The 124,446-nt window shown below is 41.4% G+C and overlaps 4 protein-coding genes across 6 annotated transcripts; 2 read left to right on the plus strand and 2 right to left on the minus strand.

The window, feature by feature from the left end:
• Positions 1–1,774: 1,774 nt before the first annotated feature.
• casp8ap2 (caspase 8 associated protein 2) lies at positions 1,775–19,953 on the minus strand. Its single transcript, XM_085381595.1, has 10 exons — positions 19,646–19,953; positions 18,586–18,657; positions 14,609–14,683; positions 14,412–14,512; positions 10,137–10,211; positions 9,456–9,571; positions 7,006–9,302; positions 3,923–6,572; positions 2,761–2,860; positions 1,775–2,673 (listed from the first exon to the last, which is right to left on the minus strand). Exons 2-10 carry the CDS (start codon positions 18,617–18,619, stop codon positions 2,620–2,622), a joined length of 5,502 nt encoding a protein of 1,833 aa, XP_085237721.1. The 5' UTR covers positions 18,620–18,657; positions 19,646–19,953; the 3' UTR covers positions 1,775–2,619.
• A 96-nt stretch (positions 19,954–20,049) lies between these two features.
• mdn1 (midasin AAA ATPase 1) lies at positions 20,050–79,915 on the plus strand. Of its 3 annotated transcripts, none has more exons than XM_085381594.1 (102): positions 20,050–20,300; positions 20,497–20,723; positions 20,890–21,114; positions 21,949–22,056; positions 22,354–22,546; positions 22,621–22,830; positions 23,220–23,351; positions 23,742–23,845; positions 24,062–24,176; positions 24,839–25,017; positions 25,996–26,077; positions 26,831–26,926; positions 27,070–27,182; positions 28,615–28,763; positions 28,922–28,982; positions 32,171–32,382; positions 32,474–32,577; positions 32,660–32,804; positions 32,901–32,997; positions 33,240–33,353; positions 33,773–33,920; positions 34,081–34,188; positions 34,715–34,866; positions 35,538–35,716; positions 36,621–36,829; positions 37,021–37,167; positions 37,252–37,393; positions 37,468–37,602; positions 38,460–38,598; positions 39,577–39,709; positions 40,082–40,212; positions 41,972–42,110; positions 42,546–42,660; positions 43,121–43,381; positions 43,467–43,664; positions 44,879–45,087; positions 45,165–45,287; positions 45,417–45,614; positions 46,083–46,190; positions 48,527–48,715; positions 49,297–49,386; positions 49,481–49,744; positions 49,833–50,097; positions 50,235–50,394; positions 50,547–50,663; positions 50,915–51,123; positions 51,209–51,357; positions 52,232–52,431; positions 52,509–52,732; positions 52,917–53,030; positions 53,236–53,365; positions 53,470–53,576; positions 53,654–53,787; positions 53,905–54,071; positions 54,185–54,305; positions 54,435–54,648; positions 55,120–55,360; positions 55,458–55,581; positions 55,799–55,963; positions 56,054–56,268; positions 56,350–56,737; positions 57,061–57,173; positions 57,610–58,282; positions 58,421–58,582; positions 58,797–59,082; positions 59,164–59,402; positions 59,572–59,667; positions 63,772–63,866; positions 63,988–64,112; positions 64,412–64,564; positions 64,752–64,861; positions 64,978–65,051; positions 65,509–65,692; positions 65,778–65,925; positions 67,333–67,479; positions 67,575–67,701; positions 68,103–68,208; positions 68,334–68,449; positions 68,657–69,061; positions 69,149–69,375; positions 69,460–69,597; positions 70,104–70,294; positions 70,480–70,641; positions 70,723–70,857; positions 70,943–71,078; positions 71,182–71,360; positions 71,515–71,646; positions 71,825–71,963; positions 72,184–72,482; positions 72,584–72,739; positions 73,951–74,052; positions 74,133–74,331; positions 74,438–74,608; positions 74,721–74,878; positions 75,179–75,274; positions 75,703–75,818; positions 75,946–76,120; positions 76,319–76,392; positions 76,549–76,663; positions 77,772–77,838; positions 78,683–78,825; positions 78,908–79,915. In XM_085381594.1, exons 1-102 carry the CDS (start codon positions 20,205–20,207, stop codon positions 79,091–79,093), a joined length of 16,578 nt encoding a protein of 5,525 aa, XP_085237720.1. In that variant the 5' UTR covers positions 20,050–20,204; the 3' UTR covers positions 79,094–79,915. The 3 variants fall into 3 exon arrangements, with proteins under 3 accessions (XP_085237720.1, XP_085237719.1, XP_085237718.1); XM_085381593.1 differs by having other exon boundaries at positions 53,905–54,065; positions 71,825–71,969; XM_085381592.1 differs by having other exon boundaries at positions 20,051–20,300; positions 71,825–71,969.
• Positions 76,547–97,346, minus strand: LOC146653019 (uncharacterized). Its single transcript, XM_085381596.1, has 5 exons — positions 97,059–97,346; positions 96,896–96,969; positions 96,054–96,178; positions 95,153–95,293; positions 76,547–76,685 (listed from the first exon to the last, which is right to left on the minus strand). Exons 1-5 carry the CDS (start codon positions 97,217–97,219, stop codon positions 76,620–76,622), a joined length of 567 nt encoding a protein of 188 aa, XP_085237722.1. The 5' UTR covers positions 97,220–97,346; the 3' UTR covers positions 76,547–76,619.
• Positions 81,364–83,913, plus strand: lyrm2 (LYR motif containing 2). The gene is made up of 3 exons (XM_085381597.1): positions 81,364–81,487; positions 83,321–83,461; positions 83,642–83,913. The coding sequence occupies exons 1-3, from the start codon at positions 81,443–81,445 to the stop codon at positions 83,720–83,722; spliced, it is 267 nt and encodes an 88-aa protein (XP_085237723.1). The 5' UTR covers positions 81,364–81,442; the 3' UTR covers positions 83,723–83,913.
• Positions 97,347–124,446: the final 27,100 nt, after the last annotated feature.

Raw genomic sequence — 124,446 nt, forward strand, 5'->3', positions numbered from 1 at the left:
TCTTGCGAGTAATTTAAGTAATATATTGCATTACTTTACTGAAGTGGAGCTCGTCAATACTGAGAGGTTGCTGTTGTTGAGAGTTCATATTATTCCATAGGCCTGTGCAACCAGTGACATGAAAACGTTGAATGTGTAAATGAGTCTTACCTGATACAGAAATGGTAATTAAATATTTTGGAGTTCAGCGTGTCAAAATCAATGAATTATTAAATATTTTATGATTACATTTTAAACTTTGCTTTCTGTTTTTCTCATAAATTCTCCCCAATAGAACAAAACTGATGTCTTGAGTTGAGCTGGTCAAATTCCTTTAGAAACATCATATTTTACTGGGGAAATGCAAAAAAAGTTTGTCTGGCAGCACAAATGAACCAGCTGCTAACAGATGAGACAGTCTCAGGATCAGTTAGCTATTACAGGTTACTCTCATGACTGAAACGTTTCTTCCACTGAAAACGCTACCCCCAGATGAACAGAATCAACCTGGTTGATTAAGCATGCACCATGACATCTGCATTCAGTTTTCCCCAAAGTCACCTAACACAAGGGTACAATGGTGATGAACATTTGTTTGTCTGCAGCGATGGAGAGCCATCACACATTTGGGGAAAAACACACATTTCTCACCAAACGGGGTATCCAACGTCCAAAAGCAGAGAGGACACCCAGTGCTCAAAATGCAGCATCCTCAACAGTCTCTAGGATGATAGTGATTACTGAGGCCAACAGCCCACTCAAGTGCAAACAAGCTCTAAATGTGACTGTTTACCTTGGGGAACAGAGCTAGTACTAGTGAAATTTTTCCAATTTTGTGACAGAAAAACCAAAAGTTTATTATAACCCAAATATTCTATTCCGTGAGTGAGAGACAGCGCACTCTTGTTACAGTTGATGATGAAATCTAAACTAAATAGGCTGCATATCAGAACATGGATATTTTTCTCCACTTTCTTTCTGCTAGAAGCACATGCAATCAAATCAGCTGAACATGTGAACACTCTATTATAAAGGGGGTCAGGGGACCCTGTGCCCTTGAAATGATTGATCGGTCTTAGACCAATGTGGTGGAAGTGGAGCTTCAATGATTGAGTGCACCAGAAGGCACCCCCATAGTGAGGTCTGAAAGAGAACCAGGGCTTAAAGTGAGATTTGGCAGGTTGGTGAACAATAAATGCTGGTGTAGCAGAGAAGCAAAGTAAATGACTCAATAAGAAAGATGCTGTACTGTGATTTCTACACAAAATATCCAGCTAGTTCTTTATGGTTTGTCCACACATGATGTTTTGAAATACATGTATCACCATTTTCTCTTTTATAAAACAATTGAAAATGTGCAAAATGGCAAAACATGGGGTGACATTGTTTTCTCTGCAGTATCACCTGGAAGCAGAACAGAGGATCATTTGGATAAACCTTTGGAGACATCACTGCAAAACATATTAATCATTCAAGAAAACAAATGAGATGATTACTGCATAGCTTTGACCCATCGTAACCCCTGCACGTAATGACAAAATCCATATTGTTGATTTTATATGCCTTCAAAAATTAGCAAGTTTAATGTGGCTTGTTGTGGTTCAGGAGTTTTAATGAAATGAGGAATGAACCCTCCTTCATTTTCAGTCTGTAACTGAAGATGCTGAACCCACAGTTGGATCATTGCACCCATCAGATTTAAAAAGCACATAGTAATTGGAAAAAACAAACAAACACTTGAACGACTGTATTTGATGAATCCAGCTTGTATGTAGAAAAGTGTGGCACCAGTCCATTAAATAAATAAAACTTTTATTTTCAGTAAAGAATTTTTTACAATATGTCATTACATAGTTCTCATTAGTAACAAGCAAACTTGTCACTGCAGCTCACAGATACGAGGGTTCATTCAGTCATTCTCTCACACACACGCACTCACAAATTAAGAAATGAATGTAATGATGTAATGTCTTTTACTTGGAGTGAGCATGTAAACAAATGTATGAAGCACTCCCTTCCCACACACAAACACATCTATTAAAACAAGATCCAACATTTAACACAAAATTTAACACTGACTCCAAGTCAAAAGACTAAAACTATGAGCCCTGTAGATCAAGGTTTAATGGCAGGTCATGTGTTAACCTCTAAACTAAGAATCTGACTCAATATGTAAAATATAGTGAGCATACTTGTTTTGGAACCTGAAATCTTCTCATTATGAGGGTAGTTTCCCCCAAATGCTTGGAGAAAAACTAATTTACGGACGTGGGAACTGATATTATGACTCATTAACTGTTTTGAGATCTGCAATGTCTGCAAAAGTCGAGATAGGAAGGTAAAAAAGGTGGAATCCTGTGGCCCACATCACGTCCTTCTGTGATGATCCTGTGTGGCTTGCTAAAAATCTCAAACGTTTTGAATTCCTTTCTCAACAGCAAGAGCAGGTACAGTTCTGCATCTGTAACACAATATCCTTAGAGACAGTTATGAATTCCCAGCCTTTGACTCAAACCAAGCTCCAGATTTTGACAGATACAGCACTCTGTGTGGTGATCAAGTCATCATATCACCTTAATTATTGGCACATGTATGAATATGCTCCAAAATAAGAACCATATACACAAATATTCAGAGGCATCAGGTGTCCATCTTCTTAAAAAGCTTCATGAGCTGATAAAATCTGTGAGCAATCTGGGGAAAACAAACAGTTAACAGTTACTGGATGCTTACACTAAACAAAAGTAAAGAAAAAGAAAGAAAGAAACAAGATTTATCTACCTGGCCTGAAGGCTTGTTAAGTTTCTCTGACAAAGCAGAGAAAGTCTCGCGTGAAGCGCCTTTTGTCTTCATGTCCATGAGAATAGCTCGATCTTCATCTCTGATGAAGGAGATGAAAGATACTGAGTAGTCTATTTAATTAGCTAAACTTCTTACACAGTAACAATACAAATAATCATTAGTGGCAGCCCTATAATGTAGAATGAAACATTAAAAATACATTCAGTGAGACTATTCTGATTAGATGAGCATAAACTACCAGATCAAAATCTCTTCTTTGATAACAAGGCTGAATTTTGGCAACACTTATACAAGGTACACAGACACAATACATTCAGATAACTGCAAATTTGCCACCACAATGAGTTAAACAACCCAAAAATGTAATATTTATTAATGTCCACAGGTTCTAGCCCTCAGATAGTTATTGATCCCAAGGAGCCTTATCTGTGTATTAAAATTACTTTGATTATTATATTGTTAGTTTCATCAATTAATTTTTAACTTCTAAACATGGGGGACAGTGTGCAAAACTAGTTTCAACTCCCCCCAAAATACAGACATATTTAACAAAGCTCTTGTAGTGAATGGACCAGCACTCATACAGAGCCCTTTGAATCTTAGCACTCAAAGGACTTCCTATGTTTATACAGTGTACAGCAGTAAAAGCCAAACTGACAGCCACTTGAACAGCACATGTACTAGAGCTGTAACCTCAGCTGGTTCGTTGACGTGCTCATTCAAGGAGAGAGAAAATGTTTCATCAATAGGCTGCAAGTGTCAGAGCTAACTTATTTAATGTTTAGACGGAGTTGACTTCAAACCAGCTGACACCATTTCAGTGTGGCTTTATTTTGTCTAACATTTCCACAGCTTAACAACCAGCAAGCCATATTAATCTATATCAGCTTTGTTAGAAAGATGACGTTAGACCAGTATGGCCAGGGATTACAGATATGCAGTGTATAGGGATTACAGATATGCAGCATAAGTTGCAATGTTGAGTCTGCGAGGAGGCCAACAGGTCCATCACAGGTCAACTTCTATTTGACATTTTCTGCTGAAATATTGTGAAACCAATACTGACTATATGCAACTAGTATTCATTCTTCTATTCAGACACTCCTTGGAAAGAGAGAACACGATGCACTTTACTACTGACCTAGTCCAGGCCATCACCACCTCGCCTTTCTTCCTGATGACATTCTTGGCAGACAGACTGCTGGGAGACAGACAGCCCATAGATGATTTGGAATCTTCATCTGCTTCCTTGGAAGGAAGCACGACTTCTGGACTCTTTTTTTCCTTCCTCAACCTCTTCGCTTTTGATTTGTCCTGGTGCTTCTTTCGTTTTCTGCCTTTGTCGGGTGAACTGCTCGTGTCCTCTGCTATCACGAGGCTTCTCTCTGACTCAGATATGTCCACATCATTGTTCTTCGAGTCTGACACGTGTGAAGACAATTTTCGGCTCCTCTGATTTGTATAAGAGCTTTCAGTAGTTTGACAGTTATTTGACACAGCACATTTAGAGGGAATGAGTTTATTCTGAGACTTGTTTGAGACAGTTTTTGAAGGGCTTATGTTAACATTAACAACTGTGTTTTCAGAAACATTGTTCAAACACTTATCTGAAGGAGAACCGTCAGACCGATTTTTCAGGGTCTCTTTGGAAAAAGTGTGTCGAGTTAGCATGTCATCTGGCTGATTGTTTAATAGTGTTAAGTCTTTACCTTCAGTGAGACAGACACTGGATTCAGTACCAGCTGGACACAAAACAGAGCTTTCAGCAACGTTAGAGAAACTGCCCGCCAAAGAGACAGCTTTCTCAAACTTTTCTGCAACACCAGCTTCACTATCCTGAGCTGCAGTGTTATCTTCTATGTGCTGCTCCTCTGTTAGTGTTTCACGTAAGCTCTCATTAGCAGTTAGAGTTCTATCTGCTTCTGGATTCGCCTGCCGAATCTTCACAATGAAATGATCGTTGGACTTTTCCATCACTAGCGCCTGCATCGCCATGTCGGGCTTAAACACAAAAGACGTGGCAGGTGTTTCTGAGGCCAAACTGCTGCCAGAGCCACAGCTGGAATTATCAGTGTCAAGAGCCAGGTGTATGTCATGCTCTGTGGCATCCTCCCCGTCCAGCAGAGCATCCTCGCATATGTGGGCGCTGATGACGTTCTCTGGCGTGGATGTGACATACATACTTGAGGCGGATGGCTGTAGGAAGCTGAGGTGACTGTCAGATTTCAGAGGTGATGGAATGGTGAGAGACACGGCCAAATCTTCAGCTAGAAGTGAATATGACTTCTGTGAGGCCAAGTTGGCCTGCAACAGTGCTCGATTTTGCGATGGAACTTCTAACAGACAATTTTCATCAAGTAAAGCCGGGTTCAGTGTGGTCTGATCTTTTGAGCAAGAGGAGGATATTTTGCGAGGTGAAATACTAGACCAGGTGGCAAAAAGTTTAGAAGGGGTATCAAATTTAGCTGGGGAAAGCAGCTTAGATCGATACTCAAATTTTGATGGTGTGATGATGCTTATGTTTCTTTCTCCATCTTTCCTTGGAGTACTGAGGGACCAGGCAGTGTTTTCTCCAGCGATACCACTGCTTTCTAACAAGTCAGAACCTTGCAGAAGACACTTGAAAATTTCACCCATTTGAGAGTCTCTGACCAGATTGAATGTTAAACTGGAAGCTTGTTGCTCAGTGAGTAGCTCAAAGTCAGTTCTGTCAAGCAAAGAGCCATTCTGAGTGACCACCAAAGAAGGTATATTATTTTTTTCAGGAGTTGCAGGTGGATTTTTAGGAAGAAGGAACTCTGCTTGTGTATTTGGGGAGTTCAGTGGATGCGACTCAGACCCGTGTGTGATTCTGATGTCCTTGCCTCTGCTTCCAAGGCCCTTTTTGTAAGACACCACAGCACAGGATTTGGCCTGATTCAGGCTGGTGGAAGCCGGCTGTGCTTGGTTCGACTCATATGATGCCTTTCTCATGGGAGGCTGTTGAGATAAATTTTCACCGTCACTGTCCTCTGGCAGAGGTCTTGAGGCTTTGCAAAAGCTCTTCAACGTTGTGTGAATATCCACAAACAAGTAGTCAACTTGGACATTTACAAAGTCCCACAGCTTTTGCTTCAAATCCACTGCTTGTTGTTCAAATATTCGTTTCACAATGCCATTATTTGACACTTTGCCAAACACAGATTCAATGAGTTTCTTCAGTCTGGACTTGAGCTCCCCTGGTTGATCACATATCTTACCAAAATGAGCACCATCCACAAACTCTAAAAAGGACCTTTGGAAATTATCCATCATTCCATAGAAACTCTTCCTGGGAAAAGTTTTATGAAGCTTCATGTACTTTTTCCGGATCTCGGCACGGACTAACTTAAACGTCTCCATTATTTCTTCGATGGTACAAAAAGAAGCTTTACTTGCTGCGGGACAAACTGTTTTAAAACGACTTTTTGGACTTTGTGTCGTTACGCCTGAAATTTCACGACTTTCTTCAGAAGCAGCCCGTCTCTCTGCAAGCTTCTTCTTTAAAACAGAGTTAGGACTTGACTTATTTCTGACTGGCTGTGCTAGTTTTGCCCTCTTTGTTGTAGTAGTGGGTGAACTTGCCGCCGTCTCATCACTTTCACTTAAAATTTCTCCTTCCTCCAGATCTGTGTCTGAACGACTTGAATTCAAGTCAGACACTTTATCCACCGAATTTACCACGTCTCGCTTTGCAGGAGAACCTGGATATTTGTTCTCCTTATTTACATCCAACTTCTCCGAGTTGGCATCAACAGCTGTACTGGAAAAATCTGCACAGGAAAGAAATAGATAACAGTCAGATAGAAGAGTCAAACAAATGTATAAGATGGTACATTTTTGTATTTTTTGCCAGAGCTAATATTAAACCCAACTCAGAACAGTAACAAAGATCCACTGGGGATGTCAAAAGCACTACTGTAACGTAACAGGTAATGCTAATTAAGGTAAAGTCCAAACATGTATTTTATAAAGGAGAAATGAGGTGTTCAATTTCTTAAAATACATTGTGCTGATGCAGCTGTGACAGAGGACAGGCACATAAAAGACACAGTGAGATGAGAAATGAGATGAAATTAGCAGTTAGTAAAGAGAAGGCTTATAGTAAAGCTTGTAAGCAGTATCCTTGGCAAGATGGAAAGCATTCAATGGAAAACTTGCCAGTTTTGAAATATAGATTACTAGACTTGAAAGGAGGATAACTACCTTTTTGAAGGCTCTTTACATGACCAGGCTTGCTATGCACATGGAGAAGACATCTCTTGATTACCCGTACTGGACTCCTCAAAGGACTGATGGCATCTGGGATTCTCTTCAGATTATTCAGTGTGCGCATCATAGAGTCCTCATCATGTAGTAATAGCACAGAGCTTGAAGGCTTCAAATGGTTTTCCTGTCCATTTCTAGGGCTGCAGCTCTTGCTGGGTGTGGTGGTCATGTCACTGTAAATTTTTAGTAGGGTCTTCTCCTCTGTTGTGCTGCTAACTTTGGACACTCCGATACAGTTAGTTGAAGAGCTCGGCTCAATTGCGCTAGCGCTACTGTCTCCAGTGTCTTCATTTGTCTGTGTTAAAACGTAAATAGCCTCTTTCAAACTCAATCCTTCTTGTGGAAGGGACTCCAGGCTGATTGTGCTGGACACTGTATCTGCATCTTTACGACAGTCTTGCTTTTCACAATTCCCTTTCAGATGAATTGGAGTAGAAGAAGCAGGAGAACCTTGCTGACAGACCTGAGACTTGATAGCCGGGGAAGTCTGACACACAGGATTAGTTTCGTCAGTCATATCTGTTTTCTTTGGCTGTGATGAATCGGCATCTTCTGCACGTGATTCCAAAGAGGCATTCTGCTGTACTGCAGCTTCAAGATGCTCCACAGTGGACTCCACAGTAATCTCAGCACATGAATCGGCAGTATTTTCGCAGTAAGCTTTTTGTAGGTCATAGCTTGGAATTTGTTTAGAAATCCTTCCTGGCTTGTCAACTGGATTTATGGGGTCTCTGGCCTCCGCCATTCTACATTCAGCTGCCTTACTGTCTGAGACTAGCTTCATATTTTCTTCATTATTTTTTGACACGTCTGGTGTTTTTGCATAACTATTCCCTGGTGATTTTGCTGCAAGGTGTGCACTCACTTGCTTTGCTGTAATATCCAAGGGTTGGCTGTTAGTTGAGGTAGTTTGGACTGAATTGTCAGCTACGGCAGTTTTATTACAGACTGTGTCTTTTTCCTGAATACCTTCCACATCTGATGCCTCAAGTGTCCTCTCACAACTCAAAATTTTGTGGTTCTTCAGAGACTGCTCTGTAATATCTCTCAACTCTCCTTCTAATTCAATGTTTTCTATGTCATCAATGACACACATGTCTTCCATGTTAGGCTGCAAATTATCTTCCTTTGAGCCCTTTTCAACATCCTTTCCCACTGGTACAGGATCTTTCAGGCTCCCACCAAAAGGTAATACTGGCTTCTTAATTGGTGAAAGGGTTAAATTCAATGTTTCCATAAAGCACAGTTTCCTGTTTGGACTAGTTTCCTCAGAGTTTTTCTTGCTTATATTGGTTTCTTCAGGTGATGTTTTAAAGACCGTGTTAGTCTTTGCGCATCTGTCCTTGTCACTTTTACTTGATTCTTTGGTTCTCAGCTTCTCACATTTTCTGCTTGTGTGGGACTGACTGTCATTGATATGATTTTTTCTTACTTCATCTTTATATTGCTTTTCCCCTTTCCATTGATGATCTCTCTGTCTAGCCCCTTCCCTCTCTTTGGAGGAATCTCTGTATCGTATAACATGTTGATCTACAGAAGACTTTTTCCAGTCCTTTGAGTTGTAACTTCTGGAAGAGCTGCAAGTAGTCTTGATTTTTTCAAGCTCTCGGCTGTAGCTCTCTTTTGAGCTGTGAGATGCACTGTGTTTAGGGTCCGATGCAGCCGTTTTAGCTTTATCGTGTCTCCTGCCATCTTTTTTGTCATCCGAAGCTGTAGTTTGCAAAATCGTGGGTGAGGATTTAACCTCATCTGATCTGCGGTGCCCATCGTGCGAGTAGCTTTTTCTTTGACATGACTTTGAATCACACCTTTGTACCAAGTCTTTGTCTGCTCTGTGAAATCTGTCATTGTTAGCATCTGAAACACTTCTATGTCTCCTATGTATTGATTCAGAATGTTGACTGGGATGGCTGTGCTCTCTGTGACTGGATTTGTGTTTATCTGACTCCGTCTGTTTGTCAGTTATTTCACCGTCTCGTTTTGAATGGCTATGACAAGATGCTTTTGATGCTCTGGGCAAACTATGACTTTCTTTCCTCATGGACTGACGTGCATCTCTTGGAGGCTGGTCTACGCTGGGAGGTGGAAAATTACTGGATGGCGGTAGTGGTGGAGAAGGAGGCGGACGGGATGGTGGAGAAACCAGCCTACTGGTGGAGCTGTGACTGGAGAGATTTGGATCCCGCACATTTTGTATGGAAGATGGATAATGATGATACTGCCCTCTCTCAGACCTGCAAAACCCAACAATTAAAACATTGCTGTTTCAGTATAGCCAATAATTGATGTCACACCTTGCTACGTGTCTTATGATATTGCCCTTATGCATAACGTTAACCAGTATTCAGTGTAACCTAACGGAGAAGGACGAAAAAGAACCAACGTACCTCTGACTCAGCCTCTGAATCTCTGCGTCTTTTCGTATCACCTCCTTTCTAGCCGTTTGTAAAAGTGTAGAGATGTTTTTTTTGAGAGAGTAGTTCTCCTTTCTCAAACCTGTATTCTATATTCAAACAGAAGGCACACAAAATGTTAGTGGTAAAATGAATTCGTATAACCAAACCATGCAGTTCAATAATGTAGACCCATTCCACCTACAGAAAACACAGTCTTTCTTAAAACAAAACTGTCTTAGTGAAGATAGTAGTGTTTATGGTAACTTTGTTCTAAGTTTCTTGAAGACAGACATTTCATCTCTCATCTGCAGAAAGTTCTCAGATGAAAGGTAAAGAAATTCAGTCCCTTTCTTTCCAAGCTCCTTAGATTACCATGACCTGGAGGACCTGTAGGACTGAGAACCTACACAGACCCTACTGGCTCCTCCAATAAAAAAAAAAAAAAAAAATCATGGAACAGATGTTTTTTTTGGTTTGGGTGAAAACATACATACAACACACACATTTGCTTTGTTTTCTACAAAGGTGATTGAGGCTAATCCGATTCTTCAGAAGATTTTTTCCAAAACGATAAATGAAAGCTGGCCGAGTAAAATATATTCTCATGAAACAACCTACTCTCTATTTAAACCCCCCCCCTAAAAAAATAAAAACAAAAATAAAAACCCACACCTGTAATTCCAACTGCTCCAGTCTCCTGCGCAACTCTTTAATATGGTTTTGGGCTGTCCTGAACCCAGACTTCAGCTGCAGAGACACAAAAACAAAAGGCCTATGAAACAGCTGGCATGATGACTTCTGGCAAACGTTCAACGTCCTGTGATATCCAAGTGCTATTCTCTGCTTACACAAAAATGGCAATCATGATCCCAAATATTGAGCAAGGGTCACCTTTGCTGAAATATGAAGCGTCTCAGCTTATCTGCTTGTAATCGACTCAATCATTAAGCAGTCCATCAGTTCACTTCATTGATTCTTTTTGGAATTTGCTTGATTTATACAGAAATAATCAGATCTAGAGTACTAATTTAATATTTATTGTAACTGACAAAGGACTTATTTTTAGCAGTGTGGTTCTAATTTCATAGACTAACCCATATTCACCTACCAATAACAAGGTTTCTACACTTTGTAGAACATCATGATAATATAAAGACTAGAGATGGACCGATCCGATATACAGTACCAGTATTGGTCCGATCCTGACCTAAATTACTGGTTCAGATATCGGGGAGAAATAAAAAAAATGTAATTCGATCTATTAAATATCACAAAAGCACCTCAAAAAACTTGCGACATGGCATAATCCAGCTCATGACCTTAGCATGAGAGGGAAACACGAAGATGAAACCAGGAGATGTCATTACTGAATCATCTGAGCTGAACAGGTGATGGAGAAACAGATTTACCTTTTAGGTGACATGAATGAGTTGAAGGGAAGTTATGAACTGTTTCTGAGAGACAAATAACACCAGGATCCTTTTCTATTGAGCTAACAGCTGGTAACTGTGAAGGGGCGGGTCTAGCAAAGTTTTGCCAGGGGGCCAGGTAGGGCATTAACAGGGAAAGGGGGACACAAAGTAATACTTTTCTTTCTTATTCTCGTTTAAAATGTCTAGCTTTCAATAAATAATTATCTGAATCTTACAACCAAAGTGGTTATCTTATGTGCAATGTATAGAAATAATACATATATACCAACAAGACAGTGTACATCACTCTCACAACAGCGTTTGTTTTCATTCAAAGGCTTTATGGCTTTTTCTAGAATACCTGGTGGGCCGGTCTCTAGTCCCAGTCCAGCCCTGATCTTGATAAAAGATGAGTATCATGAAACCGTGTTTGCATTTATTTGCACTGCTTTCCACTCTGGATGTCCATTTAAGTTAAGCTTTAAGTATAAAATTGTCCATTATACAACTTGGAGGGTTTTCTTTTAAGTTGTTGAATATAAACATTATTTTGTGCTGATATTGCACTTCTTTTCTGCATGAACCTGCATTTTAAAATACTTTTTGAATATTACTTAAATATTTAGATTTAAAATTTGGCTAAAAGTTTAAATAAAAAGATCAGTATTGCTGAACTGCAAAATATTTTGGGTGAAGTGTATTTTTTGCATACAAGTATAATAGAATAGCTTTAGTGTTTTGTTTTGTTTTTTTAAACTTGAGCATAAACTTATACAAAATGTGGCAAGACATTTAAAAAACAGTTTTATTGATTATAAAAAAACTGTATCAGATTCATATCGGTATTGGCAAATATCCAAATTTATATCCGTATTGGACATTAAAAGGTGGTATTGTGCCATCTCTAATAAAGACTGAAACACAGCAGTAGGGCTGGGCCATATTATACCGCTCACGGTAATACCGGTATAATGTTAGGCAACGATAGGAAAATGAAATATCGCGATAGAATATGAGTAAAACGCGCATGCGCAGTGCCTTTGTTTTCATACGCACATGGCCGATTGTTGAGTGAAACAGATGAACCAGAATTGGTTTGTAAAAATAGTGCAACTTCAGTGATGTGGAACTGGTTTGGTGTTTGTCCGTCAAATACACGACAAAGCATATTTTTTTGCAGAACATGCAAGCGGCCGTCGTTATTGTCGTATTTGTCGGACTAAGATGCTCTTAAATCTGGGAGTAATCTGGGTCCTAAACCCCCCTCTTCAGGTCAAACGAACACTGCAGCATCACTGAGAGTTAAAAACTGTCTAAATTCTTTCATCTTTAATAAAACGATCAGCATTGCTGCTTTACCAGGTGTAACTATGAAGTTTAACTTCCAGGCATCCATGAAAACAAAATGTATTACATTTAACGGAGTTAGAAGTTAGCAGGGAGCTAGCGGAAGTTAGCTCGCTAGTTTCGCTAGTTACCTAAGCATGATATAGCATGTTCTGACTGAGAGATTTCTGGAAAAAAAAAAAATCACTTCCTGCTATCACTTCCAACATAAATGAAGACAGGAAACTAAACAGCAGTGACGTTTGTAGGGTTACTGAAGTTGGGCTAGGTGGTATATAATGATGTGCTACGTGATCGCTAGCGACACAGCTATGTTAGCATAACATAAACAGTGAAGCTGGAGGACGAACACTAACACTTTTCCACTTATAAAAGTTAACGTGAAGGTTCCTCATGGTTAGAGACAAATGCAATCGCATGGCAGGATGCTGTAAACGGACCAAACTTCAGTCAGGAGAACAACTGAGATAATCCATCCACAATACGAGGTTAGTCATTAATATACTGCAACAACATGGGAATAGAGCAGCTGCCAGAGAATTTAACATTAATGAATCAATGGTACAGAAGTGGAGGAAGCAAGAAGAATGAGTTTAATAAAGCTTGATTTATCTGACTGCTTTGTTTCGCTTAATGTGCCTTATAATCCTGTGCACCTTATGGTCCGAAAAATACGTACTGCACACTGCAGTTTAATGTTGCAAAGCACCTCTTTTTAACTTCAGTGGATATTATACATGGTTATGCTCAGGATATGTCAGCCCATTTCTACTGGAAATGCCTTTTGGTTAAACTCTCAGCAAGGAATTTGCATTTGCACTGTTAAATTTTTATAAAGCTTTAATGTACATAAAAACCAGCTTCTTGTTTAAGTGAAAATAAATGGAAGGTTGTCTTTTTGCGCTAGTAATATTGTGGAGTTGTATTTTGTCTCGCATCAATTATATCGTCAGTTATATCGTTATCGCAAATTTTCAAATATATATCGTGATAAATATTTTTGGCCATATCGCCCTGCTCTACACAGCAGCAGTCAAGCTCACTCCCCAAAAAAAACAAAAACAGCTTATCAGTGCCTCACAGCTAATTATCAGTACAAAAAATTCCCATGTTAAAAAATAAATACCGTAATTGTCGGGCTATAAGCCGCTACTTTTTGCACAAGCTTTGAACCCTGCGGCTTTTAGTCAGGTGCGGCTTTTCTATGGATTGTCCATGATTTTTGTCATATCGTAAGGCTATTTGTTTTGTTTGTTCCGCTGTTGTACGGCACTACGTTGCCTGGCGGCAGGGCATGTGATCAGACACCAGTTTTGGGGTTCAAGAGTGGTATGTTGGTCACGTGTCCATCCGCCAGGCAACATAGTGCTGTACAAGTAGCGCGAAAAACAAACTTCAAAGTAGCGCTACGCGTTCAGCGGGAGGCGTGGATGACGAGCGGCGATAAACTTGCGAAAAGCAAGTTATGCTCAACTCCACCGGTGGAATCTGACAGCGTGGAAAAGTGTGAAAACATCCACGCTCACCAACGGATTTCGAAGGGCTGGACTGCTGCATGATGGAGAGGAGGACACCGCCACGGCCCTTCAGAGGGTGTTCGATTTCTTTGGTTTTGAAAGTGACAACGAATGAAAGAAGCTGAGAGTGGATGACGAAGCCACCCTGAGCCTGTTTGTATCAGACACTGGAGGAGAGGACTTTGGTGGTTTTAGTGTGCAGGAAGAAGAGAAAGATGGTGGTGAATGACTGACCTTTCTTCTTGTTAAAGCCGTGTCACTGCACCTGAGCCTAAAAGGTAGTCTGAATCTATTTTTCTGGTGTGCTGTAGGTTATTGTTATGTACTACATTTGTTACTCATTTATGAAGCACAGTACATGTTTCGTACTTGTAATTACCGCTACTTGTACATATACCTAAAAAGTTATGCAAATATGTACCCATAACTTGTTTTTAAAAATATTAATAAAAGTGATGTCTCCAAACAGCCATCTCTTTCCTGACAATTCCCTTTGTGCATATTCTCTTACATATGATAAGTCAACATTGAAACACCTGCGGCTTTTGGTCAGGTGCGGCTAATGTATGTACAAAACAGGATTTTCCCCTGATTTTAGCTTGTGCAGCTAATATTCAGGTGCGCTTTGTAGTCCGGGAAATACGGTAATTCCCAAATGAGCAATTGCTTACCTCAGCGTATGATGACTCTCTGTTCTGCTGTTCCTCTGTCACAATTTCTTCATACAAATCCATTGACTCTTTCAACTGAGAACCAACAAAAGGTGGCTCCTCTGTAAAAAAAGAAAAAAAGTGCTCAGACTACGACAGCAAGAGTAGTGGTAATATGCATCCGATCAAAGTGAAACCATTTCAGAAAGGGCTTTTACCTGCACTTCTGTTAAAACCGATGTCCAGACCATCGTATATATCCACAGACTCCTCGCTTACTTCAGATACCAAGACTGTAGATATTATACATATATATCAGTATACATCAGTAGTTAGAGAGCTTCTACACATAAGTCTTAAGTCATGATTATGGTAGCGTCCGAAAATCTTACATTCATGTAAATTATGTTTTCTAAGGAATGTTTTTATGTACATACTAGGGGTGGGTTTTTATAATCGATTCATCGATTAAAATCGATTCTGGCTTGGATAACGTAAAATCGATTCATTAAAATCCTGAATCGATTTTTTAATATAAATTTATTTTGCCCAAAATGCCAGAATCTCTGGTGACATCTCACAAAATTTCAAGAACCACCAAACAGTTAAGACAGTAAATGAGAGCAGGTACAGGGATTCTGCACATAGACTTAAACACACAGCGCGACCCGCGGATCAGAATCAGTTAGATGTCGCCTTTCTCACAGTCAGGGCTGAAAGCCGACAGCTCGCTGATTCTGATGTGTCGGCGGTCTGCGCTTTGTGTTCACGCCCTTTATGCGCCGATTCTAAAGCTGTTAGTTTTATCGCTCTCCAAACAATATTGACCGAACCAGCAGCAAAAGAAGATCCAAACGCTTCACATAAAATCGTCATGAATTCACTCTGACTTTTACTGTTTTGCTTCCACCGCGATGCACAGCTCTCTCTCTCTCTCTCTCTCTGTACTTCAAGAACAGTTTCCCTTTCTTCATTATTCGCTTGCTTGTTATGCACAAGTCTACTGTTGTTTACAGGCTGTCGGCCGCTGTTTTTTTCCCTTTTACATTCTTCTGAAAAGAAAACCTCATTTCTGCTGTTCAATACTGAACAAATTTAAACTTTTTAAAATTATTCAAAATGCAAAAACGCTTAACCGTGTCTCTAATAAAACCGCTGTAACTTCAGAGGTAATGTTCATATGCTGATTAATGGTTTTCTTTCGTTTTTGATGTACTGCAGAATATTTTTATAAATCCCAGGCCAGGAAAATCACCTTCATGTTTTTCTGTGTTTTATCTTCAGCTACTTTGACACAAAGGCATCTGCTGTGACGCTTACACCTGTGATAAAGTCTTGCATGTGTCAGCTTCCTTTTTATTGATACAAAAATATGTAAATGTACTGATCTGAATTATAATATTTCTGACTGTCAAAATTTCCCAGCTTTAATTCGATTTGATTCGATTTAAATCGAATCGTGGATCGAATCGATTCGGGACCTTGTGAATCGGAATTGAATCGATTCTAGAAATCAGTGACGATACCCAGCCCTAGTACATACATAAATAAAACAGTGGATAATAAGCAGACTGGTTTTATTCAAATTATAAACTTTCAAACTGAAACAGATTAAGAGCCGTGAGAAAGTAGTAGAATTACGTGTCCAACTAATGAGACAAATGAAGTACAAGAACTTAACTCAAATAATCATTTTGTTTTACTTTACATTTTAAAACCACCAAGAGCATCTGGTTTTTGTGTGACTGGCTGGTATGTAAAATTGTAGCAGTCTGGCAAGTAATGATGACGCTTGTCCATTTAAGACTTCCACAAACTTTGAAACACTCTAAAGTCTGAGTATTGTTGTCACATTTGGTGCTTCCACTTAAAAGGCAAGCTGCAGTATTGCAAGCATGCAATGGAAGTCATATTAAAGTGAACATGAAACACTTCATGTATAAAGGCTAATTTACATCACGGAGACCTCCTCTTAAAAACTGGCATAGATGTAGCTCTGTCTGTGAAGCTGGATTTAAGAAATAAGTGCTAAGAGTTCTACGTTTTTAGAAGATGTTTAGCGCCAGCTTGTGCCAGTACAGAATTTGACATCACCGGGTTGGTTGGTTGTGGTCAATAGACTCACATGGTTGGGTGGCTCTTTACAGCCAACCTTTTGAGAAAAAAACTGACATGTCACACTCCTTGTTGGTCTGGTGACTCAAGTAGGCTCTCCTCCACATAGCTCCTCATGTATAAAGTGCTTAACAAACCCTAAAATTACAGCTAACAGGTGGATTTTCCCGTTTCAGAGCAGCTAAAAAAACAACAACAAATAACCACTGAATGCTTAAGAGATAGACAGTGAAACATGACAGTAGAGCTGGGCGATATGAGATTTTTTCATATCACGATATGTTTTTTTCATTTCAGGCGATAACGATATCTATCACGATATAAGCCAAATAACTATATTTGTAAGATTTAAATGTGCCGTTGCTCACAAGTAAAATGTGAAATAATCAGCAGCTTGTTTTTATTTAAATATTTATTTCCCATAATAAGTTCAACAGGGTAGATGTACTTAAGGAACATGAGACTTTTTCAGATAAATAAAGGCAAATATTGCAAACTACACAAAAGGCAGCCGCTAAAGCGTTTAGGTTTCAAAATAGAACAAACGAAACAGACTACTAAATTGTCAATTCCACTTAGAAACAAAATATTAATTCTAAAAATAAATCTTAGTTTGTGTTACAGAAGAACAGACAAAACTGACTAACTTTTGTCAATATCAAATAAACTGAGAACTAAAAGGAAATTCTCAATCTCTCCTTGTTGTATAGCTTAGCTTTTCAAACAGTTTTAACAGTTACTTTAGTCTGACAAAAGCCGAATGACGAATTAGCGCTTCCAGTCAGAGACTGAGGCTACGTCCACACGTACACGGGTATTTTTGAAAACTGAGATTTTCCGTTTTCGTTTTAAAAAATAATCCCGTCCACACATAAAGGGAGAAATGAAGGAAAACGCTGCTATGAACATGCCAAAGCAGCAGGTGGCGCTCGATTCCTAACCGTGCAGAAATATTGGCCAATCAGAAGTCTAGAAGCCTTGGTGGGAAAAAGTAAACAAAGCTGGGGCTTAGAAGCAGAACCGAGTCGTATGTGTGGACGGACAGTAACTGTGTGTATATGTAAGCATTTAAACACTGCAGGGAGTAGAATTAACAGTATTGTAGAAATTCATTTCACCGAAACAATAACGTGGCGCACAGTGTGACGCATGCACCAGTTTATTGTATTTCCAGACTTGCTTTCGGCACAATTTACAGTGCACGCTACTCTGTTTTTTGTCAGACTTGAAATAGCCAAAATACCTTCACACTACGGAACTTCTATGGCTCTTCCGTTCGACAATCTCTCCGGCGTTGGAACCATCATCTGTTTTCTCTTCGGTCACGCTCGGTTGATTTTTCTAGTCGGCACACTCATTTCCTCCATTACCCGCTGGCTGCTTCCCAAACAAACACACGTGCGGCTTGGCACTTGTGCTGTACGTTACAAGTCACGCGACGTGACGCTGCGGCTGTGATTGGTTCGGCTCTGCGCTACTTAATTTGGATTGGCTGATCTTTTTTTTTTTTTTAAGAGGACAAGAGCGGCGAGGTCTATCGCGATAGCTTAATTTCTCTATCGAGTAAAAGTTATATCGCGATACATATCGTTATCGTTCTATCGCCCAGCTCTACATGACAGTATATCCTTTGTTTTGACATAAACACACTGTTGCAGCCAGAAGCAGCACAAAAGTGACCGCCTTAAACTGAGTTTTAGTCTTAGTGTTGTTTTCTTCTGAGTTATTGGGTCTGGTATTAGTTAGCTAACATAAACTAATGTAAGTCTATTGACTGCAGCCAACCAAACACCAGTCCAAAGAAGAATAAAAGCATGAAATTAATAACTAAAAGCATGCATGTTTACAACCTGAACTTTCAACTAATGTTTTTAATGCCGAGCACTGACAGTGTATGGAGGCCCAAACAATAATTTAAGGTTATGGAAGATAGGACATTCAGCTTCCAAGGTCTGTTAATGACCAACAAAAATCAGTCTTAATCAATTTTAATAGAGTATCTACAAATGTGGGATTGAATTCGTTTTCATTCAATTTTTGATGAGTAATTCCAAGTTCTTAAGTAGCAATGTATACTTACGACCAGATGCATGGCTGGTGTCAACGTTCTCCATCCTGTCAAAGATCCCTGTGGCAGTTTCTTAAGGACTACCTGATGTCAAAGCCAAAGGGAAATTGATGGTTGTTATTGTCCAAGCCAAAACAAAAGATTGATGCAAAAGTTGCTTTAAAAAAAAAAACTTAAAAGTCTGCTCTACAAGTTTCCATAAATTACTGTTACTTTGGGCAAAAAGGTCCAATAATAGTAATAGGCCCTTTTACTCAATCAATGTTTGCAGGAGAGCAATACTGTTTATTTTGGTAAGATGATTATTTTTAACAACACTTTTTCATTGTTCAAATATTTCTTATAAAACTACTTTTATGAATAATAACATATATGCAGATCCACATCAGAAATGGGTGAAGTGCTGGGCAAAAAACAAGTCGCCAATTAAAGATCGATAGACAACCAGATAAATAAATAGATACACAGCTGAATTTTCCCAGAGATCGACTGTGACATACACCTAATGGTATACACAATTCCAGAGATAATGTCGGTTGACAGACGGTTGATATATTGGACAAATGTGGACTAATGGCGGTAACATGTTGCGCTAGCTAGAGCCCGTCCTACTGCTCAAAGACACCAAAGAACAAAGCCAAGCAGAATGATAATCTCATAACCTTTCAGGTTAAAACAAACGATCAAACTGTGGGCCCGAGTTAATTTCGTTGAATAAATATAACACTGTCTTTTTGACTCTTTTGTTCCTAGCCTTGTTACCTTTGACCCGAATTAAACTAACACAAACACAAAAGACAAGGATGGCAAACAAACATCTCCTTTCACAACGTTTTTATCTTGTCAGACATTTCACGACACATTTTACCTCTTAAAGCCAAGTGATGGACTGCTTATTTATTTTGTTTTTTACATTTCTGGACATTACTTCAAACAAATAAAGCGACTCGGGACTGTCTGCTTAACTAACCCGGAGGAAACAAGAAAGTTGGTCAGCAAAAGAAGTGACTTAAAATTAGCCTGCAGAACATTAGAGTAACGTGGCTGTGATTTAGTCGTCTTACTAACTTACTTGCGTATTGTTGTGCCCTCCTGTTGTTTACAGCTGTAAAGCCGCGCCAAGACTTCTTTGCACAGGAAGTACCATTTTCCCGCGGTCTGTCACTGCAGCCTGCGCACTCCTCTCCGCTAGCAAAAATATTCTTCAACACTTAGGTAGATTTGCGACACTGTCGCTCACTGCCTTCGCGAGCAACTAACATGCTCCTGCCGCCGAGTCAGAAAGAAAATGAAATGCGTTAAAGACAGAATTAACGCTCCACTCAAGCCCAAATTGTTGCTTCACTCCCGGAAAAATGGACAGCCAGGCCAGGGTCGTGTCATCACCACGCGACATAAGGACAGAAAACGGAAGCAGTGTGGGAGGGGGAGGTAACGAAGTTGACCCGGAAGGAGTCTGGCTTCACTCACATGTGGATGGCGTTTTAACGCCAGAGAACGTGTTTGTGTATTGAGATATACACGCGAGTGATGAACCTCTCAGTTTTCTTCAGTAGCAGGGAAACATTATCGCCAACACATCCCAGAGTCTGGTGTTTGCTGTAGCCCTCCACGAAAAGACATTTGAGAAGATGGAGAATTTAGTACTGAGTCTGTCATCACTAGGCACCATAGCGAGACATATTGACAAAAGTCACAGCCAGCTGAGCCAGTACCTAGCAAAGCAGGTAAGATTTGTTATTTCCTGAGCATATTATGATGGAAATAATGTGTTTATGTTCACATTGAGACTCTGCATCGTTAACCTTTCCTTTACGTGTTAGCGATCACGACCCTGTAGATTACGTTCAGGCTCGGTAACCCACAGGATTTAATTATTTTGGGTTGATAGTAAAACGCGTGGCCCACGTGATGTCTCCTCAGATATGGAGCCAGCAGGACAGGCAGTGTATTCTGGATTGTTTGGCTCAGCTGCTGCTAGAAAAGGATTATACTCTACTGATTGCACGGCACTTGCGTCCTCTGACACTGGACCTGTTGGAGCGCAATGCTGAGAGGGTGAAAGCTGGAGGCAGCATCAACCATGACCTCCATGAGCGCCTGTGTGTGGCCCTCAGCAAGCTTCTCAGCATCAGTCCTGACGCACAAACGTAAGTGTTCTGAGAAAACTACTGGTGCTGACGTTTGTCTTATTAAATCCTGTGCTCATTAACCCAGTGCAGACCTAGAGACTCTTGATCTTCATTTGTGCTGTGACACTCTTACACAGTAAAGTAAACAGTGTATCCTGACTAACTCTCAGCACCTCTCCTCAAGGTTTGGTGCAAGGTACTTCGACAATGCCCCTCCGGTGTTTCAGAGGCTCTTCTTCACCAGTGAAGAGTCATCAGCTGTGCAGTATGGCCCCAGAAGGATGAAGCTGCGTGACCTAATGGGTGCCACTTTGCGTTTCCTCCAGAGTGATTGTGCCAAGTTCCGAATGCTCTGGGACTGGAGCCCCTGCATGTCCCTTCTCCTCACCAGTGATGTCATGGTGCGATGGTATGTGCCTGCGTCATGTTTAGACCTAGATATCATTAGATATAGATATTGGATTTTCAATATGGGGAAAAGCGTCCTGGAAAAAAACAAAAACGGGAAGCTTTTTTTAAGGAAATAAAGGTGGAGCCTTCTCCTGTCAGGACTGACTCGGCTGCACGCTCAGGTTGGTGGAGAAGAGCACTCTTTAGCTGGCTACTCCATCTGGCTTAGTTGTTTCAAAAGCTTTTGCTACAACGTAAAGTCATTAATAAATCATAATAAACAAAATCAACTAGTTGCAATACTTGCACATATTTAGTCACAGCTAGTGTTAAGTTCAAAAAGTTGACTTCAGATGTATTAAATTGATTTGAGTGCATAATGCTAAAGCATGGAGCCTGTCTTGATATAAGATATAAGTCATTCCACTCTCAATCCAAAATCCTGAGCCAGTATTCCAAATGAAAGCATTACTGGACGGACAAAAGATGCAAAACGAGAGAAAGAATGTTACCTTCTACATGTTAGCGTTTACCAAAGATATTATATTTGGATAGAAGCCCTTTGTAATCATCACAAATTGGTTAGTATCTATAATTTAATTGCATATTTTGTCATAGCAATTAACGTAGGATTATATTTACTTGAAGATTTAATCACAAAATGCTGTTAGACAAAGCCAAAAGTATGCTATCAGCACATTAGTGTTGCTATTCGAATCACTTTCTGGTTTAACTGCTCAAAATATTAACCAGTAATTTATAGCCAATGCTATTATATTTAACAGTCAACATTTATTTTTTGTTTTGTACTTGACCTGCAAATTACAGTTAATGTCACTTGTCACTCTAACAGGTACACCGCCCACTGTTTAGCATTGGTCTCTCATATGACTGATAACCAGAAAACCATCTTCCTGAGGAAGGTGCTGACGAGTGATGAGATCCTACACATGAAAATGAAGTATGTACCGTGTGTTTGGTGTTGACACTTGACCCAGCCATTCGCATTTGCAGTCTAAATGTGTTATTGTAATGGGATGCTACTGTTACATACACACAAACACATATACTTGTATTATATAAATACATTTCACAATAAACAAAAATATAGGACACAGCCTTATAGTGTCATTGCTGCTATTTCTTTATTTTTTCCACATATTTATGCACATGTCTGAACTTATTTTATCAACAACAGTCATGAATTGTAAATCTGATATTGTGGCGCTACATGCCTTTACCATTGATGCTTCTTTAGGGGTTTGGAAGAAACTCAGCAGCTGGAGTTTGAGAAGGCCCTGGTTTTAGCCAATCAGGGCTATGTGACGTGGTGCCAAGAGAAGGCCAACAAGTTTACTAGAGGCCAGGTGGTATCAGAGGACTTGTCGCAGAATGTAGTGGCAGTCTGTGGTGTTGTGCTACCCAGGATAGTTCCTAGGCAGCCTGAACAGGTAGGTAATCTTTGCGATATATCTGTCTCTGCTTTTTTTTTTTTTTTTTTCCTAATATTGGTTTCTACTTGTAGATTAATCAAAAGGATCTGGTGTTGGTTGACTCAACCTGCCGCAATCTGAGACGACTGGCATTGGCCGTGGCCTCCCAGAAACCTGTACTGCTCGAGGGTCCTATTGGATGCGGTAAAACTGCTTTGGTAGAGTTTATGGCTGCTGTCACCGGACATGCCAAAACTACGGAGATCCTCAAGGTGCAGCTTGGGGATCAAACTGACAGCAAGGTGAGAGACATAAAAGGAAAAAACATGTTGTTTCTTATGGTTCTATAGGAAGTGATGAAGCATTATATTTGACATTTAATATATAAAACAAACATTTTACAAACTGTCAGAATTGTAGGATTTGCAGGTTTGCACCCATATGTACTCAAATCAGAACGTCCTGGCCACTGTTGATGTAATATTCACAATATTTTGTTGATGTTGTGTTTTGTTTTGGGTTTTTTTGATGATATTTTGTTGAAGCACCTTGTTGTTGTGATTTGGCACTGTATAAATAAAATTGAATTGAAGGTGTTTCTTCTAGTTTCACAAACTTTTTTTTGAGTTTTCTAATAACTCATTTAGTCTGAAGGCTGAACATTTCAAAATGTCCTTGTTTTATATCACAGGTGCTCCTGGGAATGTACCGTTGCACTGATATACCAGGGAAGTTTATATGGCAGCCTGGAACACTAACACAAGCCGTGTCTTCAGGCCAGTGGATCCTCTTGGAGGACATTGACCATGCTCCTCTGGATGTGGTGAGTAAATACCCTACCTTTTTAAATATGAATGAATTGAAAACTATGGACTGGTATTTATAAAGCATCCAAACAAAGTTCTCAAGATTACAAGTCCCATTTTACATTGGTAGTGTGTTTCATTCTGGCCCAGCATCCATGGGCAGTTGAGGATCACCTATTAACCTAACATGCATGTCTTTGGATTATGGGAGGAAGCTAGAGTACTCAGAGAAAAGCCACGCAGGAAAACATGCAAACTCTACATAGAAATTCTCTAGTCGGGGGTTTGAGCCATCAAGTTGTTGCTGTCAAGATGACACTGCTAACCGTTACACCACTGAGTTGTCACTGGCAAGGAAAAAACTAGCCCTAAAAAAGTTCTTTCTTTTTTTTTTCCCTCTCTCTCAGATATCTGCGCTCCTCCCTTTGATGGAGAATAAAAAGCTGATGATTCCGGGGCGAGAGGACTGCATTGATGTTGCGCCTGGATTCCAATTTTTTGCAACCAGAAGGTCAGACTACAGCGATTTGTTAAGGGATATGAAATTCTGATATGACTACTGAACCTGTCACATGTGCTTTGTGACGCTGGGATGTGTAATCCTATGTACGGTTAATCATTTCAAACTGTATGTACAATTGAGATGTACTAAAGAGTAATGCATGTTTCAATGAACACTGGCCTGTCAGATTTTAGTAGCAAGTAACTTGTGTTTTGTGGACTGTAGGATGTATTGTAGTGGTGGAAGCTGGCACAGACCCCAGAACTCCCATGCAGTGCTGTTGGACAAGTACTGGACGAAGCTGCAAATGGGCAACATGACACGAGAAGAGCTGAAGAAGGTGATTGGGAGGGTTTTCATGTTTAACTTCACTGTGGTTTCAACAGTAGATTCCCTTTTTTTTGCAAAAATATGTGCCTGTATTCTAAAACAAGACATTAGCTTTAGTGTTACAATTAGTGTTTTATTTAACCAGTAAGGGAACTCCTCCTCTCCTTGTATAATGGTCCATCCCTTGGTATCTCCTTCACGCTCATGAAACCGTACTTGTTCTTAAAAGGACTTGCTGTGTCTAGAAGACGCACACAACTTTTTTTGATTGGATAGAGGGATGTCTTTAAAAATGCTTAATTAAAAACACCTAGCACCTTACCAAGGAGGAATTCAAGCAAGTTAAATCAGGCAGCAGCAAGCATCGTTTTTTTCCTTTTACTTATGAAGTTGCATGATATTCGGACACATGGAAGTCATAGGAGTCAAAGCCTGTATATTTTCATCGATTTGGATATTTAGAAACTTTGAGATGATCTTTTCTGCTGCAGTTAGGGACAAACTTAAGATTTCTGGTCAGCAAGTCAAAAATGATGCTTTTGCTACAGGGTTTTAATCCGTTTTTTTGCAGTATAAAAATCCTAAATCTTTTTTTTTTTTTCTCCATCGTGTATTCCTGCTGTAAGTTCTGTTGTATCTGTTTCAAGCTGATCCTATCCCTCGTGTATGTAGGTGCTCATTAGTAGATATCCGAGGCTGTCTGTGGTGTCAGACCATCTCCTGGAAATCTTCTGCCAGCTGACTGGGGAGAGACACTCTGAGCTGGACACAAACAGCCCTCCAATGCCTGACAACAGCCAGCAGCACAACTCTGACGACAAAAGCACACAGCTGAGGGCGCTTTCACTGAGGTGAGCCCCAGCTTGCTGCTCTCTCTTCTCCTTTTTCCTTTGTCTAACATTTAAATTCTAATCAACACATCAAATTGACCTGTGGCACTAAAAACATCAAATTCCACTGAATTTTATCCGCTGGTGACTAAGGCTGCCAGTTTTAATAACAGCTATTATTAATTAAAGTACGCCGGTTGTTTAACATACTTAAAGGTACACAAACCAACTCACCCCAACCCGACAGCTGAAACAAAAAACTAGATGTTTCAATGATTGCAGCGCATCAAAACTGATTCTGGAACAGACAAAGCAGGCTAACATTAAGGTTCTGCAGTGGACTTCCCAAAGCCCCCAGTGTCTGTTGAAGGTGACATTTAACCAAATGTTAGTGGGTTATACTTCTGACCCAGTATGTTATACTTTTGACCATGTGTAGATCAGAGAAAATCCAAAATAAATGTAAACCTGTGCCACCCAGTTGTTGTTGTTGTTGTTTTTTGTTTTAAATCATTAAAGATCAATCACTGCATATAGGATCATGGGGTTTTGATATACGTTGTTTCTTGAACATCTGGCCTATAATCCACAAAAGCTGTATTGTCATCGCAGCCATTTGGGGCATACGCAGAACCATGACCATGGAATTTATGGTCTTAAATCTATCACATTATCCCCTCCATCCAGTCTGCAGTTCAGTCTTCATGTGATGAACTGGTTTTCAATAAACTCTTTGCTGCGATCCATAGTTTACTGATTAAAATGTCCTTAGAGCAGGAAACTGGAATCACAGATTAATCAGGTCACATCAGTGCATTTAAGTAAAAGCGGACTCACTAAAGTGCTCATTGAAATTTCTGTGTTCTTTCCACGTTCTTTTAGTTTGGTAGATGGGTGAAAATTTGTGATCCCGTGTCTGTTGTGACAACCAAAATCAGGTTAGAAAGATAAGAAGTCTAAAAAATATGTTCTGGATACTTCTCCATTATCACTCTACAGGGACCTGCTGAAATGGTGTGAGCGAATCAGCGTCAACTTTGACTGCACCTCGTCAGCTACAGCACAACATGTCTTCCTAGAGGTCAGTGAATTCAATTTATGAAAATGATCACATATGGATGTTTCATTCATACACATGCCAGACGATATTACCATAGAAACCAATACACGGTTGTAACCTCCAAGACTCATCCACGTATTTCAGAGCCAGCCTTGAAACACCTTTTATTTATTTATTTATTTATTTATTTATTTATTTATTTTTTTATGCAGTGACTATGAAAATGAGAATATATCATTTACTGTGTAGTAACTGAATCGTAGGATGTTGTTCGCAATAGACATTTTGGATAGTTTCGGCATGAAAGGGACACATGAGATGAACAAGAGTACTGGTGATCTTCCTACTCTGGCAGGACAAAATTGTCCCTGTTCCATAGCTATGTAGTTAGTTGTTTCTCTAACTGCTTGGCTAAAATCATAGGAACACAGTTAACTAGATCACTAACTACATGCGACATACGGTGGTGTGAAAACGTATTTGCCCCCTTCCTAATTTCCTCTTTCTTTTTTCTTTTTTTTTTATATGTTTGTAACACTGAGATGTTTTAGATCACGAAACAAATTTTGATATTAGAAAAAGATAAGGCAAGTAAATGTCTAAATGAGGGTGTTTTATCATTAAGGGGAAAAAAAGAAGAAAGAAACCTGTGTGGCCCTGTGTGGAAAAGGATTGCACCACCTTGTTTAATAATGAATTGGCTGTGATTAACCACATTTTTTATAAAGCGCTACTCTGTGAATTGAGTCATTTTCTGGTCTTTGTCTCCCTCAGGCTCTCGACTGCTTCACAGCCATGCTGTCTCATCCCGAAAGTAGACTGCGAATGGCTGAGATCATTGGAAGCAAACTGAACATCTCCAGAGAGAAGGTATTTGAGTGAACAGTTTTATGGTAAATGAAAGCAGTTTGAAGCATATGTTTCGGATTTGGATAGAGGACCATTCTGATGCCACTGAAATCCAATTTAACTGTAATCTTGGTTTTTAATTTGTGGCATCTGCTTTTTTCCAGGCCCAGCACTTCTGTCAGATGTATCAGCCTGGCATCTTGCTAACTGAGCTGGAGGCCTCAGTGGGCAGAGTGACTCTGATTCGGAAACAGACTGAAGCAGTTCAGCTGAGTGTGTAAGTGGGACATCCTACTCTGGCAAATCCTTTCTATGTTTCCACGATATAAAGTGCTGTGACAAAGTATTTACCTTTTCTGATTTATTTTTGTCATGTTTCAGGTCATTAAACTGACTTTAATATTAGATGTAGATGACTTCTAAAAACAGCAAGATGCTGTATGTAAATGATGATTTTATTTATCAAAGGAAAAAAATGCTTGTTATTCATTCGTTCCTACTCAGATTGGCTGGATGCGACTTTGACTTGTTTTCCATTACGATCGAGTACCACCTAATGTGTGTGGGGTGGTTATAGCAACATGGTCAAGTGTCCTGTGATGTAATTAGTCTGCGACTTGAACGCCATGACAAAGGTGGACTTCCAGGTGATGTTATACCTGCTCGGTCTGTGGCTTTCTGTGAAACTTGGGGACCACGGCGATTTCCCTGTTGCCAGGTTTCAAAAGTGGCGGTTTTGATTTTCATGAAGGAGATGCTTTCATGACTCATCAAGTGACTAGCTAATCCACTGATGTGATCATCCGAGGTTGCTCGGGGCCCCATTGGGATACGTACTAAAAAAGCTACCACCTAAGGGAAAACCGTGGTGAGCGACCAGAGTAGGTACAAATGGAAAAGTGACTGTAATCTCTCCAGGGTGTCTTGAGACTGGTCCGGGGGGACATGTCTAGAACACCTCACCTAGAAGGCACCCAGGAGCCATCCTTGTCAGATGCCCGAACCACCTCACCTGGCTCCTTTCGATGTGGATCAGCAGCTGCTCTACTCTGAGCCCCTCCTGGATGGCTGAGCTTCTCACCCTCAAAACTCAAAATTCCCACCGCTTGTACCACGGTGTTTTGGTTGCTACCCAGAGCTTAAGATCATAGGTGAAGGCAGGAACATAGATCGACCGGTAAATTGAGAGCTTTTTGATTTAGATTTTTTTTTTTTAAATTCGCCTCTCTTTTCACCATAATGGACCGGTACAGGGTCCACATCACTGCAACCGCTGCATCAATCCATCTGTCAATCTCCCGCTCCCCTCACTCGTAAACAAGACCCAGAGGTACTTAAACTCCACTGCATCAAGTGGAGGGGAGTTTAATTCATCCCTCATCCATAGTGGGTGATGCACCCTTTTCTGGCTGAGGACCATGGCCTCAGACTTGGAAGTGCTATTCACATTTCTGCCACTTCACACTCAAGCTGGAGGCCACCACCGTGAAGCCAGCACAACCACATCATCTGCGAAAAGTAGACACCCAAGTCGGCAATGCAAACCAGGCTCTTGCAACAGTTATATAAGGGCCGAATGCAAAAGTGTAATATTTTTGCATCCACGTGTTTATGTGGGTGAACATTAAATTCAATGTTGACACAAAAAGTGTTTTTGTTGTTTTTCTGCAATGTGCAAATATTAACTGTTAATGTGTTGTTTTAAACAGGGAGAACCACACATTTGCTGCTACACGACCATCTGCCGTGCTACTTGAACAACTGGCAGTGTGTGTGGCCAAGGGAGAGCCGGTTCTTCTGGTGGGGGAGACTGGAACTGGAAAGACCTCTACTGTACAACAACTAGCTAGAATCACAGGTGAGCTCAGGTTTGCGCAAAGATAAAACTTGGCTGTGGCTCACTGGTGGTTTGAACCCTCCCTCCCCCTGTCACTATGTCTTTAAACTCCAATTATCTCCATAAAGCTCTGTGAATGGTTCATCCTATTTGAAATATTTCCTATTTGTTCAATCCAGGACACAGGCTGCGGGTTGTGAACATGAACCAGCAGAGTGATACCGCAGATCTGCTTGGAGGGTGAGTCACACAGCAACTGTGCATTAATTGCATAAAAATAATACTCTGTCACTAAAACTATATAGATAAGAACAGCAGTCAAGTGTTTGTGACAACTGGCAATGAGTCATTCACATTGTGGGAGCGACCGTGGCTCAGGGGGTTGGGAAGCTCATCTGTAACTGGAAGGTTGCCGGTTCGATCCCCCTGCTCTCTCTGTCCTGGTCATTGTGTCCTTGGGCAAGACACTTTACCCTACCACCTGCTGTTGTTGGCCAGAGGGGCCGATGGCGCGATATGGCAGCCTCGCTTCTGTCAGTCTACCCCAGGGCAGCTGTGGCTACAACTGTAGCTGCCTCCACCAGTGAGTGAATGAATAGTGGAATTGTAAAGCGCTTTGGGTGCCTAGAAACGCGCTATATAAATGCAATCCATTATTATTATTATTGTTATTGTTATTATTATTATTATTGTTATTGCTTGGATAGCTCATTTCCCCTTCGTAAATGAAATCGTAATTTAAGAATGCAATATTTGTATTTACTCAGGTTATCGTTCTCTAATATTACATTTTTTTGAAGCTATGAAACATCCAAGTATTACAAATATGCTAAAAAAAAGTCACGAAGTGGACAAATGTTTTATCATAGCAATGTAAATAGCTGCAATTCACAACAACAGTCATCTGATTAAGTCCCTCCAGTAGTTTTTCTACTGATCCATGAAGACTACTGATAGTGTCTTTGCATTATGTATGATGAAGAGTAACCGGCTCTTGACTGGAGTTGTAGAGGCATCTCAAAGTCTATTAATGCACACCCTACAGTGTGTCCTAGATACATCATCAGTGATATAATGGGTTGTCACTGGGTCTTTCAGGACTTTCATGTTTATACATCCTCACCCTGATGACCTAGCTAGCGTGGTTAGTCCCCAGCTTGTGTCTAAATAAATTGTGTTGTCCATGGGTCCTGCCTTTTCACACATATCTTGATGGCCTCTCAGGTATATTGGTGATGTGCAAGATGGCTCTCTTGCTGTGCAGTCTGCTGATCTCAAGTAACTTGACGACCTAGTAGATAGACTGGCTAGCAAAACCTTGACAGCTGACATCAATGGAGTAGCTCCTCATACTTGGCCCTCTTCCTCTCAAATACCTCTCCAATGCATTCTTCTAAGGGTACAGTCAGTTCCAGCAGGGCCACCTGCCTCGATATGTCAGGCCTGGTTGTCACAACTACTGTGTCAGGGAATTCGAGCTGTCTCCTTAGGTTAGCCTTCCAACTGCCAGGCCTGAGCTGTTGTCAGAAGTCCTCTTGTATCCTGTTTCTTTTTTCTCTAGCCTTGACAAAAACAATAGTGCTTTGTTGCCTAGTGTAACCTGTTGAGAGATCTGCTGATATCTTCTGTAATAACTCAGCACCTAGTCAGGGTGCCACTAATAACATCCTTCTCCCAGAGCTAACAGCTTAACACATATGCTAATAATTTTCAGTTCTCTGCCAGGCCCCAGGAGGAAAGGTTGGTTAGGTTTGGGAGGGCATCGTTCACTGACTGAACCTTGATTTGATTTGACCTTCCAATAGTCCTGAACACAAGATGTTCTGGTCTATTGCCTGCGCCCATCTAGTCCATATTCCTTGCTTTTCATCCCAACCATCCTGCATCCTTCTCCCCCCATGCTTGGATTTCTTTCTGGGCTAACTGACATGTTGAGTTCTTGGGGTGCTGCCAGGTCCTGCCCATCCTACTGCAACTGTCCCCACCAGCTGTCTGTGTCACAGCCACTTGTCCACCTGATCAACACCCTCCTGAGCCCTCCACCTCCAGCTTTTCCTCACCTCTATGCTAGCCAAAGAGACTCTCTCTACAGCAACAGCACTTGCCTGAATATCCATGAATTCCTTCGAAAGGCTGCTTGCAGTGTTAGACTGCAGGAAAAAACCCAACCCACCTGTGCAGGATCTTGATAATCTTCTCAAAGGCCCCCACCACAATGATGGGACATGGTAAACCACCTGCTGATACATCCAGGCCTTTCCTCTTAATTGGCTTCCCAGGTATTGATTGAATTTGGACTTCTCCTAGTGCATATGTTGCCCTTCTACACAACTAGAGATCAGAACCTGGTTGTCATAAAGTCCATCTATACCCAGTTGATCAGGTGTTTGAGACCTTGATGGATCTATTTTATCCCAGGAGTCAATATTGTGATCACTGTCAGATTGTCCATGAAAGCCCTCATTGGGGGCCCAAAATGGGGCCAAGCATATTCATGGTCAAAATAAACAAAATCTCTGAGAGGGTACACCCAATGATTATTCCCTAATCTAGCCCATAGAAAGCAGATGTTACTGGTCCAGCCGTCTTTACTGTAACTGAAGCAGCTGTAATAGTCCAAAATTTGGTTTCTGATCTTGTCTTGAATATGTGTTGAACGAGTGTGCTTTCCACCAGTTTGTGTGAGACTGTCCCATGAGCATTGGCAAGGTCAAATCGCAGAACTGCAAGGTCAGCATTTCCCTCCTGGATAAGCTAAATGACATTTCCTGTCTGATCGATAATCTAATACCCATGGAGCGCTGAAGCAGTGTCGATATATGGATTGCTTAAAAGGGATTCTATGTATCTGGCAACAAAGCTAAAGTATATCTTCCCCTCAAAGTCGAGGAGTGAGGCGATTCCAAATTGTTCAGTGACATCTTCTTCATATTTCCACTGCTGTGCAACTTTTCCTATCCTCCAGCTAACCTTGATGGAGTCTGGGCCACTTGATGTAGACAATGTAGGAGACTCCACTTGGACCTGGTGCTGAGGTACTTCTACTTGCCTTGACAACCTGCTTGACCTCTCTCAGGTTTGGCTTCTTGAAGTGGAATGTCACTATGGGTTATTGCAGGTTATCAAGGAAAAAACTGGATGGACCAGAGCTTAAATCAGTGTCATATTCTCAATACGAATGGATAAATCAATCTTTTAGTTGTAGCAAAGAACAAAACCCAAATTGTGAAAATAAAAAAATAAATCTTTTCCACTGGTTTTAAGTCATTCTTTTGGTAACACTTTGGTGCCAAACTCTATTAAGTAGTAAAAAACCCCAAAACGTCCCAGTAATTTCTTTTGATGATTTCTTCTTAGCTTAAACTTTTTTCCTTTTTTTTTTTTTTTTTTTTTTTTTTTTTTTTTTTTCTTCTTCTTTTAAATAACAGGTACAAGCCAGTGGACATAAAGCAGATCCTGCTCCCTCTGCGTGAGGCCTTCGAGGACCTGTTCTCCCAGACCTACTCGAGAAAGCAGAACCTGACCTTCCTCGGTCACGTGCAAACCTGCTTCAGAGGCAAGCGTTGGCAGGATCTGCTTAAACTCATGGACCACGTCTGCAAGTCTGCTCTCACTAAGGAGCTGCAAGAGAAATCAGATGGTAGTGCTCCAGAATTACTAGATGGTTACACCGGCTGTGTTAGAGTAAAACACTGACGTTTTCCTGCGTGTGCGTGTTTGTGTCCGTGCAGCTGCTTTGTTGCAGGAGCAGTGGGAGGCACTGGCTTCAAAACTTAATCAGACCCAGCAGCAGATTAGGGCCTGTGAGACAGCCATGGTCTTTGCCTTTGTGGAGGTAAAGACTTAAAAAAATAACCACACATATGTTCGGGGATCAGAGCGTGGTAACCCTTACCTGTGTGTGTTTTGCTTTATAGGGAACATTAGCTCAGGCAGTGAAGAAGGGCCACTGGATCCTGCTGGATGAGATCAACTTGGCAGCAGCAGAGACCCTCGAGTGTCTGAGTGGACTTCTTGAGGGCAACACCAGATCTCTAGTACTGCTGGATCGTGGAGACACCGGTGAGGACTGCCATTACCTTGCCCCCTTTTGAAAGCCTTCATTAAATACTTCCAAAGTTAGAACTCTGTAATTTTTTGTTTGTTTTTTTTGAGTAGAGCCCCTAGTACGCCACCCAGACTTCCGGCTTTTTGCCTGTATGAACCCAGCTACTGATGTTGGGAAGAGGAACCTGCCTCTGGGCCTCAGAAACAGGTGAGACTATGCAGCGCTGCAGACTACGCAAGAAGCTTTATGCCACAGGCATAATGCTCGACTGATCGAAAAGTATTTGTTTTTATATATTATATGTATATTTCTATACAAATATTTTTAAATCTAAGTAAGCATGTGTATGTTTTTGATCAAATGTTCTATTTTCCTTCCTTTATTATACAAGAATTAATTCCAAAATGGGAACAATGCTTCATTTCTAAACCTCTGTATGTTTCACTTAGGTTTACTGAGCTGTATGTGGAGGAGCTGGAGAATGAAGCTGACCTGAGGATCCTGATTTCAGATTACCTCAAGTGCTTAAATCCACATCGAAGTGTCATCAGTGGCATTATAAGGTTGGCTCTTATAAATGCTTGAACTTTTAAAAGATCGTTTTTTTAAAGACGTTGCTGAACGAGTGTATTTCTTTTGTACACCATCCAACAATATACCTTCTTTGTTGATGCTATATGCAGCCTGATGCATTGTAGACTCGAATAGGTAGAGCGTAGTTTCAAGAGCGTGTTTGCCTTTTGTGTTTTTGATGCAGTCATCAAACAAACATCCTTACTCATTTTGGGTTAGTTAATTGCATCATAATCAAACTGCCATAGATGCTTGCGTTACAAGCTTGCTGTTACATTTTATTGTTGTTTTTTCACCCTCGGCTTCTGACACTTTTAGCTTTAGGATAGGATATATATGTAAGTGTGTGTGAGCTGCAGGTTTACACTACCTTTTGAATGGCTTATTTGTCAAATGTATTTCTTTGCAGCTTTTATCTGACAGTACGAAAGGAAGCAAGCTCACGTCTGGTGGATGGAAGGGGCCACAGACCCCACTACAGTCTGCGGACTCTGTGCAGGGCCCTGAAGTATGTGGCGCTAAACCCCTGTAACAACGTGCAGCGCTCACTTTATGAGGTGGGAACCAGATCTCTTATTTATAAGTAGTCATATTGAGAATGATCAGTTTTGTTTAATGCCCTGTGTTTTTTAATCATTATTGTTATTATTTTAGTATTTGAAGGTTTGATGTTTTTGTACTTGTTATACCTGTTCTTCAACTGCGTCTTGTGTGCAGGGGTTCTGCCTGAGCTTCCTCACTCAGCTGGACAGAAGCTCCCACCCTGTGGTCCAGAAACTGGTGTGTCAGCACATCCTGATGGGAAACACAAAGTGTCTGAAACAAGTAAGATCTTATCAGAGGTGCTTTAAAAAAATGATGAGAAAACCCCAAAAAGTGTGTGTGTATGCATAAAACAATCTTAGATGAAGATACCACAAACCAAAGACGTTATCACTTTCAACACACTTCATATGTGCTCTTTCTCTTTTCTAATAAGCTTTCAATGTGAAAAATGTTTCATTTTTCAGCATGAGCTAAAATGGATTTTAAAGTTCTGAAAAGTGACTTGTTGTAGCTCAGGAGGTAGAGCAGACCATCTACTAAGTAGAAGCTTTGTGGTTCGATCCCTAATACAAGACGTGCATGCCAAATATCTTTGGGCAAGATATGAACGTGTGAATGTTAGATAGATGTAGCACTCAAAGCAAAAAGTGCTTGTGTGAATGGCTGAATGAGGCAAGTTGTATAAAACACTTTGAGTGCTCAGAGTAGAAACGTGCTATCATTTACCAGTTTAGGGCGAAGTGATACGGAGGCATAATTATATGCAACCTTTCTGTAAAATGTTTGTGCACTGTGTTTCCTACAGTCCATCCCGGCACCCTCAGGCCGACCCTGTGTTGAAATGGAAGGCTATTGGGTTTCCCAGGGGGAGATGGAACCAGGTCTCGACCCCAGCTACATTCTCACTCCCTCAGTCAAGCTGAACCTTCGCGACCTTGCCAGAGTGGTGTCTGCAGGGTGAGCTATCACCCAATCTGACCCCTTGTACAATGTTCCCCCCTGAATCAATGGTTTCATCTATAAATCTCTAGATATTCATGTTGACAGAGCTAATTCAGGCCCTTCAGTAAATGATGCACCAGAGTGCATCAGGACAAATCTGTGGTTGGACTGAATTGCCCTGCAGTCAGTGGCCTACCAAACAGGAGGCTTTGATGTTTTTATAACAGTGGAAAGAAAGAGCTGTGATTCAGCCATCAGCTTTCCTGTGTTTCTCCAAAGCGATACATTTGTCTATTCCTTTCTGCTCCTACGCAACATTAACATGCCAGACTTAAATGTGAATGGTGAGGACATCACTTCTTACTTTTAGAATTTTGGGGCCAGTGCATATCACAGCTATAAAGATTTTTGAGTTGAAAATCATACCAGTTTGTTACAGGCTTTAAATGTGAACAATATGTGTGCAACAGGAGGCGGCCAGTAGTTGGTAGTGTTGCCTCACAGCACAAAGTTCCTGAGTCTGACTCCATCTTCTTCAATGTATTCTGTTGTCACAAACAGAAAAGGTTCAAAGCATTTTGTTTGGTTTTGTTTATAACTCAGAGGTCCTTCACCACTTAGCTGCTCTTAAGGTTAATTTCATACAGTCAGGAAATAACGTCACGAATGTTGCTTTGGCTTTACAGGACTCACCCAGTGCTGATCCAGGGAGAGACATCTGTGGGGAAGACCAGTTTGATCAGGTGGCTCGCTGCTGCCACCGGGAACCAGTGTGTGAGAATCAACAACCATGAGCACACCGATGTCCAGGAGTACATTGGCTGTTACTCATCAGATGACCGGGGCAAGCTGGTGTTTAAAGAGGGTATGAGCATTTAAAATAGTGTTACAAGACTCCTGGGGCTTTTCTCTAGGGAATCAGCTTTTTCATGCTCCCCGTGCCTGCATGGTTTTTGTCTAGTTACTCAAGCTTCCTCGTGCAGTCCAAACATATGCATGTAGGGTTAAATGGGGATTCTTAATTGGCTGAGAATAAGGGACAGAAGGAGCTTAAAGTGAGCAGAATAAATCACTGTATAGTTAAATGCGACTTGTAATGGTCAGTAAGACTAGGAAAGATAAACGCCTATCGACTCTGTTCCCTGTCCCAATGGCAGTGTTTTGTGCAAAGAAAAATAAGAAGCTGCATTATGTTGTCCTGTAAAGAGCACAGCAATGAAGAGCGAAGCAGTCATGTGACTTGCAAAAGAGGAAAAAAAATCAATGCATTGAAAACTTGAAAGGTTTTCTCTGTATGTAAATACCCAGTTTTTTAAGTAAGGCTTAATAAAATGAAGTGTGAACGAAAAACAAACAACATTTAGTTTCATAATTTAAAACTATATTTATTGTAAAATGGAAGAAAGGTAACAGATGTTGAAATTGAGACATTTATATACTTCGTCATTTTGAATCTGATGGAAGCAACATGTAAAAGGGAAAAAAACTGAAACGAGGTAACAAAAGACTGTAAATTTGTGCAACACGTGTGAGGTTGGACTGTATCCAGAGGCTTACTATAGATCTTCCCTCAAGACCTCCTCTGAAAAAGCTGAATAATGTAAATAAAAATCAAGACTTTCTATTTCACAAAGCATCCAAACCATTTGGGAAACTGTCAGAGAATAAAAATTGCTAATAAATGAGAATCACAGTTAATTACCTTAACTGCTAATGTGAAGTAGCTCGGCCCCAGTCCACATGGCTAATTTTATTTGTCTTTGATTAAGGCGTTCTTATTGATGCTATGAGGAAAGGCTACTGGATCATCCTAGATGAGCTGAACCTGGCCCCCACTGATGTTCTGGAGGCCCTCAACAGATTGTTGGACGACAACAGAGAACTCTTTATGGCTGAAACTCAGGAAGTCATCAGTGCTCACCCCAGGTTCATGCTGTTTGCTACCCAGAATCCCCCTGGTCTCTACGGCGGTAGAAAGGTATAGCATTCCTTTAGCTTAGGAAGATGGATAAAGTAGCTGTGAAGTGAAATATTATTTGGATAGAAATCATGAAGATTTTACATGATCATAAAGGTACGGACAGGCCTTTTTATGAAAACACACACAAAAAAGTTGGCAGAACGTGTGTATTCATCATACATATATATATTCTATGCAACACTATCTAGGTGCTCTCCAGGGCTTTTAGGAATCGCTTTGTGGAGCTACACTTTGATGAGCTTCCCAGTGCAGAGCTGGAGAACATCCTTCATCAGAGGTGCAGCCTTCCCCCATCTTACTGCACCAAGCTAGTGAAAGTCATGCAAGACCTTCAGGTAAGTGTTGCACTGTCTCTCGCGTCTACTCGTATCTTTCTATTACTTGCCTGTTCTCGTTGATCCTGACTAATTGTTCTACAGTCCTTGCGCAAAGGATCCTCAGTGTTTGCAGGCAAACAGGGCTTCATCACCCTTAGAGATCTTTTCCGTTGGGCGGACCGCTACAGGCTGGAGGAACAGGCAGAGGCCTCTCGGGACTGGCTGCAGCATTTAGCAGATGATGGTGAGGCTCATTAAACAACCCATTAAATCACTTCCACACAGAGACCCTAAATTGAAATTTTCACTCCCCGACAGGGTATATGCTTCTGGCAGGACGTGTGAGAAAACCTGAAGAAGAGGTCATCATCCTGTCCATCCTGGAGAAGCACTTCAAACGAACGGTGAACCCGGAATATCTGTTCTCTCAGAAACAGGTTGCCAGCCAGTTCAGTGAGTCACGTATTGCATGACATTTTCATCACCAATGATGATACTTTCTGTTAAGAGATGTACTCTAAAACACTGGTCCCCAACCCCCGGGCCTCGGACCGGTACCGGTCCGTGAGTCGTTTGGAGAGTTGAGGCTCAGGTGTGAAATGTATGGTTTTCAGGGTTTTTATCGGTTTTCAGCGTTATTTTGTTATCGTTTTTATCGTTAACTCGGTTTTCCTGGGTCTTATATCAGAATCAGAATCAGAATACTTTATTGATCCCTGGGGGAAATTATTTTTTGTTACAGTGCTCCATTATAAACCAACATTAAGACAAGACAGACAATACACTAACTAAGAATAGTACAATATATATATCATTATAAGACTATACTGACTACTAAGTACAATTTTCCATTGACACTTTCCTTACTTTGCACTAGTATTTAGTGAGTGTTTAGTCTGCTTACATTACTTTAATGATAGCAGCACTCAAGTTGCATGCACTTTCTCTCAGGTTTCAATGTTAACTGTTAACATTTTAGTTGACATGGAATACTTAACATTGCTGATTTTATCTGTTTGTAAAAACAATGGCAGGTGTCACTGTAATATACACTTGCTTAAAATCTGCAGCATCTGCTTCATGCACTGACATTTAGAATTCAGATACAGTGAACAGAGTTAAGTATGATGTTGAAAGCCTGTAACCAGTATTGTGTACATGGGCGGAGTACATGGGTAGCGCCAAATCACAGCGACCGCTGCCTTGAGGCGACTACTGTTGTACTGTGCTTATTATATTAGAACACAAAAAAGTCGTTTTAACTAAGCTCGTGATCAACACAGTGTCGTGTTGTTTGATGATCTCAACAGGTCCCTTCATCGACAGCATTGCTGGAGTCCCAGAGGAGTTCCGACATGTGGTGTGGACACAGGACATGAGGAGACTGGCTGTGCTCCTCGGTCGAGCGCTGCGATTTGGCGAGTCTGTCCTGCTTGTAGGAAACACGGGGTAATATTAAGATATTATTCTTAATATCTGGGAAGTAATGAAATACTTTAACTCTAATTGAGTATCATTTTTAGGTATCTGTGCTAGAGTATTTTTTTTTTCTGACAACCTTTTACTTTTACACTCTATATTTTTAACTTCCTAGGACCTGGCGTCCACATATGTGGACATCACATTTTGGGTTGTCTAGACCAAAATACTAAACTCTCAGGAGGTTAAATAAATATCTGAACTTTCTACTCAAATTTTCAAAACAGACTTGTTATATTCGCTTGAACAAATTTGAGGGGACTTGTTATTTCACATCCCTATGGGCCTAATACACGAAAGATGATCCTATTTTCATATTGCGAAGTGTGGTGTATAACAACCAAAGGTAGACTAATCGTGTTATTTAAAAGACTCTACTGTGATGGATTCAAAGTACAGACTAGTGTGTGGCTGTGGGGCCCATGGTCATAATTTGATATCAGGTGTAGCAGAGGTGACGATGCTTTGATTAATTCACTGAATTCAACCTTCATACAAACTTTATAGTCTATAATATAAAGAAACATAAACAGTGTACTCATAGTGTAGAGGATTGTGATTCTTTTCCCCATGCTGAGCCACTAGAACCGGTTTTAGGGTTCTCGCATATGCTTTCCATTAGATGATATACCGACATACCAGGTAGTTTTTGAACTCCAAGTAAATTGAGTCAGTTTGAAAGTGCAACTCCAGTCAGTCTCTGTTCCTACACTTAAGTGCTTTCTATCTTACATTCACACACATTCATCCACTGAACACATTGGGGAGCATCTTGGGGGTTCAGGATCTTGATTGATCAGCTCTAACTCCTGAGCTATAGCAACCCCATAATGTACAGATTTGTGAGAGTCATGTCTTCATGTTTACTGTGCATATACGTTTTTTTTTTTTTTTATACATAAATGTCTAATGTCATGTGTTTTGTATGTGCTCCTGCTCCTTCACCAGATGTGGAAAGACCACCATCTGTCAGCTGTTTGCTGCTTTGGCTGGACAGAAGTTCTTTTCAGTCAACTGTCACCTCCACATGGAGACATCTGATTTCCTGGGAGGACTCCGGCCTGTCAGACATACACATCAGGTAGTGATAAGTCCTCACTGGGACCGCTAGTGATATTCAAAATGTGGAGGAAAATATGTTCTCCACAGTACTGAAAGTTGTTCATCTGAATCTGTTGTTCATCTCATTCAAAAAGTGGAAAGATTCTTGCCCCCATCATGTCAACTGGGGTGGGGTGGGCGGGTTAGTTAGTTAACTTAGAAAGTTAACTACATATATATATATATATATATATATATATATATATATATTATTATACATCTGTGATGCATTTCTGTAAATTCTTATTATTAAATTGGACTTGTGTTGATGTTGATACATTATAAAGAAAATCCTGGTTAGTAGTGTAGAAGCACAAACTTCTAAACTAAATATTTGTGCATGTCTGTGTAGAATGACGGGGAGGACGGCAGACTGTTTGAGTGGCATGATGGGCCCTTGGTACAAGCCATGAAGGAGGGAGGTGTCTTCCTCATGGATGAAATCTCATTGGCAGACGACTCTGTCCTAGAGAGACTCAACAGGTACCCACACAAAATATACATGTTCCATATCTACACTTATCTTGAGGGTCAACAACCCTGCAGCTTAAGAAAGTAAAATAAAAGAAGAAAACTGTTTAGATGCTTTAGAAAACAGAAAAACTGTACAGTAGTATTTTGCAGTATTTTGTTCTGAATGTTATACATGCTGCAAATTGAAGTTTACCTAGTAATCAGTATTTTTTTTTCTGCCACTGAAAAGTTGCTATATAGGAGGCTGTTTGTACTTAACACATTAACTTAAACAATTAAACAAAAAACCTTATCAAGTGGCCCAAAATGCTTTGTGAAAATTAGAGTTAGCAAGATCATAACAGAATAAATATGTCTTTATTATACTGATAGAATAGTGATATGTTGGGATCTTGGGTATTTTCACAAATAGCATTAACATTATATCTTAATCAGAATCAGCAATTAAGATACAACAGAGCAGCATGACGTTGAAGATAAGGACAGGGCATAAGCAGGCAATAAGAGTGAGATAAATACACACAGAATATACAGTATATACACAGTTTTAAAATTACATAGTTTTAAAATTAAAGTGACTGAAAGGTGAATAAATAACTGTAATGTGACTAAAAGTGAATAAAGTGTCGGTAGTATAAGAAGAGTGTAGTTTATGTTTCTGGTGTGGGAAATGATCTTATCGGCTGGAGTTAAAAAGCAGAGTGGCTTTGAGGACAAAGGTGGCTCTCCTCCTCTCAGTCCTGCAGGAAATGCAGTGGAGGCGTCGCCCAGAGGGGAGCCATTGAAATGCGGGGTGAAGAATATGAGAGGGGTCGTTGATGATTTTGGCTGCCTGTCTAAGGGCCTGTTGGCTGAAAACCTGTGCCAGCGTTCTGACAGGCAGGCCAATGATTTTAGAGCACACTGATGCAGTCTGTTCCTGTTCTGAAGGCTGAGGGAGTGGAACCAGCAGGTGATGGAGAAGGCCATGATGCTTTCCAGGAAGGCATAGTAAAAAGTCATCATGATGGGTGTGCTGACTCCAAAGGAGTTGAGTTTCCTAAGGAGGTATAGCTGTTGGTGGCACCTCCTGAGAATCTCCTCTGTGTTAGCAGAGAATTTCAGGAGGTTGTCAAAGATGGTTCCCAGGTATTTGTACTCCTCAACTACCCCCACTGGTTTCCCGTGGATGGTGGTGGTGACTAAAGCAGCCAGATCCCTCTGCCTACTGGAGAAGGACACCACCATCTCTTTGGTTTTGCTCACGTTCAGTTTAAGTTTGGAGCTGTCACACCACTCTACAAACTCCTGAAGAGTGGGCCCGTGGTGTTGTGAGGGGCCTGACAGCAGTGACAGGAGAACTGTGTCGTCAGCATATTTCACCAGGTGACAGTTGGGCTGTGTGGATCTGCAGTCATCGCTGTAGAGGATGAAGAGCAGGGGGAGAGCACACAGCCCTGGGGGGAGCCAGTGGAGGTGGAACAGAAACCGAAAGAGAGTTGTTGACCCAAGCTTTCTGAGTCCTGTTGGTCAAAAAGTCTTAAGTTAACATTGTTAACATACAACCTTAAGTTGTATTTGCACTTGATTGCTTGTAGTTGTAGCGTTCACTTGTTTGGTACTTAAGAAAAGTTATGTCTTGATGCACGCTCAGTCATCCAGGTAAGGAAATGCACAGAATTGACTTTTTGGAATGTGAAAAGTTCCTCTGAGCGTAAACTTGCCAACATTTAATTTTAAAAACACTGCACAAGCTTTGACCTTTGATAGTGTGTTTGTTTGCTACCAGTGTTCTGGAGACGGAGAAGTCCCTTGTATTGGCAGAGAAGGGCAGCGGAGATCGTGGTGACGTGGAGCTGATAAAAGCAGCTGCAAATTTCCGTCTGGTCGCCACCATGAACCCTGGAGGAGACTTTGGCAAGAAAGAGGTGATGAAATGATGCAAAATGGTACAAGCTACTGTTTTTCCTGTAGGGAAGTTTTTGTTAGACTTTGATGCTGCACAAAATAGCTGCTTCCACATTTATAATAGAACAAAAACAAAGAAGACACAAACGCATCACGTGAACTGTTGCAAGTCACAGCCCCAGAAAACACGCATTGAACATTTTAAACCTACCACACATATTTTATGCAGCATTACACTGCAAAAAATATCTGAATATTGCAGAAATTAGACCTGTTGTACAGATCTGTCACAAACATTAAACTTTGCCTTTTATTGTACATTGCACATATTATACCTAGAGTGGCTGGTGAAACACAAAGTCATGATGATGGACTTATTTATGTGCTGAAGGTGTGAGATGGAACTTTACATAGGTGTTATCTGATTATACTTGTGCATGTATGTTTCTTCACAGCTCTCTCCAGCCTTAAGAAATCGTTTCACAGAGATCTGGTGCCCTCAGACCAACAATCGCAGTGACCTGGTTAAGATCATCCAACACAACTTGCGCTCAGGCCTCTCTCTTGATGGTAACCCATTTACAGTTCACCGGGTTTAAAATGACCAAGTGCATAGTTTAAAAAGCGTTTGACTTTTATGTTATGAACCATGTATGATGTTTTTTAGTTAACTTCAGTTTTATTCTTCTGGTTTGTCTCCACAATTCCACATTGTTTCCAGCAGTAGCAGGCAGTCATTTTAAAAAAGACAGCTCTAATACACACTTTGTTGAGCAGTATAACAGGTGTAGTTAGAGCCTCGAGTCTAGAACATGGGAGACTATTTAGCATTTAAAGAGATGCACGTTTCTCAGAAGTTTGAGAATAAAGAAAAGCTAAAATCCAGAGTGAATATCGAGTTGTGTAGCAGATGTGGAATTTCCATAGTGTGCTGTTGCCACTGAGTTCTCATTAGAGGTTATGTTAAAGAAGGTGATAATTAAAATGACTGATTTCAAGCAGGTGAATATAACTTTTTAATTGAACACAGGTGGGGATGTTGCAGAGCTAATGCTGGACTTCATCGAGTGGCTCACACAGCAGGACTTTGGCCGCCGCTGCATCCTGAGTGTTAGAGACATTCTTTCATGGGTCAACTTCCTCAATGCTGTGTGCGAGCGGGATGAAGATAGCTTCATGACCATGGGAGCTATTGAAGACGAAGATGAAGCCGAGTGGGACCTGCGTCTGGACACTGTTACCGCCTTCATCCACGCTGCTTGTCTCGTTTATATCGATGGCATTGGCTCAGGTGAGCTGACGGCTTATGTTTAAATTCTGCTGAAAGTTTGGCACTGAAAGAAATTGTTGGTAGATCCATTCTGGCTTCTTTGCAGGGACCACAGCCTCCTGTGCAGACGGTGTCCTCCTTGCTCGTCGTCTGTGCTTGAGCTTCCTGCAGCAGAGACTAAGCAAGATGACCAAGCTGGACCAGGATGTAATGGATGCCCTGAGAGTGTATGACAGCAATTTGCCACGGGAGCCTCAGTGGGGAGAAGATTTCTTTGGCATTGATCCCTTCTACATCGCATTAGGTATACATTTAGTGATTCCTTAATGTACTATTAAGGAATCACTGGGCTAGAATAGCCTGGACATATCCACACCATTTTTTAATTTTATTAATCATTAACAGTGTTGGGAAAAGTGTGTCATCTAATTCAAGCTGAGTTTTTAGTGCAATAAAGTTCAGTACAACGTGATGCAGTAGCTCTATGTCCTCCCATAGCGGGCTAGTTGCCGCTCTAGAACAGCTGCTTTATTCCGAGATGTGGATCCTGTTCTGCACCACTTCTACAAAGACTTTCTTTACATGAAACTACACATGCTCATGTATACTACCGGTCAAAAGTTTTAGAACACCCCATTTTTCCTGTTTTTTTTTTTTTTTTTTTTTTTTTATTGAAAATGATGCCGCTTTGATGTCTCACTGCACTCTGAAATGAAAGCATCGTACAAATAAGCGATTGGAGGAATCAATTTATAGACCAAAATGTATTCTAAACTTTTGACTCGTCAAAGTAACCACCTTTGGCAGATATAACAGCTGAAAGCATTCTTTCTACAATAAAAACCAGTAGAAGTTCTTCCCATATCTGTTGCAGAAGTTCCCATAAATGTGTGGCACTTGTAGGTTTCTTTGCTTTCACTCTTCTGTCCAGTTCATCTCAAACCATCTCCATGGGGTTTAAGTCTGGAGACTGTGCTGGTCACTCCATGTTTTCAAGCTTACCATCTTGTTCTTTTTCCTGAGGCAGTTCTGGCATAGCTTGGACAATGCAAGCTGTTAACTCCCAGAAACTTGATTCAGTTATGTCTTTGGGTCTGTCAAACCTCCTCCTGTCAGAGTTTGTTTTTGAGTGCCTTTTAATGGTGAAGGAAACTGTACTCACTGACACCTTGACTTTGTTTGCAGTTTCTCTGTAGGAAACACCTACATTTATAAGTGTTATGATGGACTGTCTGTCTTCCATTTTTGTATCATTCTGAAATGTACATCATGTTACACTTTTGGGTATCCTTACCTCTTTATTTAACCTCTGGCAGTTAGTTCACCACTTACCTTTGTACCATTTCAAGCTATTCATTTGACTTGAATGACTTGAATTGTAATAAATAACTAGAATAACTTTTTGACCGATAGTGTACAGTGGACCTGTCTTCCATGATAACACACATACAACTCTTTAAGTGCTTGTGATGAGTTCACTGATGTTTGCGTAATGTCTTATAATGCCTTTGTTTCCAGGGCCTCACACCGAGAGCCGTAACCTGTCAAACTACGCCATTGCAGCAGGCACCACTGCAGTGAATGCTCAGAGGATTCTGCGGGCACTGAAGCTGCAGAGGCCTGTGCTCCTCGAGGGCTCACCTGGCGTGGGAAAAACCAGCCTGGTGGCTGCACTAGCAAAAGCTTCTGGAAACCATCTGGTCAGAATCAACCTGTCGGAGCAAACGGTAAATTGACATGCTCAGCACTGTGCTCTGAACTTGACTGTAAAGCCTCTGGTAATGATGACATACACTCTCTGCAGGATGTCACCGACTTATTTGGGACAGATCTCCCAGTGGAGGGTGGGAAGGGAGGAGAGTTTGCGTGGCGCGATGGCCCCCTTTTGGCTGCTTTGAAGGCAGGGCACTGGGTGGTACTGGACGAGGTAGGGATCACTCTTTTAACACTCTTGCAGTTTTGTACACTGATTTTATAGTTTTGCTCTAACATTTTTCAAACTCCAAACAATCTGATTAGACTGATCAGCTGTATTACTGGTGTTTTTCCATCATAGTTGAACTTGGCCTCTCAGTCAGTGCTGGAAGGTCTTAATGCCTGCTTTGATCACCGAGCAGAGATCTACATTCCAGAACTGGCCATGAGCTTTCAGGTACAGCATGACAAGACGAAGATCTTTGGATGCCAGAACCCTTTCACTCAAGGTGGGGGGCGTAAGGGGCTGCCCAAATCCTTCCTCAACAGATTCACTCAGGTAAGACCTGATTAAGGGTTTTTGCTTTTTTATTTTATTTTTTTTATTTTCATAGAAAAGCTTTTATGTGCGGTAGAATAGTCTTAATAGACAGTTATTTAGTTGACCAGATCCACTTAAAAATTAAGAGTAAGATTTTTATAATGTGCTTGTTGCAGGGGATAAAAGAAGACTTGGTGTGTCAGGTTTCAGCTATTTTTGTTTTTTTATTTGTGAATAATTTCAGTCACTGTGATTGCTTATCACACCATAAACATGTGAAAACTACAGTGGTGACATCTGTGCCTGTTCAGAAAAGTTGTGTAGTTGTGCAAAAACAATGTAGGCAGTTTTTGTAAAACACTCCATTTCTACAAAGTAACCTTAAAATGACCTCTGAACTATGATGGATCAGCCAGATGAGCTACTCCATCATTCATATTCTGGTTGCTGTTTTTCATGAACTCTTATCTGGCCCTGTCTTCCCAGGTTTTTGTGGACCAGCTTACCAGCAAGGACATGGAGTTCATAGGAGACTTGATTTTTCCCAGTATCGACAAGGAAATTGTTATCAAAATGGTCGAATTCAGTAACAGGGTATGTGTGATGGACCGAGCAGTGAAGGAAACTTAGGCACAGGTTAAAGTCCAAAAAATGCTTTTTTTATTTAACCCAAAAAACATAATTGGTTAACTCATGCAAAAAGAATCAAAATCTTGGGCCCATAAAAGAGGTCAAACTAACAAAACTCTACTCAAAGTTGACAACACAACCGATAACACAAACAAACTGACCTAACTTAACGAGACACAGGGGAAACTTAAATAGTGGCTGATCAGCCCACAAAAACAGGAGAAGGGGTAAAACACACAAAACCTAACTAAACCAAACATAATGAACTCTAATTCCCCCCCCCCGGTCCTGAATTATGGCGTGAACCAATTTGTAGCCTTCCTTTAAACCTCGCTCCGCCCCTTTTCCACCTCTTGGCTCCTTAATCAAGGGACTGGAACAGCTGCAACTAAGGTAACTCAGAAAACAAAAGATTAATCATACATAACAGTGTAAACTAAAATGTGCGCACTTATTTTAGAATGCAGTGTTATGTGGATATGTGAATGAATTCTAAACCAAAACCAGTTATTTATTGTCCTGTAAATAAATTCCTATATTTAAAGAAAGAAATGTGAATGCAATGTTACTTATAAGCCTCTACACTAACATGGTGGGTATTACCACTGTGTGGCTGTAAGTGCAGCCATCACAGTATGCTTTTCTCTTTTCCTTTATTTTGTTGGTTTCTGTTAGGTTTTCCGCACATTTATTATATCTACTTACTTCAATGATGCTAGAACATGGTTGGACTCATTTTGCCTCCAAAACTAGATTCATTTTTGTGTGGCATAGATTTAAAAAGGTGCTGGAAACATTCCTTAGAGTTTCCGGTCCATATTGGTATAATAGCATCACACAGTTGGTTGTTATTTGTCGGTTGCACATCCATGAAGCGAATCTGCCGTTCCCCCACATCCCAAAGATGCTGTATTGGATTGACAGTGTAGCCTATTTGAGCACAGCAAACTCGTTCTCATGGTCAAACAATTAGTTTGTAGTGATTTGAGCTTTGCAACTTGATGTGTTACTTTGCTAGAAGCAACCTTTAGAATATGTGTCCACTGTGGACAGAGACGATTGTCTCTTTCATCAACAACAGTCAGGTAGGCTTGGCATGTGAACAATGGTCAGTTGGTACTAAAGCACCCAAAGTGTAGGTCAAGAAATATCTCCATGCTGTTACCCTGCCACCAGCAGGGTGCCATTGATAAGCTAGCATGGATCCATGCTTATATTTTGTCTATGCCAAAATCCATCAGTGCATTTCTTCAGGCTTTAAGGGAAAAGTGGGCTAATTGCTTGCTAAAAGACATGATGACCTAATGAGAGTTTGCTCAAATGAACCTGATCTGTTCTGGTGAAACCAGGATTGCACTGTCTGGCAGTAATTTCCTGTGTGCTTTCTTTTTAGAGGACACCCTGCAGTAAGTGTCACCACATCAATATGTTCCCTCCATCCAGTCCGCTTTACTGAGTGCTCAGGGTTCCAGGCTTGTGTGGAGGTTTACATTTCAACAGAATTATCTAAAGCATACCGCCATGAAAACCTAGGCAAACTGATCTGCTGAATTCTTTTCTGAATTGGATGTTGTCGTCCAGTTTTGAGAATTTCAAACTCCAAAACCATTTTTGTCTCTGTGAAATATCAAATCACATAAACAAGCCTCCTGTTATGTTAGAGTTATATGACATGGATCTCTCACAGTGATGAGTGTTAGGTATAATGCATCACCAGACCAGAGAAAACGCCATCCATGATGGACTGAAAATCACATTTTACACCTTGGTCACCAGATGCTAGTGTGGGTTGCGTCTTTCAGTTTATTACTCTTCATCATAGCGCCAGGTTGGAAAGCATGTAAAGCTGGTTTTTTGGTTCCATAAAGGTAGCGTGTTCACTGTCCACTCCACTCCAGGGGTGCCCGTCTGCCAGCAGTGAGCTCTATTGCCAGATAGAGGCATTGTCCAAAGTATGGGTCTTCACCAGATGCTTACGTCAACTTGGCAGTGGCTAAACCGCTCACTCCTACATGAGATTGATCCCTTTTAACAACCAAGTAAACTCTTTAAAGAGTGTGCTGTTGCTGGGTCTTGTCATCAATATTTACACACTGACAGTCCATGGATAGTGCACCCAATTCACATTGGGTGATTCCAGGTCATTTACCATTTATCATTTAACCTCATTATTTAAACTTTGGCTATTTTTAATGCACAAAAGCATTAATGTATGTGCACTGTATGTAACAAAATATAAAGAAAAGACTAAAGGATACTTTTTTATTTTAATGCATTTTTTTAATGTGTTCTCTCCACAGCTTGTCCAGGAAGTGTGTAAAGACAGACATTGGGGTCAGAGAGGAAGTCCCTGGGAGTTCAACCTGCGTGACTTGTTCCGTTGGTGTCAACTTATGCAGGCTGACCAAGCACCTGGATTTTTTAACCCAGGCCAGCATGTGGCATTGGTGTATGCTGACAGAATGAGAACAGAGTCTGATAAAGCTCAGGTAAACTGTTTTACCAGCTTTTTCATAGCCTGCTAAGTATGTGAATGACGTACAGTTTAAGTGCTCTTTCCTTATCACATATGTAGTCAATTTAGAATCGCATATCTTCAGACGAGGAAGAAAACTCCATTGTCATAAGCCAAGTGTACTGAAACTGTAACTTTGGACTTTTCAATCTGTTAAATGTGGTGTTCTACAAGGGTTTGTGTTTAGCCCACTACAAGTTTGAATTTCCTCTTATTGAAATATCTCGATATCCTACGGACTAACAGTTTGACTTCCTATAAGGAGAGAAAAGAACATTAAATCGCAACGAATAGCACTATTGGAATACCTCCACTGTGATTTTATCAGAAGCTTAAAACCAAGTTGGCTGGCTTGGTGATATTCATGTCAGGAGGGGCTAGGACTGTTCTCCAATATGGCAGGACTTTCACTGCAAAAACCTCTTATCAGAAGCATGTTGGAAACTGTGCTGCTGGTGGCTGAACTGAATTGTGTTCAGTTATTAGGTACTGGGAGTCAGTTATACTTTAGTTCATGACCAGTGGCAATACTGAACCTCCTCCCGTGCCGTATAGGTGCTGTCTGTGTTCAGGAAGGTGTTTGGGGAGGACTTTGAGCCTTACTGCGGCCCCAGAGAGTTCCACATCACTCCATTCAACCTACAGGTTTGTTGATTTGTCAAAACAATAAAACTTGTTTTGTTTTATTTCATTTCAAATCATAGTTTGCAAATTACCCTCCAATCATTTGCTGTTGCAGGTGGGCTACTCTGTGCTGCATCGCAGTGGTGGAGCCAATGTGGCTCCAGACACACCGCTGTCCATCACACATCAGTGCTTAAGGCCTCTGGAGTCCCTGATGAAGTGTGTGGAGATGGGCTGGATGACCATACTGGTCGGCCCCACAGCAAGTGGAAAGACCAGCCTGGTGAGACTGCTCTCTCTACTGACTGGACATCGCCTCAGAATCATGGCCATGAACAGTGCCATGGACACCACAGAGCTACTGGGAGGCTTTGAGCAGGTGACACTGAGAACTCAGGTCTTTGTTTATAACCTGAAAATAGCAGACCACGTCATCCTGCGGTCTTTCCCTTTTTTCCTCATTGCAGGTGGATATCATGCGCCCGTGGCAGCAAGTTCTGGAGAGTGTAGATTACATAGTTGCCATGGTAATAAGGCGTGGATTGATGTCACTTGATGGTGGCATCCAGGACACAGAGTTCTTGCTGCAGACATGGGGCCTGTTCTGCCATTGGCTGAAGCAGGAAGGACTGCAAAGAACTGGAGGAACAATCAACTCTGAGGCACTGAACAAGCTGGAGGTTATCATCCTCCTGCTGCAGAAACTCAACACCAAGCTCAAAGTGTTCACTGGTAACAACCAATTATTGAGTACAGACAAAATATAAAGGGAACAGTTTTAAGTGTCTTGTTTTGTTTTGTTTTTTGGTTGTTGTTTTTTTGCTGGTCAAGTATGTAAAATATTATAACATTACATGTATTGTCCTCAGACATGTCTAAGCTTCAGATGGACTTTACGCTGCTGAAGGAGCGTCTGGCTCAGCTGGAGGACGGCTGGACAAACGGAGGTTTTGAGTGGTTGGATGGTATGCTCGTCCAGGCCCTTCAGTCTGGCGACTGGTTGCTTATGGACAACGTCAACTTCTGCAAGTGAGAAATGTTAGCTTATGTGTAACTGTGTTCTCCCTCATCTTAAACATGTTTTACTTGTGAAATGTGAAGCAAGAACTGTAGTTGTATAAAAGTCAGCCGTGACACGAACACTATAACCAACTGCACTGATTGTGCATTTATGTAATTAGTGCCTCAGTGCTGGATCGCCTCAATGCTCTGCTGGAGCCTGGTGGATCACTCGTCATCAACGAACGTGGTGTCATAGATGGGAGCACTCCCAAAATCACCCCACACCCTAACTTCAGGTAGTATAAAAAAGTACAACTATCACTGGTTTGTTGCATTCACTAATGTCAGTCTGCCCCAGGGCAGCAGTGGCTACAACTGTAGCTTGCCTCCACCAGTGAGTGAATGGGTGGATGACTGGGTGTGTAAAGCACTTTGGGGTCCTTAGGGGGGACTAGTAAAAGCGCTATACAAATACAGGCCATTTACCATTCATCAACAGTTCTTAGATGTGTGTTTTGTGTTTTTGTTTGTTTGTTTTTCTTCCCAGGTTGTTCCTGACCATGGATCCTGTGCACGGGGAGCTCTCCAGAGCTATGAGGAACAGAGGGGTGGAGATTTACATTCCAGGGGAACACGAAGCTGTGTGCTGGGACACACTAGACCTAAAGATTTTGCTTCACACTGCTGGGGTGACCGGGGACTGTGTGTGTGATCTGCTGATTGAAATACATAAGGCCGTTAAATCTGCTATCTGGGGTAAGTGCTAACAGCATAAGAATAAATAAATAAGCCCTCGGTTTGTCTGTAGCCGTTATCAAAGCATTTGGCCTCTGCCTGTTAGACTCCCCAGCCTCATCAGTGGCTTCTCTTCTTCATGCTGCCACTCTGCTGAGCTGCCAGCTACAGAGAGGTGTGGATTTGCCTAGCGCCTTGCAGCATGCCTGTGGGGAGGCCTACTCTTTCTGTCAGCACAACTCTGCCAACCAGAAGGTATTTTTTTTGTTATGTTTTTTTTCAAGATATATCTCTTTATCGATCTCTCCATATTGTATAGGAATCCATATCTATCTACCTTTTCTATATCTAGATAGATAGATAGATAGATAGATAGAAGCTCTCCATGCAGGTGAAACAAACCATCCTTAAGCTGAGAAAAGAAAAATGCAAAATTGCTACAATATTAGGAGTGGCAAAATCTGCGGTTTGGTACATCCTGAGAAAGAAAGCACTGGTGAACTCCATGGGAGACAACAGTGGTGGATGATCGCAGAATCATTTCCATGGTGAAGAGAAACCCGTTCTCAACAGGCAACAACAACCAAGCAAATGAACAAATACTCTCCAGGAGGTAGACGTATCAATATCCAAGTCTACCCTAAAAGAAGACTGCATGAAAGTAAATACAGAGGGCTCACTGCAAGATACAAGCCACTTGATTGGTCACTAGATTGGACTTTTGCTTTTAAAAAAAAAAAAAAGCTGGCATAGTTCTGGAAAAACATTCATTGGACAGATGAAACCAATATTAGAATGATGGAAAGAAAAAAGTATGGAGAAGGTAGAACAGCCCGTATCACATCATCTGTAAAACACGGCAGAGCCAGTGTGATGACTTGGGCATGCATGGCTGCCAGCAACACTGGGAGACTAGTGATTAGAACAAAAGTAGCCCGATGAATTCTGAGGTGTTCAGAGACATACTGTCTGTTCAGATCCAGCTAAATGCAGTCAAGGGTGGACACCACCACCCTTCAACAACCCTGATAGGCCACTGAAAATCAGGGGAAACTCTGGATAACCTGAAATATTTGAAATGGTCAGCCTTCATAAAGGATGAATAAACATGAGTACATTTTCTTCCTAGAAAGCCCAGCAGGTGATTGAGCAGCACTTGAGCATCCTGGACACAGAAGAATGGGGCTGTGGGTTGCTGTGTGCTGGAGTCTGGCCTGACAGCTTCCCCTCTGCCCTCCTCTCTACAGAGGATTCCTGCTTCTCTACTGTTATCAGAGATGGACAGGTCCTCTTATTTTGTCTGAACACACTCAGCCTCCAAGGCAAACGGTAAATCAATTAGTCACGCCAGCTAAATCATACATTTTCTCATTAAAGAAGTGATTACATAAGTTTTATTTCTGCAGGAGCCAGCCTCTGAGTCTGAGTGACCTACAGAGGGTATTGCAGAACAGCGGTGTCCATGAAGGCCTGGTGTTCTCTGAAGCAGTGGGGGGTTTGGAGGATGGAAATGCTCTGAGGCTGATCCCCACGGCAGTGAGACTGCTCACAGAGAGAGCCTCTCACGGAGACTGGATCATGCGCAGCAGCTGGCTGTCACACTTGGGAAAGAGCCACAAATATGCTCCTGGTTTGTTACAGTGCAAACAAACTACACTACACACAACAACCCAAACATTTAGACTACAGCAAAGGTGCTTTATTCTTCGAAACAAAGTTAATGTCAAAAAGTCAAATTAAATTGTTTTGCAAATCGATGGCAGGGCTATTCAGTGCTCCAGATCCCCTGATAATGTGATGGTTTACTCTTACAGATGCCGCGCTGGTCCAGGTGGAAGCAGGAAACAGGGCTTTAAAGGCTGTGTTTGGTAGCAAGCTTGCCACTAAGGGCAAGTCACTAGCAGAATTACTCCAGCCCCACAGCACAGGTAAACAGTTTTCTTGTTCTTCGGTGAAAGAAAAGTGAAATCTATTCGCACACTAGAATATTGAAGTTTTAATAAAAGTTTTTTTGTTTGTTTGTTTTTTAATTTACTGCCTGTTTCTGCTACTAGATGACTTTAGGAAAACTTCAAGAAAACTGAATGTATCTATCAGTAAATGATAACATCTAAACAAATGTTGTGTTGCCAGATGAATACAGGATTTTGGTGGATATGCGGTGGAATAAGCAATACTTGGACATTTTGGCCAACAAGTGCAACTTTGAGGATGAAGAAAGATACACGGAGTTCCTAGAGGCACTAAACGCAGTTGCCAACAGGTGGGACTAATTGTTATCTATTCTCTTAATTCCGAGTCTTATATCAAGTTATGCAGATCTGCTGTGTTAACAAATGGACTGCTAATGAGCGGTTTGTGTGTTAGGATCGTTCTGATGATGGACAGAGAAGAGAGGTCTGTTGTATGCACTTGCGCTGTCAACCTGTCTGGTCCGAATTCTGTACTGCAAATAGCCACGGCCTTCAGTAAAGGTATGCACTTTGGTTTTTATATTAGAATATAATTTAGTGCTTCTAAAAGTTAACAAATACCCAAATCCTCCTCACAGGGACTGTGGATATTGGTCACCTGCCACACCCTGTGCTGATGCACCTGCAAACCTTCTTTGAGTTGTGGGGCTACTTCATCCTGCAGGCTGTTCAGACCGGACAACCTTACATCTCAGACCACATTATGTTTGAGGTTAGAACGCTATCTGACTCTTTAATCTACTCTTTTGTCTTTCTTCTTTTATTTAAATAAAACCTTAAAATTTGACAAGAATGGTCTCCAACTGCAACACTGTCATTGTGCGTTTAGATTCTGCAGCTGCTACAGTGGCTCGATCGATTCTGGGATGTGTGCAGCACACTGACGCCTGACTCTAAGGGCATCTCTGTGCTGTCTCTGCACTGGCAGTGGGTCCAGAAACACCTCATCCTCCGACTGCCACAGCTTCTCCTGGGAGACGCTGATGTCACGTTTGAGTAAATCCCTTTCTTGCAAATACTTGTATCATTTATACAAGTATTTTGTATTTGTATATGTATTTTTATTTAGTCTGAAGTACTTTCTTCTGAAATTGTTGTTCTAAAAATAGAGGTCACCAGGAGCTGCAGGCCACCTCAACAGCCATCCAGACTGTTCTGTCCGCCCCAGTGTCTGTAGCTACAGCTCTGAAGGGCATTCAGAAAACCCTGGGGAAAACTCTTCCTTTTAAGGTCTGGATATAATTCATCAGCTAGGTCTAATAATAAAGTAATATAAAAGCCAGTTTAAGTACCATCTGTCACTCACTCTTTTATGTTCTTATATTTATGAGATGAAACTATATCCATCTGTCTTTTCAGCTGGAGTCAGTAGTTAAGTGTGCATCTCAGCTCAGGCTCCTGAGTAAAGCCCTGGATGTGAGTGATCTAAAACTGGACAACAACATGATTCATTCGAAGCAAGAGCTGGTTCGACTTCAGGGTGCTGGACTCGGACTGGACATCAAAGAAAGTCTCCTGGAAGCCTGGGGCCTCATTCTCTTAGCAAACAACCAGTTGGACCCTCAAAAGTCAGGTGAGCTTGAGTTGCAGAAAAGCTTTTGCCATAAAATGTGATTGTTGGATATTTATGGGACTCAGAATAAGATTCTTATATACTTTCAATATATAAAAACAGTGACTGTGATTACATCACAGATATATCGTCAGAATCAGAATACAATCTGTACAGCCTCCATGTTTCTGGAGCTCCGTTGATGATGGCTTTGTTTCTGTGTGCTTAACTCACATGCTCGGCTTACTGAATTTACTTTGATCATCTGTGCTGAAACAGGAAAGTTCAGTTGCCATCTCGGAGTTGATCTTGAACTTTATTTTTAGAGTCAGATTTTGTTGAACATGTTTTCTGGAATCTAGAGAGTTGCTTCAAGATTCTCAACTAAATACAATATAAATCTTTTAGAAATACCATTTGGTATTAAAACATTCAGGAGCATGAATGTGAAACATTACATGATGGCATGCGTCCCATATGTCTTCCCATAAGGGGTGATGGAGAGGTTGGTGTCGAGTGTGGAGCAGCAGGAGTGTTGCATGACCTCCAGAGGGCTCTTGGAAGTCTGTTCCATGTCGGAGCATGACGAGTCCACAGACGGAGTCCCTTTGTCCGTAGAGGAGTTGCAGCAGCTCAGCCGCAGGGCCCAGCTCTGGCCCCTGATGGAGGAACTTGCCGTCCTAAATCAGCTACGACTTAGCACAGACTTGCTGCATCTAGCTCTTTCTCCTAGGTAAGGCTCATCTTTGTCGTGTAATCAAAAATAGAAAAGCACCTGTTCTGGATGTTGTTGATGGACTGTATACTGAACTCCTCATGTTGACCTGCAGTGACCAGGAGGCCGAGGACTGCATACGTCGCGACCTCTCCAGACATCTTCGTTACTGCCTCCAGTCCACCCCGATGAATGTCAGACAGCTGCAGCCACTGTGGTTCCTGCTCAGTAGTGACCGGGTCAGTAGTTATGAGTTTGACCACATATAAAATGTTGATATTCGGCTAAAAGAGTTTGTTACATCACAACTGTTCAACTTATATCTGGTTGAAACATTAAGAACCAATTGCTGAGAACAGTTTTACTCACATTTCTCACACGGGACATTTCATGTCCAGAAGTTAGCCTTTCAAACGAAAATCCCCATTTAAAGCTGAAATATGTGTTATCTTCCAGCCAGCTGAGGAGCTGCCGTTTGTTTGGTGTGAGCTCCTGTCGGAGGCTCTATCCTCCCTGTGGACCTGCAGCATAACCTCAAACCCAGAACACTGGCTTAAATGGGACCCTCTACACCCTGAGACCCAGGCGGATCCAAAGCAGCACCAAGGAACAGATAACCTGGTAACATCTATTAATATCTCCAAACTCGCTGTTCCACAAACACTGCTGGTTTTCTGCTTGTTTAATACATTTATGCAATATGGTTTCCAGGGTCCAGCTCTGCTGAGCAAAGCAGTGCGGTCCCATTGCGTACTGGAAGTGCTCAGCTGTAGTAAGACGGGTGGTTCATGGGAACCTTCAGGAGAGGCTTTTCTCTCCCTCTCCAATGTCAGACTTGGGGATTGGAAAGGGAGGATTCAGCAGCTGCAGGATCTTTCTGCTGTGCTCTGGGACAACATGAGCATCCGTGCGCTGGCTGATTTCAGGTATAATGGAACATTAAATGTCCTTAACCAGCAATTTTTATTTTGGGCTTTGCTGATGACAGTTGCATTATCTCTCCTCAGGGGTACTGACTTTAGGCTCCAAGGTGCAGTCCTGCGTCGGCAACTTCAAAGCATGGCTGACGTGCTGCCTCCCACCTTGCAGGAAGGCTACATGGAGAGCTGTGAGAGCCTGGTGGAAGACCCTGACCCTCTTATTGCTGCCCAGGAGATCCAGACGGTCTTTAGAGACTTCCTGCCTCCTAAACTACTCCCTGATGGCCTGGTGGAAGCCTGCCTTACCTGCTTGCAGCAATATGTCCAGAGCAAAGTCCAAGGCTCCAATTCACTGGCTCGCTCTGGAGTGTTCTGGGTCAACATGGGCTTGCTGCAGATCAAAGTGTGGACACCGCAGACCATCTTTGACCCAGCTGTAAAGAGAGCCTACAAACTGAACTATGCTCAGCAGGAGGTCTGTAGTACTCTCCTGACAAAGGTGTAAAGTGTTTGTAACTGAGTCAGTATAAATACACACAACCATTGGCTTCATGTGAATGTAACAGTAGTGTTCATTGTAAGTAATTTTCTTTAAAAAGGTAACCTTTTCTTTTCAGACTGCTTTAGAAGAAAACATGAGGTCTTCTGGTTTGAACAATAAACTCCAAGTTCACTATAAGATCATGTTCAAACATGTTATTTTCTGATGAGGTTTTTTTTTAGAGGATGGAATGTGGTGGATGAAGAGTACTTTCTACAATAAAACACTCAAAAGTACTCTGTTTTTGTCTGTCGCAGTTGGCTCTGCTTCAGGAAGAATGGAAAGGGCGGAGCCTGTGGTCTCAGCTGATGACCGGAGCAGAACTGGAGGAGAGCAGCACAACTGATGGCTTCCAGCATCCTCGAATCAGGTAAGAGTTGGATGCTGATCTCTCAGCATGTCACGGTTGCATCAAAGTCACAGGGAAAATCAGAACTACTCCCATTCCTCTCTGAAGATTTTACTGTGGGAATGGAGTTGATATAATTGGTCATTGTGCATTAATTTGATTCTGTTTTTTTTTTTTGTTTTTTTTTAAATTCTAGCGGCAGTGACGCATTTAGAAATACTAGTAATTCTGTGGGGTTCTCAAACTTTAAGTTGTAGTTAAGCAAATTTAAGGACTCTTGAGCCAAATGTTTACTGTGCGTTTGGATGAAATGACAACCAGCCGCTGTTAAGAAGATTAACTTTTAAAAGCAAACAAAGGCTGTCATTTTGAAAGAGTCATTAATACCACCATAAAAGGTCTTTGAGAAGCAATGCAATGAGCTCTAGGTTATACTGCCTGATGTTTGCTTTACTAGGTATCTATGGATCCGCATGCAGCAGGTGAAGGAGCAGATAGCTGAGCTTTCCAGGAAGCAGGCTTGTCGTCCTCATGAGCCTCAGTATGGTCAGTTGTACCAGGAGCTCCAGCACTACCTGTGCAGCATTGGTCAGACATCAGCCATACAGGACCTGCTGTCCCAGCTGCTCAATACGCTGGAGGGCTCCTCGGCTTCAAAATCCAAGTCAGCAGTCCAGGCCGTCCTGAAGGAGGAGGCTGTTTGGCAGAACTCCCAGCAGCGTTTCTGCCAGAGGTTGCTGGAGGACTATCCCCTTTATCCTGATGTTGTTGGGCCAGTGAGGACGGGTATCCTTCAGCTCCGGTACGGTATGAGGCTGGTAGCCTCCCAGGTGGCTGCCTTGCTAAATCCTGTACCTGGTTTGCCAAGGCTGGTGTCTTGCCTTCTGGCTTTCCCATTCCTGTCCCCGAGCCTGCCGTCGTACCTGGTCCGGGCAGACTTTCTGTGTTCCAGGGTTTGTATGGACACTCTGCGCAGCCTGGTGAAACTTCTGCCCCAGCAGGACACTGCATGTGTGATGCCTCAGTCCTGCACTCTGCTACTCAGTGCTCTGCTTTATGTCCAGTGTCACACCTTGTCAACGGGAGAGTTCAGCCACGAGGCACGCAGCATCTTCAGACACATCTGTCAGGTCAGGATTTTAAGACTTTTCACTGGGAGAGATGTCATCCTAATGACTTTAAATAAATCTAAATAGTTTTCTGTTCCAAACTGTTAAATCCTGCAAAATCTGCTCTTCCTTTGCTCCTTCTATTGTCATTCTTTACAGGCTTTGGTGAATGAGTGGGATGAGCGAGAGAGGCGAAGGAAAGAGCATGAAGAAATGGAGGCCAGTCTTTACCGCAGCCGTAGCCGACTGCACGGCTCAGGACTGACTGAGGATGAACAGGAGGAGCGAGACTTCAGACGACAGTTTCCTCAGTTCAACAAGGTACTGCAGTACAGCTGTTGTACAGCAAATAATGACCCATCAATTCTCTGATTATCCGATCCTAACGTTAACCATCATATCTCATATTGGATCATATGGTGACGATCTAGTACAATCATTTTTATATTTTAAGGCCAAATGAAATAAAAGCTGTTTGCATGTGGAAAGCATAAATATCCACTTGAAGCTCAATTTCTGTCGATATTGAATCCAGGACTTTGCAGACATCGTGTCTGAGCCAAGTTTAGAAGGAGCAGCTGGCACAAGTCTAGAAGGGCTCGAAGACAAAACCCCCGAAGAGTCTTTTGAGATGAAGGCGTTCTCTCCCGCTACCCTGAATACAGTGATCCAGGTTCATCAGCGCCTGTGTCTGGGATATGCTCAATCGCTTTGGTACAAGAGCACAGCACCAGCCAATCACAGTAAAGAACACATCAAAGCCCTGCTTTCGTCTTATCAGATTGCTTCTCCAGTGATGTCACACTTCTATCACCTCATTGGTTAGTAACTTTGCCTGTATGCATCCTTTTCTTGTAACAAAGTTCCAGTGTACTTGTATAAACCTCTGTTTCCCCCTTCAGACTCTGACCTGGACCAGCAGCTGACAGGCAGTGAACTGCTGCTCTCTGCCATCCTCCAGAACACTGTGCAGGGCTCTGGTGGTGGCGAGGGTCTGGCCATCACCCCTGATGGACCCTATGACTTCTACCAGCACCCTAACATGAGCGAGGCCTCTCTCTGTCTCCCTGTGTTGGAACAGTTGAGTGTGGCAGTGAAGCAGAGACTAGAGGACTGGCCTGGACACCCTGCCCTCGAACAGGTAAGTTTGCCATAAGTGGTTTCGATACAGCATTTTTGCATAATTGTGATTCAAATAAATACATATTCATTAATTCAGCTTTCACAGGGACAGTGTAAAGAATCCCAACAGTTACACTTTGTTCTGTTTTTCTGACATATATTCCTGTATGTGTATGTGGTGTTTTCAGCTGAATGTGGTGATGGAGAGAATCAAGGCTTTCAATCTGGCCAGCCCGGTGGCTAAGTTTCTGAACGGCCTAGAGATCCTGCTCAGCAAAGCACAGGTGACTTCTGTCAGGAAGAGATCTCCTGAATCACGCACCCTCAGTACCAAGAAGTGTTGATTTTCTGTAAAAGAAATGAGTGACAGTGTGCCTCATGTACAAATCTCTGCGTAAACTCATGCATGCATATATATATATATATATCTATCGATCGATCGATCGATCGATCGATCGATCGATCGATCGATATATAGAGATATATAGATATATATAGATATATATATATTAAAAAAAAAACAAACACCCAGCACGCCCCTGCGGGCGGTTTATCCTTCAAGCTCGGGTCCTCTACCAGAGGCCTGGGAGCTTGAGGGTCCTGCGCAGTATCTTAGCTGTTCCCAGGACTGCGCTCTTCTGGACAGAGATCTCCGATGTTATTCCCGGGATCTGCTGGAGCCACTCGCCTAGCTTGGGAGTCACCGCACCTAGTGCTCCGATTACCACGGAGACCACCGTTACCTTCACCCTCCACATCCTCTCGAGCTCTTCTCTGAGCCCTTGGTATTTCTCCAGCTTCTCGTGTTCCTTCTTCCTGATATTGCTGTCATTCGGAACCGCTACATCGATCACTACGGCCGTCTTCTTCTGTTTGTCTACCACCACTATGTCCGGTTGGTTAGCCACCACCATTTTGTCCGTCTGTATCTGGAAGTCCCACAGGATCTTAGCTCGGTCATTCTCCACCACCCTTGGGGGCATCTCCCATTTTGACCTCGGGACTTCCAGGTTATACTCGGCACAGATGTTCCTGTACACTATGCCGGCCACTTGGTTATGGCGTTCCATGTATGCCTTGCCTGCTAGCATCTTGCACCCTGCTGTTATGTGCTGGATTGTCTCTGGGGCATCTTTACACAGCCTGCACCTGGGGTCTTGCCTGGTGTGATAGACCCCAGCCTCTATGGATCTTGTGCTCAGAGCTTGTTCTTGTGCTGCCATGATTAGTGCCTCTGTGCTGTCTTTCAGTCCAGCTTTGTCCAGCCACTGGTAGGATTTCTGGATATCAGCCACCTCCTCTATCTGCCGGTGGTACATACCGTGCAGGGGCCTGTCCTTCCATGATGGTTCCTCGTTTCCCTCCTCTTTCTTGGGTTTCTGCTGCCTGAGGTATTCACTGAGCACTCGGTCAGTTGGGGCCATCTTCCCAATGTATTCTTGGATGTTCGTTGTCTCATCCTGGACTGTGGTGCTGACACTCACCAGTCCCCGGCCCCCTTCCTTCCGCTTAGCGTACAGCCTCAGGGTGCTGGACTTGGGGTGAAACCCTCCATGCATGGTAAGGAGCTTTCTTGTCTTTATGTCAGTGGCTTCTATCTCCTCCTTTGGCCAGCCTATTACCCCAGCAGGGTACCTGATCACGGGCAGGGCGTACGTGTTGATGGCCCGGATCTTGTTCTTACCATTCAGCTGACTCCTCAGGACTTGCCTGACCCTCTGCAGGTACTTGGTGGTTGCAGCCTTTCTAGCGGCCTCTTCATGGTTTCCATTCGCCTGCGGGATCCCCAAGTACTTGTAACTGTCCTCTATGTCTGCAATGTTGCCTTCTGGTAGTTCAATCCCCTCAGTTCTGACTACCTTCCCTCTCTTTGTTACCATCCGACTACACTTCTCCAGTCCGAACGACATTCCAATGTCATTGCTGTATAGCCTGGTAGTGTGGATCAGTGAATCGATGTCTCGTTCACTCTTTGCATACAGCTTGATGTCATCCATGTACAGGAGGTGGCTGACAACTGCTCCGTTCCGTAGTCGGTATCCGTAGCCAGTCTTGTTAATGATCTCGATGAGGGGGTTCAGGCCTATGCAGAACAGCAGTGGGGACAGAGCATCTCCTTGGTAGATCCCGCACTTGATGGTGACTTGTGCTATGGGCTTGGAGTTGGCCTCTAGTGTTGTACGCCACATCCCCATTGAGTTCCTGATGAAGGCTCTTAGGGTCCCATTGATCTTGTACAATTCTAGGCATTCCAGTATCCAGCTGTGGGGCATTGAGTCATAGGCCTTCTTGTAATCAATCCAGGCAGTGCACAGGTTGGTCAGTCTGGTCTTGCAGTCTCGGCTGGTTGTTCTGTCTACCAGTAGCTGGTGTTTTGCGCCTCTGGTATTCTTGCCAATTCCTTTCTGTGTCCCGCTCATGTATTGACCCATGTGCCTGTTCATCTTAGCCGATATGATGCCTGACAGGAGCTTCCATGTAGTACTGAGGCAGGTTATTGGTCGGTAGTTGGAGGGGACCGGTCCCTTCTTGGGGTCCTTGGGGATCAGGACCGTCCGGCCTTCAGTTAGCCATTCCGGGTGTCTCTCGTTAACTAGCAGCTGGTTCATTTGTGCTGCCAGACGCTCGTGGAGTGCAGTCAGCTTCTTCAGCCAGTAGGCGTGAACCATGTCGGGCCCTGGTGCTGTCCAACTCTTCATACTGGAGACCCTTTCTTGGATATCTGCCACTGTGATGGTTACTGGACCCTGTTCAGGGAGGTCGCTGTGGTCTGCCCTCAGATCCTCTAGCCACTGAGCATTGCCGTTATGGGTTGCATCCTTCTCCCATATGCTCTTCCAGTATTGCTCCGTCTCCAGCCTTGGTGGTGCTGTTCTCTTATTGTTCCCTTGCCACTGAGAGTACACCTTTGCTGGTTCTGTGGAGAACAGCTGGTTTATTCTCCTGCCTTCTATCTCTCTGGTGTACCTCCTCAAGCGGCTGGCCAAGGCTGTGAGTCTTTGCTTGGCAGTTTCCAAGGCCTCAGGTATGGACAGCTTGCTGTATTTCTTAGGCACCTTATTTGTCGCACCTTGCTGCAACTCCGTTAGTTGGCTAACCTCCCTCCGTGCTACTTTGATCTTGCCCTCTAGCCTCCTTCTCCATGGAGGGTACTGCCCCTTGTCGCTGTTCAACTTGTAGCCAAGCATCTCACTGATCACTGCTGCCGTATTGTAGATCAGCTTGTTAGTGTCGGTAATCGTGGTTGTAGGTATTGCCCGTAGTGCTGCATTAACATCATCTAGCAGACCTTCTGAGGGTACTTCACGTAATCTTGGTAACCGGCTACGGGGGATCCAGGTTTCAAGCTTGGCCATGATCCTATTTTTCAGGTCAGTTCCTCTCGCACTCAACAATCCTTCTCCTATCGCACTTGGGGCTATGTACCCAATCTCGGGTGGGGGTGATGATATCGTCCCCCTGACCTGGCGTCCTGGCTCCTCCTTGCCGTAGCATTTGTGTTGTACCTCGTCAATCTCTAGCTGTGAGAGCAGTCCCTTCTTTCGAATGTTGGAACACTGAGCTACTAGTTGTTTCGCCGTCATTGTGGATGTTGGGTATCGAAGAATCCATAGGTCCCTCATCCTATTCATGTAGCCCCTTCCGCCGGGGTTACTTGCGTAGTAGCATTCCAACAGAGATAGAGATATATATATATATATATATATATATATATATATATATATATAGATATAGATATAGATAGATAGATAGATATATATATATATATATAGATATAGATAGATAGATAGATAGATAGATAGATATATATATATATATATATATATATATATATATATATATATATATATATATATATATATATATATAGAGATATATATATAGATATATAGAGATATATATATAGATATATAGAGATATATATATAGATATATAGAGATATATATATAGATATATAGATATATAGAGATATATAGATATATAGAGATCTCTCTAGAGAGATAGATAGATATATCTCTATCTATCTATCTATCTCTCTAGAGAGATATATGAGGCTGAGAGGTAGCGCTGGCATCCACCAGTATTTTTGATATTGCAGTGAATTTCTTTTTATAACTGCTCTTTGTCACCCACCATTTTTTTTTTTTTTAATTATTTTTCTTACGGTCTGATGACCTTTCATTTTTACCCCTCTGTCTGTCAGCACATTTCATTTGTAACTTGACACAGCCGCTCCTTTTTTTTTTTGTAAACATATAGCAATAATTTTGCTACATACTTTAGTAAACGAGGCCCATCAATAGCAGACATTGGGTCATCCAAATGAGCCTATTGTACAGGGCTCATCTATTTCTGTTTTCTTTGATTTTCCTTGCTCCCCTCATTAGGACTGGGAGAATAACGCCAGCCGTTCAGTGTCTCTGCGGAAGGAACTGGAACCCGTCACACAGCTCATTATTCAGTGGCGCAAGCTGGAGCTCAGGTAAGACAAAGATGAATAAATCCATTCACTTGTTACTTTTTGGATATAAACCAATCACTAACTAGCTCATAAATTAAGCACTGTGATAAGGAGCTTTTTAACTCTGGTTTTTGTGTTGTAGTTGTTGGTCGCGCAGTCTTGACAATGCAATGAAGCGTCACACAGAGAAGTCCACCAAACACTGGTTCTCTGTCTACCAGCTGCTGGAGCGATACCTAGAGGAACAGAGGACGGAGACTTGTACAGGTACAAGCTAACAAATCTGTGTGTGCTGATTCAGTGTGGTGGTCTTATTAAAGGTGTTAATTAATTAAAAATTAATATAATAAAATAAAAATAAATCTTCTGGGGGGGGTGAATATCAGATTAAAGGTGTAAATTTTATCAGCTGAAGGGAAGCGAGGATCTATCTCTGCTTCTCTGTCTGTATTTCTGTGAGATGCAAACTGCAGAAAATACTGGTGCATTTAACTTCAAACTTTCAAATTTAAAGCACAAGGAAATAAAGGATGCCAAGAGATATTTATTATTGTCTTCCTCTCCAGCTGAAGGGGTAGAACACCTTTCCCTGTCTTCAGTGTCCTCCACCCTTCAGGCCTTTCTGGAGGGCTCCACCCTGGGGGAGTTCCACACTCGTCTGAACATGTTGCTCACATTCCACTGCCACCTCCTGCTGGTCCCCCCGCAGTCCGGGCAAGGTCAGCTATCACTGCTGTTTCCTGTACACTACACATTCAGACCTGCTTACTGGACCAGCACTGAAACGGCCTTTTGCTGAAATTTCGAAATCACACATTTCACATCACCGTGGACTTTGTTTTTATCTCAGGTGTCATTTAACATGTACTTGAGTTTATTCTGACACAGTACTGCTTGCTTTTACAGAGCCTTTGTCCAGTCTTCTCTGGAACCTGTACAAATACTACAATCAGTTTTCTCAAGGCATTCAAACCAAAATTACTCAACACAGGCAGACCATTGAAAAGGACCTCAAGGTATATCCCTATAAATCTTATCAAACTCTTAACACTTATTCAAACTTGCCTCTGAATCTCTGAACTTCACTGCAAAGTTTTCTGTCATTGTCTTACATATGAATTTGTATTCTTAGGACTTTGTCAAGATCTGCAAATGGAATGATGTCAATTTTTGGTCCATCAAACAGTCAGTGGAGAAGACCCATCGGTATGTGGCCGGCATTTGTTTCACAGTTAGCTTCCAGGTTCAGGTGTCTAGTTTCAGTTTCATTTTTACTGTTTAAATAATAGCTTCCAAGAAGTTGGAAGGTTCAGTATTCCAGTAGACACAACAATGTGAATTGATTCGTGTGGACATCCTAAATCAGTATGAACAAGAGTCGCCTCATCTGGCTGTTAAGCAGTGTTATCTAGATTAATAAAATTAAACACATTTGATACATATTTTTATTACAGTTTTTTAAGTTTTGTTTTTTTTTTAAGTGCAAATGTTAGTGGGGTCTTATTTATTTGGTTGACTAAAATGTTTGTTGCACCAGATTTTAATTTTAGTTTTAGTTGACCACAATGATCTTGACCTGTAGCAAGTCAAGATAGTTGAGCCTCAGCCAAGTGTAACAATATATAAATGACTGCTTTAATGGTAATCACCTTATGATTTTCAGTACACTCTTCAAGTTTATCAAGCAGTTTGAAGAGGCTTTGAATGGTCCGAGTATTCCTGCTCTGGTGGAGCAGGGAAGCGGCGCGAGCTTGGACAGTGTGGACGCTAACCCACAGGAAATACCCATCCACAGAGTTCACCAGTTGCTAAAGAGCACCCTGCCTTTAAAGTGCAGGATTCTACAGGTACAGATCTCACAGAACACACAGTGTCTTTAATTTTCTCTTTCAACATTTTTTTTAATCACTCAACTATGTTTTTATATTTTAGACTGATGGAGAAGAAGAAGAAGGATTCAAAGCTTCTTCTCTACAAATATCTCTGCCTGTACTGTCCAGGAAGATGAAGAAGATGTGCATCCAGCTGCTGAAGAAAAACCCTGTCCCTGAGCTGGCTGAAGACTTGGACTGCTTCACTGGTGAGAAAGCTACTGCTGGATAGTTAAAATCACAGTTGAAATAATTCAGTTATGTTGTTGGACTCGACACCATCCTGTGACTGTCCTGACATTAGAGTATAGATTACTGAAGCCTACTACTGCAGGCTACAACTGCAGTCATGTAAGCACTCTATGAAGTCCTTTGAAAAACGACAAAAAAGTACATCTAATTGGATAAATTGTGGAAACACCTTAAGCAGCAAGAACCTTGACGAGTAGCCGTTTTCAGTTGGACTACTATTCTCTCAAAATGTTGTGGAGGAATTTTGGTGCAGTTCATCAAGGTTGGTGGGTTTATTTATGCACAGCTGTCTTAAGGATTGAAGTCTGGATTTTAACTAAACCAACAACCACCAGAATCATTATTCTGTAGATTGGTGCTGTGCTTGGAGTCACTGTTATGTTGCATGGCTCGGATACGTTTAGTTTTCACCAAACATGGTTTGGCAACTTTGCAGAGATGAGCCGTGCTTACATATTATTTCTTCCAAGCAACTTATACGATTCCCTTCTTGTTGTGTTTTTTTTTTTTTATTGTTTGTTTTGTTTTGGGGTTTTTTGTAGGCACTTTTATACTCTAATAGTGTCTTCATTTCATTGTCCTTCCCTTGTCTGGCAACCCCCAACCTTCCGATTAGTACATTAGCTCTGCGTTCTGAGTTACAGCCACCACATTGACCTCGGGATCTTAGGATGTTGTTTTCTGGGAAAAATATGACATTGTGTTAACATACACCTGAATATTCTTGTAAATGCCTGAGTGCTTCACATGCTCCATATTTTTGTTTTGTTACACACTTATTCCAAAATGGATTAAATTCATTATTGATCTCTAAAATTCAGTACACAATACCTCATAATAACAAAGTGGGGAAAAGATTAGCTTGAAATTAGTGAGGATAAAAGATACCTCAGGCAGCAGAAGAGGAGCAGTCAGGAACCATCATGGAAGGTCAGGCTTCAGCACTGCACGCACCACCATTAGAACAGAAAGGCTAGAATGAACTTTGTTAAAAAAAAAAAAATTAAAAAACGTCTAAAAAACATTGATTGGACAGATGAAACCAAGATTAACCTCTACTAGAATGATGGCAAGAAAAATGTATGGAGAAGGCATGGAGCAGCTCATGATCTAAAGCACACCACATCATCTGTAAAACACGGCAGAGACAGTGTGATGGCTTGGACGTGCATGGCTGCCAGTGACAGTGGAACACTAGTGTTTATTGATGATGTGACAGAAAAAGCCAAACAAATGCTGAGGTGTTCAGACATACTGTCTGCTCAAATCCAGCTAAATGGACTGTGTGTGTGTGTGAACCTTTATTTATATATACTGTAAATGTAAAAAAAAAAAAAAATCTTTATAAATATTTTTTCTTTCAGGCGAGGTCATCAGCAACTTGCGGGACCTGCAGAGCCTCACAATAAACACATCAGCAGATAAAGACAAGCAGAAAGCTGAGATAAAGCACATCCTACAGCAGAAACAGAGGGCATTGTCTGACCTGTTCAAGATGCTCACAGAAATAGGTCGGTTCCCCACACTGACTTACATTTTCAATTAACTTCTATACTTTTTTTTTTAAATAGAATTAATTTTTTTTTCTGTATGATTGGCTTTTAAGGTCTGTCGTACCGCAAAGGCCTAATATGGAACAGGACAGCATATGCAGAGAAGGCTCTGTACATGCAGCCGCTGGAGATGACGACCGCTCTCTCAGCTGTCAAGACTCAGGAGAATGCAGAGAGCATGTAATTAGAACTTATTTACAGAGGCCTTGTTCTGAATCAGTGCCTCGTGCGCTGCATGAGGGTTAATCTTTCTGTCATGCAACAGTGCTTTTATTTTGAAGTTCTTAAAACAAACACAGAAGTAAGCCACAATATTAATGTAGATTTTAATATTTCAGTAGTTACCTCAACATTAAACGAATTACACTCCAACACTCAAGAACGGATGTAATCGTGAAGTGTGTGGATGGATTCTATCAAACAAGCAACACATGTAGCTAGCTATTGCTTTACAGAACAGATGGCCAGTGACATACTGCACAATGAAGAGATTAAAAGGCCAACTACAGCGTCGCCTGTAATTGTGTGGACATGCTCTGGTTTTGCAGTGAGACACTGTTTTCTCTTTTTTCCTATTGTAGGTTGTTTGCTGAGTTGCTGACAGCATGGGACGGCTGTCAGAAGTACTTCTATCAGTCTTGGGCCAGGAACACTGCCCTGCAGACTGCTTTGCAGCACGCTGCTAAGGTGCGACATGCACAACTTACACTTGTACCTATGAACTAGATGAAAATCAAGCATCACAATGAGGAACTTAAAGTTTAGCATGTGTTATCTTCATTGTGATGCATGTGTGTCAATGTTTGCTGTAGGAGCTGGGTCTGGGGAATGTAGAGCGATGCAGGGGTTTCTCCTCTCACCTCTTCAAGCTGCTCCTCAAACAGAGGCGACGGCTGGCCAAACTCATTGAACAATGGGTCCATCTCAGGTCAGTACGCTAGTATAACATTATATGTCAAAGTGTAGGTTTGCTTTTAGAAGTAAAGGCTGCTGTGGCACAGGTGCATCACAGGCTATTCAGTCAGAACACCATTACTATTTCTTTTTAGATTTATGTTTTATATCAAACTAAAAAAATAAGATGTTGCCATGGAAACTTTGCAGCATCTAACTTAATTGTTATCACTTCACCCAGGAGGCTAACTGACAATGTCCAGGGCATCAAGGCCTACCTACAAAGCCAGAGTGAGGAGCCAGGCTGCACCCTCCCACCCCAAGCCTCTCTCCAGGACTGGGTGAAGAGGGGCCAAGCGCTCGCAGCCCAGTGTAATACCCTTTTGCAGCAGCTGGCCTGGTTGCTGCACTGCTGCCCCGAAGACCTTCAGAAGGAGGAGGTGAGCAGCTGCAAGCAGCACACCCTGAGGTGTCCATCCCCACTGGCAGCGCAGCGACAACCCCCTGGCTGCTTGATGAGGAGGGGTGACGCTGCATGGTGCCAACTACATCAGCGTGTCACTACAATGCTGGAGCAGACGCAGAGCCTGAAGGTGGAGCTGGACTGTGCAGCACAGCCAATCTCTGATGGTGTTCTTCATACATGGTAAGACATTATTGTCTGGCGTTTTTCAAGTCTAACATTACAGCAACAAATACAAAACGGTTGCAACAGTACTGCTGTTTCCCACAGGAACTACTTTACCGAATGCTGTTCGGCCTTCAACCGTCTGGGAGCTATAGGGGCTCAGATGCCCATTGTGGAGCAGATCTTCACCTCAGATGTGTGTGTCGGCACTCCAGACAACCAACCAGCTGTAATCCAGAGTCTCCAGTATGTGAGAGGACAGGTGGAGGCCACCGTCACAGAATTCACCACGTGGAGGATTCATGTGCTCTCCCTGGGACACGATGACACAGGTCAAAGCACTGAGCAGCTGCACGAATAACTAACAGTGTTTCAGATGGGTCAGCAGTTCATGTTTTATTTTATTTCCCTTACAGATCACCAGCAAACCTTCTGTACGGAGTTCTCTGCTGAGCTTGAAGCAAACATCAACACATTGTTGTGTTCTGTCCAGACACTCGTGAAGAAACGGGAGAGAGTACAACAAAGGGAGCAGCATGGAGACACCAAGAGAGGTCAGAAGGTTGCATTCAAACCAGCAGTGGTAACCTAGGACCTGGTAAAATGTTGGATTGGTAGTCAGAAAGCATTATATTAGTTTAGTGCTTGACCCTAAAAGTAATGGGGTGCCTAACTGGATACTTACTGTAGATGTCATTAATCTTGGCCTCGTGTGACATAATAGTTGAGCAATGTGAGAATGAATTCAAATTTGTTTATATTTGTTTTTAAATGTATTTTTTAATGGACACTTGCTGGAATAATATAAACATGTTTATGTACATTTTTCAATATTAGAGCCCCGACTTGTGTTCAAGAGAGTGAGGTGGAGATGAGGGATGAGAGAGCAGTGGTGGATGGGGCAGTTATTCTAAGTGGTTTTAATTTATCCTGAGAATAAAATCCTTAGTAGGTCTTACAACCATGCCATTGGCATATGGCTGTTTCCAGCCAGTTCAAATGTATATACAGTGTTCATAATGCAATGATGGTTACCTCTTCCGTTTATGTATTATCTCAGAGGGTGCCAAAGAGGACAAGGAGGAGCCTCTGGAGGACCTGCTAAAGCCTGGTCACCTGACTCGCCTGCTGGAGGAGGAACTGGAGGCTGAGGTGGAGGCTCTGCGTGTGGGAGATGTTAGTACTGGGCTGGAGAGGCTTCTGTGCCACCTAAAGACACAAAGGGACTCCTCTCAGCCGCCACACTTCCAGGTACCAAGAACATCTGGAACTGTTCAGAGATGTGCTTTCAAAGTATAAGTTCATTATAGGTTAAATGAATTAAATATTAACCTGTGAATGGAAGTCTGAGTGCACTCAAATCTGTTTAGGTGCAATGAAAGGGCTTTTTTGTCTTCAGAATCTCTTCACCTTAACATGTTTCTGCTGACTTTTAGGAGGTAAACAGGGCGTGCAGGATGCTGGTTCGTCTGGAGCCTCTACTAGGAATTTACTCTGACCTTGTATGCTACTACCTGGCTGTGTCACTGGGAGCACATAGAAGCACAGGCAAACTTCTGTCTGTACTGGCCAGCATCTTCACTGAACTCGCTCAGAAGGTACTCACATGGTCCTATTTAAGAAATAATAATGCCATCAGTGTAATTTTAACTAAGCAGTTGATGTGGTGTCCCCTTCAGGGTTTCTGCCTGCCTCAGGAGCTTATGGCTGGAGATGGAGAAGGAGCAGAACAGTTTCACGATTATGAAGGTGGTGGTATAGGAGAGGGAAAGGGCACGAAAGATGTCAGCGACAAGATCGAGAATGAAGATCAGGTGATGAAAATACTGGCATCTAAGTAGTGTGAACTGTATGACTGTTTACTTTGACTCAAGTCTTCCTGCCCTTTGCTTCCTTTAGCTGGAGGACACCTTCAAGGAGGGGGAAGAAAAGACTGAACAGCATGAGAAAGAGGATATTAAGTCAGAAGACAATGCCGTTGAGATGTCAGAGGACTTTGATGGCCAGATGTGCGACGCTGATGAGAAAGAACCAGGTCAGTTAAGCTGGATAGCAGAGGAATCCCAAGCTGGTTCTATACAAGATAATTGGTAACCATGATTGAATTTTTTCTCTGCATTTCTTTGCTTGATCTGAAGGTGACGACGAGGAATCAGATAAAGAGGACGACGAAGAACTGGACAAAAAAATGGGTGACCTGGGTGAAGGCCAGACAGATACACTGGATGAAAAAATGTGGGGAGATGATGATGATGATGATGAGGGGGAGGAGGAAGGAAGTGACAAGGAGGAGGAGTCTGGTCAGGGCATGGATCAGGTATCTCCACAACATTAACACAATTTAAAAAGTACATATGACAGAGCAGTTTGCATCCAATCTTAAACCTTCATTTATATAAAGCAGCCACCAGAAAGCTTTAGTTAAAGTTTTCTCTGTGTAACATCATGAATGGTCATATGTTTTTTTTCAGGGTGAGTCTGAGTTGGTTGCCAAAGATGACAACCTGGATGCAGCAGACCCCAAAAAAGATCACAAGAACCAGGATGAAGACCAACAGATGGACGAAGAGGAGAAAGACATGATCAATGAACAAGGAGATGAGGTTTTTCTTCTCACCTAACTCCCATGATTTCCATTTTAATACGTGTCAAAAGTAAAATCGGTAATAGACAACAAACAGTCGTTAGGGCTTTGAACTGCAAATGTCGGTGTGAGCGAAGAACAGGATTTGCATGGATGGACAAGTGTGTCATGCTCTGTGTTTCTGTTATTTGTCCCAGAGAGAGTTTGATGAAAATGAAGTAGACCCCTACCAAGGTCAACAAGACAAGAGACCTGAGCCCGAGGCCATGGATCTGCCTGAGGAACTCGATCTGGACCAGGGTGACAAGGATGGAGAGGATAATGATGAGGGTGAAGGTGAAGGTGAAGCCTGCTGCTTAAATTATAGCTTTACTAACACAGTCGAGAAACACGCATGCTTTATTATCAGTGATGTCTTATGTGATGCTCAATTTTGGCTTTAGACTGGGTCATTGTAAGCAAGTAAGTGTAGTAAGTGTATTTGTAAAGAGCTTTTCACAGATGTAAAAGTCACAAATTGCTGAAAATGAATGATTCAATTTTTTTCCTTTTTCAGAGGATAATCCATTTAACATCGATGACAGAGGGATGGAAGCAGATCAGGATGAGGAGGAGGATGGTGAGAAAGATGGAGGAGAAAACGAGCAAGGAGCAGAGGAGCTGGACAAGGACCAAAATGGAGAAGAAAACAATGGGGAGCCTGAAACTGCAGAGGAGAAGGAGGGAGGAGAGGAAGCAGAAAAGGATGATTCGGCTGATAAAGATGAAGAAGAGAAGGACGAGGAAAGGGAGCGGGAGTCAGGAAGAGACGAGGACACGAAGACTTCATCAAATGAAAAAGGGCATGAGCCAAAGGTGTGCATGTTCAAAATAAGTACACCAATGCATGGCGTGAGCAACGGTATTGACTGATGTGACCTTTTTTTTTTTTTTTTTTTTTTTTAATGCGTATATAGGAGGAGGAGGAAGGTGGTGGTGAAGATGAGGAGCTGCCCGAGTGCGCTGAGAGGAAATGGCACGACACCGACGGTCAGACAGGAGAGGACAACATTCAAAGCGACACTGCTGTGGAGCTGGCAGGAGAAGCCTCGGAGAGAGACGAGGCCAAAGAGGTAACATTCAAATCTACACTGTGCTCCAGATACTCTGTGTGGGCTCGAAGTGACTCTGATTGATTATGAAGTGATTCACAGCGGAGTCTCCCGTGATCAGGAGCATATTTGATGGCCGCATATGACTGAATATCCTGATGCCTAGCCTATGTGAATTGTGAGTTAAATGACAGAGCGCTTTGTGTGTGACAGTTCTGAATGTGTACTTTTTTCCTTCAATACACAAAGAGTACAGAATAGGACAGAGTGTGACGATCTGTCTTTCTTCTGAATGAGAAAGTGGGAAGAGTGAAAGCACTGGTGAGACTCCCTTCTTTCTGATTGGTTGTTTGTGTGACAGAGAAGCTGTTACACAAACAAGTTGTCCACCCTTGAAGGGCCTTCTTGTGTGCCACAGTGCAGCTTGAGAGCCACACAAATGCTGACGTATTGTATTTTATAATATGTTCTGTGTGGAGCACAAGTTTTTCTTTTGTTACCCCAAAACACAATGCAGTGGATTCTTGATAGTACTTGGAGAGTCTCGTCTCTCCAGTCTAGAGGAGAGGGGGACTGAGAGAGGCCTGATGACCTGGGAACCTCAGGAGCCTTTGAACCATGAGGTAGGAGAGAGAGCTGACAGGGAATACTGGAGGCGTGCTAGGTTGAACACTTCTTTTTTCCTTCCCTGGGATGCGACGGCTCGTTCTTTGCAATAGTCACTGCAAGGGCCTCTGGGTTTTCTACCTCAACTTACCTGGCAGACTGTGGTCCTGGTCCTGGTCTTGTCTGCATCTTGGTCTCTCACACACTGCCTGACCTCACAGCAGCTGCTGTTGCTGCAAAGCCCACTCCTGGCACCTGGTGGGGTTGTGGGTAAGGGCATTTTGAAAGCTTCTCCCTCTCCATGGCTGCGCTGAAGAGGTCCAAATTTCTCTTTCTAGATATAGAATATAGATCCTAGATGTAGAGTTTTACTTGCACTTGTGAAAAACATTATTAACTGCTAATGGTTTCAGAAATTGTCCTGAAGGTGTATAGATGAAAAAGTGTCACTGTTTTGTATAGCAATTTACAGTAGATGATGGCATCCAAAAAAATTGCTTGGTTACTTTCACAGAGCGGTGAAGCCCTCCACACCAAACTTTAGCTGGGTTTGGTTTTTGTACACATGTATAAAATATGTCTGCCATGATTTTTGTATCTATATTTATGCTATTATGGTTTTACAGGAGCATGGCAGTGGAGCAGCTGACGCCAGCCAGTCTGAGGGCCACCAGTCAAAGCTGACAGCAACAATGGCTTCACACAGACAAACTCAGAGTCAGACTCAGGTGTGGCAAAATTCTCTGCCTCACCGCTGCTGTTCGGTGTCCCTTTATTCCTCTTAATTAAGTTTTTTTTTCCTTTCCAGAGCTTGAAGAGGAAACCTGGCCAAGCAGATAGTGAACGCTCTATAGGCGACTACAACAAGCCAGTCAACAAGCGCCTGCGCACAGTCGAAAGAAGCAAAGAGAGCCTCGAGAACAACAGGCAGAGCGACACCCAGCAGGTGTCAGACCTGTACGAGCACATTAAGCACGGAGACCAGAACTATGACACTCAGACATATGGTAGGTGATCACCTGGAAGCTGAGTCTGTGATGGTTTGGCTGGAGTTTAAACTAAGCCTTTCAAAGCAAGTACATAACTGTTGTTTGTTGGTGTGACTGCACCTAGATGTGGCCAGTGCAGAGCAGGAGAGCACAGCAGGGCCTCGGGGCCAGGATGAAGATGACAAAGAAGAGGATTTGTCCATGGAGACAGAGGACCAGGAGGTTGATCTGCAAGCGGCTGAGGTCCAGGAGCTGAAGCCTGAACAGCTGGACTCCTCAAAGGCTTCCCAGACAGGTGTCAAATTCTCTTCTTCTCCTGCTCGTTTTTTTTTTTTCATTTCAACAATTTTTAAGCTTCACATCTGAGAAGTTTAAAAAATCTCTTGACTAGTGTTGTTGTACTGCAGGTGTAGACCCTGGAGAGATGGAGGTCCAGAGGCAGGGAGAGGAGCAGGAGGACGAGAGGTGGAAAGAAAAACAACAAGCCGAAGAAGAAGAGCGAGCAAGCAGAAGCACAGACTCTACAATTCATGTTGTTCCTGAGCTGCTTCTGGACTCTGCGCAGGTACACAGTACGCTCTAAGGAGTTGCTGTCAAGTGTTGTAGAAGTGAACGTATTTGAAATTACTGTTAATTATTGATTATTGTTACATATAACTGAGTAATGTGGACAAAGAGATGATTTACAGTGATGTAAATAAGTGTAGGCCACATTACACTTGTGATTTTCGTACACTGACTGCCATAAAGAGTTAATTACATTTAAAAAAGTCACAAAGCCTTCAGTTCCACATCAGTTCATATCAGTTTAATGTTACACACGTGAAGATAACTCTGTATGTCTGTGTGTGCGCTTATGTGCCAGGAGAAAGCACAGAGGAGAGACCCAGAAGAAACAAGGAGGGAGATGGAGCTGCAGCTGGAGGCCTGGCACAAACTGGCCCCGGGGACTCAGGAGGAGGTGAGGGTGACCCGGGAGACTCAACCAAACATGTTCAACTGTGGCTGTCACGTAGGAAAGTGTGACTTGCACTGCTATTCTTCAGTTAACTGAAGAAGAGACTTGAGAAGTTTTGTCTTTTATACGTTTTTGTTGCATTTGTTGAAGAATGCTGACACAAACACACTGCAGATTCAAATATGTTTAAATAAAGGAAATCTGAATAAAAATGCTGTCCTTGTGAACATAACGAGGATCATGTGAAAGTTGGGAATATATTTGATGTATTTTCTAAAACACAAAGCTTCACTCAGGAGACGGTGGAATAGTTAAATGTGTCCCATTTGTGTTTTATATAATAAAAAAAAAGAAAAGCGTCTCAGAGTGATGGCTTACAGGAAAAACGTGGTTCTTTCCTGTGATTAACTGCAACTGTCGCTGTGTTTCAGGAGACTGTAGCGGCTTCCATGTGGCAGCAGTACCAAACTCTGACCTCGGCTCTCTCTCAGCAGCTGTGCGAGCAGCTCCGTCTCATCTTGGAGCCCACACAGGCCGCCAAACTAAAGTCAGTAAAGCACACAGGAAATCTTGATTCTCTCTGCTGTGGTGAAACTGGTCCACTGTTAATGTGAGCTGATGCTGTGTGTGTGTATCAACTGTATATTTGTGTCTTTATATGTGCGTGTCCTCAGGGGTGATTACCGAACAGGAAAGCGTCTGAACATGAGGAAGGTGATCCCTTATATCGCCAGTCAGTTTCGCAAAGACAAGATCTGGTTAAGGCGGACGAAGCCCAGCAAGAGAGAGTACCAGATCTGCCTGGCTGTGGACGACTCCTCCAGCATGGTGGACAACCACTCTAAACAGGTTCGAGGCTCCAGTTACAATCAGATGCCGATCAGAAACGATCAGTAATAGTAACGGTGTATTTAGTGCTTATTATTAACTGATGGTTTTTCATGTGCCATTTCCCTATAATGCCCAACTTTTGCTTCCCATATCTTATCTAAAGTTTGCATTAATTAAAACTTGCATGTGTGTTTGTGTGTCTGCGTCCATGCACAGCTGGCATTTGAATCCCTGGCAGTGATTATCAATGCCCTCACTCTGCTGGAGGTAGGCCAGGTGTCTGTCTGTAGGTAAGAGCTTCATCTTTCTGTATGTTGTGATTTAATTTTAATAGCTGTGTGATATGATCTAAAACCAAAAAAATGAACCAGCGTGAATATGGCTTCATGTACTGTACAGTTGTGATGTCATCATTAAAATAAATGAACTTTTGCTCTTGTATGCAGCTTTGGGGAGCAGGTGCAGCTGCTGCATCCCTTCCAGCATCAGTTTAATGACGAGTCTGGGGCTCGGATTCTCAGGCTCTGTCAGTTCCAGCAGAAGAAGACCAGAATAGCACAGGTGGGAATCCTCCTCCAGCTATCTGAATCATCACACAAAAGAACAAATAATTATACTTTAAAAATCTTTTCAATGCTTATATGAGGAAAGTAAGACACAGTAATGCAATATGATAACAGAAAGCTACAGAGAGCCAGTTCATCTAACAATAAATAGAATGGTACAGAGTTCAGTTCAGTTAAATTCTGTTTTATTTATATAACACCAAATCACAACAAGTCACCTCAAGCCACTTTATATTGTAAGGTGGACCCTACAATCATACATACAGAAAGGAGAGGAGAGCCAGAGATGAATAATAACGAATGAACAAATGCAAAGTGCTGTATAAACACATGGAGAGTGAAGAAGACCCCAGCAGCATAACTGAGGAAAGGTTCAGGGTCACCAGGAAAAGTGTGTTTTCTCCTAAGTCCAAAGACATGCATGTTAGGTTAATTTGTTATTCTAAATTGGAAATGGTTGTGAAGTCTTGTAGCCTAACACACTTTAAGTAGTCAGTCTGCCCTTGCACCTCTAAAGCACTCAAATCTAAATGTCAGTCCAGTCCAGCGGTTTATGAGGCAAACTCAAAAGGAAACAAAGGCTGGTTTCTTTAAGAGCAAGAATATAAAATAGATAAGACAGAACTGATTGTACTGTGGAAACTTCTCTGTATATTAGAGTGAGTAGAAGTATTTGAGGGGTTTTTTTCTGCTTGCCTGCATTTTGGTGTAAATGTCAAAGGAAACTTCTTTAGCAAAGGCTAACGATTTCATTCGGAGCGACATGATCTCAGAGCAGCAGCTCTTCCCATGGGTGTGGTGCTGCTCTAGAACAAGAATCACAAAGTAACATGGCTCTGAATTACAGTCATATACAGCTGGGATGATAGAAATGTAATATTTATTTACAGGCATATAAATATTATGTTTGCATTACATTACTGTTGACTGGTACAAAGTCAGCGACTTGCCTTCAGTGAGCTATTATAATGTGTGCGTGATCATCGGCACGCCCCTGAGCACAGCTCTGAATGTGCTCATACTGTAGCTTCTGCTTAAACATGATGACATGTGCTGAACATGTTGCTGTGCTGCTGCATTCATTCTCTCTCTGTCATTTACAGTTTTTGGAGACCTCAGTTAAAATGTTTCTGGCAGCACGGCAGCAGATTCCAGGATCTATGAACTCAGGTGACTCCTCATTCTGCTCCTCAGCTTACTGGACCTCACACTAGATCAAACACCTGAGAAAACAAAAAGGTTGCAGGCAGTATGCAGATTAGAATATATAATGAACCCTAACAGTCATGGGATTGTCACATGAATGTGACACGTGAAGTGTTTATATTGTACAAGTATGTATACAACCAAATGTGTTAAACGTTTTATAGTTTTGTTCATTTTTTATTATCAATATCCATGCCTAATGCACCTAACAGCCAGCTGCAGTTACTGTGTACGAGCGCTTGAAAACAAAAGTTCTACTGTCCTGCTGAGTAGGTGTGATCCAGTTCACATTTAGGTTCTCTGAGATTCAACCAATTAGAAGAGCAATAGGAAGTAGTTTAGCCACTTAGTTCAGTATTGAGATGCTCTGTTGTGGGCTTAAAGGACTATTACGTGCCTCTGTGGAGGCCATGAGTGTGCAGCTGTCATAAAATACTCACTGTAGTCCTACATGAGCAGCATTTTTTTAAATAAACATTCTTGAGGTTTTCATGTGGAGCCTCTGATTACACGTGACCAACAATTCCCCCCCCCCCTTAAAGCTGAAATTTTGATCATCATTATATTATATTAACCAGTGGTACCCAGAGAAAACTGTAACTTCTACATAAGGATAGTTCAGCTTCTCTGAATGAGTCTCAGGTGGAATTTGTGTCAATGAAGAAGAACGTCTGATAGACAGATGCTGTTTGTTCTCTTTAGACAAAGAGGTGGAGTTTGTCATAGTCATGAACTAAAGAGGAGCCTGTGGCTCATTCATACTCACCAGATGTCCAGTCTTAAACTGATCTGTGATATCCCTCCATAGAGACAGCCCAGCTGCTTGTGATCGTGTCTGATGGCCGGGGGCTCTTCCTGGAGGGAAAGGAGCGGGTAATGGCCGCTGTGCGTGCAGCACGCAGCGCTGGTATCTTCATCATCTTCATGGTGCTGGACAATCCGAACTCCCGGGTACGAGACCAGAATGTGATTGTTGGGTATTTTCCAAAGTTTAAGTCTCAAATCGTAACTAAACCTCGATACTGTGCTGCAGGATTCCATTCTAGACATCAAGGTGCCCATCTTCAAAGGGCCAGGAGAGCTGCCAGAGATCCACTCCTACATGGATGAGTTTCCCTTTCCCTTCTACGTGATCCTGCGAGACATCAACGCCTTGCCAGCAACACTCAGCGACGCACTCAGGCAGTGGTTTGAACTTGTTACTGTGGCTGAGCAGTAGGCTGATGAGGAGCCATCTTTTTACAGGAAAGAGGGAAATGGGCAGCAGCCACCGCAAAATGCCAGTCTGCTGCTAGCCTGTCAGAGATCAGAGACTGAGCTGTAAATGTGCCTTTATTTTCTTATTATTACTGTAGGTTCTAGTCGAGTTGGATAGCAAGTGTTGCTGTTTTGTCTGCATCAGGGGAATTTGGTGTCTTTTGTCATGTAACAAAGGATTGCTTTAACTTGCACGTCTGAAATTAAATAACAGAAACAAAAATGTGATTTCCATGTGCGTGAAATACCGTAGTTAAGCATCAGTAAATACCTCTGTCCCTGTATGATAGCCCTGTTTTACATTTGTTTGAATGTTTAGTCAGTGTTATGAAGATCAAAGAATTATCTTCACCCTGAGCACAACAGCAGGACTGAGCTTTGTATAATAGAAGCCTTTTTCAAGGCTAAACTGAACAGTAGCATGCTGGAGCTGATATTAAAGGAACTCAAACATGTGCCTTGGAAAGAACAGCACTGCATCTCATCTCACATCTCAAGTAGCAGGTGACAGATCAGGATTTTTACTAGTTTGTTTCAGTCATGTACTGTGAAGCACAGCAGCTGCAGAGTCCGCTTTTTATAAAGGCCTCTGGGAGAACCCATCTTTGTGCTTTAGAAACACTTCAGTTGTGTTCATCTTCCCTTTGTAGTGTGACACAGCTGACTGTCTGTGGAAACATGTTCATGATGTGTACTGAAATGTGTGTTCTTTAATGTGGACATACATGTATACATATTTAACGAGTTAATTGCATCTGTCTATTAAATCATGAGATGAACAAAATCCCACTGTCTGTGACTCACTTGTTTTAAAAGCCACAGAGAAGAGAGCCACCCAAACCTTGAACCTCGTTTTAACAGAGATGCAGCAGTCGAAGAATCCTGAGCTATGGGAGAATTCCACAAATCAAAGATGATGGAAGACTGTTGATTTTATATGTGGAGCAGTTCTTCAAAAAAGAAAAATCCCCAAATATGTTGTTCTAACCTCCTAGGACCTGGCGTCCAAATATGTGGACATCACATTTTGGGTTATTTAGACCAAAATACTCAATGTTGCTCTACAAGGGCCTGATATCCACTTACAAGGACATTATACTGCTACATTTCTATCGAAATTTTAAACGAATATCCTCATATGTGGCTCTCATTTTTCTTAGAAACAAAAATCAGGTAAAACAATAAATCTGGAAGCCGGAGTACCCAGATTTATAAATCTGGTAATTCTTTGTTTTTACATTCCCAATATTCCCAATTAAAAATGCATTCCGTGGAAGAGTTCGGGTCTTAGGAGGTTAAGATTGCTATCACGGCCCATGTCACCCCTACTATATTGACGTGAAGAAGTACAATGCAATTTGGCCCTTGAAGTTACATTTTTCTTTTAGGGAGCTTTGTTTGTTGTTGAGTGCAATATTAAAATAAGTTCTTTAAAAAGCAAAAATTATTTAATATGAAGGCAATATGAGCAGAGAGTACAAACAAGCTGATGGAACAAGTTGTTGGCACATTTCTGGGAAACCTCACAAAAATGGTACAAGCAAAACTGTCAAGAGCATCTCTGCACTGAGTAATGCACACCATCTTTTGCATTACTTTTTGCCTTAAGTACTGTTTAGAAGTCTGGGGAAATACATACTTCAACCTTTATGTAAACTTTATGTAAACTTCAGAAAAGAACAATTGAAATAATTAAGCAGGCTTTACAGCCCACACACTAACACTATTTTTGTAGTCAAAAATCTTGAAATCTTAAATTCAAGAACAGTTAATGTGTTAAACAGTTAATCTTAAAATTAATCTTAAAATATAAAGCACACAAATTATGTATAATGATAGTAAAGTAATATGTTGCCAGGAAGTGTATTGACACGGAAGGGGGCGATAATCTAATGACATTTTGTATTTCCGTTTATTAAAACTGTGGATGGACCTGTTCAACCATTATTCAGTTAAAAAAAACAAACTGGAACGTGCTTTTGGAAGAACATGAAATTGATGACTAGTAGTATGTGTAATTATTATATATTTCAACATATTGGTCATATTTCATCTGGTCATATTTCAGTTTTTTTCCTCTCTCTGTGGGGCAAGTGGGGGTAATGATAAACATAGTAAATCGATTGTGTGTGTGTATTAATTCGTTTGCAACTCCGAAATAAAGGGTCACCATCAAATGCCACAAAAATAAAACTTAGCACTTTCTGTCGGTACTGGTTCTTGTTATGTCCTCCGCTCCACCAGGGGGCGAGAAACAGTGAGGCGCTATTAGCGTCATTTCAACATCCGCCTGTGAAAGTGCCGAGTAAATATGACCGTTTCACGGTTGCCGTCTGCTGCGCTTTCTTTAAAGCAGGTAAATATATATATATATATAATATCTACAGCAGTGTTAGGTGTAAAATCTAAAAAAGTTGAGTAGCTAACAGACTAGCTTTATTAGTTCTCTGTACCCTACTACTAGCTAGTCCCAATGTACGCCCGTCACCTCCTAGTAAACATGGTGAAAAAGAACGTCATGTTCTGGCCCAAAGTGTTCAGGGTACCCCGGCAAAAAGGAAAGTCGACATTTATGCCTTCTGTTTAGAAACCTTTTCACCTTTTATTTTGAAACTGTTTTTCAGCCGCTGCAAGACATCGTGAAAAAACAACAGTCATTAAAGGTCCAAATCTTTGCTGGGATAGCATACTGTGACATCAGTGGCCTTTTCTGAAGAGTTGTACAAAAATAACCCCAGTTCTTAGTGTTTTGTTTAGTTTTTCCTTCTTGAAGAAAAAGTTATCGAACTTTGGAATAAACACACACAGTATCAGACACTGGACAGACCATTAAGTAGGGGTGGGGGGAAAAATCGATACTGTGTAGTATCGTGATATTTTGTTACAAAAAAGGTTTTTGTGCTCTGACTTCAGAGCATGTTGATCAGCTCCTTTTTCTGAGCAAGAATCCTGACATTCCTTCACTGTCCAAATGTGTTTAACTTTTTTTTGGCAGCAATAAACATGACAGTTTATTTATTTTAATTTAAGACATGTTTTATTTTAATTAAGTTTAAAACTTTTTTATTTAATGTAAAATTATATTTTGTTTTAATTTACTTTCAAATTCTTCAGTTGCTGAAGGGGCTGCATAGTTTTCTTAAATTGCATAGTTCAGAATAGCTATAATTGTACCAGATGGTTGCATTCAGTTAAGTTGGACTAGACTGTAGTACAACAATAAAAATGACTGAAATGAGAGAAAGACTGAGTGCAAGACTTTGATATTAGATAAAATGAATATTGATAAAGTTTACCTTTATGTACAGAATCTGAATATCGCAAAATATTTTTAAAAATTGCAATAATATCGTATCGTGTGTTAAGTATTGTGATAATATCGTATCGTGGGATGTATGGTGATTCCCACCTCTACCATTAAGGAATACAGACATTGTCAAAACAAATGAAACGAGTAGATGGCAAGATATTTTTGTGAGAAAGAGCTGACCAATAAAATAAGAGCACAAAGTCATCTATCTAAATTATACCAAATGTTGAGATTATATAGTCTTCTTAGTTGGGCGACCGTGGCTCAGGGGGTTGGGAATCGCATCTGTAACCGGAAGGTCGCCGGTTCGATCCCTGGGCTCTCTGTCCTGGTCGTTGTGTCCCTGGGCAAGACACTTTACCCTACTTGCCTACTGGTGTTGGCCAGAGGGGCCGATGGCGCGATATGGCAGCCTCGCTTCTGTCAGTCTGCCCCAGGGCAGCTGTGGCTGCAACCGTAGCTGCCTCCACCAGTGTGTGAATGTGAGAGTGAATGAATAGTGGTATTGTAAAGCGCTATATAAATCCAATCCATTATTAGTTTAAATAGTATTTAGGAGTTCTGTAAAAACAATGTAGAAATGAAAATATTTACTCAATAGAAAATTACAAATGTCCTCTTCTTTCTATGTGTCGCAGAACAACAATTTAAAAATTTTGTGGTTACTTAGTGCAGGGATGTTGTTTTTAAGTATGTTGTTTCATACTTAGGTTAGAAGAGTCTCTAAGGAATCTGTGCATATTATCAGAGTAATACTGCATGTTTTTAAATAAGTTTCAAACATTATTAACAGTGGCACTAAAAGCATTAAGCCAGATTTGGTCCTAGCACAACCACATATATTAAACTGTGTGCCCTAATAGCATACGTTTGGCTAAGTTTTTACACAGGCAGAATGTGTTGGGGATCTACAGAAACATGCTGAGGACCATACGACGGGTGCCAGATGAGGCAGATAGGAAGTTCTTGAGAGACTGGGCCAGAGAGGAATTCCATAGGAACAAGAATGTCACACATGAGGTACACAGTTGTTGTTTTTTTCACTTTTGTTTTACCAGGTCCACTAAAAGTCATTGTGTCATCAGATCAGAAGTTAGATATAGGTAAAAGAAAATAAACACTTAGCAGCATCTCAGTTTTTCCCCTCTTGGACTAAATGTTCAAACTGTGTTATTTAATGTGTCTGTCTGGTCAGTTCAGGATGCAATCCGTATGATGATCACACAAGCTTCCAATCACCTGGCGGAGCTGCAGAAGTCTCTGGCGTTGGCCCACAGTTAATGACTGCAAGCTGCTGGAGTTCCTGTTTTGTACTCTATTTGACTGGTTTTTAGTGAGGAATAATATTTGGTGTGGGAATGTGGGAATCGAGACCACCTGAGAGTCTGATTGAACCCATCTGCCACGTGTGTATATTGGCACTGTTTATACTGTACATGTGTTAAATAAAGAATAATGTATGAAATGACAAACACCTTGATCCTTTTTTAATGCATTTTTTCTGGTATCAAATAGAGTAACAGCAACTGTAGTGATACAGCAGACAGTAATACTGCAACATGGCAACGTGTCCTTACGGGGACACTCGGAGCGATGTGGGGTTTTGACTTACTGTAGGGTCTTTACCTTACAATGACGGAACAGTTATTGCGATTTGGTGGTATAGAAAAACATGATATTCCTGGATTTTACCACAAAGAGCAAGCATGTATTGCTTTGCATCTTTCCTTATAGTATACACTCACTGTACACAGGAACCCAGGAGAGGACAGTCTTAAAGAGGGTTTTGGATTTTTTTTTTTCAAAGTCAGCTGGTATCTTTAAAGATTTTAATGTTCCAAAAGATGTAAGCATCTGCAGACCAGAGAACCTCTCAAATTCAGAAACCTTTGATTTTCTGTACAACAAAGTTCGTTCACTTCTTTCTGGGGTAAATCATGATGATTTGAGCTATGTCCCTAACCTGCTCTGGAGCAGATTAGTGTCACAGAACCTTCAACCTTTATGTAACAGTAAAGCCACTATGATCTTCTCATCATCCTGATATGGCACGCACTGCACTGTCGCCTCACAGTCCTGAGTTCGATTCCACCATCTGCGTTTGCATGTTATCCCCGTGTTTCTGTGGGTTCTCTCTGGGTACTCCGGCTTCCTCCCACAAACCTGAGACATGCAATTAGTGGGGTTACGTTAACTAATGATTCTAAATTGCCCATCGGTGTGAATGTAAGTGCAAATGGTTGTCTGTCTGTGTTAGCCCTGCGATAGACTGGCGATCCTGCCTCTTGCCCTATGACAGCTGGGATAGGCTCCAGCCCCCCCACAGCCTTGATAAGGAACATATGAATGGAACACATTTTTAACAGCGCTTATTCTGGCATTTAAATGAAGTCATAAAAAGTAACAGTAAGAATATATAGACATATTTAGAAAGTGCACCTACTCTTCAAATCGGTGTCAGCACATCCATCAACCCCCTCCATACTATACTAGGCACATTGCCTCTGTCACTATTTCCAGTTAATGTGTGTACCTGCTGCTGATTTCTAAATCAGCAGCAGGTGTTAAGCAGTCAACTTCACATTTTTGTGAACTGCTTGGTGATATCAGAATTAAAATGCTAGCTTGCAATTTATGCCACTGAAATACACAGGTAAGAGTTCAGTCAGAATGTGTGTTTTTTTTATTATTATTATTTTAACTTTGTTAAATAACCATTCACAGAGTCTGTTGCCATAATAAGATGACCTGAGAACAGGGGCAATTCTAGGATCAGAGCTTTGGGGGTGCTGAGCACCCAGAGAGCTGCCCAGCCAAGCAAGATAAACTTTACACGTCACGATGAGACTTCTTCCCTGTCTCTTTCAGTCCCCGCATCCTTAAATGTCTCCAGTTGTCCCAAGTTCTCTATGACTGTCTCCTTGGTGCATTTAAACACCTGGGCCCTATTTCAGGAAGCCGGTTTAGTGCAAACTCTGAGTAAGTATACCCTGAGTTAACGAAAACTCTGGGTTTTCGGTTTCACAAAGCGAGTTTAGATTAATTCTGAGCGAGTTACTATGACAACACACTCCGTGAAGCTAACCTGCCCCCTAGCAGGTTTACTTCAACTAACCCTGACGTTCTCCGCCTCTTTGTCAGAAACCTGACTGTAGGAAGTGTCAGACATGGCGTGCTCCTTCCTTGAAGAGCCAGTAGATGTTGAAGCCCAAATTCTCCGCAGAGCTCTCCGCCGGGAGAGAGTGATTAGAGCGCGTTCGGACATTTTATCATTTCCTGATGATTTCCTGTGTGAACGTTACCGTTTTTCAGCACAATCTATAATTTATTTGAAGAACATCCTCAGGCCTAATATTGCTCATGTGACACATCGCGGACATCCTCTCAGTTCTGTACATATTATTTGTATCGCACTTCGCTTTTTTGCAAACGGGAGCTTTCTGTATAATATTGGTGACGCTGAGCACGTTTCCAAGGCTACCGTCTGTCGGGCAGTCAGGAATGTTACAGTTGCACTGAAACGTCTCCTGTACTCGTCTGTGGTGTTCCCCGGTCATAGACCCACAAGATTTATCAAAGAGGGATGCCACAAAATTGCAGGTATCAGGATGAACGAAACTTAATTCATGATGTGGTGATACTTGAACTACTACTTAAATTTTACATTTATTCTCACGGTTCCCAGGCGTGATTGGCTGTATAGATGGCACTCACATTCCAATCATTGCTCCTTCAGTAAATGAAGGAGACTATGTGAACAGGAAGTCTTTCCACAGCATTAATGTACAGGTACATAGTTCCCTGTAGCATTTCAAACTAACAAATTATTTCATCATAGTAATGGATGCTAATTTGTGTTCTCTGCACTGTGAAGATCATATGTGATGCTGCCAACATTATCACAAATGTGGAAGCCAACTGCTCAGCCTCTGTGAGTGGTGGTGGTGGAGGACCCCCACCTGTTTTTCGGGCCTCCGCTTTTTATCTAGTGGCTATAACGGGTCACATTTGAGCATACAGAGTAAGCAAATATGTACTTGTAATGTGCTCAGATAATTTCAATAAGTGCTTACAGAAAGAAAATTAATGTAGCCTCTAACTGCAATTGATTTACAAACAGACCAAGCACTATGGCTCATAATACAATTACACCTTACCTGTTTGGACTATATTTTTATATTTCATTTTTACTTGCTGCCAGGAATGTTTGGGGCCTGTTGGGTTGCACCTGCGCTCACATCACATCACAAAATCAAATGTATAAAATAAAAAATAAAATATAATAGAATAACGTGTTAAATGGGTGGAAATCCCTAGATCAATGTTTAAATTAACACTCACAATTCTTAAATTCATCAAGTCTCTCCGTGCCTGGGTCCTCGTCACAAAACATGACAATGAATGACACCAATAGTGAGTAAAAAGTAAACAGTATAATACAGATACATAAAAAAAACACTCCCAAAACAGAATAAATTATTACAAAATATTAATAAAAAACTATAAAGATGGAGGCAACTTTGCCTGTGGTAGAATGTATATAATGTATGAAAAAAAACTTTACTGCACATACTAATTTTATTAATTTAATAATACTAATTTTGTGTTGTAAGATTTATGAGTTTCATACATTCATAGTGGTCCTTGGGAGAGCTTGACATTTTTCTCAGGTGGTACACACTGTAAAAAGTTTGAGAAACACTGATAAGTGTATGCGTGCTTTTGGAAAACATTTAAAGCTGCAGTACAGAATCTTTGAAACCAGCTTAAAACATTTTTAGAATATAAACAGTGCACTCTGCTTCTCTTTACAGCTCCTCACTCCACCAGGGCTGTTTGGCTCTTTCTGATAGTGCTCAAATGTGATGTACGTACTGCGGCAGTCATACAGACAACTGGACGGTCCAAAAGTTGGCCTACCTATTACTGGCTGAGGTTTTAGTAAAGTTGTGGCTGAACCACATAAAAATATATCATTAATTTTAATCTCCCCAATCAATGATAATGTTATGTTGGAATGTTGTTAAAGAGGGTCAGAAATGTTTCAACCCAGTTTGTTTTGCAGATTCTGTATATCAGCTTTAATATCGGGAGAACACAACTTTCAGATTGTGTGAGTAAAATCAGGTTTTTTTTCTCTTTGTCAGTTTAACAGTTGCTGTTGTGCCTGTCACTGTTCCCTGTCTGTTTTCTTACCTGGTTCTTCCTGACCTTGTACTTTCTCCTCATATTACCCTCTTTGGACTGACAATCATACACAAATAGATTCAATTAGATGAAAAATTATGGTCAAATGTCGCTGATTTTACTACAGAGCAGGACGGATTGTAGGGTAGCAAACATCGATGGAAAGGTTTTCGAGACTGCAGATTATCTGGGTGTAATGTTTTTCAGCTAAAAAGAAACATGGCCTGATGCCTACCTAACTATATAAAGAGTAACTGAAGGTTAAATGCAACTAATATGTCTTGTTTTAAGCCAGACACTTACACCTCCGCTCCGCTGCCTCTTAGCCACCATCGGTCTGGCAGCAAGGGTGCTAGAGAGCTGGAAAGTTGTTTTTTTTGTTTTTTTTTGTTTTTTTGTTTTTTTTTTTGGGGGGGGGGGGGGTGTATACTTTTGTCGTTAAAATGTTACGTCTCAACCAAGTACTGTATTGTCAAAAAAAAGTAAGAAATCTTTGAGGGTGCTTTGATTCATTTTGGGGGTGCTTCTCTCTTTATCTCTTCACTTATGTGGTGATTTTAAAAGGTGTGTGCAAACCTTTAACTGTTATTGAGTTTCTTGCATCACAGCTGAGGCTTTCAATCACTGTTTCCACACAAAGTTTGCTTAAATTTGTTGAAATTTTGAGACAAGTGCACAAAAGAAAATAAAAATACATGTGCACAGTGTTGGGTAAGTTACTTTAAATTAGTAACTTAGTTACATTAGTAGTTATTTCTATCAAAGGTTACTCGTTCCTTTCTCGTTACTTGTAGTAACTAGTTACTTTAACTAACTTTGGTTTTACTCAGAATTCTCTTATGAATGTGTTGCTTCCCTAACTGGATACCAGCAAGGATGCCAGTCTTTTATCTTGTTTACATGTTAGCACTATCCTGCCACAAGTGCACTGTGCCACCTAATGGCCTGAACGTAAAATGGCAGTGTAGTAGTGCGAGTGCAAGTTAATGATGAAATGAATGAAACTAAATTAGAAATTAACAATGTTTGTTTTATGTGTCACTTTTTATCTGTCTGTTTTAATCTATTTATATTGTTTCAAACCTCTATAAATGCAAACACATCATTTTGGGGTTGATGCAGCAGTGTTATAAATCACAAATCATTGTACGTAGTATCACTAGGAAGAAGCAGTGGATCACAAAACACCACATACAGTGTGTTAAAACTTTTGAAAAGTATATTTATTTTTGCCATTGAAATGGGTAGAAACTTTACTTTTAGCAGTGCCAACATTAAACTGTGGCTCAGACCATTTAGGAGCTGTAGGTATCAAAAAATGCAGTGCAAAAATGGTTCAACATAAACACAGTGAGGTTTGTCCATTCTTTGTAAACTTAACTGAAAACAGCTGAACTGCACCAACTGGAGACCTCATGTTCAGTAATGATGGGCAAACTTAAAAGTATTTTCAGCCTCACAAAGAAAAATAAAATAAACTGGAAAAATTTGCATTTCCTGCGAAAATGCAGTGTGGATGCTTTAAAGCTGAAGCTGTCTGCAAAAACTAGCTGAAAAAGCTGAAAAGTTGCAGAAATTGTAAAAACTTTGAAGAAGCAAAGGAACTTTGCTAATATTGAATAACTTAGCAGAACTGCAATATCTTAGAGTAAACATAATACTTGGCAGAATGTCTGTGAAGGTTCTCAGTCATCCAGGTCATCGTAGTCAAAGGAGCTTGGAAAGAAAAGCGTCTGGACTTCTTTAAGTTGCTTGAAGACGTTTCACCTCCCTCGCTGGTGTCTGGTGACCAGACACCAGCGAGGGAGGACAGACGCAACAACATTGTCATCCCCTATGTAGCCGGTGTATCAGAGAAACTCAGGAGAGTTTTCTCCAAGCATGACATCCCAGTGTATTTCAGACCCAGCAACACACTCAGACAGAAACTGGTTCACCCGAAAGACAAAACGCCAAAACACAGACTTAACAATGTGGTGTATGCTGTACAGTGCAGCGAGGAATGCTCAGACCTCTACATTGGAGAGACCAAACAGCCACTTCATAAGCTCATGGCACAACACAGAAGAGCCACCTCCACAGGACAAGACTCAGCTGTCCATCTGCATCTAAAGGATAAAGGTCACTCTTTCGAGGATGCCAATGTTCACATTTTGGACAGAGAGGACAGATGGTTTGAAAGAGGAGTGAAAGAAGCCATCTATGTCCACTGTGAGCGACCATCTTTGAACAGAGGCGGGGGTTTACGACACCAACTCTCTGCCATCTATAATCCAGTTTTGAGATCCCTTCCCAGACGCCTTAACGCCCACTCACATCCTGGGCCATCTGACCTCAGGAATTCGCATGACAAGGTGGGGCCAGGTTTCACAATGAACACACCCGAAACTCTGGCTGATTGGGACCCACGCCCAGTTTCACACCTTGGCTCAGGCGATTAGAGGATCATCAGGGGGTCCTTTTGTCCCTCTGTGGGGGGTCACTACCACTAGGTTTATATCTGGGACTCTCCACCATTTGACCTTAGAACTGAAGAAGCTTCTCGGATGAGAGGTGAAACGTCTTCAAGCAACTTAAAGAAGTCCAGACGCTTTTCTTTCCAAGCTCCTTTGACTACTTGGCAGAAGTACAATAGCATAGGAGAACTTAGCAGAAATATTGTAACTTACCAGAAACATGATAACTTCTCAAAAATACAAGAATTTAGGAGAAATAGTATAAGATAACAGAAAGAATATATTTAGCCAAAAATACTTAAACATTACAGAAACACTATGATTTAGAAAAATAGTACAACATAGCAGAAATACTGTGATTTACCAGAGACACTGTGATGGACTATGAATATTGTCATTTTAAATTAATACTATGTTTTAGCACAAATACTTAAAGCATCCACACAATAATAAGTATTTTCAGCCTCAGAATCAGAATCAGAATACTTTATTGATCCCTGGGGGAAATTATTTTTTGTTACAGTGCTCCATTATAAACCAACATAAACCAACATTAAGACAAAACAGACAATACGCTAACTAAGAATAGTACAATATATACATATATATACATACATAAGTCACTAAATAGCTGGAAAAGAAACGTGTAGTTGTAGCAGTAACCAGTGTGTTAAGTGGATGCGTTGTACAGGGAGATGGCCACAGGCAGGAAAGACTTCCTGTGTCGTTCAGTGGTGCTTTTCGGTAATCTCAGTCTCTCACTGAACGAGCTCCTGTGACTGACCAGCATGTCATGGAGTGGGTGGGAGGTGTTATCCAACATTGTCTTTATCTTGGACAGCATCCGCCTCTCCGACACCACCTTGAGGGAGTCCAGCTCCATCCCCACAACATTACTGGCCTTACGGATTAGTTTATTAAGTCTGTTGGCATCTGCGACCCTCAGCCTGCTCCCCCAGCATGCGACAGCATAGAGGATCGCACTGGCCACAACAGACTCATAGAAAATCCTCAGCATTTTCTGGCAGATGCTGAAGGACCTCAGTCGCCTCAAAAAATAGAGACGACTCTGGCCCTTCCTGTAAAGTGCTGTGGTGTTTTTAGCCCAGTCCAGTTTATTTTCTCTGTGCAGTGGTTGAAGTCTGTGGTGTAGAGGGTGAAGAGGAAGGGGGAGAGGGCAGTCCCCTGTGGTGCCCCTGTGTTGCTGATCACCTTGTCAGACACACACTGTCCGAGACGTACATATTGTGGTCTTCCTGTCAGGTAATCTACAATCCAGGACAGAAGCATCCACCTGCATCGCTGCTAACTTATCACCCAGGAGGGTCGGCCTGATGGTATTGAAAGCACTAGAAAAGTCAAAAAACATGACCCTCACAGTGCTCGCCGGCTGGTCCAGATGGGTGTAGACACGATTGAGCAGGTAGATGATGGCATCCTCAGTTCCAAGACGAGGCTGATAAGCGAACTGAAGGGGATCCAGGTGTGGTCTTACTATGGGTTGCAGCTGGTCCAGGATGAGCCTTTCCAGGGTCTTCATGATGTGGGAGGTCAGTGCCACGGGCCTGTAATCCGGGGGGCCACTGGGACGTGGTGTCTTTGGTACAGGGACGAGGCATGATGTCTTCCACATCACTGGGACCCTCTGCAGACTCAGACTCAGCATAAACAGTTTATGAAAGACTCCACACAGCTGGGGGGCACAGGTCTTGAGGACGTCAATAGTCAATATTTAACCAAAATAATATTTCCTCCAGTCAGGCCATGTAGATCAATAAAATATGATGGTAGATTAAGTACTACAGTGGTCTAAAATTCTAGCCTACGTCACAGCGTCACGTGCGCTTTTTACGTCCACCATGGAAACTGCAGTCGTGGTGCTTTCGGTTGTACTCAGAACTCGGAAATTCTGCCTTCCGAGTAGGAAGATGTAGGTAACTCCAGACTGCAGATGAGCTGCATATGTGTTTAGTAGTAATTTGTTTTTATAGAGGGCTAGCAAAACAACCGTTTTCGAGGGCGTCGCCATATTGGAGTCCCGACTTCTCTGACGAGGCTAACCAGAACGCCGTTTACTCGAGTGTGACATCATTCCCTGGTCCGTGTCCGATTTCCGAGGTAAGTCGAACGTAACACACGAAGTAACGACCCTATCTAATTCCCAGTAATGATAAACGTGTTCTTGATTTTGGCATAATAACTAGTTACCGTGCTCGTTACCACAATAATAACGTAGTTACTGTAACGCGTTACTTAATAACGCGTTAGTCCCTACACTGGCAACGGGTAATCATTATAAAATATGTATATTTTTTTGGAAATGGTGCAGACCTTTTGTGCTCAAAGCTTATGAGGGTACCATTGTCACTGACCACATTTGGTTTACTGTCTTAGACCAGGAACTTGAAGTTGTCCATGGTTTCCAGATCAGGTCTGATAGGAGTCAGTCAAAAATAACCACACAGGTTCAAAATGGGTTAAAAATAATGTTTTAAATATGCCAAAAAATGTTACAAAGCACTGCAGCAGGTTTTTTAAATCAGCAGGAGAACCTAATTCACACGATGGTCTTTAAAGACAATTAGTGCGGATTTTTATGCTTGCACACAATTTTACTGTGAGGAGGGAGACACCCAAAAAAGACTGAATCTTAATAGTAAAAATCTTTTGCGAATAATGAATTTCTTGGAAAATATCAAATATGAAAGTTATTATTGGCTCTGGGTTTCTGCTCATTTACACCTTCCACAGAAGGTTGTAGAAAAGGAAACACTTAGATGAGAGCCCCACTGCTTCAAAATTGGCCAAATGACCTTCAGGAAGCTCAGCATAAACACCACAGAGATTATGCATTAATATCCAGAATAGTAATATCTCAAACATATTTTTAGATTGAGTACAAGCATTTGGCAGAATATGGGAGCAAATGCTCACAGTCGGGATGATGTTTACAGTTTGAACTAGAAATCTCATCTGTTTTATTTATTCATATTGACTCCATCTCTCGCGCTCAGGCTAAGGTTTATTTCAGTTATTGGAAATGTATTATCATTAAGAAAATGATGTTTACAAGCTTCAAATTAAGCATGCGACACATTAAAGTGGCTCTCTGCAGCCTGGAGGACCAACATTTTACAACAGCAGATGGACACTGATCCTCATCTGCAACCTTGAGGTGAACATAAGCAGGCTCATAATGAGAGAACTGCTGATTTAAACTGAAAATTAGCTGAGTAAACATGCGCAACAGAAAATACAGCAGATACATGGAGTCATTCAGGAGAAATGATCAGGGCGAAGAATGTGAGGTCAAGCTTTTGGCCCTCGTTCTCACTGTGAAGGCAAAATCTAAAGGAGTCTTTTGTTTTCCCCTCCTCTACCTTCCAACAGGCACAGAGTTTTATCTGCAGCAGCACGAAGGATGCAGGATGCGGGCACCGATGCAACACTAAACTGGATGCAGTGAAGGAAACAGGTGGCTCTCTATACACTGATAGAGAAGTCTTTGTGGTTTATGTCATCCACTGAGGGAGTTTAGAAGGAAAGCCCAGGAGCAGCGGTTTCCAATTTGGGAGTCCCAACAGCTCTGAGGCATAGCTGATCTTCAGGTATTAAAAAGTCCTTCAAATGAAACTATTTCAGAATAGAAAAAAGATTGAACTTGAAGGGAGTCAGAAAGCCATGACTTCATTTTAAGGAGTCATAAGGGTTTGATTTGGAAACATAAATTGGCACTAATTGCAGTTGTACACAGTGTATCCCAACTATAACTGCAGTGATCCCACACTAACCTGATAAGATCAGCATTTGCTGCATACCTTATCAAAAAGTAGCCTTCATTTCCTTTTAATATCATACACCATCAGCCAATTGATGTGTTTTTAAAATGAACATGTAGTATATGGTTTTTTAGTATTCACTATGACACAAAAAGGAAAATTATCCTAATTTTTTTATGAATATTTGAAGCAGGAAAAGCAAAAAATATCAAAGCTTACAGGAGGATGAGAAAAGGCAAAACTTCACCCACTCTTTTGCTCAACCTGTGGTGAGCTGAAAACATGAAGCTGCTCCTTCCATGCTACAGAAATATCCTGTCCTTCCAAACATGTCCTCACAAAGACAGAAGCACATGAATACACCCACAAATTCACAAAAGAGCACGCACACTCTCGCAGACACAGCCTCACTCTGCCATTTCAATCATCCCACTGTAATAAAACTGTACAGCAGGTGCCATCGTATCACATTGCAGTGATATTGCCTGCAATGTCTCCCTAGGATGAAGCTACATAAAGAAGCAGTGTTTGTTCTCCACAACCAACAAACCAGCAAAATAGTGAGAACTCAAATTCAGGAATCAGCTTCAAAATATCTATAGTGGCGAACCTTAACATCACTTTTGGGTGTTATTCTGTAAAATTCTACAATAAGGCAGTAGAAAATAAATCTTCAAGTTTTTACTGAGAATACAGAATAATACAGATTTATGGGACTAACAGTGTTGGATTATCCTTTAAACCGGCTGCTTAGTTTAGCCAGCTTAGGTAATGATCTCAAAATAAATATTCAGAGCTCCAGCTCTTTTCTAAACTGGTAACTGTAGTGCTTTGGGATGATTCCAAACATGATGCCAATTAGTTCACAAATCATACCAAGCTTCAAAGATATGATCTGTTTGTATTGTGCAGCTCATAAAGGGAATCAGATGCTTAAAGAAGGAAAAAGGCAAATAAGATAATTTAAAGTACTTCATGCATATTATTAACTCTACAATATATGCAGCAGAGGATGGAGAGCAACATTTGCTTTAGTTTAGCCTTAATTATAGGAGAAGTATGAGCGTGCATGCTGAAGAAATCAGCCCTTGAATGCTGTATTTTGACCTCAGTTAAACATTTGAAAAGTTTTGTTTTGTTTTATTTTAAGACCTTCTGAAGTGCTCAAAGCGTCTCTGTTGTAGTTTCCGCCAAAGAAGGTGACACCTGATTCTTGTCATAATGTCACGCATATACTGTAATTAAAGCTGTGAAAGATTTGCAGAAAACGTATGTAGCCAGTGTGTTACCTCTGTGTCCGCATCGGTGGCTTTCAGCTCAAACTCAGTGATGGTCTTTCCCCCACCCTCCTGCACCCTCATGCCAGGGACCTGAAGAAGAGGCAGGGAGTCGTCCACAGGCTTGACAGTGATGTAGAAAGTCTGAGCAACCTGAAGACAAAGAACAATAATAAGATGATGAAACAACCTATGAGCGATACACATATGTGTAACCAAAACTACCTTCTGCCAGCAACTTCCTACTTTTCACTGAGAACTTTCTCAACAATTGAGCAAATAGAAAAGTCTCATTGTGATGAAAAAGTTTAACCCCAAAGGGCTACACAACTTCACCAAGCACCACAGTGGCCACAAAGCTTCCACACATTGCAGTCAGCCAGGCGTGAAGGTCAGATGACCTTTTTTACATGTTTACTCGAGTCCTTGTGATCCTCATTAGTTTGAATTAGCAAGGCAGATTTATGCATGAGATGACGGGACAGGAAGCTGCTACTTTCCCACTGTTATAAAAGCTGTAGAGTTTGTTAGTTTTTTTGCATTTCTTTAATGCCTTTCAATTTAATGACACCGTTAAGGTTTTTTTTTAATTAAGCTAAGTGTTTAAGTGATCAGAAAACATTTCTCTTTCTGGTTTTCTTTCTTAATTCCTGTCAACAGCTTCTGCACCATTTAAGGTTGTTCCCTGCACTTTAAAGATTAAAGGTCCCTCTTTGGACACACAAGGACTGTTGACTTATGTCTTGGCCAAAATGGGAAGTTATTTTTAAAACCCAATTAGTCTTTAGGAAGAACAAATAATATTTCAGAGCTTCTGTTGTAGTCAGTAGATATCTGCATCAAGACCTCCTTCATGAATGAATTTTAAAACATGTTAAGCTACCAGGTATCGTAAAAATCTTCTGCCATTCACCTCATTTGTCCCGTCGGACACGGTGAAGGAGAACCAGTCGGCATGTTTCTCTTCTTCACTGATGTCGACGTACCTGATGCTGCATGATGCCAGGTCAGCCTGCGTGAAGGTGCTGATCCTAGTGCCTAAAGAGACAAAAGAGAGAAAAGTAGTCGTTAAGCCCAAAACCTCCATTATGTTTGTTATTTGATCTTTCATATGAGATCTTTCATATGAGATGGTTTTACACTGCTAAAAAATAGGTTATGCTTGATGTTGCAGAGCGTTCTCACTCCCGAGGCGTAACATGTCGACGTTTTGTCACGTCCCGCGGCGTTCCTGAGGAACGCGAAAGGAGACCTTCGGCGTTCTTATGGTACGCGGCGGGTTATGGCTGGAATCCAGTGCAATGACGCTCCCGCGGGAGTAGACGTTCCAGCCCTGTATTCCAGCCCTAAACCTAACCTTATCCCTAGCCCTGACCATAACCTTATTCCTGACCTTAACTAGGACTTTAATGAAGTTAAATAGCGTGTTTCTAAGCGATTTGAATAAAAAGAGCGAACATGTGTAGATTCAGTCCAGACGGTTCTCATATTTCCTCTTTTTTCCGAGGTCGTCATTTAGGAACGTGGTGGGTAGCCGAAAACGTAATATGGTGACGATTTGTCACCTAGCGTAAAATGTTACGCTTTGGGAGTGAGAACGGGTTGGACATGTTGTCAAGTGATACAACATCTTCACAGTACAGCTTAATATTGTCATAGGAGTAGAGAAGAGGGTCATTGAGAGCAGCACACAGAGAAGCTTTTTGTTGGAAGGATACAAGTTCTTCCTGTTCTTCTTGTTACTGATAACCTGACCGCTGTCTGTTTTGATCTTCTTCTTCTGGTCTTCTTTTCCCGTTTCTCTCACAAAACGCTTCCTCTTACGGTCCCTAAAAAAAGAAGGGGGAAAAAAGACTTTAAATTATAGTTTGAAATGACCATTTGGTGGATACTGAGTCAAACATAGGGAAATTTGTACCATTTCATCATTTTCTTCTGCTGGTTAAGGCGATCGCCTTCATCTCCCATGAGATCAAGGACAGCTGAAGAGGCCTGCTGTTCAAAAGCACTGCCCTCTCCACCGAGACTCAACCTGTCGACGCATAACACAGGACAAAACAGCATAAAACACAAAGCCATTCACATTTTTTAAAGAAACAGATGCAACAGTTTAATGCCTCACCCTCTCTCAGAGTCAAAGTCTTTAGGTCTGTAAGGGATATAATACTCTTCATCTTTGCCTGACTGCCTCTTTTTCTTGGTCTTTGGTCGCTCTTCGCCATCTTCCTGCTGACCTCTTCTTTTACCACCTACCACCTCTGAAAACACCCCCTGGTGGAAATAGAAAGAATTACATGGTACAAAGTGACAAAGCATGATACAGAGATCCTACTATCTTCCTCTTCTAGTTTGTATACAACATCATCTACATCAAAACTGCACTTTATTTTGCTTCTTCTTCATCAGACAGCACAAACAACTTTCTCATTTTGACTCAAATATTGGTTTTGAATGAAAATGATGAAACAATCCTGGGTGTTTATTCAACTTGTGAGCAGGTTTTCTAATCCACCGTACTATTATTATTGACACTAGTACATGTTCGTGCTGCTGGCAAACTAATACACTCAAGAACATATAGCAAAGCAAAAAAGTGAAAAGTAGGTCTTGCCTACATAAATAAACATAAGACAGTTGTGAAACTTTGACATAGTAACATCTGCAGTAATATTTACACCTGTGATGACATCTCACCAGCATTAGCCTTATTTTGAAACCAAGATTGTTTACACAGAGTTTGTAATTGCAGAGAAATGCTCCATTTATTTTGGTCATTTCATTTTTGAGCAGGAAGCTCACCTTTCTTGTTATAGCCTTTAGACGAATAGAGAGTTTTCCAATTAAATACATATTCTTTAAATAATGTTCCCTCTTATAAAAAGTAGGATAATTTAAAAAAATTTTTAAAAAAATGTATTATACCTCTATTACTTAGAAAAAAACCTGTTTTTTTTCTGTTGTCTGTTATATAACGTTAGTGATGCTCGTTTCAATTCATTTCTTAATCAGCTAAACAGGTCAGTTAAGAAACAGTCAAATATTAAGTTAAATTTGAAAACGGTTTAAAAAAAAATATCCCCATTCCAAAATGTCACATGACAATCTCATTGGCTCACGGAGTTATGATGTCACTACACGATCCTTTGAAGTTTTTCCTTAAACAGGGGTGACACACAGCAGTTTTTTAGTTCGTGTCTTCGCAGCATTTGTGTTTGCAGCCTTCACACGTTCACCACAGAAACTTTTGGAAACCTTTTCAGAGTTGTCGTGTACAACCTTCAACATGTATCCAACAAGACACCAACCAAGGCAAAAAGATTACGCCGCTTCTCCTTCCTGTCGTGGCCGGCCAATTTCCCCAAATGACCTCTTAGCCGTCCAAAGGGCATTACATGACAGTAAGAAGGAAAACTACCATCTCCAGAATAAAATTCAACAGATTGAAGAAGAGAAACTTCAACTGGAGGAGAAGTGTAGACAGATGGAAGCGCAAAATAAGAACCTGGAAGAAAGACAAAAACGCCAGCCCGACATAAATATTATTAATGAGGGTTGGGGAATCAAGTTTGGACAAGCCCGAGAGCAGATTGTCTTCCTAATTAAGGAAAACAAGCAAAAGAGCGTGGAACTAAAGGAGATGTCCAACCAGCTTAAAGACAGCAAAGCTACTGTTGAGAAGACAGAATGGGATCTCCAATATATGGACCAAATGAATCGGCTGCTCCAAACAAACTTCGATGAAGCTGTGAAAAAAAATGAAGAAATCCTCCAACAGAAGGAAGAACAGGAGAAAAAGCAAAGAGCCATGGAGCACAAACTCAAAGTCACGGAGGAAAAATACAGAATGCTGAAAGAGAAGGTGGATGATACTCTGCGCCAAAATAAAGACCTTCTTCACGAGAAAAAGCAACTAGAAGGGGAAAAAGAAAAACTGGACAAACAATGCTCGCACATGCAGAAAAGGATGGAGCAAATGGCGAGAAACAACTCCGAGCTCACTAAGGGGATATTGTTGGAATACAACAACTTGAAGCGCAAACACACTGAAATGCAGGCGCAAAAGCAAGAACAAGACAACATACATGACGACCTGCAGCGTACGCTCCAAGATATCCACAAAAGAAATGAGGAGCTACAAGACATGTACAAAGAAGTACAACAAAGAAACGCAGACATGCACAAGGACAAGATAATGCAGGAGGAAACATCCAAAGAGCTCAGGGAAAAGCTTGAAGAAAAACAAGCAACGTTGGAAGAGGTGGAGAAAACGTGCAAGAAGCTTGAGAAACAAAACAAAGAAACCATCGATGAGTTGAGAACCCTCATCCTGGAAAAAAAAGCTCTTGTAGAAAACTGCATGAAAAAGAAGAACAAACGCTTCCGCTGGCCCTGGAGGAGGAACTCTACTGCTTCCTCAGCAGGTGTAGCCTCGTCTTGCTCCACCTCTGTTCACCTCCCCAACCAGTCCCGGCAGTTGACTGTCCCCTCCTGAGCCTGGTTCTGCCGGAGGTTTCTGCCCGTTTAAAGGCAGTTTTTCCTCCCCACTGTCGCCTAGTGCGTGCTCAGAGGGGATTGTTGGGGTTTTCTCTCCTCTACCTTGTTTCATTGTTTACTTAACTTTTTGTGCTTACTTCATTTTACCTTGTTTCATTATTTACTTAACTTTTTGTGCTTGCTTCATTTTACCTTGTTTCATTATTTACTTGTTAACGTTTTGTTCTTACTTCATTTTACCTTGTTTCATTATTTACTTAACGTTTTGTTCTTACTTCATTTTACCTTGTTTCATTATTTACTTAACTTTTTGTGCTTGCTTCATTTTACCTTGTTTCATTATTTACTTGTTAACGTTTTGTTCTTACTTCATTTTACCTTGTTTCATTATTTACTTAACGTTTTGTTCTTACTTCATTTTACCTTGTTTCATTATTTACTTGTTAACGTTTTGTTCTTACTTCATTTTACCTTGTTTCATTATTTACTTGACGTTTTGTTCTTACTTCATTTTACCTTGTTTCATTATTTACTTAACTTTTTGTGCTTACTTCATTTTACCTTGTTTCATTATTTACTTGTTAACGTTTTGTTCTTACTTCATTTTACCTTGTTTCATTATTTACTTGTTGACGTTTTGTTCTTACTTCATTTTACCTTGTTTCATTATTTACTTGTTGACGTTTTGTTCTTACTTCATTTTACCTTGTTTCATTATTTACTTGACGTTTTGTTCTTACTTCATTTTACCTTGTTTCATTATTTACTTGTTGACGTTTTGTTCTTACTTCATTTTACCTTGTTTCATTATTTACTTGTTGACGTTTTGTTCTTACTTCATTTTACCTTGTTTCATTATTTACTTGTTTAACTTTTTCTTTTTCAACTTATTCATAAAACAATAAACCAATTGAATTTATCCTTTGAGTATTTTTCATCTTTTCATCTATAACTTTTTCAAACATTCATATCTGTCGTTTATCTTCTTCTTGAAACCTCATAAATGGTGAAGGAAAAATCCTGGAACATGGTTTGAAACACTGAAATTGTTTCAGCTGAAACCGGCAAAGTCATACGTGTGTGTGTGTGTGTGTGTGTGTGTGTGTGTGTGTGTGTGTGTGTGTGTGTGTGTGTGTGTTACTCTGTACATGAAACAACTTTGTAGAAAACCATTTTCCTGTCGAAACATTAGCAAACACAAACAAAGTGTTATTAACAAACGAATTACTAATATCCCTCTCTATGATAGTGATTTATTTTCTTACGGGATTAAAACTGTAAATTTTACCAAACTAAAGAAAGTAATACAAAGTAATAAAACTTTTTATCATTTAGTTAAGATCCAACATCCATTCTTTTCATAGTTGGTTGCTACCACCAGAGGGCGACATGGAGTACTTTTACCCATGTAGAGAAACATAAACGCTCATATATTACACACGCACCAACATTTTACTGTCTATTACTAGATCAGTCTGTTTACATTAAAATGATATTGATAAATAAACTCACAAATATAGCTTCATGAATTTGGTAACGTCCTGTAAGTCATATCGTCAAATGCTTTTGTTCCAAAATAAAAAGGCTGTTGAAATAATGATTGGTGTGGTTTTTACAGGTGAATGAGCAGCAGAATAACTACAGAGAATCTGTGAATACATGAATGACCTTTTGTAATATGCCTTTAGCCTATTAGTGCCCTGAAAGAGTGGAGATTTTACCTATTTTAGCAAAATGATCTACAAACTGTATGGGTGAATATAGGAGCTTGTTAACAGGTTAGCATGTCCAACTAACAGACAGGAAAATGAGCTATGTATTTTTTAGATATCATGTTATCAGCTGACCACTGAAAGCTCTTTCTGCATATATCTTCTACACGTTCTGTCTCTTGTCACGTGTGTGTTTATATTTAAATCATGTATGTTGATTATTTAAATATGCTTTTTCATTCATTTTTAAAAAATGTCAACAGCTGTCGTTTACAGATTCATTGTTTACTATATGCTATATATATATATATATGAACATGAACAAAACTGAAAACACTGGGTCACCGACCCAGGAACCCTGACAATATGTATTTTACCTGGTTAATGTGTGTGGCGGGGCGTGGTCTGCAGCGCCGCTGCAGGGGAGGCGGACGCACCTGAGCGGCACCCGCGATCACGCCTCGGCGCCTTAACGTCTGTGCTCTCTATGCTGTTGTGTTGGTATGTGTCGGGCTGTGAGCTTTAACACCGGCTGTATGCATACAGCAACCGTGTGTGAAAAGTGGTCAATAAAGAGAAGCTGTAAAGCGTGTTCATGGAAACATCGTTGGGTCTGCCGTGATATGTTTACAATGGGACTTCTGCTCCTGAATCTCTGCGCACAGCGTCTGCAAATCGGAGCTGTATGAAGTCACTTTCATCTTTACGCAGGACTGTAAGCTGTCATCTGTGAGGCGTGAGCGGTGTTTGTTTTTAACATAGTTCACGGTGGAGCTGCTGACATAATGTGGATCCGAAGATTGATAATTAGCCTACCTGGGGTTGAAAGTCTCGATAAATGCACGGCGTCTCGGCGGGTATATCGGCTTCCGCAAGTGTGACGCTTATTTTGAGCGTTCAAAAACTAATAGAATATAATTTTATATTTATATTTCAATATCACAGTAATCTTCCAATTTAGAACTACAAGTTAAAAAAGAACTAACATAAATAAAATACACTTCAGCTAATTACTTAAAAAAATAATTTATTTTCCCAAACCACGCAGAGCCGCACTAAAAGGACTAAAGAGCCGCAGGTTGCTGACCCCTGCACTAACCTATTCAGCTGCTTGTGAATGCAAATATCTAATCAGCCAATCACATGCCAGAAAAAAAAAAGGGGTGATTTAAGTGACTTTGAAGGCAGCATTGCTGTTGGTGACAGATGGGCTGTTTTACGTTTTTCAGACACTCCTGATCTTCTCAAATTTTCTCAGGAATTTACAGAGAACAGTCCAAACTGAAAAGCGAAATAAACATTTCCCTGGGTAAAAATGCCTTGTTGATTGCAGAAGTCAGAGGGGCGTGGCCATGCTGAAGGCAAGAGGAATTCTAAGCCAGTTTCTCAACCCAGCCCATCTGATATCAGTAACCACAACACATTCAAAGTCAATTAAAAGTCGCCTTTCTTGCCCGTTCCGATGCTCGCTTTCAACTTTGAAATGAGACCACTTGGACAACAGTAATGATAAATAATTGCAAATAGAGCACGTTTACAGAATTTAATGTCATTTTTATAGAGCACCTCTTATTTTAAGAAAAGATGGGCGAGACGATTTTTGAAACTAACTGCAAATTAAGCACACAATATTTAATATCTGTATTTTACCATTTTGATAAGACATATTTCAGTACTCCAAAACACTTTTATTAGACTGCCAACATGCTTACAAGTAGTAAATCCAGGTTAGTGGATCATAATTAAACATAACTCTGTGGCAAACGCAGAGTTCAGCAGGCCATCAAGGAAGAAGTGACGTGCATTTCTGCAGTGTAAAGATTCACAAATGATTTTCTCCTTAATCTACAGTCACACAAAGCGCCAGGAAAATCTTTGGTGATGTTCTCAGATGATTCTGACGCTTATCACCCAGTTCCTCGTGATGTCCTCTGTAATATTCTGTCTCAAACTTATGAATAACGTGTTCATAATCTGCTTCGTGAGCCACCATTATCTTTATTGCCGCTCGTCCATTTCAACATAAAACACACCCACTTTCGTGACAGCAAACACTCCCCGTTGCCACTACGGTGGACCACAAGGGACAGTAAGCACGGAGTGCAAACATTATCAGCAATACAACATCTCCCTTTTTTTTTAGATGCCCACCAGTGACACAGCTGGTATACATTTCAAAATAGAACATCCCGAACCTGAGGATAAGGAACAGTTTTTCAACATTGCCATGTGTAAAATTACTGCGGCCTAAACTAACAACAACAATGCGATGTGGGATATGCACTCATTAGTACATGGACATTTGACATGTTTCCTTTTTGTTTTTTGTTAGGGCAGCGATCCGCCTACACCCTTTACATCACAGGTCAAGAATAACCCTCGGTTTGACCACTCGTCCTGATCTGGTGGTCAGTGCAGGGCTAGTGTCCATGGTTGGTGTTGTAGTGTCTCTAGATAGTGACAGGGGCTCTGCTTGTTGCTGAGCTGCACTATCTGGCTGGGTTACCAGATCGGATGTTGGTGCTGAAGGTGCCGGTGACGCCTTGGCGCCTCTCAGGTGCCGTCGGTTACGCCGTATAGTCTGTCCCTCGCCAGTGCGGATCACGAAAGAGCGGGCAGTCTCTGCAGGTCGGATGATGACAGCCGGTTTCCAGGCTCCGGACTCGTGCTGAAAGCGAATGTGGTCCCCCTGCTGCAGCCTCGGTAGTGGTGTGGCGCTGCGATTGTAGTAACGCCTCTGATGCTCTTGTCTTTCCATCCGTGTTTTTTGCACAACCGTCGGGCTTATGATGCGAGGTACCAGGTGGCATCCGGTAACAGGAAGCACTGAGCGTAGACGCCGACTCATGAGGAGCTGCGCGGGTGACCTGAAGCTGTCGACTGGCGTGTTCCTTTGCTCCAATAGGGACAGGTAGGGATCTACTCCCTGAGCATGAGCTTTATCCAGAACTGATTTGGCCGTCTTGACTGTTCTTTCGGCAAGGCCGTTGCTTTGCGGGTACAAAGGACTTGAGGTCGTGTGGACAAAGTCCCATGTGACTGCAAAATCCTTGAACTCTCGAGAGCTGTATTGTGGGCCGTTATCTGAGATAAGCGTCTCTGGTATACCATGTCTGGCGAATATGGCCTTGAGCTTTTTGATGACGGACCCTGCAGTGGTAGAGAATAGCCTTTCGACCTCAAAGTAGCGGCTGTAGTAGTCCACAACTACCAAGTAGTCCCGTCCACGCCATGTGAAGAGATCTGAGGCCACTGCCTGCCATGGCCTCTCAGGGATCTGGTGTGGGATGAGAAGTTCTTTGGGATTCGCCGCGCGCCTCTCCTGACATATGGAACAGTTTTCCACCGTGGCAGCTATGTCCTTGCCCATGCCTGGCCAGAAGAGGGCGTCCCTTGCTCTCTGCTTACTCCTCTCAATCCCCATGTGCCCAGTGTGGATTCTCTCCAGCATGTTGTTTCTTAGGGCTGTTGGCACTATAATTTTGTCACCTTTGAAGATGATGCCATGGGAGTGTGAAATTTCATCTCTGAAAGTCCAGAAGTCCAAAAGGGTTTTGGGGCATTTTTTTCTGTCCTCAGGCCAGCCATCCTGCACAGTTTGCTTCAGCAGGGTGAGCTGCGGATCGCATCCTGTTGCAGCCTGTATCTCTGAGAGTTTTTTGTCACTTACTGGGAGGCTGTTTATCACCGAGTGGATCTGGTCCTCCATGCCTTCACTCAGCGTGCTGTCTTGGTCGGGCAATGGTTTCCTGGACAGTGTGTCGGCCACAGGTATGTCTTTTCCGGGCCGTTGCACGATCTCTATGTCGTATCTCTGCAGCTGTAACAGCATGCGCTGCAGACGAGCAGGGGCTACAGAGATTGGTTTCTTCAGTATGTGCTCCAACGGCTTGTGGTCCGACTCTACGATGACTCTCCTGCCGTATATGTACGTGTGGAAACGCTTGCATCCAAACAGCACTGCAAAGAGCTCTTTTTCGATCTGTGCATAGTTGACTTCTGTTAGGGTCAGTGTCTTTGAAGCATATGCTATTGGATGTCCGTCCTGCATTAACACAGCTCCCAAACCATACTTTGATGCATCTACCTGTAGCCGTAGCTCCTTGGTCGTGTCGTAGTATGCCAGTATGGGGCCTGGTTCTCTGGTTATGAGATCTTTCATTTGCTGGAAGACTCTGTCGTGGGTCTGATCCCAGATGAACTCTGAGTCTTGTTTGAGCAGCTGACGCAGCGGTGCGTTCACCTCTGATAGTCGTGGTGCGAATCTGGACAGGTAGTTCGCCATTCCAAGGATTGTCTCAAGCTCATTCTTATTCTCAGGAGGTGGCATGTCCTTTATGGCCTGCAGTTTCTTTGGGTCTGGCTGGATGCCCTCCCGGGTGAGTTTGTGTCCAAAGTAGCTCACTTCTGTGGCGCCTATGACACATTTCTCTGGATTGAGACGTACTCCTCGCTCCCGTGTGCGCTCAAGCATGGCACGGAGGTTCTCGTCGTGTTCCTCCTTTGTCCTGCCAAACACGAGGATGTCATCCACGATGGCTGCCACTCCATTGAGCCCTTCATACGTCTCATCGATTTTCCTTTGGAAAATGTCCTGTGCTGATATTATCCCAAAAGGAAGGCGCAGAAAACGGTACCTGCCAAAGGTCGTGTTGAAGGTGGTGAGGAGCGATGACTTGGTGGTTAGTTGGATGGCCCAATAGCCTGAGCGAGCATCCATGACACTGAAGTACTGTGCTCCTGCCAGCTTTGGTGTGATGTCATCCAATGTTGGAAGCGGGTAATGAGGTCTTTTGATGGCTTTGTTTAATTCGCGAGGATCGAGGCATACTCTGAGCTTCCCAGTACGCTTCTCTGCGACCACCAGTCCGTTTACCCATTCTGTGGGTTCTTCTACTTTGATGATTATGCCGTTTTTCTCCATGTCATCCAACTCCCGTTTCAGTCGTTCCCGCAGTGTGAAAGGGATCCTCCGGGGGGGGGGCACACAACGGGCATGGCGTCTGGGTCAATGTGTAAGTCGCATTCTCCTGGGAATTTCCCTATGCCCTCGAACACATCGGCAAACTCCTCCATGACATTTGTTATCTGTACTGACATGACCAGCTTGACTAGGTTTAGATCCAGACATGCTCTCAACCCTAGGATGGGGGGTGCTGCAGTGTCTACTATGTCAAATGTCAGCATCTTGTGAATGCCTTTCCACCTGCACTTCAACTGGCACGTGCCCTTGATGTTGAGTTTTTCTCCTCCATAGCCAGATAGTGTGCGTGTGGGCGGTGCCAAGCTAACCTGCTTAAAACACTTCTTAAACAATCGGGCAGGGATGACGTTAGCAGTGGCTCCTGTGTCAAGCTTAAAACTCACCGTGTGATGCAGTGAGCCTACTTCTACGTCGGCGTAAGCCTGTTCATCGGCCTCCCCTTCGTTGCACTTTGTTATGGAATCTATGAATAGCTCCGCTTCATCGCTTGGAGTGTCAGGGTTAATAGAGTACACTGGGTTGGGTTGGTGTGGTGCTTGTGAACGGCATGCTTTGGCAAAGTGGTTCATTTTATTGCACTTTTTGCACCTCTTCCCTTTTGCAGGACACTCCTCCTTCTGGCTGTGTGCTCGTGCACATCTTCCACACACTTTTCCCATCTTATTATAATGAGGTGCCCTCCTATCTTTTTGCTGCGTACTCTGGCGCTTAGCGGATACTGCATGCGCGGGCGCTGCTCCCTGCAGGCTCGTGTGTGGGTCAACCATGGCTTTCAATTGCTCTCGTGCGATCTCATAGGAGCGTGCAATGTCTATGGCTTTTTCTAGAGTCAAATCTGACCCTTGGCTCAGCAGCTTTTCTCTGACTTGTGGTAAACTGGTTGCAAAGACAATCCTGTCTCGGACCATTTCATCACTGTTAACGTAGCCACACTGCTTGACGAGTAACTTTAACTCGGTCACAAAGTGTTCAAATGACTCCCCTTCACCTTGGAGTCTTTCATTAAACTTGTATCTGGCGAAAATGGTGTTCGTTTTCGGCATGAGGTACTGTTCAAACCTGTCGAGATATGTGGTCAGCTTTTTAGCTTCTTCATCAGACAGCTGCCATGTGTTATAAATGTCCCTGCCTCTTTCTCCTACCCACAGAAGAAGATAGCTGCACTGGGTCTCCTCGGGCTTGCCGCTTAGCGGGCCGCTAAACATTAGCTTCACATGTTGCACGAACCTCCGCCAGGCATCGGGAAGATTGGCTGAATCCCAGTCCATCCGTGGTGCAGGAACTCCCGACGAATCCATTTCGCTCTGTCGGTGGGCGTTTAGTTCGATTTACTCTGACACCATGTAATATTCTGTCTCAAACTTATGAATAACGTGTTCATAATCTGCTTCGTGAGCCACCATTATCTTTATTGCCGCTCGTCCATTTCAACATAAAACACACCCACTTTCGTGACAGCAAACACTCCCCGTTGCCACTACGGTGGACCACAAGGGACAGTAAGCACGGAGTGCAAACATTATCAGCAATACAACACTCCACACCATCAACCCTCTGTCCTCCTCCCAGTTTCTTCCTCAGCTTGCCTTTCTTATGGCCACCCCTTCCAAAACCTGACTTTTTAACTTATCCGAGCCACTTTTTGTTCTTGGAGCGGAGCTTCCTCATCCCCCCGCCCTGCAGGAACTGGTGCTTCTGCTTTTTCTTGCGCTGCTTCATGATCTGATCCTTTGTTTTCAGCTCCGAGCGTGCTTTGTGGTCACCGGAGCTCTGTACGTTTGGACCTCGTCGGCCACAGCCACAACCTGGGAGAGGCACGACACAACAAAGAGGTTGGAGGTTATAGCTCGCAAGGCTGGAAGAGGGACTTGAAGTATTTACCTTTAGAGTTGAGTTAAAACATGGTGGCTGATGTTCTATATTTAACAGGCAGACATGTTTGTGCTATTCATTTTGATGCCTTCCTACCTCTTGCTGGCTTCCTGCCTCCTCCGCCTGTTTCTCCATCTGATCCAGATCCTGTATCATCAATCTTGTATTTTTTCCTTCACTCCTCATAACTGACATGTCAGAGCGTTCTCACTCCCGAGGCGTAACATGTCGACGTTTTGTCACGTCCCGCGGCGTTCCTGAGGAACGCGAAAGGAGACCTTCGGCGTTCTTATGGTACGCGGCGGGTTATGGCTGGGATCCAGTGCAATGACGCTTCCGCGGTAATAGATGTTCCAGCCCTGTATTCCAGCCCTAAACCTAACCTTATCCCTAGCCCTGACCATAACCTTATTCCTGACCTTAACCAGGACTTTAATGATGTTAAATAGCGTGTTTCTAAGCGATTTGAAGAATAAGAGCGAACATGTGTAGGTGCAGTCCAGACGGTTCTCATATTTCCTCTTTTTCCGAGGTCGTCATTTAGGAACGTGGTGGGTAACCGAAAACGTAATATGGTGACGATTTGTCACCTAGCGTAAAATGTTACGCTTTGGGAGTGAGAACGGGTTGCAGATAACACAAAGTTGGTTATACTTAAGGGATATAAATCTGTCCAATTAAGAAGCAGAAACCACTGTGAGTCCATTTCAACCTCGTTAGTTTAATATTAAAGCGACAGCAGGTGCAAAACTATTAAACTTTGAAACAGGGAATGGCTTGGCAGACCATTGCTCTCTCCTGATCCCTCCTGACGGATTTTGACGGACGTTAAACTAAAGATAGCTGTCTTAAAAACAAGAACCAGATTTTTTTTCTGCTTTCCAGGAGTTCTGTTATCCTCGCTTATTGTGGATGCAAAGACCTGATACAGCCGTTTGTAAGACAACACATTTATGGTTATTCCTGACATACAAAGTGTGCAACAGACACATTACATAGTTATCTATGTTGTGCATTAATGAGGAAAAGACTTAGACTTAGAGCTTTTTATTGTCATTGTGCAGTTTCTTGTACAGCGAAATTGGGTAGCTTGACCACAAAGGTGCAAAAGTAAGAAGAAGAGAAACCAATATACAACAAAGGGGGGGGGATAAATAAATAAAATAAAATAAAAAGCAATGTATATGTGTACGAAATATTGAAACAGAAACATTGTGGGTCTGTATACAAGGGCAATTATATAATGTAATAAATAAATAAGGATGGAAGGGCTATGGTCATTTAGGGTGGAGATGGTAGTTCTACTGGGACCAAGATATTGCACATGAGCCAAAATATTTTGCACAGAACATGGAAAGACTGAGATATTGGACAGAACTTCTTCTGAATTTCCACTTTCATTGATTTCCAGCTGTGATATTTCATTTTCCAACATTTGCACATCGAAAAGTTTAACAAACCCATAATACTATCATATAAATTGCAATATTAAACAAAACAAGGAGTCAAACAGAAAAACAAACAAAAAATGGTTTTAAATCCTGATTTGTATCAGCTACTAGTTAACCTACACTCTAATAAGTAAAACATTGGTTCAAATAAAAAAAAACATGTTAACGTTTTCCACTAGAATTTTTGAGTTAAGCCAACTTCTGGCAGAATAACATTAATTCAAAGCAATATTTTTGAGTATGGTGAAGTAGCTTTTTTGGCCACAATTAAAAACATTCTTAAGTAAAATTAACTTAATAATTTTCGACTAGAACACAAAAATTTAAGTTGATCCAACGTGAATTTTATGTATAGTGAAGTTACTTTTTGGCCACAAAAAAAAAAACACATTCTGAGTAACATGAACTTAATAATTGTCAACAAATACACAGGAATTTAAGTTGATCCAAGATTATATTTATGTATGGTGAAGTAACTTTTTGATCAAAATAAAACACATTTATAATTAAAATGAACTTAACTGTCGGCATAAATAGTATTTATGTTGGTCAAATATGATATTTTGGTTACAGTGTAGTAATTTTTTGGTCCCACAGGAGATTCTATAAGGGTATTTACCTGTTTCCCAGCAGGCTAATTCGCTCCAAAATACAACCTTGATCATTTGGCTGTGTCTTATAACCATGACTACCGCGTAGGCAGGCTCATGCATGGTGGTGCCTGCCCACAAAGAAGTCAAGGTTCTAAGACCTTAGAAACTTGTCGATCACTTTTTTCCCCAAACGAACGTCAGCCTTAACATGGGCTGTGTGTGCGCTTGTGTCATGACCTTCAGAAAAAAGAAATGGATGTTGTGTGTATTTGTTTGAATGCGGCAGATGTGATGCCAAATACCTGGACATCAGCTAACGGACTCGTACCTGGTGCTCAGAAAGAATAGAAATTCAGACAGATGTATTCAAATGAGTTAGACCCATTTAATTACAATAACAAACATCACAATTCTTTAACGTGCATGCGAAGTGCAAGATTTGTGGGCTTCAGTTTCCTAGAACACAAATTGCCCGCTGAAACTTAAGGAACTGTGTATTAAAATTGTAATAAAACCTACTACTTGAATCCTCTTTTTTTTACTTTAACATGTGACAGTGAATCAAAACAAAAGATGACAGGCTGCTATACATTAAATGCACTAATTTAAACATAAAATGAGCAAAGCTTCTTTCATTCAACTTTGTCAGCACTCTTACAAAGTATTCTTGATTCTCTTCCATATTTGACTTTTCACCCTCAAGATTAAGGCCAGCTAAAGAGGGCATTACACAAACTTTAAAACACACCAATACCCTCAGAACACAGGTCATGGGAGAAATTAAACGCATTCCTTAAAAATGTGCAAATAACAGCATTTAAGACACAGCAAACCATTAACTCAGAAGACTTAAGAACAGCGCTTTAAAATTTAGTAAAACACAATGAAGTAGTGCCAGAAATGCAGGAATAAGGTTTTTGTGAAACTCACTCACGAATGGTCTATCAAGTCTGCTCTAGAAAATACCAAACTAAAGATTCATTACTTTAGAGCTGGCTTTTTGTCCATCAAGCTCAAGGCATAGCTTTTGAAATACCTCAAAGGTAAATTTCAGCTGCTTGGGATAGGTAAGGTTCAGAGCGTAGATTACTCCCATCATCAAAGCACAGGATCTGGCAACATCAATCCTCTCCAGGATCTTGGATCCCTCAACGATGATGGTTGGAGGCCCATCACCAATGATAGCAATCTTCATGATTTGCATTGCAAGGTCTGCGTTGAGCTCCTCCTCATCCTTGTAGGAGAAATTAAATGTTAGGATGTATAATAAACATAGCTCAAGCACTTCAGGATGACGTGCATAAGGGAATGAACTACTACAGGTAGGAAAATAAGCTAAAACAGGTTGTCTTTTGTGTTTTTCAGTGATTTTACTTTGTCATTCTGTAATTTTTAAAAGCTAAATTAAACCATAATCCAACGTTTAAAATAAAAAATGTCTTGTTTTTCACAGTTTTGTTTTTCCACTTTGAAAAGAAAATCTAATAAATCATTTTTAAGGGTTATTCCACTTCTAAGTGAAATTTTATCTATTGCCATATTGCCACAGTTAGAAAGTGAGAAACAAGCCTTTTGTAAACAGCACACTAATTCTCCTGATCCGGAAGCAATCCATTTGCTTTAGCAGAGCACAAACAATGGAAGTGAATAGCAGGTGCTAGCATGTTGTGTGCAAAAGTGATTAAAATGACTAACAAAAATGAAAACAGTAATGAAAACAAATATTTCTTGGGAGCTCAGTAATCATGTTCACGGCAAATGAAAAGTGCAAAAGTAACACGGAAGATTTGCAGAAGCTGATTTAGACTTGAGACTACATTGCAGTTACGACAAACACCGCTGTAAACATCCACTGCATGGTGCATGGATATAACGCAACAGTTGGAAAAGCCTCCAGCTTCCATAAACAAACACACACAGCCACTACTATACAAGCATGGTAAGCTGCAGTAACAATGGATGGGTCTTTGATTTGTTGAAGAAATATTGCACAAATAGCATGTTGGTTTATAGACACTGGTCGGCAGTGGCTTCAACTGCTGTGTTATAACCATGTGGAGGCTTACAGCAGTGCTTTGTCGTAATGTAGTCCCAAGTCTAAATCGGCTCCTGAAAATCCTTCATGTCAATTCATACTTTTCATTTGCAGTCAGCATGATTGTTGAGCTCCCCAGGAATACTTGGTATCATTATTGAGTGATTTTAATCACTTTTGCACACAAAATGCTAGTACCTGCCATTCACTTCCATTGTTTATGCTCTGCTAAAGCTGCTGCCAGATCAGGAAAATGACTGCGCTGGCTACAAAATTTTTTATCCTGTGTGTTTGTGTTGCACCTTATCACGGAAACAGGTTTCTATTCAGCAAATTATGTTCAATGACAATGGCAATAAACATCTTCAGATTGTAATTCTGAAATGCTTTTTTCTCACTTATACATGGCAATAGACATATCTTCACTTAGGGTTGGAATGTCCCTTAACTCATTCAGTGCCAGCCACTCTCAGATTTCATACTCCCCTCAGTGCCAGAGATATTTAGCTTTTTCACTGATTTTGAAGGCTCACAGAATATTTTGTTCTATGACTATGTGAATGTCAGAATCATTTCTGACAGTAAATACGAAAAAAAAACCCAAACTTTTTTATACACAAGCTACAATGTCAATAATCCCACTTGATCTGTTTTCATTTCATTCTCCAAAACCAAATTGGAATCAATGCTGAGTCAGCAGCTATGGTCATTTTTGTGCACCCTAGTGTTGCAAAAACTGGCATACTACTGAAACCATATGTGGGATTATTGACCTTTCTTGCCTTATCTGTTTGGAAAAATATTTAAACATTTTCCTTATTTACCATGGGTGAATACATTCCTCAGTAGAAAAAATGCACTGGTGGCGAATGGGGACCCAACCAAGATGGCGGCCCGCTATTGATTTTTTTCTTACTTTCAACCTTTATTGAGGCATATCAATGTTACAGCCAGTGCCAATGCACGTCGCCTCTACGTCTCTACAAAACACGGAAAGTACCCAAAAATTAGGGACAGCTAACTAGCCTACCATATGCGGCACAGTGCACTTAAGTCTGGTCTTTTACCTGTGAAAATAGGCCGAGCAGCCGGTGAAGAACCGCTCTTAGCGGTCAACAGACACACCGGACTAATGGCGACCGCACTTCCTGCGCAGAAGCCAATGGGGTTGAACTTCACCCCGTAACGTTACGAAAATTTAGAAGCGTTTCTTAACAATTACTAACATAAAATGCTTCCCTTCAAAAAATAAATTTCACATTTCAAAAATAAAATCACAGTGAACACAACTTAGCTTGGCTAGCTACGTTAGCATAGTAGTTTGCGCCAGGGCGAACAACGTCCGCTATCTTTTAAAAATTATAAGACAATTACAGTGGTCTGCATTAGAGTAACGTCAGTGTTAAATTTTCCAAAAAGAGCCCAACAATTTATGCTATCGCAGAATTAGCTGCTGTGTGTATATTAAAACACACAAACGCGGGGGCAAGCTAAGATGTATGTTATGTATGTTACGTCGTTGTTTTAAAGTAAACTAACAAAATCCAGAGCGACTGCAGATATGTGTAATTTCGCATAAAATTACTCACCGTTCGCGACGAACACAGCTCTCGATAAACCTTGAACACGTGCTGTTGAATATGTCCGCTTGTGTAGAAGAAGGGAACTATGAGCTGTTTACACGTCATCAAGTTGTATTTTACATCGACAGAACTTAAAATTATATTGTTTTTTGATTAAAAGAAGATTTTAAATTCAGACAAATCACGATTATATATTGAGTAAAGAGGCATAATTTATGTGTCACCCGAACTCAATAAAATAAAAATTTTAATTAGGAAGTCTAACAGTATTTATGAACTTGATTTTTCATTTCACAACAACATATATATGTAAGTAATGACTAAAGATCCCATTAATTACTTTTTAGAGTGTATATTTGTTCCTTTCAGATTAATCAAAGTTTCTTTTAGTTGTTGTTCTGTCTGGTCAATACAATCGATAGAACTCCACTCAGTTCTATCAATTTAATTTAGCCTGATTCAGTCCACCCAAGGCTTTCACTCACTGTATGCGCAAACTGTCTGGTTATGATACCCAGTAACACTTCAACGAGTTAGCAAAACAACTCAAACAAAAGTAATTTGTCTTGAAAGGTGCTATATAAATAAAATTGTACTTTTACTTACTTTCATTACTCACTTTTTATGTTATTGCAATAACACTTTTTTTTTTTTTTACAAAAATAACAGGGGTTGAAACTTTATTGGTAATTTTCCAAACCAAAAAATTATCCTCATTCAAAAGTCATGTAAGAACCTCACTGGCTTACGGAATGTTGATGTTATTTTAAAAAATACATACAAAAATATGACCTCATTCAAGAATGTCATGTGACAACTAGGGATGATGGCACCGGTTCTGTCATAAACGGTAGTAACCAGACCGAAAAGCAGCGCACATTTCGGTGCTTTTTTTTTCCTGAGCTGTGATACACTTTAGATTCTAGCCAATCATTTTACGTTTCCGAGGATAGTAGGCGGGTCCAGGTACATACGTTCTTTTAGAGCAGAGCTACAGATTAAAAATGCCCAAGGCAAAGCGGTCAAAAGTCTGGCTGTACTTCACAGCAAAATATGCAAACTCAGCAGCCTGCAACAAGTGCTTTAAGCTGATACTGTGATACTGTCAAAGGAGGTAACACCTCAAATCCGATGAAACACCTGGCGACGCATAGCGGGTTTTTTTTAAAAAGCCAAGAAATGCGCCATATTTGATAGCTTGCTGCGAGACCTCACACCGTGCACATCTACTGCGGGTGGGTTGCCTGTTATCGGACCCGGAGTTAGCAACATCCCCCAAAAATCCGAAGAGGAGAGTCCTGGCCCCTAGCCCTGCCAGTGTAGCAGAAATGATGAGGATGGCAGCAGCAGCCGTTCTTCTCTGCGTGAGTAGCTTAATGTTGTTCGTATGTGATTTACGTTGAGTAGGCTAACCACGTTATTACATTAATGCATGTAAGGTGAACTAGCAAACATCATCATAGCTACATGCGACTGTCTTCTTGTTTGATGGCAGATGCTCCCTTCACCCTGGCCAAAAAGGCTAAAATGACCAAAGAAAAAGTGGAAAACAGTTAAACATGAGAGGTTTTTGGACAAAGTTTGTTTTTTCCATTGTTTAAGCACTGCTTCCAGCCAAGAATGTTACCATATATGCCCCATAGCTGCAGAAAAGGCTAACATTGTTATCTTTTTACAAAAAAAACCATCTGAACATGAGGTTTTTGGACCAATTTTGTGTTCTCCATTCTTTAAGCACTGGTTTGAGCACCGTTTAAGCACCGGCACCGTTTCAAAAGTACCGGTTTGGCACCGGTATCGGATAAAACCTAAATGATACCCATCCCTAGTGACAACCTTATTGGCTTATGGAATTCTGATGTCACAATCTTCTAAAGCTTTGATCCTTTGAAGCTTTGATCCTCATGAATCCTTAAGTAGGGGTGAGGATGTACAACTTTTAGTCCGTTATTTGCAGCACTTATGTTAGCAGCATTCGAACGTTCACCAGTAAAGCATTTTGAATCATTTGGATCCTTTTCATACTCACGGTATACAGACTCCAACATGTCTCAGAAAAATCAAGAAAGACAAGAAGTTGACCCCAGCTCTATTCCATGGTATGAGTCCCTAGACCCTTATGTCAGCTCTCTTCCTTGGGACGAACAAGTAGATAGAATTAGAGGAAAAGCGATTGGAAGAAATTGAGAATAAAAATCTCATGAACAGAGAGAAGATTAAGATCCTGACGGAAGAAAATGAGAGCAAGAGAGCTGAATTAGAAAAATTATCCTACCAACTTCAAGAAAAAGAAGGTATTATTGAGGAGAAACAATGGGCTCTCCAAGATAAGAATCGGGAGCTCCAAGAAAAGCTTGATGAAGCTCTGGAAAAAATTAAAGATCTGCTCCAAAAGGAGAAAAAAGAGAGCATAAAAGAGAAAAATATGGTCAAGAAGAATCAGGAGCTCCAAGAAAAGCTTGATGAAGCTCTGGAAAAAAATAAAGATATCATCCAAAAGGAGAAAAAAGAGAGCATAAAACAGGAAAACATGGTCAAGAAGAATCAGGAGCTCCAAGAAAAGCTTGACGAAGCTCTGGAAAAACTTAAAGAAATCCACCAAGAAGAGAAACAACAGGCCGAGCAGAGAGACTTGCAGAGCAAACTCCAAGGCATGGAGGAAAAAAAAAAAAGCGCTGCAGGTAAAGTATAATACAACTCTGCACAAAAATCAACAGTTGCTTCAAGACAAGGAGCAAATGGAAATGAAGCAAAAAGAAATAGACTCCGAGCTTGAAGAGATGGAGGAAAAACACAGATTGCTCCAAATCAGGCTTGATAAAACGGTGCAGAGAAATAAAGAGTTCATTCAAGAGAGAGAGCAACAAGAAATGCTTGAGAAAGAAACGGACTCCAAGCTTGAAGTCTTGGAGGAAAAACTGAAAATGCTCCAAATAACTCTTGAGGAAACACTGCTCAAAAATAAAGAGATGCTTTACGAGAAAGACCAACAGAAAATACATCAGGAAGAAATGGATTGCAAGCTGAGGAACATCGAGAAACAAAAGGAAGGCTTGCAAGCAATGCTTGATGAAGCTCTGGAAAGAAATAAAGAGTTCCTTCATGAGAGAGAGCAACAAGAAAAGCTCGAGAAAGAAACGGACTGCAAGTTTGAAGTCTTGGAGGAAAAATACAAAATGCTCCAAATAACTCTTGAGGAAACAATGCTCAAAAATAAAAAGTTGCTTCACGAGAAAGACCAACAGAAAATACATCAGGAAGAAATGGATTGCAAGCTAAGGAACATCGAGAAACACAACGAAGGCTTGCAAATAATACTTGATGAAGCTCTGGAAAGAAATAAAGAGTTCCTCCAAGACAAGAAACAACAGGCCGAGCAGAGAGACTTGCAGAGCAAACTCCAAGCCATGGAGGAAAAATACAAAGCGCTGCAGGTGAAGCATGACAAAACTCTCCACAAAAATCAACAGTTGCTTCACAACAAGAAATGAAACAGAAAGAAATGGACTCCAAGCTTGACGAGATGGAGGAAAAACACAGATTGCTCCAAATCAGGCTTGATAAAAAAGTGCACGGAAATAAAAAGTTCATTCAAGAGAGAGAGCAACAAGAAAAGCTTGAGAAAGAAACAGACTGCAAGTTTGAAGTCTTGGAGGAAAAATACAAAATGCTCCAAATAACTCTTGAGGAAACACTGCTCAAAAATAAAGAGTTGCTTCATGAGAAAGACCAACAGAAAATACATCAGGAAGAAATGGATTGCAAGCTAAGGAACATTGAGAAACACAACGAAGGCTTGCAAGTAATACTTGATGAAGCTCTGGAAAGAAATAAAGAGTTCCTCCAAGACAAGAAACAACAGGCCGAGCAGAGAGACCTGCAGAGCAAACTCCAAGCCATGGATGCTGCAGGTGAAGCATGACAAAACTCTCCACAAAAATCAACAGTTGCTTCACGACAAGAAGCAAATGGAAATGAAACAGAAAGAACGGAACGGAAATAAAGAGCTGCTTCAAGAAAAAGACCAACAGAAAATACAACAGGAAGAAGAAAAACTTATTCTTCAGAGGAAAAATCAAGAACTCCAAGAATTGTATAATGAAACGAGGTACAAAAACACTGAAATCCAGGCACAAAAGCAAGAACAACAGAAGAAGAAAAGAAGAAAAAACGCTTCCACCTGATCTAACCTTGTCTTTTTCCACCTCTATTCCATCTTAATTTTCCCCCGTCCCCTCCCTCCTTTTTCTTTTTTCACGCTCACCCCCCGACCAGTCCCGGCAGTTGACTGCCCCCTCCTGAGCCTGGTTCTGCCATTTTATTTGTTCTTGTTTCTAATGTCTCTGTAAAGCACTTTGAATCACCTTGTTGTTGAATTGTGCTATACAAATAAACTTGCCTTGCCTTGCCTTGCCTTCTGCCATAAGTTTCTCATTTAGGTTTCTTTCACTTTAAAAGGAGATTTTCCTATCCACTGTCGCCTGGTGCTTGCTCAGAGGGGATTGTTGGGGTTTTCTCTCCTCTCTCTCTTTCCTTCTTTCTATCCCTCTTTTTCCCCCTTCTACCTTTTCGTTTACCCAATAAACACAATTGGCCACATTTTACATGTGTTTGAAAAATGTCTTCATTCAACAATAATTCATCTTAGGTATAAAAACAAGAAATGGGTAACTTGTATCCCAGAAGGAATTAATACTAGATGGGTAGAGACAGGTTTTAAAGACTAGAAATGAAAACATGTGAGTCTTATAATCTAAGCTCGTTTCACCAATAGGTGATGTTACATTTTAAATTAGGCACTTCATTACAGGACTGTCATTGTACCGAGGTACATTAAATAACATGAAAATGGATTTCTCATGCCGCAGGTGACCTTGCCGCGAAGGTATTAACCTGTTGAATAATTTAGCTCTGTAATAGCAAAGTTATTTCTCACCACAGAGGGGAGGGAGTTTCATAAAGTCCAAAAAAAATTAAAACTGGTAAACATTACACAAGGAAGGCAATAACTCATTCAACATGCCAATAGGGATCGGTACCGGTATCCGGTGCCACTATGGCAAAAACGGTAGTAACGAGACCGAAAAGCAGCGCACATTTCGGTGCTTTTTTTTTCCTGAGATGTCATACACTTTGGATTCTAGCCCTTCATTTTACGTTTTCAAGGATAGTAGGCGGGCCCAGGTATGTACTACTTTTAGAGCAGAGCTACAAATAGCAGAAAATCCCACATTTTGTTTAAACATGGGCTGAATGCTATGCAGGGTAATATCTGAGCTCATGTCGTGGTACAAAACACCACAAAAATCGTTCCTATTTTCACACGTGAAGTCAAAACTATCTAGGAAGTTGAGTATATTGGATGTTTAATGGTAGAAACAGACTTTTTAGACTTCTAGAGACTGACTGATGTTAGTTTAAATCAAATCTGAATCCAATGTGCTTATCTGTCTAGTTGTGGTCTGCACAGATGTCAGGTTTTTAAAAATAATTAAAGGGCGACAGTGTGATGTTTTGTATTTATTTATTTCCTTTGTTTTTCCTTAAAGAAATTTGTATTGAAATAAAAACAAGAGCAAGGGCTTTTATTTTGTCCTGATGAAATCCACTTTACTATACTTGACATTCTTTTTCATTTATACAGATATGCAGATATACTACATGTGTAACATTCATTTCATTGTTTAAATGTTTAATAATAAAGTACATGAATAACTTGAGCTTATTATATATTATAGTAAAGTAAATTTCCTATTAACTAGGCAGGTCATTCTCTTTCTCTTGACAACGCTGTCTTTAAATATCTTTAAATAAATGTCTTTAAATAAATATATAATTCCCTATATTCCTATCTATTCCAAACAACAGTAGTAAGTAACAAAGTTTCAAATTTGTCTTTCACTTTGACTTTTAATCTATTAACCATGAACAAGAGGTCAGAGGTCAAATGTGGTACGATACCTTAAATCTTTCTATGATACTTTCTGTATGTGGACCAGAGATGGGGAACACCGCATAGTCTGATTACTTTTTTCAAGTAACGAGTAAAGTAAGGGATTACTATTGCAAAAAAGGTAATTAGATTACTGTTACTGTCCTGTAAGCACGCTGCAGTACTGTGGTACTAATCCGCCGTGATTTCGTTTGCGCGAGTGTCTCGTTACAATGATGTAAGCGAGTGCGGCGTTCGTGGCAACAGCTGTGAGCAGATCAAAAATGGATAATATAACGAGTGCGGGAGAGAGTATGACCGTGCAGCGTTTAGAGCGTGGAAGTACTGACCTTACTTTGAGTTTGATTCTGTAAAAAGTGACAAAAACATTAGCATCTGCTGTACACTGTGTGGGAAGAAAACTTCTTTTTACAGCGGAAAAACGCCTAAACTTCCAAGCAAGCACCGGGTACGCAGCCACGGGAATGCGAAATTCACAGAGAAACTCCAAGATTCTTCCACTGACATGCGGCACACCTGCACCAGGGCAAACCTCCGCCTGCCCCACTCCTGTTAAGCAGGGGAAAACAGGACCGCTGAGTGTTTGATTTTATTTATTTTCTGCTGTGTTTTACATGCATTTATTTGAAAGACTGAGTGTAAACACAAAAAACAATTTTTATTTTATGTGCTGGAATGTGCAGAAAATAGGTTTAAACAAATTTCTTCCAGTCAGAGAATGTTGCATATAATTTAATTTTTGCTTGATGCATAAAGTTAAAAGATTAAAACTAACTAGAAAGCGAAAATTTCAGAAGAAATTTTAAGTGTGCCTATGCCGCCGCTAATCAGTGTAGTTTGCCATTCAAACGGCTACAGAGAGCAAAACTCAGCAGAGCAGCCATTCTCCACCATGAACTATGGTAAAAACAAACACCGCTCGCGCCTCACAGATGACAGCTTACAGTTTTGTGTAAAGATGAGGTGACTTCGTACAGCCCCGATTTGCAGACGCTGTGCGCAGAGGTTCATGAGCAGACCCGACAATGTTTGCATGAACACGCTTTGAAGCATTACGTTATGGACCACTTTTCACACATAGTTGCTGTACCCACACAGCTGGCTGTAGCTTTTCATCTCACAGCCCAACACATACAAAAAAAAAAAACCAGCCGAGAGAGCACAGACTTTACGCCTGAGAGGCGTGATTGCAGATGCCGCTGAGGTGGGTCCACCTCACGGTGGTAGCCGGCTAGCAGCAACATCGTGAGAAAACTGTTGCTAATATGGGATGTTTTGACAAAACGAGCAGATTTTTGACGTTTACACACCTACATTCTCGCCTGAAAATATCTTAAAAGTTTATTTTGTGACCTAGAAACACGAATAAGAGGAATATATTAAACGAAGTGGCAGCTGCCATTGTTTGACTCGGTAGAGGCGTGCTATGAATTGTGGGATATGGAGTGTTCCACCAAGCATACACCCTTGTGGTTACCGACTTCCAGGCCATACTCAGCACAGATGTTCTTGTATATTAGGCCGGCCACTTGGTTGTGGAGTTTCCTGCCTGCTAGCATCTTTCACCCAACCTTTACGTGCTGGATTTTCTCAGGGGCATCTTTACACAGCCTGCACCTGGGGTCTTGCCTGGTGTGATAGACCCCAGCCTCGATGGATCTGTGCTCAGAGCTTTTCTGTGTCTTCTCCACACTTTGACACTACAATCCAGCTGCTAAAGGCAGAATCTGTATTCATTGCTAAAATTTCTCCTCACGCTCATGCTTAGTGCACCTGTCGCTGACGTCGGTGCTTATGGGCTTGATGGACTGTCTGGACAGAGCACCATTGGCAAAATCATCCTGCAAACTTTGACTGCAAATCTGTAGCAGACCGCTTATGGTTTCTAAATGCAGTCAGTGAGCGGAAACTGTCTTCTTGTGATGCCAAGTTTGAAGTTGCCCTATGGCACGGGCTCTATCCACATCAGTTAAATGTAGCGTGCTTGGAGCATGTGATCGCTGCACCAGGGTCCGTGCTCACAGGAGATACTAAGTAGGCACCAATCAGGCACTGGATTGTAAGCACCTGGGGTACCTGAAGCTAAAAACAAGAGTCAATAGCAGAATAAGCTGTTTAGCACTGGCAAAGAAGATCTGATAAATTTTTTATGGGCATAATCCACATACTCACCTATGCTGCTCAACGCATGAATACATTTTCCTTACAAACATGGCCCCATTTAAGGGCAAGTAAACAGACTTTCTGTTAGAGTCAAATTGTTAAATGTTGCCATTCTTGTACTTAAATCTGTAAGTCTTAGTTCAAACTGTATGATCAAAGACATTCCTTTGTTTCTGACCCCCTCCCCAGCCTGTTGAAAGGTGGGGGAGGCTGTAGTGTTTTATTAAAGGCACATCCCAGGTGAAGGTTCTGTTTTCTTGTTTAGTAAATTTTCTGCTTTCATGACCCTTTTGGTGAACAGGAGGTCACACAAATGCACCCCCCCCCCCCCCCACACACACACACACACAGTGTGTGTTTTATAACCATAGGGGTTTTTTTTATTTTTATAATGGGTGTTTGTGTAAATTGTGTGTCACAGAAATAAAAGGCTGATTGTTCTTTGAAGTGGTCTGACACCGAGGACAGAAGGGCTGCTCTGAGATCCTTCCTTTGCTAGCATGTGAAAAACCGGTTGAGCTGTTCGTCTTGCTTCGTTAACGGGAATAAGTCTCTAAACCAGCGGGGCCTGTGGAAGCGCAGACCTAACACTTTCCAATAGCACAAGTTTTTTTGCCAAGAAGAAGTGCGACAGCAAAGAACTGATTGCCCAAATATAAGTTTCCTTACTTTTTCTATGAAGTTTATATGTTTGTAAAAATAAAGTAAACCATCTGCTCTAAACAGGTTTACATAGACTCAAGATTCCTTTTATCATTTTCTTGAAAATGTGTTTTTGGGGTGTTTTGCAAAACTGTAAGTTTCCTCAGTCACACACTTTTTTTCCTTCAGTTAAAAAAACTTGCAGATCTGGCATATTGATCTATCACAGGTTTGATAGCTTATCTCTGGACAGTCAGCTTAAAGAAGAATTTGCAAAGTTCATTGTATTTATTTAAGATAATTTTTGACAGCCACAGCTGTGGCACATAAATTATTTTTATAAGACATTTATCACAGACTACAGACTGACAGAATTACAAGAAACACCTTTTAGTTATCGTCCTTTTTAGTCGTCTGAAAATTTCATATAAAAGCATACGTTTATCTGTTTTAAAGACACAGATAATTTAAGACACAATTACACAAGTAGATATTTCAAGAAGACAGTGTAAACAAACATTTAGGGCAGGGGTAGGCAACTCCAGGCCTCGAGTGTTGGTGTCCTGGAGGTTTTAGATGTGTCCATGATCCATCACAGCTGATTTAATGGGCTAAATGACTCCTCAGCATTTCTTGAAGTTCTCCAGAGGCCTGGTAATGAACTAATCATTTGATTCAGGTGTGTTAACCCAGGGTGCGATCTAAAACCTGCAGGACACCGGCACTCGAGGCCTGGAGTTGCCTACCCCTGATTTAGGGGCTGTGGTTTCACATGTTGCTCCACCTATCATGCGTTAGAGTCACCTTCCAGTAAGTTTCCAGGTCACTTACCCAGTATATGTACTCGGACTAGCACCAGTATGTTTGAGACTCATACAACCAAAAACTGTCTCCTGTTTATTGTGTGAATGCCTCAAGAGATCCTGTTTCTCTTTAAACTTTATTCTACCTTATTCTAGTTGCTCCGACCTTTGCTGGTTAACTACTCGCTCAGTTTTCAGCCGATTTCCACCATTTAAACTTTAATCTGTTCTGCTCCCTATGCTAATGCCAGCTATATCTTTTGGTGCTCATACCTTTCATACTTTTTGAGATATTAAGCTTTTTATGCCATTTTTTGGCAAATCCCACTTATGACAAAAAAAATATTTCAGTAAACAGTTCAACTTTTTTTTAAACTCTTTTCAACACAAATTTCAGCTTTTTCACCTCTTTTCAGCAGAATTTTCCATTTTTCAATACTTTTCAGCACAAATTCCAGCTTCTTTCGCTGTTTTCACTGCAAACTTCAGCTTCTTTACCTCTTTTCAGCAGAAATTCTGCTAATTCACGTCTTTTCAGCAGAATTTCTAGTTTCTTGGCCTGTTTTCAGCAGAATTTTCATTTTTTTCAACTCTTTTTAGCAGAAAGTTAAGCTCTTTCACCTGTTTTCATCACAAATCTCAGCCTCTTCTGCTCTTTTCAACAGTTTTCAGTTTCTTTACCCCTTTTCTGCACAATTTTCTGTTTCTCCATCTCTTTTCAGCAGAAAGTTCAAAATGTTCACCTCTTTTGAGCAGAATTTTTAGCTTTTTCACCTCTTATCAGCACAAATCTCAGGCTCTTCTGCTCTTTTCAACAGAATTTTCAGCATCTTCACCTCTTTTCAGGACAATTTTCAGTTTCATATCTTTTCAGTCACCTGAGAACAAGTTTGGCTCAGTGAAATGAGCAGCTGCCTTGAGACCAGTTGGCGCTGGTTCAGATCCTACCTGTGGTGCTTGCTGCACGTCTTCCATCCTTGAACTCTCCCTGCTTTCTTGACACTCTTCTGTGGTGTCTTTC

The sequence above is a fragment of the Rhamphochromis longiceps genome, linkage group LG15 (genome assembly GCF_057381845.1).
Source record: "Rhamphochromis longiceps isolate RC_006_pf linkage group LG15, R_longiceps_female_GT1.1, whole genome shotgun sequence".
NCBI classification, from domain to species: domain Eukaryota; kingdom Metazoa; phylum Chordata; class Actinopteri; order Cichliformes; family Cichlidae; genus Rhamphochromis; species Rhamphochromis longiceps.

What these genes read in the sequence shown, in the direction of transcription:
- casp8ap2 (XM_085381595.1), bottom strand. Translation starts at nt 18,619, where the DNA reads ATGGAGAACGTTGACACCAGCCATGCATCTGGTC. An exon ending in GAGAGTCATCATACGCTGAG is followed by an intron (nt 10,212 to 14,411) that starts GTAAGCAATTGC and finishes GTGTCTCTGCAG; the next exon opens with CTGAAGTCTGGGTTCAGGAC. An exon ending in ATTCAGAGGCTGAGTCAGAG is followed by an intron (nt 9,303 to 9,455) that starts GTACGTTGGTTC and finishes TGGGTTTTGCAG; the next exon opens with GTCTGAGAGAGGGCAGTATC.
- mdn1 (XM_085381592.1), top strand. Translation starts at nt 20,205, where the DNA reads ATGGAGAATTTAGTACTGAGTCTGTCATCACTAGGCACCATAGCGAGA. An exon ending in ACACAAAGTGTCTGAAACAA is followed by an intron (nt 34,189 to 34,714) that starts GTAAGATCTTAT and finishes TGTTTCCTACAG; the next exon opens with TCCATCCCGGCACCCTCAGG. An exon ending in GATGGTGTTCTTCATACATG is followed by an intron (nt 69,062 to 69,148) that starts GTAAGACATTAT and finishes TGTTTCCCACAG; the next exon opens with GAACTACTTTACCGAATGCT.
- lyrm2 (XM_085381597.1), top strand. Translation starts at nt 81,443, where the DNA reads ATGACCGTTTCACGGTTGCCGTCTGCTGCGCTTTCTTTAAAGCAG. An exon ending in CTGCGCTTTCTTTAAAGCAG is followed by an intron (nt 81,488 to 83,320) that starts GTAAATATATAT and finishes CGTTTGGCTAAG; the next exon opens with TTTTTACACAGGCAGAATGT. An exon ending in ACAAGAATGTCACACATGAG is followed by an intron (nt 83,462 to 83,641) that starts GTACACAGTTGT and finishes TGGTCAGTTCAG; the next exon opens with GATGCAATCCGTATGATGAT.
- LOC146653019 (XM_085381596.1), bottom strand. Translation starts at nt 97,219, where the DNA reads ATGGCTTTGTGTTTTATGCTGTTTTGTCCTGTGTTATGCGTCGACAGG. An exon ending in CAGAAGAAAATGATGAAATG is followed by an intron (nt 96,970 to 97,058) that starts GTACAAATTTCC and finishes TTCTTTTTTTAG; the next exon opens with GGACCGTAAGAGGAAGCGTT. An exon ending in CCACCGATGCGGACACAGAG is followed by an intron (nt 76,686 to 95,152) that starts GTAACACACTGG and finishes GTGATGATTCAG; the next exon opens with ATAGCTGGAGGAGGATTCCC.